The sequence below is a fragment of the Patella vulgata genome, chromosome 4, assembly GCF_932274485.2.
Source record: "Patella vulgata chromosome 4, xgPatVulg1.2, whole genome shotgun sequence".
Classification (NCBI taxonomy): Eukaryota; Metazoa; Mollusca; class Gastropoda; family Patellidae; genus Patella; species Patella vulgata.
This window is the reverse complement of record NC_065882.2, coordinates 3,722,989-3,867,167: the sequence shown is the minus strand read 5'-3', so window position 1 is coordinate 3,867,167 and position 144,179 is coordinate 3,722,989. Positions and strand designations below refer to the sequence as shown.

The window sequence follows — 144,179 nt, the reverse complement described above, 5'->3', positions numbered from 1 at the left end:
AGAGAGACAGAGACAGAGAGGCGGGGGGGGGGGTGTCTTCGTGTCCTCCGGTTTCCTCCCACTGCTAAAGACACCTACGCGCAAGCGAATTATTGGAATAAAATTAAACCATATGTTAGTCCCGAAATGACCTAGTTGTGTCGAGTGGACGTTAAACCCTCTCTCTCTCTCTCTCTCTCTCTCTCTGTATGTGATTGACTATATTGTGTTGAAATGATTTATAGTCTTAGTGTGATAATAAAATGCACTGATTTTTTTGGTTATGTTTATAATATATTTTATTACATAATTTCTGTATTCAGTTTATGTATAATATAATGTATGTCGAGAAAAACATCTCAAGAGTTATAGGTTTTTTGTGGTAAACAAGAGAATACAATTACAGAATATTGCTAGCCACTTGAACCCAGATCAGCTGTACTGAATCAGACACGCTACCTGTGGTTAGACCTAAATATTAAGGCCACCAGCAGATTTCCTCAAGGTCACCAGATGTAAACAGGGCTAGCGCTAACCCTAACCCTACACCTAGCTTTAAGCCTTACCTTAATCCACGATCCTCGGCAACAATCACGTGCCCTAACCCTGTTTACATCTTGTGACCTTGGGGAAATCTGCAGATGGTCTTAATATTTATACCTGAGCCGCTAAACGTGGGTCGAACCCGGGATCTCACTAAGGAAAGATTACAATGGAAATGCCCGATAAACATTCATTAGCACAATTGGGGTGGGGTGGGGGTGGATGGCGGAATGGTTAGCACGTGCACGCTGCATCATAAAGTCTGTCATTGAGTCAGCTGGCGTGGTTTCGATTCCCCGGTTGGACGTTGTACGTGACAAGGAGTAGGGTTGCCTGTTCAACCTCATGGTTTTTTTTCCCGGGTCCTTCGGTTTCCTCCCACTGCTAAAGATCACTCTACGAGAAGGGGTATCGGGTATTCTTATAGTATAAGTATATTAATATCTTTTTAATCTGATCTATCTAGAATGAATAGCCATTGTAATGTATTATCAGCTGAAGAGATTTATTTAAAAGTTGCAAGAAAGAGTTGGACACAATTGTTTAAATTTACACTGGTTTGAAGTGTTTTAAGTTATAACAGCTGGTCTAATTGTCGTGTGATTATATATACATCTTGTCGTGTTTGGTTATACAGTGTGATGACCTTCCATCTCGAGAATGTGTGATGGTGTAGGAATTAATTACTTGTTTATCCTCTACTAATTTCCACGAGCCTAAAATCATTTATTACACACGAGATTAGTATTTGGTAACGGTACACAGCCATGATACGATTGGTGAAATGTATTCATGACATACCACCGTAGCAGATAAACGGCATACTTGGAAGGAAATATTTTAAGTACGATGATAATGAGATATAAATTTATATAAAAGGTCTAGAGTGGGTAATTGTCTTGTCGTTGGCGGATCACGTACATGTAAATATGTCTGGTGGTTGCTGAAGAGGGTGGGGGTGGATAGTCGAATTGTCTAATGGTCTAATCTGTTCGGTTTAGATCATAAGGTCTCGCATTGAGTTAAGTGAAGCGGTTCTTGTACATGAAAACGAGTAGCTTCGCCTGTCTAACCTCGTGGGTTTTCTCCGTGTCCGTGATTGTTATATATAAGGAGAGTGGGTGGACGAATGGTCTAACGCGCCATTGAGTCAAGTCTCGATCCCACATTTTTACGTGACAAGGATTAGGGTCGCCTGTCTAACCTCGTGGGTTTTCTACGGGTCCTCCGGTTTCCTCCTACCTTTGAAGACCCCCAACGCACCAACGAATTATTGAACCATATGTTAGTCCTGAAATGACCTAGTTTGTGTCGAGTGTCCGTTAAAGACAACTCTCTGACCTTGAATGTTTAGGATACTGCCGGTTTCTGTGATTTGACTTGACTCGCAAACTCTCTCTCTCTCTCGATGACCTTGACTGTTTAGGATACTGCCGGGTTATGTGATTTGACTTGACTGGCAAACACCCACGCCGCCGTCTTATGTAACCCATTAAAATGAATGAAATGGAAGAATAAACGGTAGAAAAATTTAAACGGGTGCGATTTGTGTCATTTCACACGCCTTTCAAAAAGACCGTTACTTTATCGGATTGCAACGCCTTGAAGAAATTAATAGAGTTTTAAAAAACGAGAACTCGGCGTGGGAAGCCCATCCTGCAAACCATACACCAAAGTGTACATTGTTTAAAAATATCTATTTAATCTGAAGGGAAAGGCAAACCACCGTTTCAGAAGCTCCTATGAACGATTCACAAGCCCAAAGATTTTGTAGATAGTTATAAGTTCGCCTTTTCTCTGAGAACATGTATAAAATTGAGATGTCTCTGGGGAAAGTGTTAGACGAGCGATCATCTAGACAGCCAGAGAGAGAGAGAGAGAGAGATGGGGTTTAACGACCACTCGACACAAACTAGGTCATTTCGGGAATAACATGGTTCAATTTTATTTTAATAATTCGCATGCGCGAAGGTGTCTTAGCAGTGGGAGGAAATCGAAGGATCCGGAGAAAACCCATGAGGTTGGACAGGCGACCCTACTCCTTGTCATGTACAACCGGGGAATTGAAACCACGCCAGTCGACTCAATGACAGACCTTATGATACAACGTGCATGCTTTAACCATTCGACCAACCAACCCCCAAGCGATCATGGGCCACGTGTCTCTGGACTCTGGACTCCCTTTTAGACTGTTACCTGCGTGGAGCGGGAAGAAACTTCGGAATTCTTGATTCTTGTCAGGGCCAGTGACGTGGGCCTATGTTTGGATGCAATCTGATTAAAATACAGATCCTATTTTGTTTCGTTTTTTATAGTTCAAAATTTCGTTTTACTTGTCTTTACTACACTAGGATCTGGAACAGTTGTTGTTGATGTGAGGTTTTAGTCAATGAAACGGTCTGTTGCGGCGAGTTTTTGGCGTGTGATGCATGGAACTATGGGTATCCTACTAGAAACGTCAACGCTGATTGGTTAATCAGCGCAAGCCATCGAAAGTAAAAAAAAAAAAAAGAAAAAACGAAACGAAATATAAATCTGTATTTTAATCGGATTGGTTCGGATCGGCAACAAAACCTTGCAATATCAAATGGGAACCGAGCTCGCCGGGTATTTTATGCAAACATAAAATCCAGACTAAACTACATCGATAAATTTGCAAAGGCGGTCACCATAAAAATGCACCAGTAACAAATGTGTTATTGTCACCGAATGCTTTCCACACCTCTTGAATACAATACAGGGTGTCTTTGTTATGAGTGAAAATATTTTAAACAATTACATTAACATATTTGGTTAGTATATACAGCACTCTGATTATAATACAGATCTATATTTCGTTTCGTTTTTTTTTTACTTTAGATGGTCTACATTACATGAAGATCTGACCGGTTGTAGTGAAAGGTCGCATCAGAGGTCATACAAACGGCTTTTGACCCTATGACATCCGACTTTTGATTAACCAATCAGCGTTGATGTTTCTAGTTCCTTGTATATCACGCCAAAAACTCGCTGTAAAAGACCGTTTCATTAGTTAATCTCTCACATGGGTTATATAACAATTCGTCCAGGTCCTAGTGCAGAAAAGACAAGTAAAACTATAAAAAACGAAACGAAATAGGATCTGTGTTTTAATCAGATTGGTAGTATATCGTACATTTGAGGTGGACAAGAGCACGCTTTACATTGGTAACATTCCGCCTTGCTAAAAACTATGACCATAGAACCAGTATATGGACTGGTGGTAACGCGTGTCGTGTACGACTCTGGGAACACTAAGTCTTTAGGCACCCGTCCGACCGGGGTGTCGTCCTTAGTGCGCTGCTGCGACCGTACGGCGACCAGAAAATGCATAAGGTCGCCGGTAAACTTAACGCAAGAAAATGTCCCAAAACCTTACAAACTTGAAAAAAGTCGCATTCTCACAGCTTTACAGGTTAGATGGCAGAACCTTGGCGTTTGTTTTGAAAATGCTCAAAACAAACGCCGTGACTCGGCGATCATTGGCGACCATGGAGACCACGGTACGATATGCGTTTCCACCACGCTTTTACCACGCTTATGACGATCTTGACCCGCTCTGAGACCATTTTCCGTCGCTGTAGCAGCGTAGGAAGGACGCCACCCCGGTCGGACGGGGGTATTACTAGGGAGCCCGATACCCGTCGCTTCTTTCGTAATTAAAGCGAATTAACAGAGTACATTTAATATCGTTTTATTTTTGTTTTTGGCTTCAACCATGAAACTGCAGAAACGTCTAAACAGTTTTATGACGCCATATATTTTCACGTCAGTGTAGCCAATGAAATCGACGCTTTGTTATCGATGTTATTGGTAGACCCGAGAAAATAACCCTTGTTTGTTGCTATGATTATCCAGTCCTCTTCCTCACCTAGCATTATGTACATAATCCAAGATGGACGGAGAAAACGGATGTTATGATAGGTCCTGTTGTATTGGTCTGTAGTCGTTCGGATGGGACGAAAATCCGAGGTTCCATATACACATCGGCGTGTACGTAAAAGGGCCATTGACAGTTGCAAAATGTCCCCCATAGCAACAATATATGGCGTATGCCAATCTTCATTAGACCAGTCGGTGCAGAAAAGTAGGACGTTAAACCCCAATTCATTTCATTTCATTTCGGGAGCCACGGTGGCTAAGTTGGTAAGACGCTAGCCCGCTAGTCTGGAGGTTGCGAGTTCGATCCTTGCATTGGCCGAGAAAGTTCATCGGGATTTTCCGACGTGGTTCTCCCTTGTCAGTGATGCAGGACGGAGGTCCTTGCAAGAACAACTGTCTAGTCATTCGGATGGGACGAAAAACCGAGGCCCCGTGTATACATTGGCTTGCACGTAAAAGATCCCTTGGCAGTTGGAATTCGATATGAGAGTAGGCCATAGTGTCGCTGCCCTGGCAAAATGTCCCTCATAGCACACTGTATGGCGTATGCCCGTTTTCATTAGCCCGGTCAGTGCAGAAAAGTAGGACGTTGCATTTAATAATCACCACCAGACATCGATGCTTATTATTTCATTTTAATAAGTTGACACTTCTACAAATATGGAATATAACAACTTCCCTTTCTCATTGACACAAGGGGCTAATCTTTTTATAAAGCCTAAATATGCTTCTATTCTGCTGATATGACAGACATCGTGTATATAAAACCGAGACTACAGGGTATTCTATTGTAAGTTGTAACCTATAATAAGAAAACGATTATAAACCCCCCTCCCTGTAACCCCATCTAACATTTCCTTGTATGTATCACGTGTTTTATTTAAACACGTCAAGTTTCAATATACACAAGCGTCACATCAAGAATGTTGATATCATCTCCCCAATGTCTGATATTCTTGTAAATATAGGGTTATTGTATAAGTTAATAACATATCAACGTATATTGATAGGGCACTTAAGAAACGTTACTCGGCAACTTAAACAGGGATATATTTCGTGTTTATTATACGATTTCGTGAACGGTAAAACAGCAACGCCTAAACTATCTACTCATTAGTGTTATAGAGCCCAAGGGAATACAACTGATGAAGTAGTCGTTAAAAATGGGTGGAATTTGAAAATTCTCAATGTTTTTGAAAGTGTTTTAGACACCGGCTCCGGTATTCGTACAAAGTTATATTTAAATCTCAAATGTCATCAAGCGTGACTGCAACAAACACGTGAAAAACACGTTAAATTTACTTGTCATCTGGTTTTGCGATCAGTCTTTTATAAAACCGTAAATAAAATTATGATGCTGGGGACCGTTAGGAATTCTAAACTATCTCAAACATTTGCTTAGAAATATGTATACGACTAATGTTTTTCTCCGTATAGCTTTTAAAAAAATCCAAGGACGGGATTGACTTCCGGTCTGTTAATGTTGAAAAAGGGGATTGACTTTTAAATGCACAAGCCAAATCGTTCAAAGAGAGAGAGAGAGAGAGAGAGAGAGAGAGAAATGGGTTTTAACGTCCACTCGACACTAACTAGGTCATTTCGGGACTAACACATGGTTCAATTTTATTTCTATAACTCGCTTGCGCGTAGGCATCTTTAGCAGTGGGGAGAAACGGGAGGACTCGCAGAAAACCCACGAGGTTGGACGGGCGACCCTATTCCTTGTCACGTACAACCTGGGAATCTCGTTGAATCCACGAATCGCGATTTACCTTCTCAGGATTCGCATATTGAATCGCGAGCCGCTGAATCCGTGTATCGCGATTCTTTTTTTTGTTGTTGTTGTCGCTTCGGTAATTAACCTGTCACTCTTAATTATCCACGTCCCATATTATCCATAGGTACACAAACACCCTTAAATTGTTTTGGTCCTTAATTTGATCCACATCAATATCTTGATATAAAACAGTTTATTTCATTGACAGCACTAAAAATATCAATTATTCATTTATTTTGATAAATGTTGACCTGGTTATGAATTGTATCATATCACTCGAATCGCAATATGTATTGTATCGTGACTGCAGTGGCAATACGAAGCACTAATTTCAATGCTTCAATAGGAATAATTTTCTCACAGTCTCAATGCTTCAATAAGGTTTATTTTCTCACAGTTTCAATGCTTCACACATCATTAGGATAAAACTATTCTGTTAAAATCTGTAGTCTTTTAACACGTCAAAAGGGTTTTCGGGAGGGAAGGGAGTGGGAAGGGGGTGGAGGCTGAATGGAAGTTCCCTGAATATCAATAAGAGTCATCCTTTAATGACCCCGGCGAGAGGAGGGGGGCTGAATGGAAGGTCGCTGAACACTGAATATCAATAGGGGTCATCACCTAATGACCCCGTGGAGGGAAGAGTGGGGGCTGAATGGTGGGTCACTGAATATCAATAGGGTTCATCCTTTAATGACCCCAACTCTTAAAATCAATTTAAACATACATTATGCAAGAGCTAAATCTGTCTATTGCAGGTCTTTCTTTAGGCCTGAAATGTTATCTAAATTATTAATTAGACATTAATTAACCTATCCAGACCATAATCAACTCTCGATGGCATCGCTAGGCTGCGATGTTTATTGGATTAGGTTCCGATTTGCTGTTCGACTTCCATTCATAATTCAATCATGAAATGGATAATCGAGACTATGTTTTTTATCCTACCGACTTTAATAGTGATGATCAAGGCTAGGCGGAAATTCAATCGCTAAAATCTCGGTTCATAGTGTATCAATTTGATTGAAATTTTCAGCTAAATTCCCTTTACTGTATCTATTTTTAACTATTATAGTGAGAACTGTCAGCTCTTTATCTAATCTCCTATAATGTATACTTAAAAAAATATCCTAGGAAGTAACCCAGGAACTGAAGGTTAGCCAACGGTGAATATCGAAAGGTCATCCTCTCATGACCTTAATGCCGTACACTGCTAAAGACCCCTAAAATAAAATAAAATGAAACCATATGTTAGTCCCACAATGACCTAGTTTGTGTCTGGTGGACTTTAAACACCCCATTTCTCTCTCTCTTTCTCTCTTGAAAGAAATCAGATAAAAACTGCAGCCTCTATCACGTTAACAAGGTTGCATAGTGATGGAAATCGTTCACAACATATTTGAAAATCCGTTAAAATATTTTGGTTCTATCCCGTTAACAAGGTTTTCGGTGTGTGCGTGTGTGTGCGTGTGATGGTGTGTGTGTGTGCGTGTGTGTGTCTGTGAGTGGGGGGGGGTAAAGATTTCTATCTCTCATGACCCCAATGATTTACACAATTTTTCAAAAAATAAATCCATTAAAAACTGTAACCTATCGTGTCAAATATTGAATGACGAACATGGGTTACGACATAATCCGCCCACTCTTAAATGTGGGCGTATAAAAAGTAATTTTAATTGTACATGATTTAAATCTCTGTATTCAACACTTATATTATCATGTTCAGGCTTTAATGTTTTATAAATCTAAAAGTCGCACTCCTTTGGTCTTTTTGTAACAGTGCGTAGGAGATGTTAAATTATCTAAAGGATTTGTTTAAGACATACTAAGTCCTAACAATAATATAGCTAATCCCAAACAAATCTTTTTATTATAGAAGAAGTTTTACTTTATGAGCGCATGTTGATATAATTGATAAAAAATACGAGTATGAGTTTTTTTTGTCTATTTCCCAATATCGTTATTAAAATGGCTTGACCAGTTTGATTTATTGTTAACAAAATCACCCAAAAACATCCTCGATCAATTTATCTTGAGACGTAGATGCCTAGATACGCAGTACATATAACTGATCTGCATGCAACAGAGGGGGTTGAGGTGGGTATGGGTAGCGCGTGCCCGTTGTGTCATATGGTCTGGCATGGAGTCAACTGGCGTGGTTTCGATTCCTCGGTTGTATGTGACAAGGATTAGGTTCGTCTGTCCATCCTCATGAGTTTTTTTCCGGGTCCTCCGGTTACCTCCCATTGCTAAAGACCCCTACGCGCAAGCGAATTATTGGAATAAATTGACCTATATGTTCATTGGCCAATCACGCTATTTTACCGAGATTTCGCCTAATAGTTTGGATGCAGCTATGGCGGGTGTGGCGCCAGGCAGGGTAAGCTTACTCTTCCGGACACCTGTTACCACTGTTTGTCGTGTATTTTGTACACGGTGAACAGTCCATATGCTGATTACACTATTTTGCCTTATTACACTATTTTGCCTATACCGTTTTTTTAGGACTTTGAACTTTGTCTAATGGTTTGGATTGTTCGTACTTGGTTTTATTTTATTTTATTAGTCCCGAAATGACATAGTTTGTGTCGAGTGGACGTTAAACTATTTCTCTCTCTGTGTCGAGTGGACGTTAAACCCCATCTCTCTCTCTCTCTCTCTCTCTCTCTCTCTCTCTCTCTCGCATTCAGTACAAAATTTAACTTAGCATTCATTATACGAGAGCTCAGCTTGCATATTGCCTGGCGTTTGTCTGGCTTCTAGATCATCGACTGGTTTAGATATTGAGTGAGATAATGTTTACCTTTATATTGAGTCGTTTGTCCATCATGCCTTCGTCTAACGTCGTGACTGCCGATAAAAGCACTGACAATCGCGACATCGTTTATTATCCTGACAATGGTACTTGACAATCGCGACATCGTTTATTAACCTGACAATGGTACTTGACAATCGAGACATCGTTCATTAACCTGACAATGGTACTTGACAATCGAGACATCGTTCATTAACCTGTCAGTGGTACTTGACAATCGAGACATCGTTCATTAACCTGACAGTCGTACTTGACAATCGAGACATCGTTTATTAACCTGACAATGGTACTTGACAATCGAGATATCGTTTATTAACCTGACAATGGTACTTGACAATCGAGATATCGTTTATTAACCTGACAATGGTACTTGACAATCGAGATATCGTTCATTAACCTGACAATGGTACTTGACAATCGATAATATGAACCGTCAGTCTGATTAAAACACAGATCCTATTTCGTTTCGTTTTTATAGTTCGAAATTTCGTTTTACTTGTCTTTACTGCACTAGGAACTGGAAGAGTTGTTATCATTGACGTGTTCTGAATGATGTGATCTATTAGTCAATGAAACGGTCTGTTACGGCGACCTTTATGCGTGTTTTGCACGGAACTGTGAGTAATCCACTAGTAACATCAATGCTGATTGATTAATCAAATATCTGACGTCATAGGGTCAAAAGCCGCTCGTATGACCTCTGACGCGACCTATCGCTGCAACCGGTCAGATCCTCGTGTAGTGTAGGCCATCGAAAGTATAAAAAAACGAAACGAAATATAGATCTGTATTTTAAACAGATTAATGAATCGTGGACGGAGTTGCCATCTAATAATGACTGCAATTTCCAATATATTCATTATATATGTTTGAAGTATTATAGCAAGAACTTGAAACTTCCTTCTCGCTTCCAGTCCCGTGTGTTTTCTCCGGGTCCTCCAGTTTCCTCCCACTGCTAAAAACCCTTACGCGGAAGCGAATTATTGAAATAAAATTGAACCATATGTTAGTCCCGAAATGACCTAGTTTGTGTCGAGCGGACGTTAAACCCCATTGTCCGCTCTCTGTCTCGCATAATTTATCTTTAAATAAAAATTAAAATCAGTAAACAAATTGAATCCCGCTTTGACTGTACAGAGCTTTCCAATGACCAATCTAAATGGCTAGATCTGAGAAAATGTAAAGACGGTTATAAGGCACGCGATTGTTGGCGAGAATGTAGGCTAGGGTTAGGGTAAGGTCCAGGCTTATTTCGCCGAGATGTAAATAATTTAGAGCACGTGATTGTTAACGAGAATGTAGGCTAGGGTTAGAGCTAGGTCCAGGGTTAGGGTTGGAATTAGCGCTAGCCCTGTTTACATCTCGTGCTCGTGCCCTTTCACCAAACTTGAAGTTGGCCTTATGAAAAAGATCTAACAAATCTAAATAACCCATTTTACATAAAGAAAAGAGATCTAGCACTTTAAATGAAATTTAAAAAAAAATGTAATTTGAGGCAATACCTGTTAGAAGATATTGCAGTAGATACAGGTAAATACCGAACAGGTGACAGCACCTGGATGATAAATAATTAAAGGGCAGAGAACTGACATCAACTTTTTTTCTAAAATACTTACTCTTTTTGGTTTTTCCATCTTTATAGAATAATTTGAGTTATTTTGTAACAATGGGAGTTGTTTAACTTCAAAGATACAAATTATATCTTATCACAGAAACAGCTTGATTTTAGATAAAATAACATGTTTGTGTAACAGGTAAAGTTTTTTTATGAAAGCGAAATTATGATGCACTTAAACGACTGGTGATACAATTGGATGATTGGACGCCATTTTGGACACCTTGAGTGTGTACCGTGTAACGATATCATCTTTGAATAATTTGTTCTAAGGACATGCAAGTTTTTTTTATTATTGTATCCGCACATAGCCGTGTTCTTATATTAAACATACATTATATAAGAGATAAATCTGCCTATTGCAGGTCTTTCTTTAGGCCTGAAATGTTATCTAAATTATTAATTAGACATTAATTAACTTATACATTATATAAGAGATAAATCTGCCTATTGCAGGTCTTTCTTTAGGCCTGAAATGTTATCTAAATTATTAATTAGACATTAATTAACTTATCCAGACCATAATCAACTCTCGATGTCATCGCTAGTCTGCGACATTTACTGGATTTGAATCGGATCTGCTGCTAAACGGTCATTGGTGATTAAACAAAAAAACTGGATAATCGAGACTATGTTTTGATCGTACCGACTTTAGTAATGATGATCGAGGCTAGGCCTAAAATTCAATCACTAAATTCTCTGTTCAGAGTGGATCAATTTGACTGAAATGTCCAGCATATCCCCTTTACATTATCTAGTTTTTACCTATTATAGTGAGAACTGCCAGCTCTTATCTAATCTCCCATAATTTATCTTTAAATGAGGTAAATCTGTGTTTTGCAGTGAAATTACAAACTGATCATTGGAGAGAGAGAGAGAGAGAGAGAGAGAGAGAGAGAGAGAGAGAGAGATAAATGCGGTTTAAACGTCCACGCGACACAAACTAGGTCATTTCGGGACTAACATATGGTTTAATTTTATTTCAATAATTCGCTTGCGCGTAGGGGTCTTTAGCAGTGGGAGGAAACCGGAGGACCCGGGGAAAACCCACGAAGTACTGATCATTGGATGATGGTTTGTTCGTTCCTAGATTTTTACGTCCACTTCCAACCCGACCTCCAGGCTAGCGAGCCAGCATCTTACCCACTTAGCCGCGTGATCCCCATACGGATGGCCAAATAGTTAGCGCACGCTGTACCATAAGGTCTGTCATTCAGTCAACTGGCATGGTTTCGAATCCCCGGTTGTATGTGACAAGGAGTAGCGTCGCATGTCCAACCTCGTGAGTTTTCCCCGGTTTTCTCCGACTGCTAAAGATCTCGACGCGCAAGCGAATTATTGAAATAAAATTGAACCATATTATGTTAGTCCAGAAATGACTTAGTTTGTGTCGAGTGAACGCTTAACCCCATTTCTCCCTCTTCTCTCTCTCCCTCTCTCTCTCTCTGAAGATGTTAATCCCGGCTTTAAGATTTGTTGTCTGTGACCCTTTCTTGGTAACCAAAACCTACGATTAATTTCAAGGATGTTCCACTCACCTGAAAACTTCTATTAAACTTTAATGTTACGAGGCTGGCCGTATTTCAGAAATAAATATTTTAATCAGAATCAGGAAAACCAAAGCTTAATAAACGACCTTTTTTTTTTTTAATGAAAGACCTCTCTCTCTCTCTCTCCCCACGGCTAACGAAGGCTATTTCAACATAAACAAAATGTATGCGGAATTCGTAATTGTTGGAAGAAGAGTATGTGGGAGTTTATTGGAATGCCACGGAGGATACACATACAAAAACACTCTCTTAAAATCAGTGACACAGATGGCCAAGTGATTATTATAACAGCCGGTCCTATCTTTTTAATGTTTAAAACCCGACTTATTTACAAAAGTAAAATACAGCAGTGAAAAACCAAACTGCAACCAGGAAAGTGATCATTTTTATATACAAAGCAGCCCACCCAACCATGCATTGGTTTGCTTTTGTTTTTTTTTTTAATTTATTTATTTTTTTGTAGAATTTTTATTAATGTAAGTGTAACATTGTGAAATACGATATTGCTTTCTTGTATATGTGTATTTCTTTTAGCATATACAGTCAATCACCTGTACTGACAGAAACATCAAAAATTTACCAGACAAATGTTCACCTTCGTTTGTTTCATGTTAGTTGCAGGTGTAAATCATTCGGCTTTTATACCGTCTTTAAACCACTGTGGTTTGTTTGCATCGCCCATTAGTAGTGTCCTGTTTGTAAATTTTAAAATCCAGTAACACTGCGGTTCACAGTTAGACTACATGCAAGGCAGTTGAAAGTATTTTAGCATGGTGGTGTTAAATACATAGTGTATCATCCAGCTTTAGTCGCGGAAATCTTAGAATAACTCCACCCCGTACTCTTAGCTAACAACCAAGGGATACGAGGTTGCACTGGTGTCAAAGTCTTTACTAACATTAAATTAAAAGGATTAATTGAAATGTTTGCAAGCTCACTTCAGTCATAGTCTGAGTTCGACGTGCAGAAGTTTAAAAGGGAATTACAAATAAACATTCGTCGTATTAGAAATGAAACTGTTGCACAATCACGAGATTAAATAAAAGCCCGTCGTACTTCCCTTAGGATTCAAAGGTGTAAGTTCGGTGCTATATAAGTACAATTACACGCACAGGTGTAAATAGTAAGGTGCTATTTGGTTTTAATTGATGTATATCTTTATTATAAATTATTACTGTTATAAAGGTGTAGCTAGCAAGGTAATATTAGGTATAATTTATGTATATCTTTATTATAAATTATATTGTTATAAAGGTGTAACTAGCAAGGTGATATTTTGGTTTAAATTTATGTATATTTTTATGATAAATTATAATAAATTGATGTATATTTATTATACATTATATTTTTATAAAGATGTACATAGCAAGGTGATATTTGGTTTGAATTGATGTATATCTTTATTATAACTTGAAACTCGAGATTTTGAATAGTTTACCTTCAGCAGGCTACTACAAATGTACAGGGTTTCGATTCCCCGGTTGTACGTGACAAGGAGTAGGGCCGCCAGTCCAATCTCGTGGGTTTTCTCCAGGTCCTCCGGTTTAACGTCCACTCGACACAAACTAGGTCATTTCGGGACTAACACATGGTTCATTTGTTTTTTATTTCAATAATTCGCTTGTGCGTAGGGGTCTTTAGCAGTGGGAGGAAACCGGAGGACCCGGAGAAAACCCACGTGGTTTGACAGGCGACCTTACTCCTTCTCACGTACAACCGGGGAATCGAAACCACGCCAGTTGACTCAATGACATACTAACCTAAACCTAAAATCTTGTCTAGATTAATAAAATGTCTGTAAATTAAAGATTGATTAAAGTTTATTATTATAAGAATTTATCATGGTAGCCATCTTTAATTTTAAAGGTCAACAGCTATGCCTAGTGGATTTCAAAATGACGAATTTAGGTTTCTTTTTCAAATAACGCGAGGGGTCTTCCTGTAACATTTATCGACACACATAGAATTACGTAGAAGCGGAAATTAAAAAGTAAGTTAATTTAAGAGTCGGCCATCGTATAACGAAATTAAATATCATATTTAGGTCTGATCACGAAAATGGGTATTTCATAGCAATTAGAAGCTGGAATTGGGACACCACGTCACAGAATAATAGCGGCCACAGTTCATTTCAAGATGGCGCCTTGTCTTGCTAATGCTAGGTTCGCACTGTCGTGCAATGTGTTACGATATAGGATTGTCCCGATTGAGTCCACGATCTGGTACGTGCAGATAAGTTCCGGTACGTTTCAATACGATCAACACGATGGCCATTGTAGCACCATAGGTCCTTTGTCTAACGTGGAGAGCGGATTAAGGGAACCGACCGCCACATCCTACGTACGACCCATGCATCTTTTCTTACTACATATTTCTGTAGCCTTGTGATCGTCTAGAATTTGTCTCTAGCTGTCTTTACTTCTGCTTCACGTTGTGTATTTACTTCTTACAGTTTCTTAAGACGTCTATCTTACCAGGAATAACAATGCGACAGTTTGCTTCTACATATTTTATATATATCTATAGCTGAATACAGGTATACAAGCATAATAGATAACAATACTAGCTAAAACCATTTCTCTACCCTAGCCAGCCTCGCGACTGTCTAGGAACTCAGATGTAAGCTCTCTGGAACCTAATAGAAGTCTGGCGAATTCTCACCAGTATCCTAATTTTGTATCTACTGGTTTTGGACATTCAATTATCCAATTGGTCAAATATGATGTAAATAATTATAGAGATTGGTTAATTGAGCCCAATGACGTCGACAACCCACCCTTATATGGTGGAATGGAATTTTACTGAAGAATATTCTCATGAGATATCTGTTAACATGTTGATGACATAGAACCAGTTACGTTATGGCTCTACAAGTGTTTTTTATCACAATATGTCATTCAAACCCTAAGTTGATTTAAGTATTTTAAGAACATATCACATATTATGCGAATATGTTATTTCTCGAGCAAAAATTCTACTAAAAGTATTACACCATTACTGACCTCAATATATGATAAGACCTGATAGGATCACCACGATTACTCCACCATTTCAATCGTGGTTTTAATCGTAGCGTGAATCGTGATAGTGGGAATCGAGCATTACGAATGTAGTGTATCATCCTAATGATTGGATTTGTGTACAATATACTTAATTGACTTCTTTTGTGCTAAAATTGGAGGCTGGTCATAGTTGGAAATATTGATATGTGCCATAAAATGTAATTGAAATGTAATTGACCATTTACATGATTGATAATTGGAATGTAATTAATTACATTTCCATTAGTCATTACTTTTGAAATATTTCATTATGTATTACATGACCATTACGTAAAAAATGTAATGGTTACATTACATTAGCATTACCCCAGCCCTGCTACGCGTGATACTATACCGTGTCAAATTGCATACTTCCTCCCAAACATCCTCTTTAAAGAGGAAGATAAGCGACGCAATCTAATTAAAAAAGAATACTTCCTTCCAAAATCTGCGCAATTATAGAAACCCAATAAGAAAGCTGCACCAATCAGTTGATTAGAAATTTAGGTTAGTAGTTTGATCAGGCCCCGAGTTTACAATAGTTTTATAAAGGGCTATATTTGAGTTAAAATAAGGTAAACAATTTTGAGTAAATTCTTAAGCATGAGAATTCTTTGTGAACCAAATACAGCCCTTCATAAAACTATTGTTGTTTTATTGTATCAAATACATCAACCATGTACAAAGTTTTATGTTTCTGGATCAAAGATATTTGTCATAAACAGTGATTGAAAGTTGAACAGGAACCTGGACATCATTAATCGCCTTATGAGAGAGAGGGAGAGAAAGAGGAGAGAGAGAGAGAGAGAGATGGGGTTTAACGTCCACTCGACACAAACTAGGTCATTTCGGGACTAACATATGGTTTGATTTTATTTCAATAATTCGCTTGCGCATAGGGGTCTTTATCAGTGTGAGGAAACCGGAGGACCCGGAGAAAACCCACGAGGTTGGACGGGCGACCCTACTCCTTGTCACGTACAACCGGGGATTCGAAACCACGCCAGTCGACTCAATGACAGACTTTATGATACAGCGCGCGCACGCTAACCATTCAGCCATCCAACCCCCCCCCCCCTATCGCCTTATGAAGAAATGGTTTTATAGAACGCTAGAACTGAGGATTAGGGTAAGAGCTAGGCTTTGTCCAGGATTAGGATTAGGCTTTGTCCAAGGTGTTAGAGCTAGCCCTGTTTGCATCTCGAATCTTTGACGAAATCTGTAGGTCCTAACCTTTACCCTAATCCACATATGACGTCAGATGTGCTAAAATGTGCAGGGCCGTCTCCGATCTAGCGTTCTTCGATAAAGTCGAGTAAACAACAGAAAAATAAAACGGAACGAAATATTGGTATAATTTTGAATTAGAACTGTGACAGATGCCGAGAAATGAAGCATAGATCATGAAAGACAGGTTGAACAATTCATTTCTTGAAACTCCAACCTGCACTACGTTCGATCCATGTGTAGTACTATCGGACTTCCTTGTTGTGTTTGTTTTCTTCGTGATCGTAATAAAACTACAGGTTAAATGGTTCTTACAACTTTATTGTTAAGCTGGAATGGCTTTGAAGGTTCCTCGTTCTCAATAATAATAGCTGCTTGGAATACCTGTGTGAGCTCTGCCCAGTCTCGCTCAACACCCTCTTTTATAACCCCCTAATTTCTGCCTGTCTTAGATTAGCCTTGACGTTAATTTTCATCCCAAATATGGAATAAAACCTCTGTATTTCACAAGACCAGAGGGGAAACATTACCTTATTTGGTCTACCAACCATAGGTCAATAAACAGATAGAATTTGATGAATATTTCGACAATGGTTATGATTTTACCAAAATATCACTGTTTTTATGTATAAATATATATTCACATTCATTAAAGGGACAATAACACTCTTGCTGGCTTGACAGCCCCAGAAAATAAAAAATAGCCTTAATCTAAGTACTAGATGTGTTAGTGTCCTACCTGTTGTGTAAATTATCCATTAAATCCTATTTTACTTGTCCAGAGGGTTCAAAAATATTTTTAAATCAAAGTTACATTTGAAAAGCTTTTACATCAGGCTTTTCAAATCATTTAGTTGAATTTTTCCAATTTTTTTAAATTAGGTGTGTTAAGATGAAATTTGTATCATCAATTAATTGGAATATTGTAAAATAGTACAATTTGTTGATCAGAATAAAGATTGGGACATATTATTCAGTTACAACAAGAGTGGTATTGGGCCTTTAAGTACGTGAAATTTGAGTGAAGCAACAATTTTTCATAGAACCAATATTGTCTTAAGGACCAAAGTGCCTCACATGTCACTTTTATGGTAATTACGAATCGTTGGTTAAAATTTAGCGCGTGAATCACGTCACGAGTTATATTATTTATGTGTGTTAACACTCGGGTTTCAAACAAAAAAAATATATATACTATCACTAAAGTGTCATTTCCAGGTCTCCAATTCCTCATCGTTATTACAACCTTCGAATGCAGCATAGGCATTCTTCTTCAGGAGAGAGAGAGAGTTTGGTTTAATGTCCTACTGTTCTGATCCTACTGGTCTAACGAAGACAATAGCGCTATGGTCTACCCTTATTTCGAATTCCAACTGTTAAGGTTTTTTGTTACGTGCAGACCAAGGTGTATACGGGACCTCGGTTTTCCGTCCTATCCGAACGACTATACATTATCCCTTGCCAGATCCTACACCACTGACAAACTAGGACATTTCGGGACTAACACACGGTTCAATTTTATTTCAATAATTCGCTAGCGTGTAGGTGTCATTGACAGTGGGAGGAAACCGGAAGACCCGGAGAAAACCCACGAGGTTGGACAGGCTACCCATGTCAATAACAACCGGGGAATCGAAACCACGCCATTTGACTCAATGGCAGACATGATTATACAACGCGCACGCATTAACCATGCGGCCACACAACCCCCTAAGTAGCTACAATGAAATGAACTGAGCTAATAAAAACGGACTAATGACACTTTTATTTAGGGTGTTATGATAAATCGGAGACTTTCCCTTTAATGTGCATCGTCCCAAGACAGTTAGAGCTATTTGATAAGGGCAACTTTAAGTTTGGTCAAAGGTCACGAGATGTAAACGGGGCTAGCGCTAATCCCAACCCTAACCCTAACCCTGGACCTAGCCCTAATGCTTACCCTAACACTTTCGCCCACAATCACGTGGCCTAACCTTATTTACATCCCCGCAAAGTTGACGAAAATTGAGCTGGTCTTAACAAATGGATTTAACTGTCCCACGCGTGCCGCCGAAGTGGGGATAATTTTGACTGGAGCGATCGAGACATGGACGATGACGAATACGACCGTGTTGATCTGGACAATAATAAGGTGGGCGATGTGCTAAACGAATAATCCATTAAAACACCTGTTACTTTAAATGCACTCATTCTGTAAACTAGAAACGCGATACAATCATTAATACTTAATACCAGACAAACACTATTGTGAAAGTTTCAAATATACCAAAGTGAAATGTACCCCTCCTTGCTTCAGTGCGTAGGTTCAGTTGGTTAATCCATGGGATTAAAGGAAGACTAGGAGATTTACATAAATCAGACGGGTAGACTAAACACCTGACATACAACACGAAATGAAATGAAATGGGGTTTAACACCCTACTTGTTACGACAGAATTCACAATATTTTTAATTTGTTTATCCAAGTCGGTATTTTATAATATTATGATCCTTGTCCTTTTTTTAGATTAATTTATTTACGGTCAAGGTCGTATAGTTAACGAAGTCGCCATTGCTTGTTGTTCTTGAAAATGTAAAACGTATTTTCTGTGTGCCCTGTAGTTCCCCCCAAGATGTTAGTAAGCTTATAATGATTATATTTTGGTACGTAGATGTTTTCTGGTCAAGATTTATGTATAGTTATTTAAAGTTACAATTTCATATTCTTAAGGCATTCCTTCTCTCAAGGGAGCCACGGTGGCTAGGTGGGTAAGGCGCTGGCTCGCTAGCCTGGAGGTCGGGTGTTCGATCCCTGCCATTGGCCGAGAAAGTTCATCCCGATTTTCCGACGTGGTTTCCCCTTGTCAGTGATGCAGGACGGAGGGCCTGACAAGGACAGCTGTCTAGTCCTTCGGATGAGACGAAAAACCGAGGTCCCGTGTAAACATTGGAATGCACGTAAAAGGTCCCTTGGCAGTTGGAATTCGATATAAGAGTAGGCGAAAGTGCCGCTGCCCGGGCAAAATTTCTCTCATAGCACACTGAATGGCGTATGCCCGTCTTCATTAGCCCAGTATAGGAGCAGAACAGTAGGACGTTAAACCCCATTTCATTTCATTTCATTTCCCTTCTCTCAAATGAAAACAAAATGACATGAAAAGAAAATCACATGGTTTTGGTAGCGCGGGGTGGCCGATTGATATCACGGGTACGTTCCCTTTGTTGCATGAGGAAGTTCCATGGGATTTCCCAAACCAATCGGATTAAAACACAGATCCTATTTCGTTTCGTTTTTATAGTTCAAAAGTTTGTTTTACTTATCTTTACTACACTAAGATCTGTAAGAGTTGTTATCATTGACGTGTTCTGAATGATGTGAGGGAATAGCTAATGAAACGGTCTGTTATGGTGAGCTTTAGGTGTGTTTTGCACGGAACTGTGGGTAATCCACTAGTAACATCAATGCTGATTGGTTAATCATATGTCTGACTTCATAGGGTCAAAAGCCGCTTGTATGACCTCTGACGCGACCTGTCACTCAGACTAGGTCATTTCGGGACTAACATATGGTTTAATTTTATTTCAATAACTCGCTTGAGCGAAGGGGTCTTTAGCATTTGTAGGAAACCGGAGGACCCGGAGAAAACCCACGAGGTTGGACAGGCGACCCTACTCCTTGTCACATACAGCCGGGGCTTCGAAATCATGCCAGTTGACTCAATGACAGGCCTCATGATACAGCACGCACGTGCTAACCATTCGGCCATCCAACCCCGCACAAGAAATCTGTGACGAGTAGACTGTATGTTCCCCAAAAACGCATACACGTCTAGTGCTGACGGGTAAAGCGTTATTTTATTTCACAATAAGTCAATCTGAATGACTAAGAGAGAGAGCGAAATGGGGTTCATTGTCCACTCGACACAAACTAGGTCATTTTGGGACTAACAAATGGTTTAATTTTATTTCAATAATTCGCTTGCGGGTACGGGTCTTTAGCAGTGGGAGGAAACCGGAGGACCCGGGGAAAACCCACGAGGTTGGACAGGCGACCCTACTCCTTGTCACGTACAACCCGGGATTCGAAACCACGCCAGTTGACTCAATGACAGGCCTCATGATACAGCACGCACGTGCTAACCATTCGGCCATCCAACCCCCCTGAATGATTAAAATACAGATCTATATTTCGTTTCGTTTTTATTGTACTTTCGATGGTCGCGACTACATGAAAAGCTGAGGTCGCGCCAGGGGTCATGCGAGCGACTTTTTACCCTTTGGCATCAGACATTTGATTAACAAATCTGCGTTGATGTTTCTGGTGGGATACCCACATTTCCGTGAACTGCTCGCCAAGAACTCGCCGTAACAGACCGTTTCATTGGCTAATCTCTCACATCAACCAAAACGCGGGTTACATAACAACTCTTCCGGATCTTAGTGTAGTGAGGCTTGGGATGGCCTAGTGGTCTAGAGTGTCACCCTCTGGCTTGCGGTTGTGGTTTCGATCCCTGGTGTGATCGTATGTGGCTTGGAGATAGGGGCGCCTTCTCAACATCGTGAGTTTACTCCGGGTACTCCGGTTTCCTCCCACAGGAAAGACCCCTGCGCATGCGCTAAGATAATAAAAATGAAAGTAAGACAACTTGTCTGCGATATCAACCTCGGTTGAAACGGACGTTAAACACCAAGAAAAACATCTTAGTGTAGAAAAGGCAAGTAAAAGGAAATTTAAAACTTTATAAAAATCTATGTTTTAATGAGATTGCAATAAGTCTACATGTTAATGATAATTAATGGAGTTCTATGACAATCTTTAGAGCAAATTTACATAATAGAGCTTTGTATCTTGTGGCAATGTCATTATTGTTAGGTCTTGTCATTCCTCCTAATCGTCCGGAAAATTACAAAAAGGGTAAAACACAATAGTTTAATGTCACAGTCATCCAGCAGTGCGGTCATTTAATGTGTGAGATATGTCTGTCCAAGGTCAGCGGTAAGTGTTCGGCTACCCATAAAAATTAATCGTAATAATGGTATTAAAGGAACTAAATCGCTAATATTCTGGACCTAGAAATTGACACAAATGGGTCGGAATGCAAATAATAATGTATTATGAATGAATATAAACTGATTTACATTCAATCGTTTCTGTTTTTACTCTAATTTCTAATCTGTTAAGTTCGGCGAAATACGCTAGAAGTCTCAATCGAATACCAATCTCTAGCGTCTGGTTATTCCTGTCTACACCGATAGTATTTATTGCGTATGCTCTCCAGATAAGAATATGCCGTCACCGTTTGACATGACTTGTGGAACATGTCTAGCCTTCTTTCTTCGAGTCCCTTGTTACAAATGGCGTCAAAACGCATTATGGTACAGGATTAGTGTACCAATGGTAAAATTTTTATTTTGTCTTAAATGTTGGATATCAGAAGCCCATTTTTTCCCGGTAAGATCACAAAATCAATGTTGATTTAAATTGACAAATATTTTGTGTTTTAATGTCGAAGATTTTGGATGATATTGAGTTAGAGACTTGGCTACTTTAAGTGTCACCTTGTTGTAGCCTGTCCAACCTCGTGGGTTTTCTCCGGGTCCACCGGTTTCCTCCCACTGCTAAAGACCCTACGCGCAAGCGAATTATTGAAATAAAATTAAACCATATGTTAGTCCCGAAATGACCTAGTTTGTGTCGAGAGGACTTAAACCCCATTTCTCTCTCTCTCTCTCTCTCTCTCTCTCTCTCTCTCACCTAGTTCTAGTGCAATCTGACATGTCCAAGTATGAATGTTCGGCTTCCCATTTCAACGCAATATAGTCAATCACATACAGAGAGAGACAGAGAGAGAGATAGAGGGTTTAACGTCCACTCGACACAAACTAGTTCATTTCGGAACTAACATATGATTCAATTTTATTTCAATAATTCGCTAGCACGTAGGGGTCTTTAGCAGTGGGAAGAAACCGGAGGAAACGCACGATGATGGACATGCGACCCTGCTCATTGTCATGTATGGACAATAACATAAGGTAAATATAAATAGCTACATGGCACAGTAATATATGTTGTAACCTCTGTCGGGCTATTCGTTATTCGGCTATCAATTAAAGATACATTATGGGAGATTAGATAATGAGTTGGCAGTTCTCACTATAATAGTTAAAAACTAGATAATGTAAAGGCAATTTCCTGAAAATTTCATTCAAATTGCTCCACTATGAACCGAGATTGAAATCATCATTACCAAAGTCAGTACGATAAACAGCATAGTCTCGATTATCCATTTAATCATTAAATCGGTAAGGAAAGTTATGCAGTAAATCGGCCCATAATTCACTAAAGATCGCAGGCTAGCGATGGCATCAAGAGTTGATTATAATCTTGTCAAGTTAATAAATGTCTAATTAATAGTTTATAACATTTCAGGCCTAAAGAAAGACCTTCAATAGACAGATTTAGCTCTTGGATAATGTATGTTTAAGAATAATCCTGTCAAAATTCAATCTCGTGCTACGAATAACACCGGAGTTGCGTCCTTAAATTATAAATTTATTTGTTTTGAATCTTGTTGGGAATGATGATCGTTCGGCAAACTATAAGCATATGGCGGAGTAAACGCTTTATTTAGACTAAAACTATCAACAGATTTCCGGAAACCTTTTGAATATAACAGAAGTGGTTATCGAAATTCAGGAACTTAACACTCAAAGATTTTAGTATATTTCCTAAAACGTTTTATTGCTCGGTAATCAAAGAAGTGATTGTTGCTAAAATTCAGGAACTTGACGATCAATGATTTCAATATATTTACAGAAACGTTTTATTGCTTGGTAATCAAAGAAGTGGTTGCTGTGGAAATTCAGGAACTTGGCGGTCAAAGTAAATTGCTTGGTAATCAAAGAAGTGGTTGCTGTGGAAATTCAGGAACTTGGCGGTCAAAGTAACCAACTTCTCAACAGTGTAACCTGGAAATAAAAGTGGGTGTCGAAATTCAGGAACTTAACGGTCAAAAATTTCCAGAAAGGTTTTATTGCTTGGTCATCAAAGAAGTGGTTGTTGTCGAAATTCAGCAATTTAACGGTCAAAGTAACCGAATTCCCAACAGCGTAACCTTGCCATGTACAAAAGTTCCACAGAAAGGTTGTTTATATTTTAATTGTAGTAATCGGCCAGGTTTTCATGCTGTGATTATATTGCATGGGCAGCATGATGTTTCTCTAGCCACGTCAAAACACACATCTTACAGAACCATGTGTAATATTATAGAACTCTAATCATTTCCCTCAAGAATCGATACCCAAGGTTTTTTGGGGAATCAAAATGAAAAGTTGCACGCACACGTTATTCTGTTATGTAAATGATAGTCTGTGTTTTGTGATGATGAATAACAGAGGTTATAGAAACTTGACGAGAATTTTATTTTTCAAATAAATAATCTTCACATACATATTAAAGTATCCATTATGGGGTATATCGAGTCACTTCGCTATCTGAAATTAGAAAATTGGTTCAGATTGGAAGCATTATTAGGTAAAAGTTACGAATACTATTATTAGTTGGGGATTAACGTACGCTTTCAGCGCGTGTGGTGTCGCAGACTATTGTTCCAAAGAAATTTGCCAAAAGAGGTCACTTGTATTAGTGTTTACAAAGAAACTTGTACTGTAACGTTGGTATCGTTGACTAAGCAAAAAATAAATGAATCTAAACGACACTAATAGATCAAAGTCATCTGGGCCGTTTCTCGAAATGTTAACTAAAGATATAATCCAAATTTTAGTAGATACTTCAAGTTTAATTGGCTAAGCACTAAAATCAATCTTATTTTATCCAATCAAATTACTAAAATTTGGATTTTATCTTAGTTAAAAATTCGTGAAACAGACCCCAGTTTATATACATAATGTGTATTAGTTAGTTAAAATTGTTAGTAATCAGGCAGTAGTCATTAAGTAGGTGTTATGTCACTAATGTGTTAAAAATACACTACTATTGTCCAGGTTTGTGTATTCAATAGTGATGGGTGTTATAAATAGTCACGCCTTTACACCAGTTCTGACATCTTTTACAGCTAGTTACACACCTGCTAATTAATGACTACTGTATAATTACACACTTGCTAATTAATGACAACTGTATAATTTCTAACCACTTTCTATACATACCAACCACCTACAAGATTTAATGACAAAAATTGTCAACGGTATCAGCTTATCAGTGTTGCCAAATGAGCACGAAAAAGGAATTCGTTCTCCAGATCGACTCGGGTCCGAGGTGACGAAGGTAGGTGCTGCCTGACCCACGTCAGGTATTGAGACCAGGAACTTCTTCATTCTTGCTAGCTGAACCACCGCAGCCTGTAGGGTGTCCATAAAACCCTTAGTAACTTTGAGATTAATCATCCTTGAATTTAGGAAGGCCACCACATAGTCTTGCTAATGCTAGGCTCCCACTGTCGTGCGATGTTTTACGACAAGATTGTCCCAATTGAGTTCATCCTGTAGGTGCAGATACGTTCAGATACGTGCAGATATGATCAACCCGGTTGCTACGAATGACTTCAATATATGATAAGACTTGATAGGATCACGACGATTACTCCACGATTAAAACCACGATTTCAATCGTAGCACGAATCGTGATAATGGGAAGCTAGCATAAGATGTTAACGGATTACAATTGCGTATTTGTTCTTTTCTTCTGACTTCTACATAAACAATGTAAGATTCCTTAGATTACAAGACTTATTACGTCATTTGTGCCAAAAGGGGGCCCGGAACGTTGCGACTGAATCTCGTGATGCGGACTTTAGCTCCGTAACTGTTCTCTTAGCCACAGTATAATGGAAAGGGTTTGCGTAGAATCATGGCGTAATGAAACAAATTACTTCGTCCGAAAAAAAGGGCAATTTGTTGTGATTATCCAGTGTCAAAGGTCCCGAAACGTTCCGAATGAACATAATTGCAATCTAGTGATGGGGAATTTAGCCCCGTGACTGCTCGCTCCACTATAACGGTAGGGGTGTGCGGGAAATCATGGCGGGGTGGTGGGATGGCCTAGTGGTCTAGAGTGTCGCGCTTCGACCTCTAGCTGGCCGGTCACCTCTGGCTTGCGGTTGTGGTTTCGATCCCTGGTGTGAGCGTAGGTGACTTGGAGATGGGGTCGCCTTCTCAACCTCGTGGGTTTACTCCGGGTACTCCGGTTTCCTCCCACAGGAAAGACCCCTGCGCGTGCGCTAAGATAATAATAAAAAAAATAAGACAACTTGTTTGTGATATCACCTTCACTAAGAACAACAACAACAACAACAACAGAATCATGGCGTAATGAAACAAAATTCAGCTGTAATGATTGGTTATAATATTTTGGCACATGCGCTGTGAACCGAAACCCCCATGTTTACCCGATTTTCACTAGTTCTGTGAGACACACAGAATAGGCTGGTATACATTTTGGCGTTTGATTTGTCGTCTGAATCCCGAGTGTAACCACAATTGTCAAACGGGGTCTGCTACTTAAAATCTTTTAATCACAGAATCTGATACGATAAATCAAACGTTGGTCTGGTTTTGATGATTTTTATAATCATAAGAATAAAGGACGCTTCAAATAAAATAATCGAGAACAATCGTTTTATGTAGCCAGATTTCCCAGAGAACATAACTTCTTTGACCTTTAGTTTTGTCGCCGTTTAAATGGTGTCCACCTCAGAATAGAGTCAAGCTGGTTATAATTATTTAGGACCGACCCCGTAAATACATTTCAGATAAAACTCGACAACATTTATTTTGTAATAATCTAGATGTGATAAAATTACAGAACGTACAAAGAGCTGTGGCGCCTTTAATGTAGTTAATGTGTGTATTAAATGTTTATTATAAAGTTTTCCATACGGCGATTAGTTTAGCCGCCTTAAAAAGGAGAGAGGGAGAGAGAGAGAGAGGGACGCCCACTGGACATAAAATAATTTTATTTCAATAATTCGCTTGCGCGCAGTGGGAGGAAACCGGCGGACCTGGAGAAAACCCACCATCCTATTCCTTGCCACGTACAACCGGGTAATCAAAACCACGCCAGCTGACTCGATGACAGACCTTATGATGCAACGCGCACGCGCTAACCCCCCCCCCCCCGACTTAAAGGAGCTGAGTCTGTGTTAAGAGGGAATCGTAATAGGAGTACAGCGCTGGCTCACTTAGTTCCGAGTTCCATCCCTATGGTGACCGAGCAAATAATCGCGATTTTCCAGTGTGGTGTACCCTTGTCAAGGAATGGTATCTAGTTGTTCGGATGAGACGAAACATCGAGGTTCCATGTGTGTGTGGGGGGATCACGGTGGCTAGGTGGGTAAGACGCTGGCTCGCTAGTCTGGAGGTCGGGTGTTCGACCCTGCATTGGCCGAGAAAGTTCATCCGGATTTTCCGGCGTGGTTTCCCTTGTCAGTGATGCAGGACGGAGGGCCTGACAAGGACAGCTGTCTAGTCGTTCGGATGGGACGAAAAACCGAGGTCCTGTGTACAGATTGGCGTGCACGTACAAGATCCCTTGGCAGTTGGAATTGGATATAAGAGTAGGCCGTAGCGCCGCTGCATGGGCAAAATTTCCCTCATAGCACACTGTATGGCGTATGCCCGTCTTCATTAGCCCAGTTTAGGAGCAGAACAGTAGGACGTTAAACCCCATTTCATTTCCATGTGTGTGCACGTAAAAGAATCCTTGCCAGTTGGAATTCGATGAAATGATATGTAGGTAGAAACGCCTCTTTCCAGGCAACCCCTTCCTATTACACACTATCTTCATTATCCAACCTAATACGGAATAGTAGGCCCTCTGTCCAGCATCACTGACATGGGGAAACCACGCCGGAAAATCCCGATGAACACCTTTAAGTTAAACGCTCTGACGGAAACATGAAAAACGAAAAGAAACTAAGGTGACAAGGTGAGTGAGAGAAGCGCGGGATTTAAAATCTTATTTTGTATATTAAACTGTCTAGTCGTTCGGATGGGACGAAACACCGATGCAGTGATCGAACACGCGACCTCCAGACTATTGGGGCATGGCATCAGGACGTTAAAGCCCGAAATGAAAGAGGTCGCGTCCTTTTAATAACGAACTATGTTAATACGAACAGAAGGACCAAACTAGTCACAGATTGCCTTCCATTGTAACCTTTAACCGGGCCATTTGTTCGCTTTACACTGGACATGGGTCACTCTTTAGTTTTCATATTTACCTAGAACCAGCTGCGAATCACATTAAGCTACAATGGCTGTATTGTTGTGTTTTAATGATCTTCAGGATATGAGTGGGCGTATTTAGATAGACGGGGATAAAATTGGTATCATTAGGACATCCATCAGATCCATGACAGTACCCTAGCTTTTAATTAATACAGAGAAAACCACTCTTTTGTATTTTTCAGTCAGTTTAATTTTTTTAATAAATAACAATCAAACATCATGTTGAGTGGATTTTTTTTCTTTTACGTACCATTGACGGATATATGCTTCCGCGTTGCCAGTGTTGATTATTTATGGCGGATTTATTTTGACATTTTTCAATACGTCATTCATATAACCGGTTTAAAGATAGGTTCCCAGAAAAGTATTTATCGGGTGGTTATTTCCAATAAAAGTATGGTCATTTTGGTATATATGGAAAGTAGAGATATCCAATCTTACTAGAAAAAGACTGGATTCCCTGAAAAACACTCATGGAGCTTATACAGGACAAAAATGTAAGGGTTCCCCTAATCGACAGCCCGATGCTTAGGAATATCTGCACGCGTGACGTCAAAGGTTGCACGCGGAGATTGAGCGCTTGAAGTACATGTTGATAAACTTTATGAAGAGTTAGACGTACAACACTTTCTGAGATAAAAATCACGGAAAAAGACGCGGGCAGTTGATAATCCGAGAATTTAATTAGGCTTCGATATTTGTAATAAATAGTCAGCGATTAAAGACAACATCGTCTTGTGTATGCAATGATTTCTCCTCCGACTTCGCACCCGTAAGTCACGTGACACAAACATGACCTCTTTTGATCGATTTTTTATAGCAAAAGTATTCCTTGACAATTACAATGTTTTGAGAAGGATTTGGAGCAAATTTATGATAAATTAATTACATGTAGTTTGAATATGTTTTTAGGCCAAATATATCATGAAATCACCCAGTTTGTACACGGGAATGTATCTTTAAATGGTGTTGATTTTGACCTTAAGAGGGATTACAATAAAGTCTTCAACGACCGACACTGATGGATAAAATCTGAACTAAATGTTAAGACCGTTTACGATTTAATCATATGTCTGTTTTAATTCAAATAAACAAATCTATGTTTGACATTTGCAAGCAGACACGGGGATAATCCGTCCAATAATTTAACATTTCTAGCTAATGTTTCTTATCATTAAGTTAATTATTGGGGCAGCCGGTGGATATATAAACCTTTGTTAGGATTATAGATGTTTAAATTGATCGATATCGGAAACGCCGTCGTGTTTTTTTTGTGAACTTTGTTATATGTTAAAGGGCCATGTTGCCAAAGTTAATACATTATGCAAGAGCTAAATCTGCCAATTGCACGTCTTTCTTTCGGCCTGAAAAGATTCTAATCCAGAAAATATCGCAGGCTAGCGATGCCATCGAGAGTTGATTATGGTCTGGATATGTGATTTGGCCCGTGAAAGTTCATCCAGATTTTCCGGCGTGATTTCCCCTTGTCAGGGATGCAGGACGGAGGGCCTGGACAAGGACAGCTGTCTAGTCGTTCGGATGGGGCAAAAAACCGAGGTCCCGTGTACATATTGGCGTGCACGTAAAAGATCCCTTGGCATTTGGAATTCGATATAAGTGTAGGCCGTAGCGCCGATGCCCGGGCAAAATTTCCCTCATAGCACACTGTATGGCGTATGCCCGTCTTCATTAGCCCAGGTTAGGAGCAGAACAGTAGGACGTTAAACTCCATTTCATTTCATTTCATTTTATTTGGTTTGATATGACCATAACTTTAACCTTTAAAATTCTCTATAAAATGAAAACGATATTAACAAAAGAATCAATAGCTGTTTACTGAATAGAACATCAATAGCTCTGAGTTTATTTTTGAACATTTTCGACAATTTTTCACCATGTCCATCGATATGAAGTGTTTGTGTTCGGTTCACGTTTATTTAACTCGTTTTGTATTACTTTTATATACTTACTCCACTTATCTCATAATACCCGCTTCTACGACCAGAAACGTCATACATTCCAAATCTAAACGATATGGGTTTATTTTTTTCTGCGGAACTTTTCTTTTCAAGTAAGTGCTGCTCAAGATGGTATAGGTGGCAATTTTATAACAGTTTCTTACTGGCGAGGACAAAAACAATCTATTTTTACGGCAAGAACTTTGTGTGGTTAAGAGGTCTATTGAAGTTAATTATAGTCGTTTAACGATGAGAGCATTTTAAAGGGATCATTAAACGTGGTTTTCTTGATCCGATCGACCACGTGAGATATAGAGGAGGCTTATGTTTTCTCGGTATAGATTTAAATATCGCTGTTGCTATTTAGTAACTTTAATTTGATTACCCATAGAAAAGCTACAAAGACTACAACTTGATAAGTTTAAAGAGGTGTTTCATTAAAAAAAGGTCGTTTATTAAGCTTTGGTTTCCCTGATTCTGATTAAAATATTTATTTCTGAAATACGGCCAGCCACGTAACATTAAAGTTTAATAGAAGTCGTTTTAAGGTGAGTTGAAGATCCTTGAAATTAATCGTAGGTTTTGGTTACCAGGAAAGGGTCACAGACAACAAATCTTAAAGCCCGGATTAACATCTTTAGAGAGAGAGAGAGAGAGAGGGGGGGGGAGGGGTGAGTTTAACGTCCACTTAACACAAACCAGGTCATTTCGCAATTTCAGTAATTCGCTTGTAGGGGTCTTTAGCAGTGGGAGGAAACCCGGAGGACCGGAGAAATTCCACGAGGTTGGACAGGTGACCCTATTCTTTGTCACGTATACCCGATAAGTCAGGAACGGAAGGTTTTTGTTTCTCCTCCCATTCTCTTTCACGTTCACAATGTTTTTCAGAAAAAGGGGCATAACTCTAGTACGCTGAATATCGATAGGATTCATCCTTTCTTGACTCAAATGCTTCATTCAATCCGTTAAACACTGTAGCCCTCGTGGCATTTATAATACTGTCGACACGGTCTTCTCGTGACACCAACGCTCCCTTCAAAAGATAAAACACCTAGTAACTAACATTGTTCTTATTTTGAGAAAACAAAGGAAAACGTAATGAATGAATATTAAACCCCAGCTTATGCATTGATTTGAGGTACTAGGTTTTTCTGTGGCATACTAGGCAAATGAAGGAAGTTGCTAGGTTGTGTCATGGGTGTAACTGCTTACAAAATCAAAAGATTGGAATATCTAGTGCAACAACAGGAAGCACATACCCTAGTAACTACAAATTTGGTCCTAACTTAATTTTGATAAAAAAAAAAGGTTTTGACTTTTGACGGGAGAACGTTTCACACCAAAACAAAATCTGTTAAAACGGTAGTCACTTTTGTGCTCACAAGTTTTTCAGGAAAGGGGACATAACTCTGATACGCTGCATATCAATAGGGTTTGTACAATGATACAATGATTCACACCAAATGTGAAAAGCATCCATTAAAACCTATCGCATTTACAATCCAATTGTTGACGGATCGACGGACAGGATGACGGCATAATACACCCATATCTGATATGTGGGACCATAAAAATGAGGTTTAACGACCTGAAAACAGAAAGAGAGGGAGAGAGCAACGTTATTTTAATCATTTCTTTGCGCTCAGGGCCATTGAGAGAGGGAGGGATATACTGGTTGGTGTGGTTTCAATTCCCCGGTTGTACGTGACAAGACGTAGGGTCGCCTGTCCAACCTCGTGGGGTTTCCCTTACTGCTAAAGGCCTCTACGTGGGTTTTCCCTTACTGCTAAAGCGAATTATTGAAATCAAATTAAACCTTTAATAATATAGTCCCGAAATGACATAGTCTTTGTCGAGTGGACGTTCCCCCCCCCCCTCTCTCTCTCCCTCTCTCTCTCTCTCTCTACTGCTAACTGCCAGATGATTTTTAACGTGATGCCGAGCCTAGGTTTCGTTCAATGCGCACGACTTATCGCTTGTCCTTGCCAAGTTCCCCTTCTTGTAGCTTTGACACGGGGAACTCGTGTTTGACAATCACGAGAAGCTTTCTCGTCTAACTGCCTCGTTAGTGAGTCGCCGCCATTATCGGCGAGCCACTGTGGCGAAATTCCCAACAGCTGTGCGATGGCCTTTGATGATCATAAGGAAATGTATCCAATGATCGACAGTAATTGGCGACACACTTATACTATTTGAGTGCCACTTAAAGTCATCTAGTCTGAGTATGTCTACTAGAAGTTATTCAATCCGCATGACATGTGAATTTTATCGGAGGCCACAATTACCGTAACAAGACGATCCACTATTGGGTATATTCATTCGCATCGTATTAAATTGAATCGTAATGGCTCACTTTGTGATTATCTCTAACCAGCTCGTTTAATGGCGACTACGTTCTTTTAAGACAAAGGTTAAAGTGGCAATATTGTGTATGGATTTACTACTTCTTGGTTTATTACATACAACGTTTCAATACTTTTACAGGTATCTTTAAACCCCCGTCCCAACGGGGTGGCGCCCTTACTGCGCTGCTACGGCGACGGAAAATGGTCGTCCAGATCGCCATAAGCGTAGTAAAAGCATAGTGAACACGCCAGAAATCGTGCTGTGGTCTCCATTGTCGCCAATGATCGCCGAGTGACGGCGCTTGTTTTGAGCATGGTAAAAACAAACGCCGCCAAGGTTCTGCCATCTGGCCTGGAAAGCTGTGAGAAAGCGACTTTTTTCAAGTTTGTAATTTTTAGGACATTTTCTCGCGTTATGTTCACGTTTGCCGGCGAACTTGTGCATTTTTTTGTCGCCGTATGGTCGCCACAGCGCATCATACGGCAATGAACGTATATAAACTGATTTACATTCAATCGTTTCTGTTTTTACTGTAATTTCTAATCGGTTATGTTAGACGAAATTGAATGGCATTCTTTGGCATCTAGTTATTCCAGTCTACAGCGGTAGTATTCTCCCGTGGGATATGTTTAGCGTCGTCCATCCAGTCGCTTTATTACAAATTGAATAAAGATAGGTTAACGTCAACTCGACACAAACTAGGGCATTTCAGGACTAACATATGGTTCAATTTTATTTCAATATTCGCTTGCGCGTAGTGGTCTTTAGCAGTGGGGAGGAAACCGGAGGACCCGGAGAAAACCAACGAGGTTAGACAAGCTATATGATTAAAGATTAATTAATGATTAAATCATTCCAACTCGTATAGAGACTCAATGTCGCTTTAACATCTGACAGAATGCCGTGCCAATAAACTTGACTCCGCTAAAGATATTCTATGTCACTAATAACGTTATTGGAGCTATTGACCTCTGGTTTCTGTACTGCCTCTTGTCATTAGGGCAACCTAGTGCAAAAACATAATACTTGAAACAATCGGATATTGCCAAGAAGTACGTGTTGAATAATATGATAATGAAACAAACAAAATAACATCTAAACGTCTTAAGTGAGTGTCGTTTCTGAGTACGCCCAATTCAATTATCTTTTGATTTAGAAAACAACAAAAACTAATTTAAAACACCTTATAAAAGCAGAAAAGGACGCAAAAGCTTTGATATTTTGTCTGGATTTGAAAATTTTTTGATGTGTTTCTTGTGGTGGAAAGGGGACTGGGGTGGATGGTCGAATGGTTAGCACGTGCACGCAGTATCATGAGGTATGTCATTGAGTCAACTGGCGTGGTTTCGATTCCCCGGTTGTACGTGACAAGGAGTAGGGTCGCCTGTCCAGCCTCAGGTTTCCTCAGACTGCTTACAGAAATGAAATGAAATGAAACGGGGTTTAACGTCCTACTGTTCTGCTCCTAACCTGGGCTAATGAAGACGGGCATACGCCATACAGTGTGCTATGAGGGAAATCTTGCCCGGACAGCGGCACTACGGCCTACTCTTATATCGAATTCCAACTGCCAAGGGAGACTGCTTACAGACCCCTACACGAAAGCGAATTATTGAAATAAAATTGAACCATATGTTGGTCTCTCTCTCCCTCTCCCTCTCTCTCTCTATCTCTCTCTGAATTTTGAGGTCATATAAAATATTGAAGTCGAACGATGCGCAATTGTCCAAACAAAATGTATGCGGATCCAAGAAGAGAATTAGATCGACAGCAAAATGAGTAGCTCGTAGGTCAGTGAATGAGGCGCCGACTCGCTGAAGTGGAGATTCCAATCTTAGTTTTGGCCCAATTTTATTAAAATACAGATCTATATTTCGTTTCGTTTTTTTGTTACTTTCGATGGCCTCTACTACCAGAAGATCTGACCAGATGTATTGAATGTAGTGCCCGGACAGCGGCACTATGGCCTACCTTTAAATCGAATTCCAATTGTCCAAGGATCTTTAACATACATACCGGTGTGTACACGGGACCTCGTTTTTTTCCATGCCATCCGATTGACTAGACAGCTGATCTTGTCAGACCCTCTGTAATGCACCACTGACAAGGTGAAACCACGTCGGAAAATCCAAATGAACTTTTTTGGCCAATGTAGAGATCGAACAATACAATACAATGCATTGCACAGTCTATTAGCCAGGGTGATGAAAAAACTTTAGGGCGTTAAAACTCATTTAATTTAATGTTGAATCAAATTTGACAATTATCATCATACCTTCAACATTCTTTGGCATTAAAATGTTTTAAATAATTGTTTGGACAAAAATAGATTCATTTAGAAGAATTCCATTAGTTTTGTTTTCTTGCCTTGACATGAAATGAAATGGGGTTTAACGTCCGATTTGTATGCACCACCAGAGATAATGAAGTCGTGTTTTTTTTTCTCTCCATGTATTAGGTATGGTTTTATTCTAAAAATCGAGTTTATCAACAACCTCCATCTTCCATTGTCATAGATCATCAGGTCTTTCAATGAGAGGGAGAGAGAGAGGGGGGGGGGGCGAGAGAGAGAGAGGGAGAGGGAGAGGGAGAGAGAGGGGGGCGAGGGAGAGAGAGAGAGGGGGAGGGGGATAGAACTGGGATTTCGCGTCCACTCGACACAAACTAGGTCATTTCGTGACTATCATATGGATCAATTTTATTTGAAGAACTCGCTTGTGCGTAAGGGTCTTTAGCAGTTGGAGGAAACCGGACGACCCGGGAAAAACCACGAGTAGAGTGCCTACTACATACCCTCCCCCCACCTCCACCCCCATACTGCTGTGCGTAAACGAATTTATGAAATAATTATTAATATATTAGACCCGAACGACAGAGTTCGTGTTGAGTTTTTCGCATAAAACAAATGAAGAGCCCATTGGAAGAACAATCTAAGTCACTTTTTCAACGTACCCAAGTTAATGGCGCCATTTGGTAGCAAATTGTATAAACTTTCTGTGGAACAATCAATTTCAGGTAAAAACGATCGGAGTCACATCGAACCAAGGCCCTTCTAATATGGCCTCCGGGACAATTACGTCCATCGTACCCTTTATTTGACCTTAATTTGGTTGAACAGTGGAAGTTAGTTCTTGTACTGGTAATTATGATTCGTATTAAACATCATTTTGAAGTTGTAATTAAACCCACTCGTTGTTCTGTTCGCGTTAAGCATTCTCGTCCAAAAGCCAGATTTGCCTTTTATGCGAAAAGACAAAAATGTGACTTAGATCGTTCTTCCCCTGGATTCTTCAAATAGGATCTGGATGAACATCATTACATTGTTTTTATACTTGATTATTCATGGTTCATTCTTAAAATTAAATTACGCAATCCATACACCTTTGTACTTTCCACATTTCTTCTTTCTTTGTGTGTGTAAAATACCGAAAATTGAACCCATTGAAAAGCACTACATGTTTAACATGCTCCATCGTTATTAAGAACCCAGTCTTACAAGCTGAAGTGTGTAAAACAAGTCTAATAAACCTGCATAGATACATTTGTGATACATTATACCGTCAATAAAAACGTGATTTGTACAAAACAAAAATTTTCGAAGGGTTTTATGATCTCCCTTTACCTGCCTCGATGTTTGTCCCGTTCTTTGGACCCCCCTAATTAGCATATCTATCAGTAGGTGCTAGACTGGGTGATATATTCTGTCAGTTAAAATGTACTCGCGCTAATATAGAGTGTTAGAAATCGTCCCATCACGAACGGCTTCCGCTTACCTCTAACTAGACATCGTGGCTCTTGCCTTTTGAAAAACGTCACAATTTTAGCACGTTCGACAAAAGTCGCACACAAGAGATGGGAGCCTACTGAAAATAGTCGAGTCGTGCTTGATTTGAATGTGGCGAAGGTGGTCGGTGCAACGAGGGTAAACCGATAGTGTAAATTATCCGGCGTTGGTTCACGTAAATTGTCTCATGTTTCCCTATGATACACAAAAGTTGACGACGTAATACTCAAGCTAAAGGGAGTCAAAGACATTTGATAGTAAGATATGGTATTTTAAGCTTGTGGGTATTGAATAAGACCGGTGCCTCCGCCTAATATTAACATAACTCTATGTAATAGGTAACCCTGGTCCCTATTGCACGGTTAATGAGCAACTTATTGCGCATACAAAACGCGTTATTATTTTAGAAACACTGACACTACTAAATTTAGCTGAGGATAAAAACACATACCAGTCTATCAAAAAGGGTAAATAAAATGAAATGAAATGTGATTTAACGTCCTACTGTTTTGCTCCAAACTGGGCTAATGAAGACGGGCATACACCATAGAGTATCTATATTTCGTTTCGTTTTTTATACTTCCGATACGTACACTACATGAAGATCTGATCAGTTGTAGTGGGAGGTCACGTCAGGGGTCATACGAGCGGCTTTTGACCTTATTATATCAGACATTTGATTAACCCATACGCGTTGAGGTTTACCGCCCTACTGTTATGCTCCGACTGAGAAAATGAAGACGGCCATGTGCCATGAGGGAAATTTTGCCCGGACGGCGGCACTATGGCCTACTCTTAGATCGAATTCCGACTTTCAAGGGATCTTTTACGTGCACGTCAATGTGTACACGGGACATTGCTTTTTGGTCTCATCCGAAAGACTAGACAGCTGTCCATATCAGGCCCTCCATCCTGCATCACTGACAAGGGGAACAATGCCGGAATATCTGGATGAACTTTCTCGGCCAATGCATGGATCGAACACCGGACCTCCAAGCTAGCGAGCCACCGTGACCCCCTCCCCCCCTCCCCACAAAAAAAGGGTAACATGCAAAGAAAGAAATGGATTGAATGACTCCACCGCACCGCTGTGTATACAGAATACCTTTAGTGGTAATTTGTATTTGTCAGAGAGAGAGAGAGATGGGGTTGACACTGACTAGGTCATTTCGGGACTAACATGTGTTTTAATTTTACTTCAATGCGAAGAGTTATTGTTATTCAATCAAATTGTAATTTAATCAAAGAAAGGGAATGTAATTTGATCATAAGAAAATAAATATATAATAAATTACATTTATGAAAAATAATAGATGCTTGTAATTTAATCAATCTTATTAAAACAGAGATCCTATTTCGTTCCGTTTTTTATAGTTCAAAATTTTGTTTTACTTGTCTTTACTACACTAGGATCTGGAAGAGTTGTTATATAATAGGCAATGAAACGGTCTGTTACGGCGACTTCTTGGCGTTCTCTGCGCGAAACTGTGGGTAAACCCCTAGAAACGTCAACGCTGATTGATTAATCAATATCTGACGTCATAGGTCAAAAGCCGCTTGTTTGACCCTTGACGCGACAGTCAGATCTTCATGTAGTGTAGGCCATCGAAATATAGATCTGTATTTTAATCAAATTGTAATTTAATCAATTACATTCATAAAAAAAGAGGTGAAAGTAACTTAATCACAGAAAGTAATCGTATTTGAATCAATTACATTTATAATTTTAAAAAACCCCAAGTAATTGTAATTGGATCAATTACATTTATAATTTAAAAAAAAACGAATGGTTAGAGTGTGTGTGTTGCATCATAAGGTCTGTCATTGAGTCAACTGGCATGGTTTCGATTCCCCAGTTGTACGTGACAATGAATAGGGTCGCCTGTCCAACCTTTCGGGTTTTCTCGGGTTCTCCAGTTTCCTCCCACTGCTAGAGACCCCCTAAGTGTAATAAAATTGAACTATATGTTAATCCCGAAATCACCTGGTGTGTGTCAAGAGGACGTTAAACCCCGTCTCTCTCTCTCTCTCTCTCTCTCTCTCTCTCTCACCGGATGCATCCAGGTCATCGGGTAATTTCGGCTGCAGTATGTTATTGTTCTTGACCGTCAGATGTTGACGATATACGTTTTTTCTTTAAATGTATATAAGTACGGTTAACTATTCATAACAAAACACAACACAAGGTATTTATGGATATAACTAATTCTCTATTATGCAATAACGACGTTTCATAAAACATACAGGTCACGTTTTCAAGTTGATGATAAATGTTTGTGTTTTGTTGTGGATAGACGTTGTTTTTATTCGGCATTTGTACCGTTGTGTCAAATCAGATGTTTACGCATGTTTACATCCGGGTGGTTCAACAGCATATTCAGCGCTTTTCTTTACCACATATCTCGAATACCTTTTTATTCTTCTCTGGCCCAAACATACTTACTAGACCTGAAAATACCCAGTTGTTCTTTTGTTACAGTGTTTAGAAAATATTTATCTAATAATGTTATAGGTTTTTATTGTGAAGCTTGGGCTCACGTTTCGTCGATGGTCTCTGGTTTCAAACTATGTCAGATGTAAATGGTTGAGTTATCAAACTTGACTGATCCAAGGTTTTTATTATCTGACATGCTATATATATAGAGAGAGAAATGGGGTTTAACGTCCACTCGACACAAACTAGGTCATTTCGGGACTAACATATGGTTTAATTTTATTTCAATAATTCGCTTTCGCGTAGGGATCTTTAGCAGTGGGAGGAAACCGGGGGACTCGGAGAAAACCCACGAGGTTGGACAGGCGACCCTACTCCTTGTCACGTACAACCGTGGATTCGAAACCACGCCAGTTGACTCAATGACAGGCCTTATGATACAGCACGCACGTGCTAACCATTCGGCCATCCAACCCCTCGACATGCTATATAACCGTCTGCCTGTAACCTGAGTAAACGGTGGCCGTGTGGTTAATGTACCGGATTTACAATAAGTTGGGGGTCACGGCGGCTAAGTGGGTAAGACGCTGGCTCGGGTGTTCCATCCCTGCATTGGTTGAGAAAGTTCATCCAGATTTTCCGACGTGATTCCCCCTTGTCAGTGATGCAGGGCGGAGGGCCTGACAAGGACATCTGTCTAGTTATTCGGATGAGACGAAAAACGGAGGTCCCGTGTACACATTGGCGTGCACGTAAAAGATCCCTTGGCAGTTGGAATTCGATATAAGAGTAGGCGATAGTGCCGCTGTCCGGGCAAAATTTCCCTCATAGCACACTGTATGGCGTATTCCCGTCTTCATTAGCCCAGTTCGGAGCAAACAGCGTACGCGCGCTGTATCATAAAGTCTGTCATTGAGTCAACTGGCGTGGTTTCGAATCCCTGGTTGTACGTGACAAGGAGTAGGGTCGCCTGTCCAACCTCGTGGGTTTTTCTCCAGGTCCTCCGGTTTCCTCTTACTGCTAAAGACCCGCACGTGCAAGCGACTTAGTGAAATAAAATTAAACCATACATGTATGTTGGTCCCGAAATGACCTAGTTGTGTCGAGTGGACGTGAAACCCCATTTCTCTCTCTCTCTCCACTTCATTACCCCAGTCAGTGCAGGAAGGTAGGACGGACGTTAAACCCCATTTCATTCATTCATTGAATGCTGTACCAACCCTGAACCTATGTCAATCTGATTAAAATACAGATCTATATTTCGTTTCGTTTTTTTTTACTTTCGATGGCCTACACTACAAGAAGATCTGACAAGTTATAGCGATAGGTCACGCCAGGGGTCAAAAGACCGACTTTTGACCCTATTACGTCAGACATTTGATTAGCCAATCAGCATTGATGTTACTAGTGGATTACCAACACTACTGTGCAAAACACGCCTAAAGCTCGCCGTAACAGACCGTTTCATTGGCTTATCCCTGACACCATTCAGAACACGAGTTTAATAACAACTTTTCCAGATCCTAGTGTAGTAAAGACAAGTAAAACGAAATTTTGAACTATAAAAACGAAACGAAATAGGATCTGTGTTTAAATCAGATTGAACTTATCCCCAATGCCTACCCTAAACTACAAACTCGCCAACAATCACATGCCCTAACCTTATTTACATCTCAACGACCTTGACAAAAATTGAGCTGGGCTTAAGAAATAGATTAGCCCAAACCTTATTTACATCGATAGCCTTAAGAAATAGATTTAGTCATGCTGCACCCTTTCACTCCAAACATTTGTTACATATTCGCCATTTTTGTCCTTAATGGTTGCTAGTTATTATCTGATAATCAACGTCATTTAATCCAATCTAACAGACCATTGAGAATTAACCGAAACGAATTGATTAATGTGCTATATCTAATCAATAAATAATACCGTTATAAAATTAGTTTAAACAGCGCAAATACCGTTACACATAATTAACCAGCTATGGTTGTGATAGATTTTTTAAAAAATGAAGCCAAATTGTTATCATTAAAGTAGCAGACAATCCATAAAATACCCTTTGAACTCGACAAACAAGATGGTTAATCGCAGAACATTTTACCAGAGTTAAAGAAATTCGATCCCCGTCGTCTTCGATTCATCAACGGTAATTGATCGAGCGATAAGACGACGTGTTTTCTTTCCGCTATTCGGGTAAGACGCCACCTGACTACGAATTAGGATGTGTAGTAATACTATTAGGTCTTCTGGGAGAAGAGCTGTATTCATCCGCCGGATTCGGTCTGGAGCGTTGGGTGATATATTAAGTTCCAAAAATAAACTGAAACCAACAAAACAACAGAAACACAGTTATTTTGTGGTACTTTGATTGTTTGTTTAAGATACTGGCTTGTAACCCTGCTGGGAGATTTACCTTCTAAGAAATAGTTCCTACTTCCGGTCGCGCCAATCCTTCTTTCTCCTTTTATAGCACCCGATACGACTTCTCATTTGACGATGGGGAGGTTGGATGGCCGAATGCTTAGCGCGTGCGCGTTATATCATAAGGTCTGTCATCGAGTCAACTGGCGTGGTTTCGATTCACCAGTTGTGCGTGACAAGGAGTAGGGTCGCCTGTCCAACCTCGTGGGTTTTCTCCAGGTCCTCCGGTTTTCTCCCACTGCTAAAGACCCCTACGCGCATACGAATTATTGAAATAAAATTAAACCGTATGTTAGTCACTCTCTCTCTCTCTCTCTCTCTCTCTCTCTGCCAACATTGTGGTCGAACCCGGTATCGCACACTAAGGCCCGATATACATTCATTAGCACAATTAAAACTGTGTTATTTTTTTTCCTTCTTTGTGAACTATTTCAGAAAAAGTAAGTAAATTGATAAGGAAGTACGGAGAACTAATTGGGATAGAATATGGATCTCACTGTTATAATGAGATAGTCATTTTTTCATTGTATTGACTAACTGAATTGAGGCCTAATTGATGCAGGATTCAAACAAACAAGTTTCTAAATCAAAGAATGTTTTACAAAATACCAGTCAACAGTGCGAACTGAACAATATGTTCAAGGGTGCAAAATAGGCCCCTCTCGTTCTGCTCGTCGTTAAGTGTATTCTTTTTGTATTGCCTCTCTCCCACCCTTTTCATTGAACTCTCTGTCAATGAGAGAGAGAGAGAGAGAGAGAGGGGGAGATGGGATCAACGTCGACTCGACACAAACCAGGACATTTCGGGACTATGATATGGATCAATTTTATTTGAAGAAGTCGCTTGTGCGTAGAGGTCTTTAGCAGTTGGAGGAAACCGGACCACCCGAAGAAAATTCACGAGGTTGGACAGGCGACCCTACTCCTTGTCACGCACAACTGGTGAATAAAAACCACGCCAGAGATGGGGTTTAACGTCCACTCGACACAAACCAGGTCATTTCGGGACTATAACGTAAGGTTCAACTTTATTTCAATAATTCGCTTGCGCGTAGTGGACTTTAGCAGTGGGAGGAAACCGGAGGACAAGGAGAAAACCCACGAGGTTGGTCAGGCGACCCTATTCCTTGTCACGTACAACCGTGAAATCGAAACCCCGCCTGTTGACTCAACGACAGATTTTATGATACAGAATGAATTCCAGAAGGCGATGGAAGACCAGTTATCAAGTTTCATGCTCTGACACGCTAATATATATTCTTAATAATACTTTAGATACATAACTTGTAAAAATATCGAATGAGAAATTGGAGGTTCGTGTTTATATATGTTTTCTTTCAGGTTCTTTGCTTCGAAAGGGTCGCCATTGAATCATCAGAGCTTGTCTGTCGTCCTGCCAAAGAAAACGTCCCCCAGTGAAGCAGACATGGTCAATAAAACCATCGATTTAAATGACAAGTAATAAAATGTCTGGCTAACTCCGAGACGCGGTGCTAACTAAATATTTGTAATAAGAAGCGACCTATGATTATCATCTAACTTATTTATTAGGCTAATATTTATATACGGGATTATCCAGTAGACACGCGTCTTGTCCCAATGTTTAGTCTGCGGAATTGTTATAAATTCGTCCGATCCCGGTGTTGGCCGAGAAAGTTCATCATCGGGTTTTTCCGGCGTGGTTTCCCCTTGTCAGTGGTGCAGGAAGGAGGGCCTTGCAAGGACAAAAAACCGAAGACACGTTTATACAGTGGCGTGCACGTAAAATATCCCTTGTGACAGTTGGAATTCGTTTTAAGAGTAGGCCATAGTGCCGCTGTCCGGGCAAAATTTCCTTCATAGGACATTGTATGACGTATGCCCGTCTTCATTAGCCCAGTAGGAGCAGAACAGTAGGACGTTGTTAAACCCCATTTCACAGCTTTTCATTTTCTTATAAATTCATATTACTCTAGTCTCACTTTACAGCCGCGACAAATTTTATTAGTCATATCTTGCCTTGGTCAGGCTTATTTTAGGACTTTGTTTGCGTCTATCGATGGCTTATCCCAAGATTGATATGGTGTTAATTATTAAATATACATAATGTTAGATTTAGATAAAGAGCTAGCCATTCTTGCTATAAAAGTTCGAAATAAATAATGTAAAATGAATAATTTGAAAATTTCATTCAAATTACTCTATTGCGAGCGAAGATATTAGCCTTTGAAGATTTGACAAGACGTGTGTAATAATTTCAACCACCGTAATGGTTGTTTGAAGCTAAGTCTCGCTCCTCCATTTTAGCTAAATCAAAATATGGCTGAACTGGTCTAATCTATTTAATATCGTATAAATCCGATGCCACCGAGAGTTGATTATGGCCTGGATAAGTTAATTAATGTCTCATTAATAATTTTGATAGCATTTCAGGCCTAAAGAAAGGCCTGCAATAGGCAGATTTAGTTCTTGCATTATGTATGTTTAATAATAATAGCGAGTTTGAAGAGTATAATCTATTATGAAACAGAGCGATGAAGTTAACATTAAGCTGATAAGGTTCGTACCGTAAAGAACGGGGGGGAGGGGGGTGGGAGAGAGAGAGAGAGAGACTAACACATGGTTCAATTTATTCAATAATTCGCTTAAGAAAACCTATGGGGTTGGACAGGCGACCCTACTCCTTGTCACGTACAACCGGGGAATTGAAACCACGCCAGTTGACTCAGTGATAGACCGTATGATACAGCGCGCACGTGCTAACCATTCGGCCATCCAAACCCCCACCCTGCCTCAGTGAGATCCCGCGTTCGACCCTGATGTGGGCCGAGAAGTTCCTCTGGTTGGGTCATCCTTGCCAGTGGCACAATGCGGTGGGTCCTAGCAAGGCAAAGTCTCTATTCCTTCGGATAGTATAGACAATCAAGGGCCAAGTGTAAACTCTTGAGCGTGCACGTAAATGAAAGCATGGCAGCTAGAAATCGGTGCCCCTATTCATTATTCTAATCCAAAGAGACATAACGACCCAACTCCCTGCATGCCAATGGTACTTTCTGACCAGGAGAGTAAGGCGGTTGCTCAATTAAACATTCCGGCGTGGTTCCCCCTTGTCAGTGATGCAGGACTGAGGGCCTGACAAGGACAGCTGTCTAGTCCTTCGGATGAGACGAAAAACCGAGGTCCCGTGTATACATTGGAATGCACGTAAAAGATCCCTTGGTAGTTGGAATTCGATATAAGAGTAGGCGATAGTACCGCTGCCCGGGCAAAATTTCCCTCATAGCACACTGTATGGCGTATGCCCGTCTTCGTTAGCCCAGCATAGGAGCAGAACAGTAGGACGTTAAACCCCATTTCATTTTATTCAATTAAACATACATTATGCAAGAGCTAAATCTGCCTATTGCAGGTCTTTGATTAGGCCTGAAATGTTATCTAAATTATTAATTAGACATTAATTAACTTATCCAGACCATAATCAACTCTCGATGGCATCGCTCGTCTGTGATGTTTATTGGATTACGTTCCGATTTGCTATTCGACTTCCATTTATAATTAAATCAAAAAATGGATAATTGAGACTATCCTACCGGCTTTAGTAATGATGATCGAGGCTAGCCCCAATATTCAATCGCTACAATCTCGGTTCATAGTGGATTAATTTGACTGAAATTTTCAGCAAATTGGCTTTTCATTATCTAGATTTTAACTATTATAGTGAGAATTACCAGCTCTTTAACTAATCTCCCATAATGTATCTTTAAGCTCTGAAACGTGAACATCTGATATCACGTCTCATCTGTATGAAGTCCCGGAATGACTTCTTCCTTTCGTTGTGGATTTATCGGTTGTACGTGACAAGGAGTAAGGTCGCCTGTCCATCCTCGTGGGTTTTCCCCGGGTCCTCCGGTTTCCACCCACTGCTAAAGAACCCTGCGCGCGCGCAAGCGAATTATTGAAATAAGATTTAACCATATGTTAGTCCCGAAATGACCTAGTTTATGCCGAGTGGACGTTGAACCCCATTTCACCCCCCCCCCCTCTCTCTCTCTAATCGACGAAATCGACACCACTGACAACGCATGCCCTGTTTCAAGCACTATCCCAATCTTCATTGAATCGAGTTACTGCAATACCAACGACGTTGACAATAACTGAGTGAAAAGTTAATCTCCAAATAGTCAAGAAGGTTATTTAAAGCTAAAGCTAACTTTTCAACTTCGTGAGTTTTCTCCGAGTAATCCGCCCCACCCCCTCGACCTCGTGAGTTCTCCGAGTAATCCGTCCCACCCTCTCAACCTCTTGAGTTTTCTATTAGTAATCAGCCCCACCCCATTAACCTCGTGAGTTTTCGCCGAGTAATCCGCCCCACAGCCTCAATCTCGTGAGTTTTCTCCGAGTAATCAGCCCCAGCCCCTAAACCTCGTGAGTTCTCCGAGTAATCCGCCTCACCCCCTCAACCTCGTGAGTTCTCCGAGTAATCCACACCACACTCTCAACCTCGTGAGTTTTCTCCGAGTAATCCGCACAACCACACCCAACCCCTCAACCTCGTGAGTTTTCCCCGAGTAATCGGCCCCACCCCCTCAACCTCGTGAGTTCTCCGAGTAATCCGCCCCACCCCCTCAACTTCGTGAGTTTTCTCCGAGTAATCCGCCCCATCCGCCCAACACACCCGCCCTAAAGACCCACTGAGCGCAAGAGAATCATTCAAAATAGAATTAAGCACACCCTACCCTCTAAGCACAAATTGTATCGTATTATGTTAGTTTTAAATGTTGGCCAACTCTTTCTCTCCCTCTCTCCCTCTCTCCCTCTCCCTCTCTCTCTCTCTCTCTTCATCGTGAATTTCCGACGTCTGCCTAGTCGATCGGATGTGACGAAAAACCGAGGTCCTGTGTTTACATTGGCGTGCACGTAAAAGATCCCTTGGCAGTTCGATATAAGAATGGACCATGGTGCAAATATTTCCTTCATAACACACTGTATGACGTATTCCCGTCTTCATAAGCCCAGTTGGAGAAGAACAGTAGGGCGTTTTACCCTATTTATTCCATCTTTCTCTCTCTCTCTCTTTCTCTCTCTTTCTCTCTGTACGGAACGTTAATTGTCATTAATTTAAACAAGCAGTTGGTCGAACGACCCTTCATGAATAAAACGACCTAGTTATTCAACTTATTTACGCTGTTTGTTTATTGAGTAAAATCAAAATTAGTGAGTAATTTGTTTTAAAAAATAGAAAAAAATAACAATCCACAAAGCCAGAACTTTCTTATCCTTTTTCTACTTTAATAATTTTCTTTACGTTTTTCTTGACTTTGTTTACAATTACCATAATATTCATTTTGCTTGAAAGAACACTGGAAAGTCATTGAACAAGATGAATTATTCATAACCAGGGAAAAGAGAAATATTGATTGTTTAAATTTATCAATATAAACAAACTAAATTTCAATACTTTATTTTAGCTAAGGGCAATTTTATTTACTTTCTTTAAACAGCAGCGTTTATAGTTAGTTAGAATATAGCCCTCTACTTGAGAGTCACCTCTTATTGTGAAGCTTTATCGGCTCATGGCCAGTTAGCGACACGTTCTATAGTAGAATGCACGAGACACAATTTAAGAAATTTTAACAGGGAGAGAGGGAGACATGCGGCTTTATAAACGTTCTTGTGTTATGATTAATTAACGTATTGACATTCAAGTTTAGCAACATTCTGTGCAATTTTTTGACTGGTTTAGAATTCTGAAAAGTGTTGGGTTTTTTTTTAAGTCCGATATTGTAATGGTTAAATTGACACAGGACGCGATTGCAGCTTTGCACTTTTAGCACCTAATACTTCTAGTGTTATTCTGCTGGAATCGTTTGTTCCAGGAACCAGCTTAAAACGGATACATATTCTCATAAAAGGTAAGGAGTATCTATAGTTGTTTAAATTATCCCCTACGTAATAGATTTATATTCATGATGTCTAAGGTTATAACACGAATATATGTTTGCTAATTTTTTAAATTATCTCTTACTATTTTTGGCGGACTAAAATGTCTTACAAATGAACTTCAGATGAAGAAATTTTAGATATTTTAATGACAGAGTTAAAAATACAGCAATTTTTAAATATTCTATTCTTTATCCGTATATTTCTAAAAGTATAATCATGTTTATTTGTTAATACTATTCAAGAGTGTTCTTAAGAATGTGAGAAAACGTTAATGAAGACAAACGATAATGTTCACATTTGAAAAAAAACCAAAACAACCTTTCTCTTTTAGTTCAATTATACTTTTTGAGTTTTAATTTATGTGGCACTGCCTACTTGAATTCCATACATTTCTGCTATAAAAACTAATAACGGGATCATATGCAATTCGTTAAGTCTATTTCAACACGTGTTATTGGTGTGGTATGGATATTTCACCGGACTTTCCATGGTCCCGAGTACACACTATTAGTAGCATTGTACAAGTTGAATAAATATATATTTAAAACCCATTGCTGGTATACAAACATTAGGAATATACGTTGAAGGGGCGACTCAAGTACATATGGTTATCGTAAGCATATAGCAATTTGTTGAACGTTAACATATGGCACGAAGGGTTCTCGCTATGTTATCTAGGGGGAGGCACCTTTAATACAAAATGGATGATATGCAATATCTTCTCGTCTCCATGTCCCATTTCGTTGATAATATCATTAGTACAATTAAAGAAATATCTCTACTTAAATGCATAGTAAACTTTATACAATTAGGATCATAGAAGGCTAATGTCTTGCAGGTTCGTTAGAAAAGGTTAAATTGTTATCTTGATGTTTGGGTATTTACCCCTGATGATAACAGTCTAGCGTATGTAGGTATATTATATATATACACACCGGTGAATAATATACCCTGACAAGGGAGTCGTATATTTAACAATTTATAATTTATAATACATGTATACTGATGGCATAGGTAATACTATATGAAATGAAATGGGGTTTAATGTCCTACTGTTCTACCCCTACTGGGTTAATTTCAAATATAGAAATACCAACACTACGAATACAGGTGAAGTGTTCTGTGGTAAATGAAATGAAATGAGGTTTAACGTCCTACTGTTCTGCTTCGACTGGGCTAATGAAGACGGGCATACGCCATACAGTGTGCTATGAGGGAAATTTTGCCTGGGTAGCGGCACTATGGCTTACTCTTATATCGAATTCCAACTGCCAAGGGATCTTTTACGTGCATGCCAATGTATACACGGGACCTCTTGGTTTCGTGCCAACCGAACGACTAGACAGCTTTCCTTGTCAGCCCCTCCGTCCTGCATCACTGACAAGGGAGAACCACGCCGGCAAATCCCGTTGGACTTTCTCGACCAATGCAGGGAACGAAGACCCGACCTCCAGGCTAGCAAGCCGGCGTCTTACTAACCTAGCCACCGTGGCTCCGGTATTACTATAAGTATATGCTATGTTTAACTGATATTTTTCAGTATGTATGAAATACTTTAGATAAAAAAACAATAACAAAAATGTAGTCGCTATGAGATACGGTATCCAGTCTCCCAAAAGAAGTAATCACACCCTTGCGAACGACACTGGAAGGTAAAGACAACGATGACGTTACTGATTAATGTTTTCAAATAAGCTAAAATTAAAAAAAATATTCGCCTAATAGCAAACTGAATGGCGTTTGCCTGACTTCATTATTGGAGTCGTAGAAGAACAAGAGGACCTTGAAACCTATCTGATTCCATTTCATTTCCGTGGTATTTGGAATTCGAAGAAGGATGAACGAAAACAACAATCTAGGGGACAAACTCTCCTCCTGAGTACCCACAACTATAGTATACTCTTCAAAAAAAATAGGGGATATTGAAATGCAAATACCTATGCAGGTTGTGATATGATAAATAGTTATGGACACTTGACATGCTTTGAGAGTATGTTCACAGATGAAGAACTTATCGAACCAACAGAACCACTGAGTTGCACATGCGACTCGCAATAGCGCCATACACGTAGGAGGGTTCATTGTCAAATTTGACACTTCAAGGAAGGGTTAATGAAAACTGCCGCGTGCTGATTTACCTATCCATGTTTGCTTTCCTATCGGTTCTTGCATAAGATTTACTGTTTAGCATATCTTTGCTTTAGTGTGTTACGTTTAATTTGATCATTGGTAGGCAATTGGCCTATTATTAATATACACTGGTTACCTCTAATAAAAACAGCAGTGCATTTCCGCAGTTTTGTATTGTTTCAGAATATCCCCTACATTTTTTGAAGAGTAAATATAAAATCATGACAGAATCATCGTGCCTTCAATATAATGTTGTCATACTTTGTTATCACGCAAATTCGCCATTTTGTTCTTTTTTTTTAATTTGAATTAAAGAAAAACTTTTATGATTTGATAAAACTTTGATAAAACTATCAACAAAAAGAACTATTTATAGGAGAGCTGTTGGTGGGGTTTACTTGGTAACAAATGTTGTTGAAATATTAAATAGGTAAATAATTTCCAATTGTTCCATTTCGTGATTCACATACTTTAATCGCTCATCGCGATTAACATCTTTCGGGTGATTGTGCTTATTGAAGGCGTGGATAATGTGCTTTTATTGAGATGACGTCAAACACTCCTTATTATAGAGAATTGTATAATATTGAGACAGCATACTTCAATGAATCAAGGTCTTAAAATAGCCCGTATATTACGAAGCCGCCCCTACTTCTGGAAACCCCTACATTTATCTCTCAATCTTTAATGAAATAGTCAATCCTTGGTGTTCTTTATGGGTTGTTTAATAAATATGCATATTCAAAAAAGCATTTTAAAATTTCTTAATAATTGTCATTTCTGTGGATTGGTATATTGGGAGACATTTTGGTATGACCATGGTCCGCAATATACTATTACTGTCCGGGTTGCCTGTCCAACCTCTTGGGTTTTCTGTGAATTGGCAGACATCTAGGTATAACCATGGTCCGCAATATACTATTACTCTATTACTGTATTACTGTCCGGGGGTTAAGTGGGTAAGACGCTGACTCGCTAGTCTGGAGGTCGGGTGTTCGATCCCTGCATTGGCCGAGAAAGTTCACCAAGATTTTCCGGCGTGATTCCCCCTTTGCAGTGATGCAGGACGGAGGGCCTTACAAGGACAGCTGTCTAGTCATTCGGATGATACGAAAAACCGAGGTCCCGTGTACACATTGGCGTGCACGTAAATGATCCCTTGACAATTGGAATTCGATATAAAAGTAGGCCGTAGTGCCGCTGTCCGGGCAAATTTTCCCTCATAGCACACTGTATGGCGTATGCCCGTCTTCATTAGCCCAGTTCGGAGCAAAACAGTAGGACGTTAAACCCCATTTCATTTCATTACTATTACTGTCCATGGTCCATTGAAATAGTGTCGGGTTCCTGGGTGATCGCTATGGCAATTGCAATGCTATTTGACGCCAAAGTTCTGACTTGTTGACCTGTGGGACCAATCAGACTTGCATCATGATCTCCCGACATTTTTTTTATAGTTGTTTTGGACCATTATGTTATCTCGCTAGCTTCTTCCGACTTTGTTTCTAGTAAAACAAACCACAAAAAACATTTTTAGCTTTGTGAAATTCTCAGATAACTAAGAAGTGATATGACCTGTTCTAGAAAATGTAAGCAGGCCTGAAATTTTATCTAAATTATTAATTAGACATTAATTAACCTATCCAGACCATAATCAACTCTAGATGGCATCTCTAGCCTGCGATCTTTAGTGGATTATGAGCATAACTTTCCTTCACGATTTAACGATTAAATGGATAATCGAGACTATGCTGTTTATCGTACTGACTTTAGTAATAATGATCGAGGCTAGGCGGAAATTTCAATTGCATAGTTCTCGGTTCATAGTGGATCAATTTGAATGAAATTTTCAGCAAATTGCCTTTACATTATCTAGTTTTTAACTATTATAGTGAGAACTGCCAACTCGTTATCGAATCTCCCAAAATGTATCTTTAGTTGTAACTAATTTGCACAAGAGAGAGAGAGAGAGAGAGAGAGAGAGAGAGAGAGGGAGATGGGGTTTAACGTGGACTCGACACAAACTAGGTCATTTCGGGACTAACATATGGTTTAATTTTATTTACATAATTCGCTTGCGCGTAGGGGTCTTTAGCAGTGGGAGGAAACCGGAGGACCCGGAGAAAACCCACGAGGTTGGACAGGCGACCCTACTCCTTGTCACGTACAACCGGGGATTCGAAACCACGCTAGTCGACTCAATGACAGACTTTCTGATACAGCGCGCGCACGCTAACCATTCAGCCATCCAACCCCCCCTAATTTGCACAAACCGGAGCTACTACTCTTATTGCGCAGTTGGTCACTGGCAGAGTTTCCAGAATTCTAAATAGCTCTAGCCCACAGTTTCCCCAGGACTATCTCACTAATCACTAAATACTATTTATCTTTAAGTGATGACGATTTCTTTAATGTCATGCGCACTCACTATATACACAAATCGTATAAATACACCCAATGTATGAATAAATATGCCCCGCACAAATTGCCCATTTTTCTTAGCAGTTTTTATGCGGATCTGATACTTCATATGGTTAATAGGAAACAGGTGATCTTTAATACATAGGGCAAGTAGCTTCATATTATTTCCAAATGGTGCACAGATTCGGTGTTACTGGATCTCATTATAACATCAATACGAAACTAAGAAGCCTTTTTTTATTTATTCTGTTTTCTGTAAGGGGATATACAGTTACATGTTTGGGTCAATCATCTAAACCAGTGCAGGGGTTCGAAGTTACTGGATCTTAATTTAAAAAAACATAGAATACATATTATATATATTCACTGGATCTTAATTTAAAAACATATAGACTACATATATATATATATATTCTTTATCTGTACAGTTTCCAATAAAATTATTTAATACAATTATAAGAAAAGGGAATGTTAGGATATTGCCAGCTGGGCTGGACGAGTTAACAGGTTAACTAGTTAACTTTTTTAAAACTAGTTAAATAAAATTTCAAGTTTTAACAAGGAAATCTAACTCTTTGTGTGTGTGTGTGGGTGTGGGTGTGGGGGGTGGATGGCCGAATGGTTAGCACGTGCGCGTTGTATCATAAGACCTGTCATTGAGTCTACTGGCGTGGTTTCGAATCCCCGGTTGTACGTGACAAGGGGTGGGGTCGTCTGTCCAACCTCGTGGGTTTTCTCCGGTTTCCTCCCACTACAAAAGACCCCTACGCGCAAGCGAATTATAGAAATTAAATTGAACCATGCGTTAGTCCCGAAATGAGTGGACGCTAAACCCCATCTCTCTCTCTCTCCTCTCTCTCTCTCTTTATGCAAAGAAACTGCATCTGCAATCGTTTTCTTGTATGAAAATAGTAAAGATGATGATAAATATTGGACAATTCTCATGTTGGATAAACATGAATATTTGTCATTACTTGTAAGCGTATTTCCTATGTGTTTCTGTTCTATTGTAATTTTGACTTTTTAACTGTTTTAACAGGTTAACTCGTTAATTATAACTAGTTAACTCGTTAATTGTAACTCGTTAATTGTAACTAGTTAACTCGTTAATTGTAACTAGTTAACTCGTTAAGTGTAACTAGTTCAAACTCGTTAATTGTTCAACTAGTTAACTCGTTAATTGTAACTAGTTAACTAGTTAATTGTAACTAGTTAACTCGTTAATTGTTTAACTAGTTAACTCGTTAATTTTAACTAGTTGACTCGGTAATTTTAACTAGTTAACTCGGTAATTGTTTAACTTGTTAGCTCAGTAATATTAACTAGTTAATTCATTAATTGTTAACTAGTTAACTCGTTCATTTTATTTTTTGAACAAGTTAACTCCTCCTATTGTATTTTTGACTTTTTAACTCGCTACTTCTTTACTAGTTAACTAGTTAATTCTTTAACTAGTTAAGCTAAAATTTTAACTCCGCCAAGCCCTGATTTCCAGATAAATAGCTATTCTCGTTTAAAGATACATTGGAAATTCTCACTATCATAGTTAAAAACTAGATAATGTAAACGTAATTTGCTAAAAATTTCATTCAAATTGATCCACTATGAACCGAGAACTAAGCAGTTGAAATTTCCGGCTAGCCTTGATCATCATTACTAAGGTCAGTAGATAAACAGCATAGTCTCGATTATCCATTTAATCGTTAAATCGTGAAGGAAAGTTATGCAGTAAATCGGCTCATAATCCACTAAAGATCACAGGCTAGCGATGCTATCTAGAGTTGATTATGGTCTTGATAGGTTAATTAATGTCTAATTAATAATTTAAGTAACATTTCAGGCCTAAAGAAAGACCTGCAATAGACATATTTAGCTCTTGCATAATGTATGTTTAAATTACAATGACATCATTATTAATGTGACGTCATAATGTATGTCTTGCATAATATATGTTTAAGGCTATACCAACTCGTTTTTTAGTTCTTGGAGTCTTGACAAATAAATAATCCATTCAATGCATGTGTGTGATGTTTTGTTACAATTTTAACAAGATTTGTTTAAAGGAATTAAAAGGGTTTGTTTCCAGGAATTAAAAGGGTTTGTTTCAAGGAACTAGAAAGATTTCTTTCAAGGAACTAATAGGATTTGTTTATAAAAACTAAAACAATTTGTTTTAAGGAACTAAAAAGATTTGTTTCAAGGAACTAAAAAGATTTGTTTCAAGGAACTGATAGGATTTGTTTATAGGAATTAAAGGAATTAAAATGATGTGTTTATAGGAATTAAAATGATTGGTTCCATTCGTCTTTGCCCTAGAAAAAAAGGCTTTTTCTGAAATAGTTCACAAAGAAGGAAAAAATAAATAACACAGTTTTAATTGTGCTAATAAATGTATATCGGGCCTCAGTGAGATACCGGGTTCGACCACAATGTTGGCCGAGAGAGTGAGAGAGAGAGAGAGAGAGACAGAGAGAGAGAGAGATAGAGAGAGAGAGAGATGGGGTTTAACGTCCACTCGACTCAAACTAGGTCATTTCTGGACTAACACATGGTTCAATTTTATTTCAATAATTCGCTTGCGCGTAGGGGTCTTTAGCAGTGGGAAGAAACCGGAGGACCCGGAGAAAACCCACGAGGTTGGACAGGGGGCCTACTCCTTGTCACGTACAACCAGGGATTCGAAACCACGCCAGTTGACTCAATGACAGGTCTAATGATACAGCGTGCACGTGCTAACTATTCGGCCATCCACCCCCCCTGATGTAGAGCTATTTTGAAATTAAATATTTATGAATCCAGTGCATTCCTCAATAATTTTGTTTTTTAAAAAAAAAGTTTACAAAATATGAAATTTAATCTTTTGTACGTCAGATTATCCTTAATTGCATCATATACTATTCAAAAAAAGTAGGGGATATTTGATTTTTAAGTGTTATTAAAGTCACCTAATGAAACTGACGAAGAAACAAATGACAAAATGAAATGAAGTTCACATTCATCGATTTATTCCAAATGATCGTTAGACTAAGTAAGGCACAGACTGACCATTATAAGGGTAAAATGATACCCGGGGTCAAACAGCAAAGTTACCACAGCATCACAACCAAGTCAGTAACGGGTAAATCCTCCTCTGTTTGCCAAACAAGCATTGATCCGACGTGGCATACTCCTAATGAGACGTCTACGGTCATTTTGGTCCAGATTGTCCCATTCCTGTTGCAACGCAGCAGCAAGTTCTTGGACATTGGCAAGACGTTGTTGACGTTGACGTAACCTCTGTCCAAGCATGTCCCAGACATGCTCGATGGGGGAGAGGTCGGGACTCAGTGCTTGCCAAGGTAATGTGGTGATGTTCTGTTGTTGGAGGTAACCTGTAACGATCCTGGCCCTGTGACAACTTGCGTTGTCATCCTGGAAGATGAAACGGCGGCCATGACGTCGTGCGAACGGCACAACATGGACTGCCAAGATGTTGTCCCGGTAGTACTGGCCTGTAACACGCCCTGCAACAACATGTAAAGCCGTTCTTCCAGCAACAGTGATGCCTCCCCACACCATAACAGAACCACCCCCAAATCGATCATGTCTGATGACGTTAACGTCTTGGAAGCGCTCGTTTCGACGACGCCACACCCTCCTACGTCTGTCCAAAAAATCAACAGTGAACCTTGACTCATCTGAAAACATCACATTGCTCCAGCGTCGATGATCCCAGTGTTGACGATCCCTACACCAACGACGTCTTGCCTGAATGTGATGATCTCTCAAACAAGGGATCACGCGAGGACGTCGGGCGCGAAGGTGACCCCTATGCAGTCGATTCCGAATCGTCTGGCCACTCACTCTCACACCAGTGTCTGTTTGAAGACGAGCGCTGATCTGATTTGCTGTGATGACACGATTTCTCAAGGCCAAGGTACGGATAAATCGATCCTGGGCTTGAGTTGTCGCCCTTGGTCGACCTGAGCGTGGTCTGTCCTGTACAGATTGTGTATCACGGTATCTGGACCATAGCCTGCTTATGACAGACTGAGAAACATTCATCGTCCGCGCCACAACCGCCTGTGTTGTGCCGATCTGTAGCATGCCAAGGGCACGTAACCTTTCATTTTGGGTAAGCCGACGCATATCAAAATTTGTTTTCTGGTCACGAAAACAATTAAACTGATGTTTCCACCCTGGAATTCAATGCCACAATGACTGTAACATTCAAAGTCAGAGTCGTGCAAATCTTGGGATGGACCCCCATGATGATCCCAAGCATCACCTGCATTCCATGCGGTAGCTATTGGTGCGTTTGGGCGTCACATGTAACTGGAAATGTTTCTTCTGTTAGGTTCTATAGTGACTTTTTTCGTAGTCATTTGCATATTTTAGTATTATGCCCCCAAAATCAAATATCCCCTACTTTTTTTGAATAGTATATAATATTTATAATTATAGACTCATACAGATCATTGTTGTCAAGAAGATATTTTAAAATTAATGTACTTTATGCTTTATTTAATAAATCATTTAAAAAAAGAATAACCAAGGTTAAAAAATATCCTTGCATATATAAACATAATAACTCATAAATTATGTGAAATACCTTTGGGAACGTATCTCTTTCATCATAGAGGTCGAATTTCACATCTTAATGCAATTTTCAACAAATAAATACCGGTAAAAAAATAAAGAAATTTAACTTCTGGTATGTAAGATAAGGTTAATATGGGAGTCTTTACACACATACCAAATAGAATTCATTTCACTAGTATTTAGAAATTGAACTTGAAATACACAGACCACGCTTCTGTGTTATACACAGGACACGCTTCTGTGGAGTACGATTACATTTTATTACTGAGCGACGTTTCGACTAGGTAAAGGCTTCTCTACAGAAGAGTAGTTGACACATCGCTCAGAAATACAATTATAGACTTGCATTTCATAGAATGGTCTACTATGTATAACATAGAATAGTGTCCTGTGTATAACATTGAATTGTGTCCTGTGTGTAACATAGACTTGTGTCCTGTGTATTACATAAATTGTGTTCTGTGTATAACATAGATTTGTGTCCTGTGTATAACATAGATTTGTGTCCTGTGTATAACATAGAATAGCGTCTGGTGTATAACATATAAGGGTGCCCTGTGTATAACATAGAATAGTGTCATGTGTGTGTGTGTGTGTGTGTGTGTATATGACATAGAATAGTGTCCTCTGCATAACATTGAATTCTGTCCTGTGTATAAGATAGAATTGTTCCTGTTTATGACATGGAATGGTGTCCTGTGTATAACATAGACTTGTGTCCTGTGTATAACATAGAATAGTTTCCTGTGTATAACATAAAATAGTGTCCTGTGTATAACATAAATTATGCCATGTGTAGAACATAGAATTGTGTCCCATGTATAACATATAACTAATATCTTCTATTTTATTCTAGTCGGCCCTTTGAAATGTTTGTCAAGAATAACAATTATGACTTTCCATTATGGGGATTTACTCATGTGACTAGTTAAGATTTTGCTCCACAATTTTGCTGACTTGGTGAACTAGACTTTGTAACTGTTAGGTGCCGATTACGATATATATTATATTTATCTATAAATTATTATCACGGTTACATTCATCATTACATATAAACATTGATAAGCGTAAAAAAATTTTATACGGTATAAATTAACACCTTACGTTCATCACATGACAACCACAAGTTGCTTACGTCATGTAAACAAGTTATAAGGGGGTTAGCCCACATGATTTAAATGAGTCAACTGGCGTGGTTTCAAATCACCAGTTGTATGTGACAAGGAGTAGGGTCGCCTGTCCAACCTCGTGGGTTTGCTACGGGTCCCCCGGTTTCCTTCCACTGCTAAAGACCCCTACGCGCAAGCGAATTATTGAAATAAAATTAAACCATATGTTAGTTCCGAATTGACCTAGTTTGTGTCGAGTGGACGTTAAACCCCACCTCTCTCTCTCTCTCTCTCTCTCTCTCTCTTCAAAATGTATGTTGTGATTTGCTATTTTATCTGCGGTTGGCTTGGTATGAACTTGAATATACACGCCTGTCATCTTTCGAGTCGAATGACCAAGTTGAGTCTGGGATAAATTTAGTGTTTATTTGTTAACCCACGTGCTAAACACTGAACCAGAGTGAAAGACCGCTCATAGAATAGTGTAGCTAAACAGGCAGACACTAAAATGAATTCTTACGGTTCATACCTGGATACGTTCTTTCAAAGGTAAATAAATACACAACGTCAGCTTACCCAAGTGAGACATGTACGTATTGTATTGACACTATCCACTATGGAAGACTAAAAAGCTCTGTATTCAATATTCTTAATTCCTATTTCTTAATTCATCCTCCTCAATTCTTATTTCTTCATTTTTTGTAGTATTTCGACATCTGTACACTAAAATTGACATTTGTATCTTAAAATCAATATTTGTTTTATAGATCAAATATTTGTCATATCATAAGAGAAATAAGAGAGAGAGAGAGAGAGAGAGAGAGAGAGAGAGAGAGAAATGGGGTTTAACGTCCACTCAACACAAACTAGGTCATTTCGGGACAAACATATGGTTTAATTTTATTTCAATAATTCGCTTGCGCTTAGGGGTCTTTAGCAGTGGTAGAAAACCGGAGGACCCGGAGAAAACCCACGAGGTTGGACAGTCGACCCTACTCCTTGTCACGTACAACCGGGGACTCGAAACTACGCCAGTCGACTCAATGACAGACTTTATGATACAGCGCGCGCACGCTAACCATTCAGCCATCCAACCCCCGTGCAGAAATAAGAACTAAGGACTATGAAGTAAGAACTAAGAACACTGAATAAAGAACTGTTTTGTCTTCCATAACCCGCTATTTGGTTCAAGATTCTAAATACTATATATATTTATATATTTATATATATATATAGTAACCACCGGTGTACTAAAGTGCGATTAATTGCATTCATTCCTTCTTCTATGTTTTACAAATCAGTGGAGCCACGGTGGCTCAGCGGGTAACTTGTAACCAAAACAAAATAGATATATTATTAATGCTATATCAACCGAAAAATATGCTTTTATTTAAATGAAGGTGTATGTATGGGTGGGTGTATGTATGTATGTATATAATTATATGTACAACTTTTAAACTGTAAATATCTTGTGAGATTATTCTAGTAGAATAAAAATAAATCATATATTATGTATATTTGGTGAATAAATATATCTAGAAGGGAAAAAAAGACGGCGGCTCGCTAACCTGGAGGTCCTATCTTCGATCCCTGCGTTGGCCGAGAAACTCCATCGAGATTGTCCGTAGTGGTGCAGGACTGAGGGCCTGACAAGGGTCAGTGTATAGTCGTTCGGATGGGACGAAAAACCGAGGTCCCGTGTACACATTGGAGTGCACTTAAAAGATCCCTTGGCAGTTGGAATTCGATATAACGTAGTAGGCCGTAATGCAGCTGTCCGGGCAAATTTTCCTCCACAGTGGGAGCAGAGCAGTAGGACGTTAATTGTAACTCGTTAATTGTAACTAGTTAACTCGTTAATTGTAACTAGTTAACTCGTTAAGTGTAACTAGTTCAAACTCGTTAATTGTTCAACTAGTTAACTCGTTAATTGTAACTAGTTAACTAGTTAATTGTAACTAGTTAACTCGTTAATTGTTTAACTAGTTAACTCGTTAATTTTAACTAGTTGACTCGGTAATTTTAACTAGTTAACTCGGTAATTGTTTAACTTGTTAGCTCAGTAATATTAACTAGTTAATTCATTAATTGTTAACTAGTTAACTCGTTCATTTTATTTTTTGAACAAGTTAACTCCTCCTATTGTATTTTTGACTTTTTAACTCGCTACTTCTTTACTAGTTAACTAGTTAATTCTTTAACTAGTTAAGCTAAAATTTTAACTCCGCCAAGCCCTGATTTCCAGATAAATAGCTATTCTCGTTTAAAGATACATTGGAAATTCTCACTATCATAGTTAAAAACTAGATAATGTAAACGTAATTTGCTAAAAATTTCATTCAAATTGATCCACTATGAACCGAGAACTAAGCAGTTGAAATTTCCGGCTAGCCTTGATCATCATTACTAAGGTCAGTAGATAAACAGCATAGTCTCGATTATCCATTTAATCGTTAAATCGTGAAGGAAAGTTATGCAGTAAATCGGCTCATAATCCACTAAAGATCACAGGCTAGCGATGCTATCTAGAGTTGATTATGGTCTTGATAGGTTAATTAATGTCTAATTAATAATTTAAGTAACATTTCAGGCCTAAAGAAAGACCTGCAATAGACATATTTAGCTCTTGCATAATGTATGTTTAAATTACAATGACATCATTATTAATGTGACGTCATAATGTATGTCTTGCATAATATATGTTTAAGGCTATACCAACTCGTTTTTTAGTTCTTGGAGTCTTGACAAATAAATAATCCATTCAATGCATGTGTGTGATGTTTTGTTACAATTTTAACAAGATTTGTTTAAAGGAATTAAAAGGGTTTGTTTCCAGGAATTAAAAGGGTTTGTTTCAAGGAACTAGAAAGATTTCTTTCAAGGAACTAATAGGATTTGTTTATAAAAACTAAAACAATTTGTTTTAAGGAACTAAAAAGATTTGTTTCAAGGAACTAAAAAGATTTGTTTCAAGGAACTGATAGGATTTGTTTATAGGAATTAAAGGAATTAAAATGATGTGTTTATAGGAATTAAAATGATTGGTTCCATTCGTCTTTGCCCTAGAAAAAAAGGCTTTTTCTGAAATAGTTCACAAAGAAGGAAAAAATAAATAACACAGTTTTAATTGTGCTAATAAATGTATATCGGGCCTCAGTGAGATACCGGGTTCGACCACAATGTTGGCCGAGAGAGTGAGAGAGAGAGAGAGAGAGACAGAGAGAGAGAGAGATAGAGAGAGAGAGAGATGGGGTTTAACGTCCACTCGACTCAAACTAGGTCATTTCTGGACTAACACATGGTTCAATTTTATTTCAATAATTCGCTTGCGCGTAGGGGTCTTTAGCAGTGGGAAGAAACCGGAGGACCCGGAGAAAACCCACGAGGTTGGACAGGGGGCCTACTCCTTGTCACGTACAACCAGGGATTCGAAACCACGCCAGTTGACTCAATGACAGGTCTAATGATACAGCGTGCACGTGCTAACTATTCGGCCATCCACCCCCCCTGATGTAGAGCTATTTTGAAATTAAATATTTATGAATCCAGTGCATTCCTCAATAATTTTGTTTTTTAAAAAAAAAGTTTACAAAATATGAAATTTAATCTTTTGTACGTCAGATTATCCTTAATTGCATCATATACTATTCAAAAAAAGTAGGGGATATTTGATTTTTAAGTGTTATTAAAGTCACCTAATGAAACTGACGAAGAAACAAATGACAAAATGAAATGAAGTTCACATTCATCGATTTATTCCAAATGATCGTTAGACTAAGTAAGGCACAGACTGACCATTATAAGGGTAAAATGATACCCGGGGTCAAACAGCAAAGTTACCACAGCATCACAACCAAGTCAGTAACGGGTAAATCCTCCTCTGTTTGCCAAACAAGCATTGATCCGACGTGGCATACTCCTAATGAGACGTCTACGGTCATTTTGGTCCAGATTGTCCCATTCCTGTTGCAACGCAGCAGCAAGTTCTTGGACATTGGCAAGACGTTGTTGACGTTGACGTAACCTCTGTCCAAGCATGTCCCAGACATGCTCGATGGGGGAGAGGTCGGGACTCAGTGCTTGCCAAGGTAATGTGGTGATGTTCTGTTGTTGGAGGTAACCTGTAACGATCCTGGCCCTGTGACAACTTGCGTTGTCATCCTGGAAGATGAAACGGCGGCCATGACGTCGTGCGAACGGCACAACATGGACTGCCAAGATGTTGTCCCGGTAGTACTGGCCTGTAACACGCCCTGCAACAACATGTAAAGCCGTTCTTCCAGCAACAGTGATGCCTCCCCACACCATAACAGAACCACCCCCAAATCGATCATGTCTGATGACGTTAACGTCTTGGAAGCGCTCGTTTCGACGACGCCACACCCTCCTACGTCTGTCCAAAAAATCAACAGTGAACCTTGACTCATCTGAAAACATCACATTGCTCCAGCGTCGATGATCCCAGTGTTGACGATCCCTACACCAACGACGTCTTGCCTGAATGTGATGATCTCTCAAACAAGGGATCACGCGAGGACGTCGGGCGCGAAGGTGACCCCTATGCAGTCGATTCCGAATCGTCTGGCCACTCACTCTCACACCAGTGTCTGTTTGAAGACGAGCGCTGATCTGATTTGCTGTGATGACACGATTTCTCAAGGCCAAGGTACGGATAAATCGATCCTGGGCTTGAGTTGTCGCCCTTGGTCGACCTGAGCGTGGTCTGTCCTGTACAGATTGTGTATCACGGTATCTGGACCATAGCCTGCTTATGACAGACTGAGAAACATTCATCGTCCGCGCCACAACCGCCTGTGTTGTGCCGATCTGTAGCATGCCAAGGGCACGTAACCTTTCATTTTGGGTAAGCCGACGCATATCAAAATTTGTTTTCTGGTCACGAAAACAATTAAACTGATGTTTCCACCCTGGAATTCAATGCCACAATGACTGTAACATTCAAAGTCAGAGTCGTGCAAATCTTGGGATGGACCCCCATGATGATCCCAAGCATCACCTGCATTCCATGCGGTAGCTATTGGTGCGTTTGGGCGTCACATGTAACTGGAAATGTTTCTTCTGTTAGGTTCTATAGTGACTTTTTTCGTAGTCATTTGCATATTTTAGTATTATGCCCCCAAAATCAAATATCCCCTACTTTTTTTGAATAGTATATAATATTTATAATTATAGACTCATACAGATCATTGTTGTCAAGAAGATATTTTAAAATTAATGTACTTTATGCTTTATTTAATAAATCATTTAAAAAAAGAATAACCAAGGTTAAAAAATATCCTTGCATATATAAACATAATAACTCATAAATTATGTGAAATACCTTTGGGAACGTATCTCTTTCATCATAGAGGTCGAATTTCACATCTTAATGCAATTTTCAACAAATAAATACCGGTAAAAAAATAAAGAAATTTAACTTCTGGTATGTAAGATAAGGTTAATATGGGAGTCTTTACACACATACCAAATAGAATTCATTTCACTAGTATTTAGAAATTGAACTTGAAATACACAGACCACGCTTCTGTGTTATACACAGGACACGCTTCTGTGGAGTACGATTACATTTTATTACTGAGCGACGTTTCGACTAGGTAAAGGCTTCTCTACAGAAGAGTAGTTGACACATCGCTCAGAAATACAATTATAGACTTGCATTTCATAGAATGGTCTACTATGTATAACATAGAATAGTGTCCTGTGTATAACATTGAATTGTGTCCTGTGTGTAACATAGACTTGTGTCCTGTGTATTACATAAATTGTGTTCTGTGTATAACATAGATTTGTGTCCTGTGTATAACATAGATTTGTGTCCTGTGTATAACATAGAATAGCGTCTGGTGTATAACATATAAGGGTGCCCTGTGTATAACATAGAATAGTGTCATGTGTGTGTGTGTGTGTGTGTGTGTATATGACATAGAATAGTGTCCTCTGCATAACATTGAATTCTGTCCTGTGTATAAGATAGAATTGTTCCTGTTTATGACATGGAATGGTGTCCTGTGTATAACATAGACTTGTGTCCTGTGTATAACATAGAATAGTTTCCTGTGTATAACATAAAATAGTGTCCTGTGTATAACATAAATTATGCCATGTGTAGAACATAGAATTGTGTCCCATGTATAACATATAACTAATATCTTCTATTTTATTCTAGTCGGCCCTTTGAAATGTTTGTCAAGAATAACAATTATGACTTTCCATTATGGGGATTTACTCATGTGACTAGTTAAGATTTTGCTCCACAATTTTGCTGACTTGGTGAACTAGACTTTGTAACTGTTAGGTGCCGATTACGATATATATTATATTTATCTATAAATTATTATCACGGTTACATTCATCATTACATATAAACATTGATAAGCGTAAAAAATTTTTATACGGTATAAATTAACACCTTACGTTCATCACATGACAACCACAAGTTGCTTACGTCATGTAAACAAGTTATAAGGGGGTTAGCCCACATGATTTAAATGAGTCAACTGGCGTGGTTTCAAATCACCAGTTGTATGTGACAAGGAGTAGGGTCGCCTGTCCAACCTCGTGGGTTTGCTACGGGTCCCCCGGTTTCCTTCCACTGCTAAAGACCCCTACGCGCAAGCGAATTATTGAAATAAAATTAAACCATATGTTAGTTCCGAATTGACCTAGTTTGTGTCGAGTGGACGTTAAACCCCACCTCTCTCTCTCTCTCTCTCTCTCTCTCTCTCTTCAAAATGTATGTTGTGATTTGCTATTTTATCTGCGGTTGGCTTGGTATGAACTTGAATATACACGCCTGTCATCTTTCGAGTCGAATGACCAAGTTGAGTCTGGGATAAATTTAGTGTTTATTTGTTAACCCACGTGCTAAACACTGAACCAGAGTGAAAGACCGCTCATAGAATAGTGTAGCTAAACAGGCAGACACTAAAATGAATTCTTACGGTTCATACCTGGATACGTTCTTTCAAAGGTAAATAAATACACAACGTCAGCTTACCCAAGTGAGACATGTACGTATTGTATTGACACTATCCACTATGGAAGACTAAAAAGCTCTGTATTCAATATTCTTAATTCCTATTTCTTAATTCATCCTCCTCAATTCTTATTTCTTCATTTTTTGTAGTATTTCGACATCTGTACACTAAAATTGACATTTGTATCTTAAAATCAATATTTGTTTTATAGATCAAATATTTGTCATATCATAAGAGAAATAAGAGAGAGAGAGAGAGAGAGAGAGAGAGAGAGAGAGAAATGGGGTTTAACGTCCACTCAACACAAACTAGGTCATTTCGGGACAAACATATGGTTTAATTTTATTTCAATAATTCGCTTGCGCTTAGGGGTCTTTAGCAGTGGTAGAAAACCGGAGGACCCGGAGAAAACCCACGAGGTTGGACAGTCGACCCTACTCCTTGTCACGTACAACCGGGGACTCGAAACTACGCCAGTCGACTCAATGACAGACTTTATGATACAGCGCGCGCACGCTAACCATTCAGCCATCCAACCCCCGTGCAGAAATAAGAACTAAGGACTATGAAGTAAGAACTAAGAACACTGAATAAAGAACTGTTTTGTCTTCCATAACCCGCTATTTGGTTCAAGATTCTAAATACTATATATATTTATATATTTATATATATATATAGTAACCACCGGTGTACTAAAGTGCGATTAATTGCATTCATTCCTTCTTCTATGTTTTACAAATCAGTGGAGCCACGGTGGCTCAGCGGGTAACTTGTAACCAAAACAAAATAGATATATTATTAATGCTATATCAACCGAAAAATATGCTTTTATTTAAATGAAGGTGTATGTATGGGTGGGTGTATGTATGTATGTATATAATTATATGTACAACTTTTAAACTGTAAATATCTTGTGAGATTATTCTAGTAGAATAAAAATAAATCATATATTATGTATATTTGGTGAATAAATATATCTAGAAGGGAAAAAAAGACGGCGGCTCGCTAACCTGGAGGTCCTATCTTCGATCCCTGCGTTGGCCGAGAAACTCCATCGAGATTGTCCGTAGTGGTGCAGGACTGAGGGCCTGACAAGGGTCAGTGTATAGTCGTTCGGATGGGACGAAAAACCGAGGTCCCGTGTACACATTGGAGTGCACTTAAAAGATCCCTTGGCAGTTGGAATTCGATATAACGTAGTAGGCCGTAATGCAGCTGTCCGGGCAAATTTTCCTCCACAGTGGGAGCAGAGCAGTAGGACGTTAAACCCCATTTCATTTCACAAATTAAGTTCAAGGGCTTTACAAAACGATAAGTTGCTGAACCTTAAAAAAATCTTAATTACACGTAAAAAAAACCCCCAAAAATACACAAATAACATTTATTGTCGAAAATAACGACTCATATTTTGAGAAAAAATTTTAATAATTTAATATTATACTTGTACTAGTTTTATGATAGACTGATATTTGCTATGTCACTGGTGTTAATTTTTTCTTTTCTTAAAACCATGAAGCATGGGGAATAAATAATACAATGCATTATACTAAAATATGTCACAGTTGAACAGAGAAAAGAAAAACATGACACTGGATATAAATAATATCATAGAACAATGCAAAAAATTCCTGCCATTTTTTTTTTTTGAGTTCAAGATGCAATTACTTTACTGCTTCTTTGTTCTCGACAACAACGGACTCGCTCTGCTCTAGCTGCGCATGTTCAAAATACGAACGTATACAGACGGGTTAGTGCTAAATGATAAGGCCAGCTCAATTTACGAGATGTAAAATGAAATGAAATGGGGTTTAACGTCCTACTGTTCTGCTCCAAACTGGGCTAATGAAGACGGGCGTACGCCATACAGTGTGCTATGAGGGAAATTTTGCCCGGGCAGCGGCACTATCGCCTACTCTTATATCGAATTCCGACTGCCAAGGGATCTTTTACGTGCATTCCAATGTATACACGGGACCTCGGTTTTTCGGATCATCCGAAGGACTAGACAGCTGTCCTTGTCAGACCCTCCGTCCTGCATCCCTGACAAGGGGGAACCACGCCGGAAAGTTACGAGATGTAAACAGGGCTAGCGCTAATACCAACCCTAACCCTAACCCTAGCACTTACCCTAACCTTAACCTACACTCTCGCCAGCAATCACGTGTCCTATCCTTATTTACATCTCAGCGACCTTGAAAAAAATTGAGCTGGCCTTAACAAATAGATTTAGCCTATACAGACGTCAAGCCACGGAATTTAATGAAAAACATTTTATATTTCGTGTATATGTTTCTATTGTAACCATCTTTGTCCTTCCCCGTGAAGATTAGCCATAAAATATCCATGTTGCCCTACACGCGTAATAGAGCTGTTCACGGAAACTCGATATACAAGAAATAAAACTGACAAAATAGTATTGAAAATGGGGTCCTTTCTTTCCAGCGTTCTTCTATCTCCAGATAATATAACCTCGTATCACGAGAGGTTACGAATGAGTCTTCGCAGACATAAACAAGGCGCAATTAGAAACCAAAAGAGTCTATGTACGTTTCACTGATATACCCCCGCTCACACAATGATCTATGCATAATTAAAATTTCCCAGAGATTCCACTAGTTATCTACAAATGGAATAATATGATGATAGAAGCTACTTGGTTAAAGCCCCTTTCATCAAGGCATAATGAGGTATGGAAATAAGAGTTTATTATCATTTTTTCTTTCTTGGTGATAACATTGATATCTGTCAGTTTTAAAATTAGAACAAATAATCTATTATTCCGAATTACATGAGGCGGTTATGTTCCACACTGAATGTAAGCTTGCTTGAGAGAAGAATTTCAAGTATTTAGAAGGTGTCCTGTCATGCAAATCCACATACACGACTTTATGGGTCGTATTCCCCGCTCTATCTTCAGCTAAAATTATATACTTTAAAGTCCATGTAACAGTATGGTTTATTAAACGTACATTATACAAGAGCTAAATCTGCCTATTGCAGCAGGTCTTTCTTTAGGCCTGAAATGTTATCTAAATTATTAATAAGACATTTATTAACTTATCCAGACCATAATCAACTCTCGATGTCATCGCTAGCCTGTGTTGTTTATTGAATTAGGTTCCGATTTGCTGTTCATAAGGTCTGTCATTGAGTCAACTGCTGGGGTTTCAATTCCCCGGTTGTACGTGAAAAGGAGTAGGTTCGCCTGTCCAACCTCGTGGGTTTTCTCCGGGACATCCGGTTTCCCCCCATTGCTAAAGACCCCTACGCGCAAGCGAATTATTGAAATAAAATTGAACCTTGTGTTAGTCCCGAAATGACCTAGTTTGTGTCGAGTGGACGTTAAACCGCATTTCTCTCTCTCTGTTTACGAATAATTAGAAGAAGTTTCACTGGCAGCATTGATATTTGTTCCCAATTTGGTTGCACTGAAATTTTACCGGAGCATCCGAATCAGAACCCATTTATGTTCCAGAACATTACTATGAGTACCGGTATATATTTTTGATTTTACTTCACTGACAAAATGAACCAAATAAGCATTTTTCAGTCATGTCACATTGAACTGGACCTTGTCAGTGAAGCGAATCGTCTATGAATAGATGATTGATATCTTTAGTCGCTGTAGATGAATATAGATCTGTATTTCGTTTCATTTTTTAAGAGTTCTGATTTCTACACAAGATTAGAGTCAAACGGCCCACGGTGATACGTCTGGATCTATTTGTTAAGGCCAACTCAATTTTCGTCAAGTTCGCTGAGATGTAAATAAGGTTAGGGCACGTGATTGTTGGCGAGAATGTAGGTTGGGGCTAGGGTAAGTGTTATGGCTAGGTCCAGGGTTAGGGTTGGGATTAGCGCTAGCTCTGTTTACATCTCGTGACCTTTGACCAAATTTGAAGTTGGCCTTATCAAATAAGTCTAACCCAATGACACCGGTTGCAACACGACGACAGGTAACAGAGATCACAAAAAATTCCGACGAATCCCGAATGGCTTTGAGTCCATTCAAAATATCAAATATGGAATGTAAAATGAAACACAAACGATTTTTAATTAGGTTTTTTTATCCTGTGATAAATTCGTAAAATAATCCAAGATGCAGTAAACGCAAGTTGTTCTTTAGTGTTTGGAATCATTTAAACACAATCCACGCTATTCTAAAGACCTATAGTGGAATTTGTAACATGGACGGGAAATCTTCCTTTCTTCTTTTTGTTGAATAAACAGATTGTTTTCCCTCTAGTAGATTGGGTGGAGCTTAACCGTGCAATAACTAGACATGTTAGTTTTCGGAACCATTTAAACACAATCGACGCTTTTCTCAAGATCTTTATTGGAATTAATTTGAGATTATATTTTCATAAAATACGATTTAGGCTAAAGCAAGGTTTCAAATAATTAAACCAATGATCTCTTAAGTTTTAAATATTTTTAAGGTTGAATTCAAGGTTAATTTTAAATATTTTCAAAATTCGGCAAGGTTTAAATGAACAGAAGAACGCAGAACGCTGATTATCGATATATTATGATTCGTCCTCTCAGGATCACTATACTTCAAACCAAACCTGAAATAAAAAAGTTTAAATCTTTTATGCTAGGTTCGTGAGATGCGTTTCGATAGGATTGTTCCTATTGAATCCACGATCTAGTACGTGCAGATACGTTTCGATACGATCAATACGATTGCTACGACTGACCTCAATATATGATAAGACCTGATAGGATCACCACGATTACTCCACGATTAAAACCACGATTTCAATCGTAGCACAAATCGTGATAGTGGGAACCTAGCATTAATGATTCTGTCATAAGTTTTATTAAAAGTATTTGAACGATCCGTTCATAAGTTTAATGAAAAGTATTTGAACCATTCGCTCTTTAATTTTATGAAAAGTATTTGAACCATTCGCCTTTTATGAAAAGTATTTGAACCATTCGCTCATAAGTTTTATGAAAAGTATTCGCTCATAAGTTTTATGAAAAGTATTTGAACTATTCGCTCATATGTTTTATGAAAAGTATTTTAACGATTCGCGTTTTATGAAAAGTATTTGAACGATTCGCTACGAAGCTTTATGAAAAGTATTTGAACGATTCGCTCATAAGTTTAATGAAAAGTATTTAAACGAGTCGGTCTGTTTTAATAATTCAGCTTTAAGTTTTAAATATTTATAACTATATTTCACGAGTCGGCATGCGGTCCCGTCATCTAACACGACGGAATCATACAAAGAAGCGTACTAATACTAAAATATGAAAAAAATAACGCGCCTCAGCGATTTCAGTGTATTTTCGGGGTCATTTTCTTCTAAGAGTTTAAAATATAAAACTCTTCACATACTTGAGTGCTTATCTTTTATTCTATTATGTGATTATTGTTCGCCCAATTCAAAACTTGACGTCTGACAATTATCCGAACTCTAGCATAAATAATATTATTAATATGGACTGAAGTGGTGTCATAATTTCCCTAGGAGTCCCCAAGACGTAATTCTGATATACGTTAGGGATATGAGACCCGCCATGGCTATAGATCGAGACACAAAGCAATAGGCGTGTCCCATTCTCAAACCATGATAAAGATCTCGGTTATTAAAATTCCGTGTTTGCATGCTCCAGATGTATTCGAAGATAACAATGTATAATAAATATGAATAATTTTCAAAAGCATTATGAAGCGTTCGTGTGTATAGCTTGATTGTAACTCAAAATAAATACTATAGTACAGAATATCTACAGAAATGAAATGAATTGAAATGGGGGTTTAACGTCCTACTGTTTTGCTCCGAACTGGGCTAATGAAGACGGGCATACGCCATACAGTGTGCTATGGGGGACATTTTGCTCTGACAGCGACACTACGGCCTACTCTTATATCGAATTCCAACTGTCAAGGGTCGTCTATCCAACCTTCGTGGGTTTTCTCCGGGTCCTCCGGTTTTCTCCCACTGCTGAAGACCGCTACGCGCAAGTGAATTATTGAAATAAAATTGGACCATATGTTAGTCCAGAAATGAAGTAGTGGACGTTAAACTCTCTCTCTCTCTCTCTCTCTCTCTCTCTCTCTCGCTCTCTAAAACCACACATGTGCATATGTGAGTAGATTTAGGGCAAGATTAAGCATGTATTATATGTTTATAGTATGATAATGTTATTTGAAAGGCGAATTAGATCTTCTTACGGGTATACATTACAAGGAACAATCACCTCCAGTGATTTATGGGATTTGAGATGACGTAAATTACAATTACCACACGTCTTCTGTAGTGTCTTCTTCTAATTTTTCAATCAAAACTCAAACAAACCAGATTAAAAGTACCAAAATTTGAATACCACTTCTAGAAAACTTGACGGCAACAAAAAGCGAGGGTCAAATATTTTAAATTTTTTAGGGTACTTAAGATGCTTTATCTTTTTGAGGGTTTCATGTAATTGAAATCTGGATAGATAGACTGGAGTTATTTAAGTACACTTGTTCGTAAATCTTTTTTTATTCGCTTAACTGTTTTCGCTCGGTTAAGCGCTTGCGTTCAACCAAGATGACTGAAGAGGTTTTGGGTTTTTTTTTACGGTGAGAGCGTCATAAAGGGTTTCTTACGGCAAAATGGATCGAAAGGATTGAACAGGGGTTTTTATACGCCCACAAGGAAATGTGGACGTTATTGCCGTCGCCTCCGTCCGCCCGTCGTCGTTAATTTCTTATGAAATCTCTACAGACTACATTTATCATCTGATTGTTTTAAAATTAATCTATATTGTTTACAGTAGTGAGATGAAGAAGCCTGTTTAATTTCAACAATTTCCGTTAATTTCTTCTGGAGTTATAGCTCCTGTTTCACTTTGTTGCACCCCGTGAACTCTCTAACATCAAAAGTTATATTCCAATCTGTATGACATTTATATGCGTCATTTAAATTAGTGAAAAGAAGAATCCTATTAAATTTCCGTTAACAACGTCTAGACTTATAGCCCTTGTTTTACTTTGTTGAACCTTGTGAATGCTCGAATGACGGAAGTGATAATCCGATATATATGGAATTTATATGCATTATTTCAATTTAAGCAACGAAGCTGTCTATTGAATTTCAGCAATTTCCGTCAATTACTCCTAGAGTTATGGCTCTTGTTTTACTTTTTTGAACCTTGTGAACGTTCGAATGACAAAAGTTATCATCAGATCTGTATGAAATTTAAATGCTTTATTTATATTAATAAAACGAAAACGCGTGTCGAGTTTCAACAATGTTTGTAAATTACTTTTAGGGATAAGGCCCTTGTTTCAATTTGTAGAACCTTGTAAACCCTCAAACGACGAAAATAATAATCTGGCCTGTATGAAATTGTCTTGTAAATGCCCCCAATGACCTACAAAAGAATAAATATGCTACAACCCTTGTGCGCCTGGCAACCCTATCTTTTTGTTTTTGCGGTGAGAGCGTCTTTAAGTGTTTTTTACGGCAGAATAAACCGACAGAATTTATTGACATGTAAGTTTACAGCCTCCGCTTTAAAGTAACATTTAGGGTAATTCGTAAGTGTTTAAGTATAGAATATGACCATATAGCAATCCCTTCACCTTGCCACCTCTTTCATCTATAAAATGTTCGTGATTTTGAAAAAGATATGATTGTTTAAAAATATATTATTAATCTATATTCTCCTCCCTAATTCTTTAGATTTAACTACTTAAGTAGCTAATAATAGATTTATATAAATATTAATTATGGTTTGACACGGTCGCTATAATTTTTGCTCTCAAGAATAACATTTGATGCATTTATAGATAAGATAGGGTTTTGAGTTTAAAAAATAAATAAAAAAAAATAATGCATAGCTGAGCATAAAAGCATTCTTGTTATTCAAAAGCAATTGAACACCTGCGCCAAGGATCGTTTCTGAGACGTTACCTATTCATAGTAATTAGTAACGTTATGGTCTACATAGACAATTTTGATTAATCTTTAACAACGTTTACTCCCCGTAAAGAGAATTATTTAGGCCTAATATTGTGTGTGGAATATGTAGTGTTATAAATATAAACACCGTGTGAAGGAATGCGTAAATAAATGAAATTATTTGTGTCAATAGACACGCGAATTGTGTGTGCGTTTATACATGTTTATTGAAGAAATTTTTCAGCCTTCGGCAAAGAAACAGAAGTTAATGGTTTTTCAATTTACAATAGCTAAACGAAAGGCGGCGACATTGACTATATATATGTATAGGCAAATAGTGAGTGGACTTTAATTTTACACGAAAAAAATATTTATTTAATTCATTTTCGCGTTACAGTTTGGTACATGTGTGCAAAGTGAAAGGTAAATAGTATATATATATATAGGAAAAGCTTCACAGGTGTCAAAATGGCGAGCGTAGGTTTTAAGTAGGATTATGGTTTTGTATTTTTAACAGTCCATCCCTTTTACAATCGTGTTACACAAGGGGATTATAAATTAAAAACAATTAAACTTAATCATTTACAAGGTAGGACGGAATTTCTTTTATTTTTTTATTGGGGTATGGCGGGCGGGGGGGGGGGGTCTATCGAACTTGAACTTGTCGAAAACTGTTAGTTATTGGAACATATTATATAATAAGAGATGGTATCAAGTGTTCCGGGAAAGGTGATTCACGTGTCTTTTGAAGCTTTGATGTAATAGATGTTATATATGTTATATATGTGTTATATATGGAAATTGTTAGCCACTTGAAAAACTAAGAAGGGGTTTCAGATATTTTAAATAGTAACATTTCAAATAATTGAGTGTGTCATGTGTTCAGGGAGAGAGAGAGAGGGGGGGGGGAGATGGGGTTTTACGTCCACTCGACACAAACTAGGTCATTTCGGAACTAACATAACGTACAACCGGGGAATCGAAAACTCTTCAGTTGACTCAATGACAGACCTTATGATGCAACACGCACATGCTAACCATTCGCCCCCCTCTCATCGTTCCCAAATAATTAAGAGGTGGTATTAGAATGTTCTAAAGCATAGCGATATCCATCCTTATTTGTTTCTAACTGGAGCGATAGTTTAGGCTCTTGGAGGAAGCAGTCATAAACCAACAAGGAAGTGAAAGTCTGGACTAGGATTTCAGACGCCTACGACACTTTATAGCAATTAACTTCGGGGAATTTTTTGTTGATTTTATTTTTTATATATTATTGGTGTTGATTGTAAAATGTCAATAAAATTGCACATCTTCAGGGTAAATAATCAATGAAAATAAAAAACACCCAGCCCACTCCTGTTCCGTTTCGTAACTATATACACCAAGTTGATAAGCACCCCGAGTATTTAGATTGCGATATCATTATTACAATTCGACGGTTAACATTGCACTTAAGTTATACTAGTGTCTACTTATTAATATATAACACTGATATAGTTATCACAAATTTTATTGTCAAATTTGTGCATCATGTGTTATCTACATCGTGTAGTGTTAGACTGCCCTCGGGTTATCAATCTAATGCATGTTGTTTTCGCTTATACGGTCTTTCAGAACTTCAAAGAGAGCAGGCCACATTCTTAATACATGTAACATATTTTTAATAACAGCACGGCTTTTAAAAATGTCTGATATGGAGACATATTGAGGACAATAACTGAAGTGAATAGTTTGTAATTTTCTAATTGAAACTTGTAGTAAATCTTATCGCCCTAGTAAACTTTAATATATTCTACATTACCTACACCTATTCGTATGTCAATCAAATAATCATTGTATCTCAGTTATAGCTCACTGGTAAACAAACCCGCATATGGGTAGGCTTTATTGTATGTATAATCTGTTATACCATGCAGACGTACTTCTAGTTTTCTTCTGTAAGGCTATACCTATATATAATATGTACGGTAAGTTCAACATATTAGTCCGTACACCTGTCGACACAGTAGAACATACCTTGAGTCAATATTGACCGATGTGTATAAAATGTGGATAAAAATGTACATATATATATATTTATATACTGACGTAGTCATTTTGATGGTATGTATATCTTCGTTTAGATTATTCAACTATGGATCCGTATTCCGAGATCTCGGAACCCGGAACCGGAAACGCCAAGCATCGGATGTTTATTTGGCACATTCCATGTAGTAATTTGCCGTCTTCTTTTGTACATCCGGACATTAAGTGCACTTCCGGATAAGTATTTTGCTACTTATATTATTAGCCATTCATTTATGGAACTGTGATTCAAATCAACCGAATAGGCTCCGAATGCCTCATAGATCAGCTGATACCGCTTATCCCTTTGTTGACCAATACACGTATAGGTGACTAAAAGTAGTCAATTTGGTGAAGAGGGGTTGGAAGGCCGAATGGTTAGCCTGTGCGCGTTGTATCATAACTTCTGTCATTGAGTCTATTGGTGTGTTTTCGATTCAAGGAGTAGAGTCGTCTGTCCGGTTTCCTCCCACTGCTAAAGACTCCTACGCGCAAACGAATTATTGAAATAGAGTTGAACCATGTGTTAGTCCCGAAATTACCTAGTTTGTGTCGATTGGACGTTAAACCCTATCTCTCCTCCCTCTCTCTCTCTCTCTCTCTCTCAATTTGGTGTAATGGTATATAACCTGTTCTAATTAATTCCTAAGCAGAACAGTAGGACGTTAAAACCCATTTCATTTCATTCGTTTAATTACTAAGTTTAGTTTCATGTTTTAGATGTATCTAATGCCAGCCAGCCACTGTCGTACGATGCGTTGCGATAGGAATGTCCGTATTAAGTCCACGATCTGCTACGTGCTGATACGTTTCGATACGATCAACACGATTGCTACGACTGACCTTAATATATGATAAGACCTGATAGGATCGCCACGATTACTCCACGATTAAAACCACGATTACACTCGTAATAGTGAGAACCGAGCATTACAATTGACTATATCTTTGGATCTCACTTGATGCCACTGTAATAGCCAGGAAGACTGCATATTTTGACGTCCTAATAGGAAATATACCAGGAAAACCCATTTTAGAACGTTTATCTGAATAATATACTCGATCATGCAACAATCAAGGGGAGGGGAGGGGGTACCATCATCATTTTTTAAGTCGATTTTACGTTGACATACGAGGCATCAAAATGCCACACGTGTTTTGGGGGGAAAAAACGGTTTTAATTTATCATTTAAAAGATCAAAGCGGAATGTCATGCCATCGAAACCCGCAATTTCACTGTTTTTACTAACTCGTTTTAATTTGAAATTCCAAGAATAGATATGAATAGGTAGTTGGACTTGTTATTACAATAATTCATAACACCTGTTAGAAATTATATTAATAATGCTAATATGTTATAACTAATGTGACTCGACAGACACGTGTTTCAAGTGAGAGTATTGCCTCAAATGTAATTTAAAAAAAAGGGAATATAATTTATAATTTATATTTTAATTTCCGATCCCCATCGCCCCCCCGTCAGTTTTTTTTTCTTGCTCCATTTCGTTTCATATTCTGTATTTTCGGGTGGAGTCAACTTTTACCTAATAACTGACAGATCCTGTCATTGTCCGCCCGGCAATCTAATTAAAATTATTTGGGTTTTTTTTTTCAATTCGAATTTCGTTTTATTTAGTTCCATATTCCGTATTTTTACTTTACCGGATTCAGTTTTACGGCTAAATCTATTTGTTAAGGCCAGCTCAATTTTTGTCAAGGTCGTTCAGATGTAAATAAGCTAAGAACACGTGATTGTTGGCGAGATTGTAGGTTAGGTTTATGGTAAGCAATGGGGCTAGGTCCAGGGTTAGGGTTGGGATTAGGGCTAGCCCGGTTTACATATCGTGATCTATGACTAAAAATTGAGCTGGCCTTATCATTTAGCCCTAACCCAGTTTTACTTAACATCTGACAAGTTATATCATTGTGCCCTGTTCTTGGTTAGGCTGTATACTGTAAACAGCCAATGAAAACGCTGCTGTTCCAACAAATTGTCCACTCATCTATTTATAAACTCAACAACGTCTCGTGCACAACACAGTCGATCGAACAGCAGCCGTTCTGGATGTATATTAGAACTTATGATGACGAATCAAAACAAAGATACATTGGTCAAATGAGTGATTATACCAATACAATAGGAAGTTTCATCAAATTTACTAGTATGATCTGTTCCTTTACGTACAATGATTATTCTTATGATCTGCAGCGGGCGTCTACCATTTAGTGTAAGCCGTGTGGGTTTTTCCCGGGACCTCCGGGTCCCCTCCCACAGCTTCAGGACCATAATGGATGTTAGACGAAATGACTGACCTAATTTGAGCCAAGTGTACATTAGACCCATCGCTTTCTATGTATAGTAGGTACAGAAAGACAGCAATGCACGCAAACAAAACCATATTTTTCTATTGTAAGTAAATGACAATAAAATTGAACGATATGTTAGTCGAAATGACCTAATTTGAGCCGAGTGAATGTAAGACCCATCTTACTCTATGTATAGTAAGCGCAGAAAGGCCGCAATGCACGGAAACAAAACATATTGTGCTATTGTAAGCAAATGACAATAAATCAACAAAGACACAAATGTAAACACAACATGGAGAGACCTCCACTTTAACCGCGATACACAATTCGCCTAGGTCGGTCGGTATGTTTACATGTTTTTATTGAACGCGATCTGTGTTAAAGAGATCAATATATTCTTGTGGTATATACTTTTATGTAACGATTGATCTATTAACAATAGCAGGAAAACAAACCCATATCTTACACACTGTAATATATACATGATACCTTTAGACTAAGTCGTGGTATATACACTTTATCGACTGGATAGAGAGAGAGAGAAATGGGGTTTATCGTCCACTCGACACAAACTGGGTCATTTCGGGACTAACACATGGCTTGCGTGTAGGGGGTCTTTAGCAGACGGAGGACCCAGAGAAAACCCACGAGGCTGGACAGGCGACCCTACTCCTTGTCACGTACAATCAGGGAATCATCGATTGGGCAACACACAGAGTAAACAGAACATGAAAACAGTACGATGACAATAACAGTTTTCGATAAAAGGCATAAAGTACCAATACTAAATTTTTCGTATGAAATACCTTACGGAAGTCAGATCAGAAGCACGTGGTAGAACAAGAAATAACGCGACCTCGTGCACGATAACATAAAACACACAGAAAACAATACACAAGAGAGAGAGAGAGAGAGGGGGGGGAGGGTAACGTAAACTCGACACAAACTATGTCATTTCGGGACTGAAATATGGTTCAATTTTATTTCAATTCAATAATCCGCTTGCGCGTAGGTGTCTTTAGCAGTGGGAGGAAATTGGAGGGCCCGGGGAAAACCTACGAGGCTGGACAGGCGACCCTACTCCTTGTCACGTACAACCGAGGAATCGAAACCACGCCAGTTGACACAATGACAGACCTTATGATACAACACGCACGCGCTATTAGTTTTGTGCCGAGTGGACGTTACCCCCCCCCCTCTCTCTCTACCCCAATCAAGACGCCTGTATGCGCCTGGTTGTTCGGGTGGAAGACGAAAGATATGCGCACACATTAACCAGTGCACACAAAAATTTCATTTGACAGTTTCAATTTTGAAAATTCTTCACAAAAAATAAAATTCCTTATAAAACTAAAGATATGCGTACACATTAACCAGTGCACGTAAAAACGGCATCTGACAGTTTGAATTTTGGAAATATTTTTTTTTATGACAGAAATTCTTGTCAAAAATAAAATTCCTTATAAAACTAAATCTCAAAATGATTATACTTCTATAAGATTTATAGCCTTACGATGGTTCACCCCAAGGGCGTGTCCTATCGGCATGCCTTTTCTATTTAATTATAAAAGAATTCTTGAATATGATTTGTGCTTGAAACAAAACAGGAAAACACATTAATCTTTTATGTTAAAGAACTTTGGTTTAGGTTGAAACAATTTAAAATAATTCTAGAAGTGTTATTATTTAACAAGAAGAGCGAGAACTCAGCGTGAGCACGACTGGTAAATTTTAAACGCATGTCAGAATTTATTTGATCGTTAGTTTTCTTTGCCCTGCCCTTTTTTATTTTTTAATATTGTAATATTTTTTTAAGGGCATAAAGGAATTTTAATAGAAAATTTCTCAGTAATTGTTTTCCCCTTCACTTTATCGGTTGACAGTATTGTATTATTTTTTAAGGGCATAAAGGAATTTTAATAGAAATGTTTTCAGTAATATTATTTCCCCTTCACTTTCTGGGTTGACAATATTGTAATATTTTTTTTAAGGGCATAAAGGAATTTTAATATAAATTTTCTCAGTAATATTTTTTTCCCCTTCACTTTCTGGGTTGACAATATTGTAATATTTTTTAAGAGCATAAAGGAATTTTAATAGAAATTTTCTCAGTAATTTTTTTCCCTTTCACTTTCTGGGTTGACAATATTGTAATATTTTTTTTAAGGGCATAAAGGAATTTTAATAGAAATGTTCTCAGTAATATTCTTTTCCCCTTCACTTTCTGGGTTGACAATATTGTAATATTTTTTTAAGGGCATAAAGGAATTTTAATAGAAATTTTCTCGGTAATATATTTTTCCCATTCTCTTTCTGGGTTGACATTGGATACTCTGTCATCCTTTCATTAAGATTATTGGGGTTTGATAAGGTTTGAAAAGACCGTACGAATGAGAATCTAAACCGAATCATCAATAAAAGACATTGTTGCAGTAAAGCTGGTCCTTTTCAGATAGAGTGTTCCTTTCGTGGTATGTATGTTCCTCTTAAGCCTTAATCAAACTATTCTATAACCTAGAGTTCTTCCTTGTCTCATGTTCGCTGTTTGAACAGGGATTGTAATTCGCCCGATCCACACTTTCACCTGTGTGTCGGAATGTGTCGAGATTCAATACGTGATATGTGATTCTAGTTTTTATTCTATTGCAGGTTATCAGGTGTATTCAGGTAAATCAGAAACACAAACAAAGGTGGTTGTATACATCTGTCACCAGTAGCAAACCCACCAGAAACGAATGAACTATCACCAACCTCCGCCAACCATCAGTTAAAAAAAGGAGAAAAATGCTGGCGATAGATACGAGCACGAGCTATAACTACTCGTATTAAATTCAACAAGAAAAAAAGGGACCAACATATGTTCGTATTGTACATTAAGTTTCCGTCGACGGAAAGTTAAAGTAGGGAAAAAATCTGCCAATTGTCACAATCCCGAGAAACTAATGTTCATATCAACATTCAATAAAAGCGAATTATCCACGAATGTTGCCATTGTCGTTACAATAACGATATCTAAAACACGATTGTCACCTACTTGTTTACACACATTTCAAGATGAAAGCATTACAATCGCCCCTACTACAATCAGTTTACGTCAAAGTTTAGGTCTTACTTTCATACGGATCTTACTGATTTCATAGTTCTCGGTTTAATGTGTCGTGTGGATGTTTACACAAGGCACTTGAAGTCTGAAAGCAATCATAAACTCATAATAATCATATACAACGTCTTTGTTCTCCGCGGATGTACTCAATACTTATATACCCACATCACAGGGTACAAATGTTTATACTCGCAAAGTTAGAGAAGGATTGGGTGTCCAAGTCGTTTTTGATAAACAAATGAGCCAAGGAAAATCGGCGACTTGTTACTTAGGGTCTCGTGTGTCGCTCGATCGTACTCTATAGTAAAGCATGTAACGCTGAAATCAGCTGGCTTTGACTTCCCGCTTGAGTATACACGAAACTGAAAGACGTGAATAATGTGCTATATTATATGAAAATCTTAGTGTGATGATGACCACAACTTGTAACTGTTGCAAGTGTCGTGTGGTAATGTCTAACGTCTATTAGAAAACCAGGGTTAACATCCGATCACTAATATTACAGAATACGAATTCAACGCTGGATTATAATCAATAGGAGTATAGTGTTGTAAAGACTTGAAGAGTATATCGCTTGCTCCCGAATAAACAAAACAAAGCCAAAAAAACTTTTAGTGTAACCATATACGGACGGATTAAAACCTATATGATACTATCAGCAAATAACGGTGAGTGATTTTATCTAATACATATGTAAAATGATTAAGCAAATAATGTATAAACTTGAATCAAATGGATGACGGCTGTTATCTTTGGGGTTTTAGTATAACACTTGAAAGGTGTGATCTATGGCTAGAATTTGGACTAAATTATCTTACAGTCTTTTTATATATAAACATTATTTTAATTCGGGATGTCTGAATGGGATTGGGGAAAAGGCTTAGCCTATATAAAACCCCTCTACCTGTTACAGTCCACAATGTTTTTTGTTTTTTTTATAAGCCCTTAAATTTTTTTTATTAAACATCAGGGATGAATTTATTTGACTAAACAATAGACGAAAAAAAGGATTTGAATTAGATTGTAGTTTTTTTTATATACAAGCCCTTTTAAGAATTTTTATTAAGCATCGGGGATAAATATATTTGAAGAACGTGAATTAGATTATCTTATAGATTTCACCGTTGGACTTGGTGACAACAAGGACATACGCTAACTGTAGTTTTATTTGAATGTTAAGTGTCAGTGCTTATTGTATATGATTTTGCCTTATGTGGTGTTGTTTTTAATGTGTTTGATTTTGGAATACCAGAATAGTTAGTGTTCCATTCCAGTTCTTAGGCATGTCTGGTCATTGTTTGTTTGTTTTCGGGAATCACCGTCGGCGGCTTCGGGTTCGACCCCCGTGTTGGCTAAGAAAATTCAGCGGTATTTTCTAGACTGGTAAGGTACAGTGTCTAGTCGTTCGGATGGGTCGTAAAACTGAGGACCAGTGTATACGTTTGTGTGCACGTAAAAGAACCTTTTACAGTTGGAATTCTATAAAGAATGGGCAGAAACGCTGCTGCCCGGGCAAGATCCCCCCTGGGCAAATTGTCCTCAATACCCCGTCCTCACGTGCAGAAACACAAGACGTTAAACTACATTTTTTTCATTCATTCATTCATTCATTGTTGGTTGTACGTGACAAGGAGTAGGGTCGCCTGTCCAACCTCGTGGGTTTTCTCCGAGTCCTCCGGTTTCCTCCCACTGCTTAAGACGCCTACGCGCAAGCGAATTATAGAAATAAAATTGCACCATGTGTTGGTCCCGAAATGACCTAGTTTGTTTTTGATACGTGCAAGCGAATTATTGAAATAAAATTGAAACATATGTTAGTCCCGAAATGACCTAGTTTGTGTCGTGTGGACGTTAAACCCCATCTCTCTCTCTCTCTCCCTCCCTCTCTCTCTCAATAATATTGAACCATGTGTTAGTCCCGAAATGACCTAGTTTGTGTCGTGTGGACGTTAAACTCTCCCTCACTCTCTCTCTCTCTCTCTCATTGTTAGTTTATTTGAATATTCCATACTCTATATTTATGTAATATCGTTTATCAGTATGAATGCTGGCGGTCGTTTGTGCCGTAAGATTAAACGAATATAGCTTAGTTTACACGTATATAAAGAAAACTAAAAAAAGCTAAACGCCACAGTTGTCGATAAACAAAATGGAACGAAATCGAAGATTTTACAACTTAAGAAGGTCACATCAAAAGAAATCCTTCTCAGAAATATGTCAATAATTGTAAGTTACTGATAAAGTAAATATTGAATGTTCATTGGTTAAGAAAAGTAATTCTGCGGCATGTTTAGATTGGTTATACTTAGACGTTATTATCGCACACCCCTCGTAGCACGTGCTGAATTTCCGTACCTGTTTATATATTCAATTAAGATTTTGGGGATAAACACTTAAAAAGTTCATATTTAGGTATCCTTTATTCTATATTTATTTTTTCAACATTCTGGGGAATGTAATGTAAATAACATCTTAAACGAGGCCTAAAAAGAAGCGTTTAATGGGTTTTGTTAAGTAGAAGGGAGGGTTATGCCTATATGATTGGTAATATGGCTTTAGGTATTTTTAGCTATTGCTATTCTTGTGACACCATTAAGGGTAATTTTCAGTAAAAGCCACAGTATGTATATATTATGTCAATAAACAAGATGAGTTCTTTGATCGTTCTCAATAACCCTGTCTAGGTATTAATATATATATATATATACATATCAGCAGGTAATATTTAAAGAGAGAGAGAGAGAGAGAGAGAGAGGGGGGGTTAACGTCCACTCGACACAAACTAGGTTATTTCAGGACAAACTTATGGTTCAATTTTATTTCAATAATTCGCTTGCGCGTCGGGTGTCTTTAACAGTGGGCGGAAACCGGAGGGTCCAGAGAAAACCCAACAGGTTGGACAGGCGACCCTACTCCTTGTCACGTACAACCGGGGAATCGAAACCACACCAGTTAACTCAATGGCAGCAGGCCTTATGATACAACGCGTACGCGCCAATCACTCGGCCATCCCATTGCAGGTCTTTCATTAGGCCTGAAATGTTATATAAATTATTAATTAGACATTAATTAACTTATCCAGACCATAATCAACTCTGGACGTCATCTCTAGCCTGCGATATTTACTGAATTTGAATACATTTTGTGATGGATGATTTAACGTCAAAATGGATAATCGAGTGTTTTTTTGGTTTTTTTTTTTATCGTACCGACTTTAGTAACGATGACCGAGACTAAGCCTAAAATTCAATCGCTGATATCTCGGTTGAGAGTTATGCAATTTGACAGAAATTTTCAGCAGATTCTCTTTCCGTTATCTATTTTTGAACTATTATAGCAAGAACTGCCAGCTGTTATCTAATGCCGCTTTAATGAACTGGGATTTTTAAAGACATTGTAATTAGGCTATTTCGTTTAATTCATAGATATCAACAGAAACCGCGTAAAAAAAAAAACAGGGACTGCGCCTTTAACTAATCACGTATTATATATCCACGCTGTCCCCAGACGCCATTGCTAAGAACCCTCTAAACAAATGGTTTAACTAAAGGAATGGTTGACGTCGAGTTTATGTTATAAATTTATAAACAATCAACGGCCTATTAGCGTTTTCTTTGCTTGTGTTTGTAGTTCACTATGACTACATATTCAAATGGATTTATTGTTTATGTATACTAATACACATAACAATTACGGCCTTTAGATCATGTAACTTAATATGAAACTAAGGCTCTTTTATGACATTATAGCTTTATCATATTTGAAGTATGGAATGTTTAATGATTTTAATCATCGTTTATGCAAACGTAGCCAATAATTAACACATAACTGTGTGCTGGGATTTGTATTCGACATTATATTTTAAAGTAGCTAAGTCTCTAACTCGGTATCATCCAAAATCTTTCAACGTTAAAGTAGCTAAGTCTCTAACTCAGTAGCATCCATTCCGGCGTTGTTCTCCCTTGTCAGTGATGCAGGACGGAGGGGCTGACAAGGAAAGCTGTCTAGTCGTTCGGATGGGACGAAAAACCGAGGTCCTGTGTACACATTGGCGTGCACGTAAAAGATCCCTTGGCAGTTGGAATTCGATATAAGAGTGGGCAAAATTTCCCTCATAGCACACTGTATGGCGTATGCCCGTCTCCATTAGCCCAGGTTAGGAGCAGAACAGTAGGACGTTAAACTCCATTTCATTTCATTTCATTTCAGTAGCATCCAAAGTCTCACACATTGAAAACGCGAAATATTTGTCAATTTAAATCAACAATATGATCTTACCGGGAAAAGATGGGCTTCTGATATCCAATATTTAAGACAAAATAAATATTTTACCAATGGTACACGAATCGTGTATCATAATGCGTTTCGGCGCCATTTGTAACAAGGGACTCGAAGAACGAGGCTAGACATATTCCACGAGTCGTGTCACACGGTGACGTCATATTCTTATCTGGAGAGCATGCGCAATAAATACTCTCTATGTAGACAGGAATAACCAGACGCTAGCGATTGTCATTCGGTTGAGACTTCTGGCGTATTTCGCCAAACATAACTGATTAGAAATTGAAGCAAAAACAGAAGCGATTAAATGTAAATCAGTTTATATACATTCATATTACATTATTATATACGTCGCGTCCCATTTGTGTCATCCCCGGTTTTACGTGACAAGGAATAGGGTCGCCTGTCCAACCTCGTTGGTGTTCTCCGGGTCCTCCGGTTTCCTCCCACTACTAAAGACCCCTACGCGCAAGCGAAGTATTGAAATAAAATTAAACCATATGTTAGTCCCGAAATGACCTAGTTTGTGTCGAGTGGACGTTAAACCCCCTCTTTCTCTCTCTCTCTCTCTCTCTCTCTCTCTCTCGCGTAAAATACGAGGTTCACAAACCAACTTGGATTTCAGCGATTATAACCTTTAAAAAAAAACACACTGCGTACTTTATTGTTCTCTGGTGTGCTGATGACAATCTGGTCAAAATATCTTATTGATCATAATCAAAACCTTGAAACGACATTGGTCGATTGACTTGACCGTCGGTTATCAAGTCTCTTTCATCCATAGCCCTGCCGTTCCGTTATCAAGTCTCTTGACAATCCGTTATCAAGTTGGTACCCCAAAAATTCCTAAACGTTGCTCACTGCCTGCTGATCACAGTGTGCTATGATGGAACTTTTGACAAGGCAGCGACGATTCCGCCTACCCATTATCGAATTCCATCTGCTATGGGTTCTTTTACGTGCACGCCAACTTGTACACTGTCAGGTCCTCCATCCTACACCACTGAAAAAGGGGGAAACTCCATTGGAAACTTTTCCGGCCAACACCAGGATCGAACCTTAGACCTCCTGGTTAGTCCCGAGCCAGTGCCACAAATTCGGGAAGTGTCCATGCTGCATGAGAACATTGCCGTGGCGGTTGTCGGGCTATGGGGGTTGAAGCCATGGGGACAAACAACGTGACTTATTTGCTGTCATGTGTGGGTGGGTGGGTGGGTTTATGGGGGGCGGGATTAACCTACCAAGAGACGTTGATGTTAAAAACAACGGAAGCTTTATATATACTGGACTGTAAATGTAATAGAAACATTAATGTCGTGTAATCTCCGGGATAGACTACGTAAGCTTTTAATACAACAACTCAAATGTATTTCGTACAAATCAGCTGGAGAGATAAAAGATACGCCATTTTGCTACTAAGTGACTCGTTTTCATTATCCCGGTTGATGCAAGAAAATAGTAAAATAGTAAGTTAAACCCCATTTCATTCATTCATTCATTCATTTATTCATTCTTTCTTCTATGTGACTCGTTTTCATTAGCCCAGTCACTCATTCTTTCTTCTGTGTGTCTCTGATTTTAAATTTCGAATTTCTGAATCAAAAGTCGGGTACATCAGTGTTGTTTGTGATGGGCCACATTTCTAAAGTCGAGAGAGAGAGAGAGAGAGAGAGAGAGAGAAAGAGAGAGAGAGAGTCATTTCGGGACTAACACATGGTTCATTTTTTTATTTCTAGAATTCGCTTTCGCTTTAGGAGTGGGAGCAAACCGGAGGACCTGGAGAAAACCCACGAGGTTGGACAGGCGACCCTACTCCTTGTCACGTACAACCGGGGATTCGAAACCACACCAGTTGACTCAATGACAGGCCTTATGATACAGCGCGCACGTGCTAACCATTCGGCCTAAAGTCGAAAGCGATGAACGAGTTGCTTGCAGACGCGTATAATAACAACAAAGCGGATTTTCAGGAAATCATTGACCATTCTTGTGAAGGTTGCAGGCTGGTACCAGACAACTCATTTAGAGACACAATGCTAAGCCAGATCCTACTTTCGATTATTATGTTAACGTCGATCTGTTGTGTAACTAAAACCCTTAACTATACAATCAGTGATCGGTCTCAATCCTTTTCCTTCATCCATGAAATGAAAGTAGACTGATTACGTTAGCTCGGCAAAGCTGACACTAACTGCACCGTTTCCGTGATTTGTGGTTCTGTTGTAAAGTGTATCGATCAGATAGAATCTTGTCTCTAATCTTATCAAGGCGTGTGTTTCATCTCGGTTTACATAATATTGTATTAATATCGCACGCTTCTCTTATATAATCTAGCCTTTAATGAGCGACTGGTGTTCAAGATTTAGTCAAATTTCCCCCGAGGAAATGCAAGTCTAGTCAATCGAATTAAAACCAGGAAAGCAGAGATAAATATGACATCCACTTATATGCTAGTCAAGATATAATTTAAATTAATGAAGAGATCGCGGTGGCTAAGTGGGTAAGACGCTGGCTCGCTAGACTGGAGGTCGGGTGTTCGATCCCTGCATGGGCCGAGAAAATTCATCCAGATTTTCCGGCGTGGTTCCCCCCTTGTCAGTTATGAGACAAAAAAACCGAGGTCCCGTGTACACATTGGAGTGCACGTAAAAGATCCCTTGACAGTTGGAATTCGATATAAGAGTAGGCCGTAGTGCCGCTGTTCGGGCAAAATTTCCCTCATAGCACACTGTATGGCGTATGCCCGTCTCTTCATTAGCCTAGTTCGGAGCAGAACAGTAGGACGTTAAACCCCATTTCATTTCATTTCATTTAAATTAATGAACTTTTATAACACAGGCGATAGCGTTTAGGTTACGTGGCGTCATTAAATTAATCTTTTATCAAAGCTCATAAGACCTGTCATTGAGTCAACTGACGTGGTTTCGAATCCCCGGTTGTACGTGGCAAGGAATAGGGGCACCTGTCCAACCTCGTGGGTTTTCTCCGGGTTCTCCGGTTTCCTCCCACTGCTAAAGACCCCTACGCGCAAGCGAATTATTGAAACCAAACTGAACCATATGTTAGTCCCGAAATGACCTAATTAGTGTCGAATAGACGTTAAACTCACTCTCTGTCTCTCTCTCTCTCTCTCTCTCTCTCTCTCCCTCTCAAGTACACGCGTAGGACATCACGCGCTAACCCCATATAACCCCATATTAAACGTCACGCGAGTCTGTTGTCTTTCCAACCACCACATTTCTTCGTGTAAGTGTAATCTGTTAACGTCCACGTCCACCCTGGTGATATCGCAGACATTTTTTTTTATAAATGTATAAATGTCAATGACCCTAGTCTAACCCCCTGATTATTAATTGTAGCCCAGGTAAAAATATCACAATTGACGTATGTCGCCATGTACTTTTAATCTTAAAATGACCAGGTAGCGGTATTTTTATATTTACAGGTAGATTACACGTAGATTACAGGTAATCTATCCACAAGATTTTTGTCACAGTTATTCAAGTCAAAACATAAAAATATTCTAGCAACTATAAGTTACTTAAAGTAGCTAAGTCTCTAACTCAAAATCATCCAAAGTCATACACGTTGAAAATACGAATTATTTGTCAATTCAAATCAACATTGACGTTGTGATCTTACCAGGAAAAGACAGGCTTCTGATATCCAATATTTAAGACAAAATAAACATTTTACCATTGGTACACGAATCGTGTACCATAGTGCGTTTTAGCGTCATTTGCAACAAGTGACCAGAAAGAACGAGGCTAAGACATATTCAACTGGAGAGCCTGCTCAATAGACTGGAATAACCAGACGCTAGAAATTGCTATAGTGTTGAGACACAGGCCGTATTTCGCTGGACATAACTGATTTGAAATTAGAATCAAAACGGAAACAATTGAATGTAAATCAGTTTATATACAATCAGATTACATTATTATATGCGTTGCGCCCCATTTGAGTCAATTTCTAGGTCTTAAATATTAGGGATTTACCTCCTTTAAAGTAACCGTGGATGATTTGCATATTCAAAGAATTTAATTTCTAAAGATTTAAAGATGCAGTATGTAAGAGCTAAATCTGTAGGTCATTTTTCTAGTTCTAGTTTCAAATCGTATATAAATTATACCATTATTTAGACATTTATTCACATGACAAGCCTAAAATCAACTCTCTAGATTATCGGATGGCCGAGATTTAAATGGATTTGAACACACACGAGATTTCAAAATTAAACTTTAAAAAAGGATTATCGAGGCTAAGTCTCGGTTGTCAGGCACCGTTGCTACGATAATAAACGATCTACGCTACTTTTTTTTTAATAAATCATAACTTTGCCCAGAATAAAGTAATTTGAATGCAAGAACGACCAGCTCTAAATCTTACATTCTGCATCCTTAACCTAATTATACGGACCCGGAGAAAAACCCACGAGGTTGGACAGGCGACCCTACTCCTTGTCACGTACAACCGGGGATTCGAAACCACGCCAGTTGATTCAATGACAGGCCTTATGATACGGCGCGCACGTGCTAACCATTCGGCAATCCAACCTCCAATATTGAACATAATTTAACCATTTATGAAATGAAATGGGGTTTAACGTCCTACTGTTCTGCTCCGAACTGGGCCCCATTTCTCTCTCCCTCTCTTTTCATCCCACTGAATAACTAAATCACTTTCTTTGTCAGCCTCACAGGTCATTACCCTGAGCAGGTGAAAACCGGGACATTCTAGGCGTAAAACCAGCCTTTATGTGTGTGTGTGTGTGTGTGTGTGAAATAGCTTATTTAACGTCCGCTTCCACCGAAATGATATCGCAGAAAAAAACAGCCCTTACTAGACGGAAACCTTATATAGTAAGGAAATTAGGGATCGGCATATATGACAGATGAACTTAGCATCTCTCTAGTTAAAATAAAAATCACAATATTTCATAAAATTGCCTCTTCACACCTGCCTTGTCGCATTCATTTCATTTATGCAGTAGTGGTTTTGAAACTTATCTACGCCATCAATTTTTGATTTTATTTGTTGAGATAACATCTACAACAAAATTACTGAGGATACAAAGGTGTCACAGTTTAACTTGGGTGATCTGGAGCGTCGGTTGAGCTCAGCGTTAAGACATTTTTTTTCTCGAACATATTTCGGTATTTGTTGGTTATTTAGAGCTTGTGCGGGGGTGTTGGATGGAAGGGAAAAACATCAGTTGTTAGTGGTGAAAGGTATGACATCTGTGGACTGCTCGGTGTCTCCGGGTCGTCCAATTTCCTACCAGCTTTAAGAACCCTGCTATGCAAAAAAATGTATTAAAGATACATTATGGGAGATTAGATAAAGAGCTGGCAGATCTCACTATAATAGTTAAAAACTAGATAATGTAAGGGCAATTTGCTGAAAATTTCAGTCAAATTGATCCACTATAAACCAAGAATTAAGCGATTGAAATTTCGGCCCAGCCTCGATCATCATTACTAAAGTCTATACGATAAAAAAAATATAGTCTCGATCATCCATTTAATGATTAAATTATGAATGGAAGTCGAGCAGCAAATGGGATCATAATCCAGTAAATATCGCAGGCTAGCGATGCCATCTAGAGTTGATTATGGTCTGGATAAGTTAATTAATGTCTAATTAATAATTTAGATAATCAAGAAAGACCTGCAATTGGCAGATTTACCTCTTGCATAATGTATGTTTAACGCTTTTTCATTCCGATCCCTTGGTTTCCTCTTGTTAGATGTCCCGGACGGAATGGTTGGCATAGAAAGGATGTACGAAACCCAAAGGTCCCGAGTATAGCACAAAGAGCACGTTAAAGATCCCTTGATAGTAGGAAATTGACATTCACCGCTGCACGAACACCTCACTTTACGGATCAAGATCGTCTTCATCTCCCTGTTGGTACAGCAAAGCAATTCATTAAATACCAACCCTCCTCTCTCTCTCTCTCTCTCTCTCTCTCTCTATCTCTCTCTCAACACTGTGGGTTTTCTCTAGGTCCTGTGGTTTATTCCTCCACTGCTAAAGACCCCTACGCGAGCGAATTTTTGAAATAAAATTCTACCATATGATTGTCCCAATTACCTAGTTTGTGTTGGAATTCGACAAAAAAAAACGAGGTCCCGTGTACATATTGGCGTGCACGTAGGAGATCCCTTGACAGTTGGAATTCGATATAAGACTAGAGAAGGCCATAGTGCTGCTGCGCCGGGCAAAATTTCCCTCATAACACACTGTATGGCGTATGCCCGGCTTCATTAGCCCAGTCAGATCAGTAGGACGTTATACCCTCCCTCTCTCTCTCTCTCTCTCTCTCTTCTCGTTACTATGCCAGTATATTTAATGATCGAGTAATATCGTATAGAAAGTCTGGATATCTGCTATGATGAATAATCATTGTAAATCAACAGAGTGTGTAGTTCGGCCTATATTCAAGTCATTTAAAAACAGTGTATATATAATTTGTAAGAAAGCCTAGAGGGAAAACAGCTGTAACTGTTGATTGCCTATCGATACAAGTCATGGCCACGCTTGTTGAAAAACAAAGTAAACGGTAGACAACGAAGACGTAAGATTATTACAACCAAACAAGACAGGTTTTGTGATAAATCTCTCGGGGTTTTTTCTACAACAACGGTTTTCGAGTTTGTTAGGCAAACTGATTTCCGGAACGGTTACGTCTAATCGGTCACTATTACGAAATAGGGTCAGGAAGTTCCGGCTGTTGGCACACAGGGAGGGATAAGGTCATGTACTTCTGACTCGTTGGCACTTAGGAGGGACCGGTAGTAGTTAGACCAGACAAACAACGGAACCTTGTGTATCCCGCTCTTCATGAAGATCTTAAACAGTATAATAGTAGCCATCTATCACATGAGGACAATAATAGTATCATACTTGGGAACCTGTTTCCCCCGTACTACAATAGCTGGATTTTCTGTTTTACTCTTTACTTCAGTAGATGAGTTTTCTGTTTTACCCTGTACTTTAGTTGCTGAGGTGACGTGTTTTGCCTTGTACTTTAGTTGTTATGTTTTCAATTTTACTTTGTACTTTAGTAGCTGAGTTTTCTGTTTTACTCTGTACTTTACCCTGTACTTTAGTACCTGAGGTCACGTGTTTTTCCCTGTACTTTAGTAGCTGAGTTTTCTATGGTTCCTGGTGGTCCTATAAAATTAACAGATCAATCTAATCAAGTCTTTACACAGTTAAGCTCGCCCCAGACCGGCTAACATTGGTTGACCGAACAGTGTTTTCCGACAAAAATTAGCCGGTGTGCGTTGAATTTCTACACGAACAATTGTTGGTCGAACAATAAACACGAGATCAAACTTGTTAGGTTCAAGAATATTGTTCGGTCAACAAATGTTCGTGTAGGCTTCGTTTGCGTTGAATTTCAACAAATAGCGAAAGATTTTATACGAACATCTAATCAGTATTTCGCTAACGATCACGTGATACTGAAATCACTGATGCCGCCATTTTGTGACCACGTGATGTTTGGGTCAATCACGTGGCATCAACGTCGTTCTCTTTTGAACAAATTTTGGTCTGTTGCGTTGAACATTCTGTTAGAAAACATTTGGGCTTTAGATATGAATATCAAATATCTAATTGTATATATTAATTTCGCTAAATCAATTATTAATTTTGCCTACGAATCGGCGGCGATCGGTAACGTAAGTTAGTCTTTTTAAAATAGGAATACCAGTAATGAACACACTTTTTATTTTTTGTATTATCACCAGAAAATAAGGTTTCACCAAATGTTATTCAGAAATCATGATAAATATTTTTTTTGTTCAATATTTGAATTTGATATATTTATTTTTATAATGACTATGCAATTTTATCAAATTAAAATATCATAAATAAGCTAACTGCTATGATAAATTTTGTATTTTATCATAAATAAATAATGGATACGGCCCTAATATTTAAATAACAAAGTGTCGATTTTTTCTTACCCACTTAGTCACCGTGATCCCCTTATCATAAATAATGGATACGATCCTATAGTTAAAAAACAAAGTGTCGATTTTTTCCCCCCGAAATGGGTACATGTCTATCAAACTGTTACTTCAAAGGACGGAGCTTATCTTAAGTTTAACTGATTTTGTGCACAACAGTTGCTATAAGCCAAAAACTAAACTGAAACTGGTAAACAAATCGACTTCCGCTAAAATCTTTTGAATGGAAATTTGAATAATATAGTTGAGTCGTATAATTCAAATCTATTTCAATAATTCGCTTGCGCGTAAGGTTCTTTAGCAGTGGAAGGAAACCGAAGGGCCCCGGAGGAAAAACCCACGAGGTTGAACAGACGACCTTACTCCTTGTAACGTACACCCGAGTAATCGAAACCATGCCAATTGACTCAATGACAGATACAACGCGCACGCGTTAACCATTCGGCTATCCAGCCCGGCTAGTTATAATAAGGTGTGTCACGTACAGTTTGTACAAACTCTTAAAACGTCTGTATCTCGGCAATGGATTGACGGATCTCTGTCAAATTTAGCAACAGTTAATACCTCTTTAACTTCTCGAAGGGCCTGACAAGGACAGCTGTCTAGTCGTTCGGATGGGACGAAAAACCGAGGTCCCGTGTACATATTGGCGTGCACGTAAAAGATTCCTTGGCAGTTGAAATTCGATATAAGAGTAGGCCGTAGCGCCGCTGCCCGGGCAAAATTTCCCTCATAGCACACTGTATGGCGTATGCCCGTCTTCATTAGCCTTGTATAGGAGTAGAACAGTAGGACGTTAAACCCCATTTCATTTCATTTCTTTAACTTCTGTAACTTGCACAATCATGCAAAATGCAAAAACTACGATGTACGTCACATGATAAGATAAGAATGGATTTTTCTACGATTTTAAACATTGTAAATACCAACATAGGATGTTATTCAGCTAATCTCATATAAGACAAAAGTAAACACAAGTTGACATTAAAACTACATTGTTTTCACTTTTTTTAAAAAGTGTAATGAATTTATAATGTCAAAGATAGGTTGCCAGATAATGAAACACACGCCTACGGCAGATAAATCGTTCGTGTTGATACATTTCTATTGTCTTGTAGGTAATGGATGGGTGGGGCAATTTACAAGATAGGGTGCTAGTTCTTTCCATTACGGGGGTTGGATGGCCGAACCATATGTTAGTCCCGAAATGACCTAGTTTGTGTCTAGTGGGCGTTAAACACCATTTCGCTCTCTCAGTGATTGGTAATAATCATTTCATATCTTATCTGATTCTTATACCTGAGAGAGGGAGAGAGAGAGAGAGAGAAGAGAGACAGAGAGAGAGAGAGAGAGGGGGGGGGGGGGTAATCTCCTCATCATCTGGTAACGTGTTTCTCCTTTTACTTGGCATGACTCTAGGTTGCTATCTATTATAACATTTGTTTGAGATCTAGATCCAGATGATAATATACCCGACATTTGTTTGATATTATATAAAGTTATGAACTTTAATGACCAGACCAGAAACATGTTTATAGTAAAATAATGTGTAGTCTACTTGTATTGGGATTACTACAAAGAGAGCATGGCAATTCCACTTGGCTCGTACAATTCTGAATTGAACCCACGATTGCGATGGGAAAAGGTCGCCAATCAGCTGTTCCACATGTACCTAATTACCCTCAATGGGCCAATGGTTACGGTAATTTATGGGGTACGTATACCTCTACTTGTTAGACCATTGATATAGCCCCACACCCGCCCCTTGCTATTATCGTGAATTCGGATAGCAGTTATACAGCCCTCTCAGTTAGAGAGGGACCTCATAAGCCTAGATGAGCTACCGTAGTACAGCTCTCTCAATTAGAGAGGTACCATGAGCCTAAATCAGCTACCGTAGTACAGCCATCTCAACCTTAAAGGGTGCCTATATACATACATGTACACGTGACTACATGGTGACAGTACATCCCTCTCAATTTTCTGCATTGCAAGTTTTTATAAAAGATTCAGTCAGGACTCAAACTTAGTAACCAAAGGGATTTAATTTTTAAAGGTGCTGCTAGACCAATTAAGGGCCTGAATGTGATGCGTGGTATAGAAAAGCACATAATTTTGGTTCAAATTGCATCATTAAGGGTTTGTCAAGACGTGAACATGGTTTACAATATTCAGTCATTGCTCCAATCCAGTTCCCTGTTTCTCGAAATTTTAACTAAAGATAAAATCCAATTTTAGTAAATACTTCAATTTTAATTGTCTAAGCACTAAAATCTGTCTAATATTATCCAATCTAATTACTAAAATTTGTATTTTATCTTAGATAACATTTCGTGAAACAGGACCAAGGGCTTTTAATTAAAATTCTTAGGGCTGCTTCTAGACAATGGGGGGGGGGGGGTGGATGGCCGAATGGTTAGCACGTGCGCGTTGTATCATCAGGTCTGTCATTGAGTCAACTGGCGTGGTTTCGATTCCTCGGCTGTACGTGACAATGAGTATTGTCGCCTGTCCAACCTCATGGGTTTTCTCCGGGTCCTCCGGTTTTCTCCTACTGCTAAAGACCCCTACGCACAAGCGAATCATTGAAATAAAATTGAACCATATGTTAGTCCCGAAATGACCTAGTTTGTGTCAAGTGGACGTTAAACTCTCTCTCTCTCTCTCTCTCTCTCTCTCTCTCTTCTAGACAAACTAGGGCAAGAAAAGCACATTGTTTTGATCAAACTGCATCATTGACGAGTTGTTAAGAAGGGTGACATGAAATATAGATTAATAACACGCCTATATAAATTCCACCATCGTATTATGACATGAAGTACTGAATATTATAATATATTGAATTATATTGTTATATATTGTAGATAAGGAGGCTAAGATTAATTTAAACTGCTTGACCCGTTTCAGAAATTAAATATTACCGTCTCCCTGCTTTCATCTACCTCTTAATCTTTATATTCATTCGTAATCCAACAATTGTTTTATGGCCAGGTCGGGTGTTCGTTCCCAGCATTGGTTGAGAAAGTTCGTCGAGATTTTCCGGCGTGGTTTCACCTTGTCAGTGATGCAGGATGGAGGGCCTGACAAGGACATCTGTCTAGTCGTTCGGATTGGATGAAAAACCGAGGTTCCGTGTATACTTTGGCGTGCACGTAAAAGATTCATTGGCAGTTGGAATTCGATATAAGAGTAGGTCATAGTGCTGCTGCCCGGGCAAAATTTTCTTCATAGCACACTGTATGGCGTATGCCCGCCTTCATTAGCCCAGTTTAGGAGCAGAACAATAGGACGTTAAACCCCATTTCATTTCAACTGGCGTGGTTTCGATTGCCCGGCTGTACGTGACAAGGAGTATTGTCGCCTGTCAAACCTCGTGGGTTTTCTCTGGGTCCTCCGGTTTTCTCCTACTGCTAAAGACCCATACGCGCAAGCGAATTATTGAAATAAAATTAAACCATGTGTTGGTCCCGAAATGACCTACTTAACCTTGATACTGGACAGATATTTAAAGTTTTCAAATAAATCCATTTTAAGATTGTTGTCAAATCGTAATGCTTCTCCTGACAGATTCGCCCACACACTTTATCCCTTGACATCAATATACGGTAAGTATAAAGCAAAAAAAAAAAAAAATTCAGTAAAATGACATTCGATTTTTAAGAGAAGATTAAATCGTTCTGTTATTGCCCGTAGCCTGCAACAAGATCGACGTTTATATCTGTTGAATGATAAACCGAGAGCATCTACCCCCGATAGACTACCCTAGCGTAGGAAAAAAAACTCTTTCTTATACACAGTTGACTGGAGACGTATCGAAGCGTGTAATCTACACGATTGATATAGAATATCTCCTACTGACAGAGATTAATCAACGTCTAAGAAGAATATTGATTTCCTTTTTTTATTTTTAAATCTCCTGAAAAGAGACAAGATTGTGTGATGTTTTTTTTTATTTCTAATTTTAAAATGTCGCTTATTTTAGCACACAAAAACAAAATAGGGTTTAGCGCTCTTTTTGTCTGCAGCAATTGGGCTAATGAAGACTGACATGTTGTGGGCGGTCAGCGGCGTTTCCGCTTACCCTTTGTTTAAATTCCGATTGCTAAGGTTTGTCGAATGGCTTAACGTATGTGCGTTGGATCAGGTCTGCCATTGAGTCAAGTAGCGTGGTTTTGTTTCCCCGTTTCTACGTGACAAGGAATAGGGTCGCATGTAAACCTTCGTGGGTTTTCTCCGGTTCCTCCGGTTTCCTGCCACTGTTACAGATCCCTACGCGCAAGCGAATTATTGAAATAAAATTGAACCATGTGTTAGTCCCTGAATGACCTAGTTTGCGTCGAGTGGACGTTAAACCCCATTTCCCTCTCTCCACCTGCTCCCAATCTCTCTATCTCTCTCTCCCAACTGCTAAGGGTTATATCAGAACGTGTGCGCCAACTTGTACGTGAGAATAAGGTCGTGCTAGTATAGTCGGGTTGGTGCTAGTAAAAACACATTTATACTTCCAGACGATAATATTTAAATTTAATGCAAATAACCCTCCCGTTTAAATATTAGAATCATAAGCAAAAATGAAAAAAAAGAAGATTTTTGATTGTTTCATTTTCATATTTAAATCAAAAGTTTATCTAATGCAAATAACCATCCCTTTAAAATATTAGAATCATAAGCAAAAATGAAAAAAAAAAATTTTTTGATTGTTTCATTTTCATATTTAAATCAAAAGTTTATCTAATGCAAATAACCATCCCTTTAAAATATTAGAATCATAAGCAAAAATGAAAAAAAAAAGATTTTTGATTGTTTCATTTTCATATTTAAATCAAAAGTTTATCTAATGCAAATAACCATCCCTTTAAAATATTGGCATGATAAAAAAAATGGAAAAAAATTGATTTTCGATTGTTTCATGTTCTTATAGATGTGGTCTATATTTCTTTATCGAGCTAAATCGTACCAATACAAAATAATTACCAGAAGCGGTCGTTAAATAAAATTGTGCCTGTTAAGTTTGAACTTTTAACACCCGGAGAAAATAATAATGTTTTTAAATTTCCGAAGCCGGTTTGGATTAAAGATATACATTATGGGAGATTAGATAAAGAGCTGGTAGTCCTCACTATGATAGTTTAAAACTAGATAATGTAAAGGGAATTTGCTGACAATTTCAGTCAAATTGATCCACTCTGAACCGAGAATTTAGGGATTGAATTTTGTGTCTAGCCTCGATGATCATTACTAAAGTCCTTACGATAAAAAACATAGTCTTGATCATCCATTTCATGATTAAATTATGAATGGAAGTCGTGAGTTTTCTCCGGGTTCCCTGGTTTCCTACCACTACTAAAGACCCCGACACGCAAGCGAATTATTGAAATAAATTTGAACCATATGTTAGTCTCGAAATGACCTAGTTTGTGTCGAGTGGACGATCAACCTAATTTCTCTCCCTCTCTTTATAATCTACAAATATTATTGATTTTAAAGAAACATTTAGTATAAATAGAATCGTGTTAAAATAATTCTCCATAAGTTGCGATTTGCAGCGATGTGTGTAAGCCTACGTTCTTGGCAAATCCTGGGTCGATGTTAAGAAATTATCGATAATTGACAATCATAAAGCTACATGCAACACGTACGCTGTAGGTAGAACATGTATAGTAGTGAGGGGTCAGAATCGCGGTCGTGTGTTCCGAATGCCACTGACTAATAGATGCTCCGGAGGTAGTACATGTATAGTAGTGAGGGGATCAGAACCGCGGTCGTGTGTTCCGAATGCCACTGACGAACAGATGCTCCGGATGTGTAAATTTTTATTAACAGGTGCAGTGCTTTGTGGATCTTCAAAGGAAGTGTTCGTCCGGTTCAATTAATCATTATGCATATTTAGAGAAAGTTTGTTTGCTCATTGTTAATTTATTGGGGTATGTATTATATATAGTATATCATATCGTAACGGTGTGTCAAGAACGAACAGCGCGGTTTATTAGTGTTTAACAGATTTAAGCAATTAATCATCAAAGTTTACCGAAAGTGTGCCCATTGTTCACTTATCGTATGCTACATTATAAGAATAAGGTATTTCGTGTAGGTATTTACCTTTAATTAGTGTTTGAAGAATTGAAATCATCCATCATGTATATATACAGAAAGCGTGTACATTGTTCTTCAAATTGAAGAATGTAATCAGAAGCTGATGTGATCGTTTGTCTTTTCGCGATCACAATGACTAGTGTGTGAGTTAGTTGTATTTAACGTCCGCTTCCACCGAGGTGATATCGCAGACAACAATGACTAGTAATTGTTGAACTCCTTAATATGTTCTTGCATACGTCCACCTGTGACGTCGAACAGGCGACAAGAGGTTGACAGTTGTCAAAGTCAATGGTGTAACTAACTAATATAGATTGCTACCAATATATAAAGGCGTGGGTGTTGAAGGATGAACGGGTTATGGGTGTATATATATATATATATATATATATAAAAATAAATTCACAATCATATGGATTATGACACCAAGAGACGATAAACCACCCTCTCTTCTCACAACAGCGATTTTATAAGTGTCTTTTAAGGTGACTTTGATTTACAAGGACTTTTATATTTTTTGTGTTTTTACCAATTTTCAATTCTTTAAGTGTAAATAACTTAATTAAATCAACCTGTCCATAATATCATATTTATTGTATTGGACGTTAAATCTGTAATAAACAACAACAACAACAATGAAATCATACGGAAGCTTTCATAAATATTGTTTAGCATCATACGAACATTAAAATACATTGTGCAAATAATTCGCCTCATTGTTCGTTTGCGAAAATCGTGCTCATGTCAGTATTAAAAATGCGTGTAAATTTAATTGGCAATATAATTTCTAAATATGGACTTTTTGTGAAGAGGATGAAATAGGATGTAAAATTGATTGTTCGAAAAAAAAAATCGTGATCATAATAATATTGCAATCATTGCATAATTCTTTGTATACATCGATTTGAACTTCAAATGCCGGCGTTAAATAGACCTAAACCTGTAACAATTTTTCCTTGAAAGTCGACAATAATCTGTACCGTGTTTGTGGGATTTAACAGTAATCGTAATGATTAAGGAAATTATAATTCTAGTAAAGACTTCCTTGAAGAGTTATGTGCTACATATATTGAGTGTACAAGCGTTGGTGTGTTTAATTTTCTTATTTAAGTGTTAAGACTATTATCCACAATGACATCGACTTATAGCCGTATGATGACTGGAAGATAATGTCCACCCCGTCACCTACCGTGGTTGTGTGTTTGTGGCCAGGGCGAGTAAACATGCATTGCATATCAGTCCCATTGTAAACACTATTTATAGGCTACTTCTGACATTTTTTGCCCAATTTGGATATGTGACACTTATTGTAGGAGCCCAATTTAGATCTGAAACAGAATCCGCCTTCAGTTGTAAATGAATGAACATTTTAACAGTGGTCTTGACTTTAAAACTTACCATTTCATCAGATAATAGGACGTAATACAATGCTACGACTTGACAACGGTGATAAGAAGATATCCGATGTAAAACTGTTGTATTTTTTTTATAAATGCCAGGCCATGAAGGTAATTATTTTTTTTATTTAGAACTCAACCCATAACGAGACTTTAGATTAACAACGGGGGAGTTTTTACTACGAATTCTTTGTAGAATTACAATGATCACGTGACCATTATTACCTGTCGAATTTAATCATGCTTATCAGTTAATTAGCAACCGATCAATGTGTTTCAGAGCTGATATAATTTTTTTTTTTTTTTTAAAAAACAATCTATGTTGCGCAACGAACTTAAAGATGCAGTACCACGAGGAAAATGTAAATAATATTTTTTTTTAAATATAATATTGTAAATAATCGTATATTCTTTTAAACATACATTATGCAAGAGCTAAATCTGCCCATTGTAGGTCTTTCTTTAGGCCTGAAATGTTATATAAACTATTAACTAGATATTCAAAAGAATAACTTATCCAAATCATAACCAACTATCGATGTCATCTTATGTGTCGGATTTTCACTGGATTGGAAACCGATCTGCTGTTCAACGCTCATTGATGATTAAATCCAAAAATGGATAATCGAGACTATGTTTTATATCGTACCGACTTTAGTAATGATGATTACTATCAAGGCTAGCCTAAAATTCAAAAGCCAATATCGTGATTCAGAGTGGAGCAATTTGACTGAAATTTTGAACATCTATTTACGTTATCTATTTTTTAACTTTTATAGTGAGAACAGTCAACCCTTTATCTAATCTCCCATAATGTATCTTTAACTATTGTAAGGTTAAGCGTTGGGCTACTTGAGGCGACGACGTAGATGATATTTTTATGTAAAAAGAATAATCTTATACTCTTCGAATTATTGGAAGTTCAAGTACCATATATTGATTACAAATGTTCACTAAACCCTTTTGTACGTGACTCAATGATAGACCTTATGGAACAGCGCACACACGCTAACCATTCGGTCACCCCCCCCCCCCCTTTAAATATTGGATGCGAGCATTAATAAATGCAATAATCTAGCCTTTAAATTTACGATATCTGTTGTGAAAATCCAGGATTAAATGTATTGAACCCAAGTCGACAATCATAATCTTAAAGGGACAATAACACTCTTGCTGGCTTGGCAGCTCCAGAAAATAAATAATATCTCTATCTAAGTACTAGATGTGTTAGTGTCCTACCTGTTGTGTAAATTATCCATTACATCCTATTTTACTTGTCCAGAGGGTTCGAAAATATTTTTAAATCGAAGTTTCATTTGAAAAGGTTTACGTTAGCCGTTTCAAACCATTATGTTGAATTTTTCAATTTTTTTAAATAAGGTGTGTTAAGATGAAATTTGTATCATTAATTAATTGAAATATTCTAAAATAGTACAATTTGTTGACCAGAATAAAGATTGGGACATATTATTCAGTTACAACAAGAGTGGTATTGAGCCTTTAACGAAACAGAAAACTCCCACGAAATCCAATTGCTTCATAGAGACAGATATAGAAATTTGTCACACGTTATTTTTAGGGGTCATTGATAGGACCTCCTGGGTGTCAGACACCGCAGGTTGATTTTATGGATTAGTTATAATACGATGTAGTCGTGATTATGATATTTATCTGTTATTGAATCATGTCTACCCGACCCTCCTGTATTGTGTAGTTCTAATAACTAAGGTGGAGTTACTTGTATATCAAAAATAAGTGGAAAGAGCGAAGGTAGACCGAATATGTCAAGTAGTACACCATGTTACCTAGTGTTACTATAATAGATATGTATTTAAGTACCATTAGAACCGGGGTGTATCAATGTTATATTACGTATGGTAAGGACTTGGGTAATTTAGGGCTATGCTACCAATGGTTAGAGATAGAGGGGGGGGGGGTAGAACTGGGATTTCACGTCCACAAACTAGGTCGAGAGAGACACAGAGAAAGAGAGAGAGGGAGAGAGAGAGAGAGAGAGAGATGAGGTTAAACGTCCAATCGACACAAACTAGGTCATTTCGGGACTAACATATGGTTCAATTCTATTTCAATAATTCGCTTGCACGTAGGGGTCTTTAGCAATGGGAGGACCGCAGAGAAAACCCACGAGGTTGGACAGGCGCCCCTACTCCTTGTCACTTAAACCGGAGAATCGAAACCACGCCAGTTGATTCAATGACAGACCTTCGGATCCAACGCGCACGCGCTAACCATTGTGCCACCGAATCCCCTTCATGTCTTTTATTAGCGATTTAAAAAAACAACAAAAGCTCATAAAATAACAAATGAGTACGGAAGTTTTGCTATTGTATCCACTATTCATTGGTGCACTTAAAGATATGTGGTTACCGGTGGCTGGTTATTTCTCTTCGTGTTCGCCATTGATGCAATTTCGCTTCTTGAAAACAAAAAAATCCGACATTGTAAATACTTAGTGACCTTTAGTCCTAGATGAACACCGTTTAAGAAATAGAGTTTAAATGTCGCAAAGTGTACGCCCGTCCTTACGCGGGGGAAACAATTTTCGGGGTCTCCGAACTCATAGTGCGGCAATTATTTTTAGCACCTTCGACATTTTCTAACACTTATTAAGTCTCGGGAATGTTGGTGTCAGAAAAGTTGTGAAAAGGTCTGGTATATACATAGTTCAAGCATACTAAACTCAGACTGTCTGTCTATAAATAGCTCTGTTTGAGAACAGACACTAAAGTAGTTGACCGACATTTTAAGTTTTTAATCGACAATTTTAGTCAAAAACACTAAGTTTAGTTTGAGAATTTTGAGACGTATATTTTCTGCTTTCGTTTAATAAAACTGAAAAGGTTTAATTAATCTTTTTTGTGTATCGGAGTAGGATCGCATTACAAAACAGTATAATTGTTGTTGGATATGGCTGTCATTTAAAGGTTCAATACCACTCTTGTTGTAACTGAATAATATGTCCCAATCTTTATTCTGGTCAACAAATTGTACTATTTTACAGTATTCCAATTAATTGATGATACAAATTTAAAAAATTGGAAAAATTCAACTAAATGATTTGAAAAGCCTAACGTAAACCTTTTCAAATGAAACTTCGATTTAAAAATATTTTCGAACCCTCTGGACAAGTAAAAAAGGATGTAATGGATACTTTACACAACAGGTAGGACACTTAAACATCTAATACTTAGAATAAGGCTATTATTTATTTTGTCAAGCCAGCAAGAGTGTTATTGTCCCTTTAAGGCAGAGATCTTTTCTTGAAGTAGAGTAGGCAGTACTCTGTGTGCTGAATGAAGTTCAAGGTTATAATTTAGACCATTAGATGCAAAGTCTTATAGTTAAAACGTACTGCTGGGTGTGGTGCATGCGACGGGGTATGCGTGCAATTTATAGAATACTCGGTACCAAATCTCGTCTTGATTTTTTATAAACCATGGTTTACTTTTGAATATTGCTACTAGATGTTGCGCGGTCGAAAACTCGCACTGTAAATAACCGGGAGAGAGAGAGAGAGGGAGAGAGAGAGATGGGGTTTAACGTCCACTCGACACAAACTAGGTCATTTCGGAACTAACACATGGTTTAATTTTATTTCAATAATTCGCTTGCGCCTAGGGGTCTTTAGCAGTGGTAGGAGCCGGAGAAAACCCACGAGGTTGGTTGCGCGGTCGAGCAGTCGAAAACGCACACTGTAGATGATCGAATCTATCATGATTATATATGAACAATCATTTTTCTCAACAATCAACTGGTGTTCCCTGAGAATATTAAACATGTGAATTAAGCTGTAGAATCGGTTATTGTGTTACAGCCGATTCATCAGAAAATTTTAAGTCATAAATAAGACGCCCATTGACTAATTTTTTTCTAAATCATCCTGCTTTGTGAAAGAATGTATATACTTAACTATATTTGGATCATCAGCTAAAACAAGGTATCAGTTTTCACAGCAATATGTTTCGTCTTGTTGTAGTGTGTAGTTTTCTAAAGGCTTATTACATGGACACGATAACACGTCAAATTGCATACCAGTCTATTAATGGTTTAGAACAGAAGCATTATGTATAAACAACATATTATGATGTAAACCATGTACATGTATAGTCATAGTGAAGAAAGGCAGACCCAATATATACCCCTGTCTAACCCCATGTTGTACGTCTTCATTAGCCCAGGTTAGGAGCAAAACAGTAGGACTTTAAACCCCATTTCATTTCATTTCTTTACAGTGAAGAAAGGCAGGCCCAATATATACCCCTGCCTAACCCCATGTTGTACGTTATGCCATGAAATGGGGTTTAACGTCCTATTGTTCTGCTCCGAACTGGGCTAATGAAGACGGGCATACGCCATACAGTGTGCTGTGAGGGAAATTTTGCCCACACAGCGGCACAGCGGCACTACTCTTATATCGAATTCCAACTGTCAAGGGATCTTTTACGTACACGCCAATGTGTACACATGACCTCGGTTTTTCGTCCCATCCAGCGTGGTTCCCTCTTTGTCAGTGAAGCAGGACAGAGGGTCTGGCAAGTGACAACGTATAGCCGTTCGGATGGGATGAAAAACCGATGTCCCGTGTATGCATTGGCATCCATGTAAAAGATCCCCTGGCAGTTGGAATTCGATATAAGTGGACCTTAGGGTGTCTGTCCGGGCAAAATTTCCCTCATAGCCCACTGTATGGCGTATGCTCGTCTTCATTATCCCAGTCGGAGCAGAACAGTAGGACGTTAAACCCCATTTCATTTCTGTCTAGTTATTAAATGCCTGTAAATGTAGTTAATGGGATGTTTTGTAGCAGTTATCAAAGTAGGTTATTCTCTTGAGGGTCCACAACACTCGATTATGACACATTGAACAACCCTATTTGAATTATTTCAAGAGTCTTAAAATGTGTATGACGATAGTCTTTTACGTTTATTTATTAAAAAAAAATTACATTCAAAACATGTGCTAGTAAATATGAACAGACCTAATATGACGTCATATCTGATAATTTTTCGATTTGTCGCCGTGAAGAGCCCATAAAAACTAAAACGATCGTTATGTTTTTATAATGATAGCGGACCAAGACAAATAAATGAAGATCACACATTGATGTGTGTGGTATAACAAAATGTAATAATTGATCAAGACCTTTGATGGTTATACGCGGTAATCAATTATATATGATGATTTTTCAAAATCCCAGATTATGTTTTATATTTATAGCCTTGTTTAAACTATTTATACCACGATCAGATGTTCAATATTAGCATAGATTTCCCTAGTGTTGATGACTTTATAGGTTCTTTTGCTATAAAAAAGCTGGTCGGTTATATCTAGGTCAGTTGTGATGAAAGGGTGATGTAATTAAATCAGGAATATATTAAACTTGTTAACACATTCACCGCATGTTGGAAATTGTTTAAAAGATGAAACAGACATTTTGGTTTGTTATAAAACGTATAGGATATTGACATGTATTGCATTAGAGAGCGAAAGAGAGAAATGGGTTTTAACGTCCACTCGACACAAACGAGGTCATTTCGGGACTAACACATGGTTCAATGTTATTTCAATAATTCGCTTGCGCGTAGGGGTCTTTAGCAGTGGGGGGAAACTGGAGGACCCGGAGAAAACCATGAGGTTTATCGGAATAGATATTGAACTTATATCTGTTATAATACAAGCATATATCTACTGGAATAAAGATATATCTGCTGCAATACTAAGCCTATTACTGCTACTGTATTGTCTCTCTCTCTCTCCCCCTCTCTCTCTCCCTCTCTCTCTCTCCCTCTCTCCAGCCACATATACACTAAACAATCATGCGAAGAACATTTCTGTATCACGTCCAAAACAAACTAAAGAATGTTATGTCAACCCAGCATAATATGTGTCCATTATAAATCGAACATGTATCTTCTGAAGAGTGTTTTTTGCACTATTGTTTATCCGGGTTTTGATTTATTGCTCTGTTGAGCTGCGTAAGAGATCTGAAAATTTATTTGTTGACGCATCGGAAATCAAAGTTTGTGATAAGTGTATTAGCCTACTGCAGTGTTAACGGAAACACTTAACTTCAGACAGATTTATTAACAATTCATGTCCATTCAGGTCCATTAAGAACTACTAAAACGTAATGCTCTTAAAATGTTGTGTTGCTACTATATAACTCTGCTACGTCAATGTTTGGGCAGGGGGGTTGGATGGCTGAATGGTTAGCGTGCGCGCGCTGTATCATAAAGTCTGTCATTGAGTCGACTGGCGTGGTTTCCAATCCCCGGTTGTACGTGTCCAACCTCGTGGGTTTTCTCCGGGTCCCCCGGTTTCCTCCCACTGTTAAAGACCCTACGCGCAAGCGAATTATAGAATTAAAATTAAATCATATGTTAGTCCTGAAATGACCTAGTTTGTGTCGAGTGGACGTTAAACCCCATTTCTCTCTCTCTCTCTCTCTCTCTCTCTCCCTCTCACTCAATGTTTGGGCGATGTATGGTTAATAATCAGTCTGATAAAATACACATCTATAGTTCGTTTCGTTTTTTTACTTTCGATGACCTACACTATATGCAGATCCGGCCCTTTGACGTCAGACATTTGATTAACCAATCAGCATTGATGTTTCCAGTGGATTACCCACAGTTCCGTGCAACACATGCAAAAAGCTCACCGTAACAGACCGTTTCATTGGCTAATCCCTCACATCATCCAGAACAAGTCAATGATAACAACTCTTCCAGATCGTAGTGTAGTAAAGACAAGTAAAACAAAATTGTGAACTATAAAAAACGAAACGAAATAGGATCTGTGTTTTAATCAGATTGGGTTAATGTCTCATGGCAGATACAAAATTGAATACCGAAGTACAACAAAGTTAGTTATGTATTCAGATTGCCCAAAGATTACGACGAAGAGTAAGCCTACCTTATCGCGTGTACGACACCCGTCAATACTTCTAGCTACTTGGATCAATAAGTAATATTTTAATATGCCACCACAACCAAAATAAAAAACCAATGTGAACTTTAAATATCTTTGATGTGTCACCAGATGTTCTAATATTAAGATTGAGCATTTTATTTGTATGGCCTTTATAACATGTGGGTTTCTTTACAATTTGTCACTGTCCATTATTATCCATGAACAGAGAGAGAGAGGGGGAGAGAGAGAGAGAGAGGGAGAGAGAGAGAGAGAGAGAGAGAGAGAGATGGTGTTTAACGTCCACTCGACACAAACTAGGTGATTTCGGGACTAACATATGGTTCAATTTTATTTTCATAATTCGCTTGCGCGCGTAGGGGTCTTTAGCAGTGGGAGGAAACCGGAGGACTCGGAGAAAACCCACGAGGTTGGACAGACGACCCTATTCCTTGTCACGTACAACCGGAGTATCCATTAACACCTTTTAGTTAAACGCTTTAATGAAAATATAAAAAAAACGGAAAAAACTAAGGCGATAAGGTGGGTGAGAAAAGCGCGAGTTTTACAATCTTATTTTGTATATTAAACTGTCCTTCTCTGCTTAGTCGTTTGGATGGGATGAACCACCGAGGTCCCGTATACACATTGGCCTGCACGTAAAAGATCCCTTGACAATTGGAATTCGATATACGCCGCTGTCCGGCCAAAAATTCCCTCATAGCACACTGTATGCCCGTCTTCATTAGCCCAGCCGGAGCAGAACAGTAGGACGTTAAACCCCATTTCATTTCATTTTCTTTTCAACATGTACTGACTGACTTGGTTGATACAAATAATAAAACTTCTACGATGGTTGAACGTTTTTCTTAATACTCATGTTTTCTATGTAGTTGGTATTCACCGTTTTTTAAATCCTTTGTAACCAAGTCATATGTTTTCCTGAATTAACATGCTCGTCATTGAATAGCATCTACATTCCCTCTTCAGATGTTTTATTCACTCTCCATTTAAATATCTCGAATGTGTAACTTGCCATAACACAGGAATGTCAAAGAGATATTATCACTTTCGTCAAAATAAAAAAGAAAGGTAAATTTATAAGTTCGGTAAAAATAGGAAATGCCCTTTAATTATGTTTAGGTGAATAGGGTTCCTGATTTCTCAGAAGCCAGAAAAGCATTAAATCGCATCTTTCTGTATTTTAAAACAATAATAATACTAATATTATCACTTTCGGAAGAATTTTTAAGAATGTTCAATTTATAATAAATCGTTAACTTGATTACTAAACAGGAATGGTCTTTAGCTTTTTTTAAACTGGGTGTGGAGGGGGGGGGCGAAAAGTTAGCGCGTGTGCGTTGTGTCATAGGGTCTGTCATTGAGAGTCAACTCACGTGGTTTGATTTCCCGGTTGTACGTGACAAGGAGTATGGTCGCCTGTCCAAGCTCGTGGGTTTTCACCGAGTCCTCCGCTTTCTTCTCACTGCTAAAGACCCCTACGCGCAAGCGAATTATTGAAATAAATTTGAACCATATGTTAGTCCCGGAATGACCTAGTTTGTGTCGAGTGGACGTTAAACCCCATTTCTCTCTCTCTCTCTCTCCCTATTTTTAAAAGTTAGTTACGATGATTTCGCAAAAACCAGATAAGCATTAAGTGTTATTGCAAGTTATTATATTTTTTTTAAAAAAAGAAAGAGACCAATAAATAGATCAGCTATAAATTATAAGCCATGCTAGTAAACACGATAAATCAGACGTCTTATCGGCTGTTTCCACTTTATAAAACTGAAAAGGAAAGTGTTGGAACGAGGCAGAGAGTTACTGTACACATTGTCGTGCGTGTACAATTACTTTTGGTAAATGCATATTCCTGAAGCAATGGCTCGAGAAATCCCTCTCTGGTCATTGCTGGATTGGCTTCTGATACTTGAGCTTTTGAGAGAGTTTGTCTATTCTTCCCATTCAATCAAATCTATCCCAAGTACAGCAACATGACAGCCCTTCGTTTAATCGGGGGTCTTCCCGGGTCTTCCCTAAAACTTTGGACAGTGATTTAAGGTATTAAAAACGGTGAAAGTATTGTTCGTCTCCAAGCAGTATTTCTTTACATTGTATTTGTGTTGATAGCCTCAATTGTCTTGACGTAACGTTATGTAAACATATTTGGTCCAATTTGGAGCTCTGTTTTAAGCGTAATGCTTTTGTAACGCAGTTAGCTATTGGTTGTTAATCAGACCATTGACCAGTCATAATTTGGAACAGAAATTTGCTTCCTTTACAGCAGTGTTAAGTGGGATTAGGTATAATCAAACGAATCACTGCGAGGAGTATGGGTAAACTGAGTCGTCGCAGTTCTGGCAATATTGTTCCCCCATTGAATATATAACGGTATGTTAGTGGTGCTGTTAGTTTGTCATCTTACCTGCGTACTGAACCTAATAGCGAAACGTAGCCACGAGGGGCCAGATAAGAACCATTTGTCGCACTTAGTTAATGCGAAGGCAATAAGGACCGAAATCATACTTCCGGGCTGTCATAGTTAACGCTATGGAGAGGGGAGGGGAGGGGTGGTCTAGAGTGCCGCGCTTCAACCTCTAGCTGGCTGGTCACCTCTGGCTTGGAGATAGGAGCACATTCTCAACCTCATGGGTTTACTCCGGGTACTCCGGTTTCCTTCCACAGGAAATACCCCTACGCATGCGCTAAGATAATAAAAATGAATATAAGACAATTTGTCTGCGATATCACCTTCGGTGGAAGCGGACGTTAAACACTAAGAACAACAACATAGCGCTATAATGAACTTCCTGCATTGCCTTCCTCAAGGACGAAAAACCGAGCATGTAAACGATCCCTTGGCAGTTGGAATTAGATATTAGAGTAGGCCGTAGTGCCGCTGTCCGGGCAAACCTTCCGTCCCTCATAGTACACTCTATGGCGTATGCCCGTCTTCTGTAGCCCGTTCAGGAGCAGAACAGTAGGACGTTAAATCCCATTTCATTACTTCCTCAATCGACGACAAGAAAGTGAGAACTGCCCTTTATATACGATTAAAATTTAAGACGGGGAGCTACTAACCAGAAATATGTAGTGGGTATTAATACGGTATTATAGACATACAATAGAAACCACATAGATGCTACTTCACTTTGAGAAAGGTATGACATATATTATAATAGACTATTGAAACGGATTTGTATAATATGGTTGGTTGTATGGGGTTATCGCCATGTTGTTGTGATAAGCGGATTGTTTATAAGAACATGTATGTACCGCAGGTGGGAACAATACAAAAACGCCTAGCATAATATTTTCATAATGTAAGATTTCAATGGAAATCTCAACGTTAAAGATTTCTCGTCGGCTTATCTCACAGAGATCATTGGGTTCTTCTGCTCCGGCTTTACATTCCTGTGTGAACAAGTAGTGGATTATCTAATAATACCTGGCGTAATTTTTTTCATAATTTAAATTCGTCTAAGCCTTTAAGTTCGCAGATGTCGAGCTCATGTCAGGGCTAACCTGCGTGTGAAGGCTTTTTCGTGTTGCGAAAGAAACGAGGTCATTTGTCTTCAGTCCAAAGTGAAATCTCCGCTACCTGGTCCAGAATCTGGACACATCTTCGCTCGTACGTGTGTGCATTCTTGGACCAGGAACTACCCAACCTGCTGTTGTTCTTCTTGTTCTTGGGGGCGACGTTCTTGGGAAAAGGCCTAATGCCTTTTTTATGTAAGCGTCGTTTCTGCGCGATAAAGTCGGTCTAATACAAATGTAATGGATCAATTCATGTAGGCTACGATCGACATGTTTTAAGTCTTGGAAAATTGCGCATCGATTGGCGCATTTCGCTTTTCTTATATCGTCATAATTCCAAGATGGTTACGACAACCTCATAGCCATTTCCTGGTCCATAAGTACGGTGGTACATATTTTCTTACCAAATGTTCCTTAAAACACATGAATGGCTAATAAACTACATGTAAACCAAATACTTGCAATCGCTCGGACAAATGTAATACAAACACACGGACACATGTAAGACAAACAGACGGCCATATATATACGACAAACACACGGACACGTGTAAGACAAGCACGCGGAAACGTGTAAGACAAACACACGGACACATGTAAGACAAACACATAGACACATATAAGACAAGCACATGGATACATATAAGATAAACACGTGGATACATATAACACAAACACATAGACACATATAAGACAAACAAACGGGCACATGTAAGACAAACACACGGACAAATGTAAGAAACACATGGACACATATAAGACAAACACACGGACACATGTAAGACAAGCACACAGACAAATGTAAGACAAACACATGGACACATATAGGACAAACACACAGATACATGTAAGATAAACACACGGACAAATGTAAGAAACACATGGAAACATATAGGACAAACACACGGATACATGTAAGACAAACACACGGACACATGCGTGACCTCTCGTAACGCGGCGTTGCTACCTACTCATCTACGAATTCCAACTGTCAATATTATAAATACAGTACACTGTATAACCGTGCTGAAACATTTATCAGATACATACTGATATACTTTGTTTAAGGTGGGGCTGTCACAGTAGATAAAATAATTCAAATTAAGTATGTATTTTAAACCTCTGTCCTACTGACTTACATCTGCGTCATGTACAGCTGTTAAAAAAATGCGGGACAATCTTGCGGCTTAACTAGAATGTGCCGAAGTGGGCCAAAAAGAACTTTTGAGAGATACCCCAATTCAAGAATATTTTTCAGCCTGATTACCCCATACCCCAATTTAGTGGTTCAGGAGTCCGGGTCTGGCCAAGAAGAGTGTGCACGCCAATGTATACACAGGACCTCGGTTTTTCGTCTTATCCGAACGACTAGACAGCTGTCCTTGTCAGGCCTGACAAGGGGAAACCACGCCGGAAAATCTCGATGAACTTTCTCGGCCAACCAAAGAAAGTAGAACAAATCCACGATACCAGTCTCAAAATGATGGAGGTTATATGATGGTTCAAAACTGAACAGGGATCACGGTTGCTAAGTGGGTAAGACGCTGGCTCGCTAGCCTGTAGGTTGGGTGTTCGATCCCTGCATTGGCCGAGAAAGTTCATCCAGATTTTCCGGTCTTTCGGATGGGACGAAAAACCGAGGTCCTGTGCACACATTGGCGTGCACGTGAAAGATCCCTTGACAGTTGAAATTCGATATAAGAGTAGGCCGTAGTACCGCTGTCCGGGCAAAATTTCCCTCATAGCACACTGTATGGCGTATGCCCGTCTTCATTAGCCCAGTATAGGAGCAGAACGGTAGGACGTTAAACCCCATTTCATTTCGAAACTGAAGCCCCGGTTACAATTGAAAAGACTCGACAGTTATGTAATACATAAGACCTTATTTAATTCACACTTAAACCATGAGAATATAAAAAAACATATTGGTCGCTTTACAATCGTTGACTGTGAAAAGCCTGTCATTTGTTTAATGTATTTACTTATTTGGGTTGTGTGCGGATGACTTGGACAACATTATTATCCCTTCAATATTAACATTTCAATAGAATTCACACTTGATTTTACCTGAAGAATGTGCATAATTGCGTGAAATGCTTTCACGGGATAGAATACGTTATCTTATGAATCGGTGTTACGTGGAATTTGTCACAGCCACATTACGAAATAACATTACGACACAGGCGAGAGCCCTTTTTATTTATACAAGTATAAATCTCTTGAAAGATACATAGCCAGGGAATAGAAACTTCAAAGATGTCAATTGAAAATGAAGTGGTTCCTAAAATTTGCGATTGCCTTTTGTGTATACGAGAAAGAGTTTTATCTTTTGTTGCGAGTTGCCGATAAGAATTGCGCTATAAAAGTATTCGCCCATATAAATAAAATATTTTAAAATGTATAATAAGGCAATGTAGACTGGGCCAACATACATGGGGCTTTTCGGTGAAAATAACAATAGTGGTGAGTGCTGTTTACAAGGCAGGGTATGCCTAATCTTTCGTGAACGGGGGTTGGATGATCAAATGGTTAGCGCGTGCTCGTTGTATCATAAGGTATATATTATTGAGTCAACTGGCGTGGTTTGGATTTCCCGCTAGTACGCGACAAGGAGTAGGGTTGCTTGTCCAACTTCGTGGGTTTTCTCCGGGTCCTCTGGTTTCTTCCCATTGCTAAAGACACCTACGCGCAAGCGAATTATTGAAAGAAAATTGAACCATATGTTAGTCCCGAAATGACCTAGTTTGTGTTGATTGGACGTTAAACCTCTCTCTCTCTCTCTCTCTCTCTCTCGCTCTCCCTCTATGGAACGACTACTTTCAGCGATATATGTTGATTGTTACAGTGTTCTGTGGTTAAAGTTTACCATGGTATACAAATGAGCATATTACCACATACAAGAACCTACTTTATTACATTTTTAAAGTCCAATTCGTCACTTCCTACGTACAACGCCCAACCGCAGGAATTCCAACAACATTGTGGTGTACCATATAACACGAACCTATAGTTTATTACATTTTGAATGTGTACTGCGTAAATTCCTACGTCCAACCGCAGAAATTCCGCCAACCTGGAGGTCTACCACATAAATAAAGGAAATGATATGGGGTTTAACGTCCTTTTTGACTATTTTACCACATTACAAGGTCGCAATCCTCTTTATTACATTTTAAACGTGTTCTGCGTCAATTCCTACTTACAACGCCCAACCGCTGGAATTCCAACAACATTATAGTTCAGCACTAAAGCTTTTTTAACCGGTATATTGAATTGTGTAATGGTGTTTTAATCAAATACCCAAACAATGACATACGTTGGAAATTGAGCCAAGTTCGGTGGAAGGTCGACGACATACCAGTCACGCGGCTGAACTTGCTTTCTATTCGACAATAGCAAAACACCTGGGCCCTTACCTGGCAAAGGACCTTAATCCTTAATACGACATTGACGACCGAAATATAAACAATTTTAATATCAAGAAAAAAACGTGTCAATTTCTTTAATACATATTATACATACACACATAAACACGGCCATACATTCGATTGCTAGGCAGTGTTTAAAATAGCCAACAACACGAGAAGCTCGAGAGGTTTTCGGGTCGACAGGTTTGAATTGTGAGCAGACAAAAGTCCACAATCTTTGGCATGAGACCTATGTTTAACGTGACCTAAACGAACAAATCTCATCCACAATAAACGGTGGTTAATGATTTCTAGTATGGTTTATTGTTATGCAAATTACCGGTAATTTATTTGACAGGCCTATGATAGGTTTTAGAAGTATATTGTTCCCCGAGATCAAAAAGACTAGCTATATGATTTATATGTATAATGATTTATCTGTTCAAGAGGGTAGTGATCTGTGCTCGAATATTGATAAGGTAAATAATCCGAAGTTCTCTTACAGCCAATATTATAATCATACTATAATCATCTGTACTAAAATATCTCGAACAAACTTTTAAGAACTTGTTATTCCCGAGATGACCTGTATCATACCGTCTGTCATTGAGTCAACTGGCGTGGTTTCGATTCCCCGGTTGTACGTGACAAGGAATATGGTCGCCTGTCCAACGTCGTGGGTTTTCTCCGGGTCCTCCAGTTTCCTCCCACTGCTAAAGACACCTACGTGCAAGCGAATTATAGAAATAAAATAGAACCGCATGTTAGTCCCAAAATGACCTAGTTTGTGCCGAGTGGGCGTTAAACCTCTCCCTCTCTCTCTCTCTCTCTCTCTCTCTCTCTCTCTCTCTCTCCTTTATATCTCTCTATATGCTAACCACAGTAAACAAAGCCACTGTGACAATTCTTCGACCATTTGTTGTAAAATATTTTGATCGAGGAGATTTTCAAGACATTTATTCGATATTTTTTGTTTTGTTTTATCTGAAAGTAACTATTAAACTATGAAAGGCTTTCATTATAGGTTAAAATCGATTTAACGGTTCATTTAACGTTTTATGTGCAAGTGCTGCTGTAATGATGGGGATTGGAATCACGTGGAATGAGGTGTAACGTCTCTTCAACACAGTCAATTTTCATTTTTATGGTTACGAGGGAGGTGGGAGGGGGGCAATCCTGCCAGGACCTCGGCGTTTGCTTATATTCTTCGTAGAAGGTTATTTATCAATTGTGGTGGGGGGGGGGGGGGTTGGATGGCTGAATGGTTAGCGTGCGCGCGCTGTATCATACAGTCTGTCATTGAGTCGACTGGCGTGGTTTCGAATCCACTGATATACGTGGCAAGGAGTAGGGGCGCCTGTCCATCCTCGTGGGTTTTCTCCGGGTCCTCCGGTTTCCTCCCACTGCTAAAGTCCCCTACGCGCAAGCGAATTATGTAAATAAAATTAAACCATATGTTAGTCCCGAAATGACCTAGTTTGTGTCGAGTGGACGTTAAACCCCATTTCTCTCTCTCTCTATTTATCAATGAGTTTGGCCTGCATGGTACACGAAAGGATTCGGTTTTTCGTACCATCCAAACTACTAGGCACTGACAAATGAGAATCGGGCTTTACAAACCCCGATGGTAGTGTATGCTGGAATTTTGAAGAAATGAAATGAAATGGAGTTTAACGTCCTACTCTTCTGCTCCGAACTGGGCTGGGGGGGGGGATAGCTGAATGGTTAGCACGTGCGCGCTGTATCATAACGCCTGTCATTGAGTCAACTGGCGTGGTTTCGAATCCCCGGTTGTACGTGGCAAGGAGTGGGGGCGCCTGTCCAACCTCGTGGGTTTTCTCCGGGTCCTCCGGTTTCCTCTCACTGCTAAAGACCCCTACGCGCAAGCGAATTATGGAAATAAAATTAAACCATATGTTAGTCCCGAAATGACCTAGTTTGTGTCGAGTGGACGTTAAACCCCATTTCTCTCTCTCTCTCTCTCCGAACTGGGCTAATGAAGACGGAAGACGTTTGAAGAAAACATGATCACTGTTAGTCGACAAATTTTATTGTATTATCTTATACCAGATCTTTAATTTCATTTTACATTTGAGAAGAAGAGACGACTGTCGTGCTCGGGGCAGTGTAATGTTGAACGTTTCCAGAATATCGGATACCACTCTTATGCGAGATTGCCACTGTCGTGCGATGTGTGGGATCACGGTGGATAAGTGGGTAAGATGCTGGCTAGCTAGCTTGGAGGTCGGGCGTTCGATCCTTGCATTGGCCGAGAAAGTTCATCCAGATTTTCCGGCGCTGTTCCCCCTTGTCAGTGATGCAGGACGGAGGGCCTGACAAGGACAGCTGTCTATAGTCGTTCGGATGGGACAAAAAACCGAGGTCCCGTCCCGTGTACACATTGCCGTGCACGTAAAAGATCCCTTGACAGTTGGAATTCGATATAAGAGTGGGCCGTAGTGCCGCTGTCCGGGCAAAATTTCCCTCATAGCACACTGTATGGTGTATGCCCGTCTTCATTAGCCTAGTTCGTCGTGTGTTACTATAAGATTGCCCCTATTGAGTCCACGATCTGGTGCTTGCAGATACGTTTGGAAACGTTTCGATACGATCAACACGATTGCTACGGCTGGCCTCAATGATAAGACCTGATAGGATCTCCACGATTAAAACCACGATTTCAATCGCATCGTGATCGTGATAGTGGGAACCTAGCATTAGTTAAAGTAGCTAAGTCTCTAACCAAATATCATCAAAATTCGTCGACATTGAAAACACGAATTATTTGTCAATTCAAATCAATATTGGTCTTGTGATATTACATGGAAAAGATGGGCTTCTGATATCCAATATTCAAGACAAAATAAACATTTTACCATTGGTACACGAATCATGTACCATAATGCGTTTCAGCGCCATTTATAACAAGTGACTCGAAAAAACAGGCTAGACATATTCGACAAGTCATGTCAAATGGTGACCCTATATTCTTATCTGAAGAGCATGCGCAATAAATACCATCGGTGTAGACTGGAATAACCAGACGCTAAAGATTGTCATTTAATTGAGACTTTGGCACATTTCGCTAAACATAACTGATTAGAAATTACAGTAAAAACAGAAACGATTGAATGTAAATCAGTTTATATAGTTCATATTACATTATTATATGTGTTGCGACCCATTTGTGTCAATTTCTAGGTCCCAAATATTAGCGATTTAGCTCCTTTAACAATTTCTTTTTATTGTACTATGTTGTAGTAAATCTTCAAATTAATAACTGATTAACTGATAATATTAACGTGAGCCATCTTACTATTTATTCAAAACTACATTCAAAGCCTGAATCCTTAAAATCGATATTTAAACATACATTAATAATGATGTCATTGTAATTTAAACATACATTATTCAAGAGCTAAATCTGTCTATTGCAGGTCTTTCTTTACGCCTTAAATGTTATCTATACCATTACTTAGACATTAATGAACTTATCCAGACCATAATCAACTCTCGATGTCATCGGATTTCTCCGATATTATTAAATAGGGTACAACAGTTCAGCCATATTTTAATTTAAGCTAAAAATGGAGGAGCGAGACTTGGTTGAAATTATTGCACACGTCTTGTCAAACATTCAAAGGCTAATATCTTAGCTCGCAATATAGTAATTTGAATGACATTTTCAAATTATTCATTTTACGTTATCTAATTTTGAACTAGCAAGAATGGCTAGCTCTTTATCTAAATCTTACATAATGTATCTTTAAAGAGTGTAAGCCACTAACCCCCGGACCTTCTAATAAATAGAGGGGTGTTGGATGGTCGAATGGTTAGCACGCGTGCTGTATCATAAGGCCTGTCATTGAGTCAACTGGTGTCCTTCCTTTCTGAAATGAAATTAAACCATATGTTAGTCCCAAAATGACCTAGTTTGTGTCGAGTGGACGTTAAACCCATCTCTCTCTCTCTCGCTCTCTCTCTATTAAATAGCAATTGACTGAAACCGTAATACAGTTATCGACTCTTTCACAAAGTAATTTTAATAACTTTTAGATCGTGATTATGTATTTTTTGTGAGTGCTTTAAAAATAGAGCTGTGTGGAGAGCTAAACATAGATGGCCTGGTTCAAAAAGCTTTTAAACATGGCGTTTATTTATACTCCATTATATTGATGTATGAAAAATGAAATGAAATGGGGTTTAACGTCCTACTGTTCTGCTCCTATACTGGGCTAATGAAGACGGGCATACGCCATACAGTGTGCTATGAGGGAAATTTTGCCTGGGCAACGGCACTATGGCCTTCTCTTATATCGAATTCCAACTGTCAAGGAATCTTTTACGTGCACGCCAATGTGTACACGGGGTTTTTCGTCCCATCCGAACGACTAGACAGCTGTCCTTATGAGACCCTCCGCCCTGCATCACTGACAAGGGGAAACCACGCCGGAAAATTCCGATGAACTTTCTCGGCCAATGCAGTGATCGAATTATATTTAAGTATCGGAGGTCGGTATCCGATTTGATGTTTGATTTCGATTTCTGTTTTTAATGTTAAATAATCAATTTTAGCGTGGATTAAGCTACGGAAATTTTTAAAAAATGCACTCGATGTTCAGCAACTTAAATGGTAAAATAGTCAAATTTTGGTCCTAAATCGTCATGTGGCGACTTCTGATACCTTTGACTTAAAGACCGGGGGGTTGGGATGGCCGAATGGTTAGCGTTTGTTCGTTGTATCATTAGGTCCGTCATTGAGTCAAATAATGTGGTTTCGATTCCCCGGTTGTACGTGACAAGGATTAGGGTCAGCTGTCCAACCTCGTGGGTTTTATCCGGTTCTCCAGGTTTCCTCTCACTGCAAGCGAATTATTGAAATAAAATTGAACCGTATGTTTGTCCTGAAATAACCTACGTTGTGTCGAGTGGGCGTTAATCTCTCTCTCCCTCTCTCTCTCTCTCTCTCTCTCTCTCGCTGGCGGGTGCGCGCTTAAGGACCTCGTTGTCCTTTAAAGGAGGACAAATACGACTTGAAACCTTGCGGATCGTAGCAAAAAATAATTTTCAACCAGTATTCGTGACAGGAAGTAATAAATTCAGGAAGTAATCATAACAGCCACATCCTTGACCTTTGACCTAGTCTGGTTTTCAATTGTATCAAAGTCATAGTCAACCAATTGAGGTCATAGTTTTTATAAAATAAAACATAGTTAATTTTACTCTTTGATCTTACGACACTGTTTACATATCGATTAAATTTACTCTCGTTAATTGCCCCGTTAACACTTCTTATTCAATTCTTTTATTTTAGCTATTTAAAGGAGACGGTCAATTGTATATGGATTTTCTGTTGCATTTAGAATCAGGGCCCTTATTCACGAAAACTTAAACTAAGTTACAACCAAAATTTTAAGAAATACTGCAACTTCATTGGATATATGCAAATTGATTTTACTGGTCAGCCAATCGAATTGCAGTATTTCTTAAAATTTCGTGAATAAGGGCCCAGAACTTTAACTTTTCTGTAATTTTATAAATGAAATGAAATGGGTTCTAACGTCCTACTGTTCTGCTCCGACTGGGCTAATGAAGACGGGCTGTAATTTTATAAGTAATGGCGTTCTTAACCCTAATGTGCCTTTAACCCTAATATGAAAATGAAATGAAATGGGGTTTAACGTCCTACTGTTCTGCTCCTAACCTGGCCTAATGAAGACTGGCATACGCCATACAGTGTGCTATGAGGGAAATTTTGCCCGGGCAGCGGCGCTACGATCGTAATATACTATAAGGATGTAAGTGTCTGTATTCCCCCTTTATCTTTTAGGGATGCAGTCCAATTCCTTCACCCCAATGGGCGTCCTTACTAATGATAAAGGGGCATAATTTATAGGTGAGGCAGTCCCACGTGACCTCATTGTTTACCTTATAGCACTGTTTTCCTGTACATTCATTACAAACTGGTGTATTGACAAACGTTAGTTTTTGTCGTTAATATGGAATTTAATCCCGATACGGGTCTCTTACCATCGATAAGGTCACGTGGAACCGAGTTTGTACTAGCGACGCCTGGTGGGAATTCCTTCAGCTAAAACGTCCATTGTTTGTTCCCTTTAAATTAAATATCAGGGGGAATCAGACCGAACGCCATTGATTTGTTACAGAGAGATAAAACACTAAATTCCTCAGAAAAAAGAGATGAGAAATTTTAATTGACTATAAATAACATTAACGCAATTGTTGAGAAGCCTTTCATGCAAAGCTATCTGTTGTAAAAATCTTGAAAGGAATTTAAACAGCAACACTATAACATTTTTCACTCTACTTAAAGAAGTATTATGTAAGATTTAGATAAAGAGCTGGTCGTTCTTGCTATAGTGAGTGTGAGAGAGAAATGGAGTTTAACGTCCACACGACACAAACTAGGTCATTTCGGGACTAACATATGGTTCAATTTTTGTCATTAATTCGCCTGAGCGTAGGACTTTTTAGCAATGGGAGGAAACCGGATGACCTGGATAAAACCCACGAGGTTGGACAGGCGACCCTACTCCTTGTCACGTACAATCGGGGAATCGAAACCACACCAGTTGACTCAATGACTGACCCAATGATACAACGCGCAGGCGCTAACCACTCGCTCATCCCAACTCCCAGGTCTATAAGCCAAAGGTATTAGAAGGCGCTACAGCCGCTACTTGACGATTGAGGATCAAAATTTGACTATTTTACCATTTAAGCCGCTGAACATCAGAGAGTTAGAAACAGCGACACGAGTATAAGGTCGTAACGCACTACATGGCGTTTATCTATACCCGTCTTCAGTATTCCCGCCTGTCCAACCTCGTGGGTTTTCTCCGGTTTCCTCCCACTGCTAAAGACCCCTATGCGCAAGCGAATTATTGAAATAAAATTGAACCATATGTTAGTCCCGAAATGACCTAGTTTGTGTCGAGTGGACGTTAAACCCCATCTCTCTCTCTCTCTCTCTCTCTCTCTCTTCAGTATTCCCGTCGAAATAATAAGATATTTAATCACAATTGATTCCAAAACATGCATAAATACTTCTTTATCAGGTGCATAACATAAATCATTATGTTATTTTGAATCTAGATATAGCTAGCCGATATAGTTTTTATACTATACTTTGTAAAGGACTTTAGAATCATATAACTATTAATAAGTTTTGTTCAAACAACGGATTATGTCAAAGATTAAATTAGAACTGCATAATCGTTACAAATACAAAGGTGACAAACCCATCGCCACATTTCTCTAACTCATAGTAACAGAGTTACCTAATCTTGCCGTATGATCTTCATTTCCGTTCCTCGTGGCTGGATTAAAGAGAGGCTGACTGGGCTCAACTAGAGGTCCTCGAATTAGTTTTAAATTATTTTACCAAAAATAAATAGAGAGAGGGAAAGAGAGAGATCGTTCACTCGACACAAACTAGGTCATTTTGGGACTAACATGGTTAAATTATTTTTCAATTTTTCGCTTGTGTGTAGAGGTCTTCTAGCAGCGGTAGGAAACCGGAGGACCCGGAGAAAACCCACGAGGTTGGCCTGGCGACCCTACTCCTTGTCACGCACAACCGAGGAATTGAAACCACGCCAGTTGACTCAATGATATACCTTATGATACAGCGCGCACGTGCTAACCATTTGGCCACCCAACCCCCAGAATCCACTAGAGACCCTCAAATTAGTTCTAAAGTACTTTACCAAAATTAAATATGTCATTTATTATGTTGCATTATGTTTGTGACAAATAAATCTATCTGACATGCTAACATACAAGATGTATTTGTGTGAGTGTGGCGGGGACAATGATCAGCATATGCTTCCTTTTTCACTGTTGGTGCAACGGCCACAGTAGCACTTTCAGCCAGCAGCTCCATACACGCTTAATTCAACCCTGAAACATCGCCCTCGTTAAAGGACAGTGAGCTTATCGATCGATCCAGAGGTAGAGAGAGAGAGAGAGAGAGAGGTGTTGTTAGGAAATATTTCTAATTGAAACATTGAATGTCTTTTTATTTTTATTTAAACGGTGTATTTTTCCTCCCCCAAACATGCTCATTTTCAAATGTAAGCACAATTAATAAAGTGAAACAAGAGGGGTTGAATGGCCGAATGGTTAGCGCGTGTGCGCTTTATCACAAGGTCTGTCATTGACTCAACTGGGGTGGTTTCAAATCCCCGGTTATACGTGGAAAGGAGTAGGGTCGCCTGTTCAGCCTCGTGGGTTTTCTCCGAGTCTTCAAGTTTCCACCCACTGCTAAATATACCTGCGCGCAAGCGAATCATATGTTGGTCCCGAAATGACCCAGTTTGTGTCGAGTGGACGTTAAACCCATCTCTCTCTCTCTCTCTCTCTCACACTCTCTCTTTAAGATAACCGGCCGTAGATTTCAGTCGTCGCTTATATCTTCACATTTCATAAACCCACATTAAGTAGGAGATTGGGGAATGTTATATATGTATCGCCGTAGATTAATGTTTGAAATACGTAACCCTGTCATTATTCATCCTATTGGTATATATTAACTGAGAAAAAAACTCTTTGTAAATAATATGTTTTGAGTTTGAAGGTGACATAGAGGTTTTTTTTAAAATGATATGTGTACTGCAAAACATTACACAATATTGATAAGAGATTTATCATGGGTGTGCATTTCCTATATAACTAAGACGTGGTATGAGGTGTTCTAGAGGGCATGGGGGTTGGATGGTTGAATGGTTAGCACGTGCGCGTTTGATTATAAGGTCTGTCATTGAGTCAAGTGGAGTGGTTTCGATTCCCCGGGTGTACGTGACAAGGAGTAGGGTCGCCTGTCCAACCTCGTGGGTTTTCTCCGGGTCCTCCGGTTTCCTCCCACTGTCAAAGACCCCTACGATTCAAAATGTATTAAAACATTATCAATAAAGTTAATGGTTGTTTTAAATTATATATTAGTTGTTATGACCCTAAATTTATTGAAGCGAAAACAACCATTGTTATAAACATTATTTGTGTGCGCAATAACTAAATATAGTCTAATAAGGTTGTTTTTTTTATAGTTGTACGCGCAATAACTAAATATAGTCTATTAGAGTATTTTTATATTTTTTAAGAACAAATACAGACAGATTCATCAATTCCGTGTTTTTATATGTGCAACTTAATTAGAAATTGCAAGGAACTACGTCTAGTCGTTAGGATGGGACGAAAAACCGAGGTCCCGTGTGCACCTTCGTGTGCACGAAAACACAACCCCTGACAAATTGTATTAAATTATTGTCCGGGCAATATTTCGCTTATACCACACTTCAAGGTTTGGACAATAACACTCTTGCTGGCTTGAAAGCTCCAGAAAATAAATAATATCTCTATCTAAGTACTAGATGTTTAAGTGTCCTACCTGTTGTGTAAATTATCCATTACATCCTATTTTACTTGTCCAGAGGGTTCGAAAATATTTTTAAATCGAAGTTTCATTGAAAAGGTTTACGTTAGACGTTTCAAACCATTATGTTGAATTTTTCAAAATTTTTAAATAAGGTGTGTTAAGATGAAATTTTTATCACCAATTGATTGGAATATTCTAAAATAGTACAATTTGTTGACCAGAATAAAGATTGGGATATATTATTCAGTTACAACAAGAGTGGTATTGAGCTTTTAAACTCAACCCATTCATTCATTAATTACAATTTTTTAATTGCTCATTTTCAAAAAAAAATTCAAACAAAACAAATAAGACACCCTTTTGATTTGGATTGACACCACAAACTGTGAACTAGTTTAGCTTCATTACACGAGGATAAAGACTCGTCTTTGTACGGCTTAATATGTTTATTTATATATAATTTGATCGTTTGTCCAAAATTGCTTCTTTTCTATTGAATGGGCATTTTAATACCAAATACCCGCAAATTATGATAATTTGATTTGAATATTGAAATAAATTTGTCAACGCCTCAATCGTCCGTCCTGGGGCGATCCGTCCGTTTATTTTCGTTCACCTCCTCTTGGTTGAAATGTAACTTCATCCCTCTACAGCTCTGACCAGTGGTTAAAGGGTTGCCTCAGGGGTCTTTACTTTGTCCTATCTTAATGTCCCTTATTATAGAAAAGATCGGGGTCATTGTCTGATTGAAAACATACATTACAAGATATGAATAAAATTCACAATTTTCCGTCAAGAGTAGGGTAGTTGTATACCAGTTGTCGTCACAACAATGCGATCATATTTTACACAATGTAGGAAAAAAAATTGCTAGGAATGTCATTGTAGTGACTGAATATCGAAAGGCTTTTTATTGGTCGTTGATAATTTGCGAATCTATGAAAAAAAATAATAACATAGAAGTTCTTTTGTTGATAGGCTGGGAATATTGCCATCATTTAGTAGTCACGTTATAGTAAAATTTATGAAAGTGTGTAGAGCTAGGAAAGTTGGCTTTTATACTAGGATTATCTCCTGGTCTTGTTCTGGATTATCTACAACACGGTTCCAATTGTAAGTTGCGTGTCTTTTATATTATCATATTACATTTGATGAATAATTAATGGACTAGTTTTTAAAGTGTCTATTCTTTGCGATTACGTGGATACTTGATCCTGAACAGGGAAGAAATGAAATGGGGTTTAACGTTCGACTGTTCTGCACTGAGTGAGCTAATGAAGACGGGGGCAGACAAGAGTCAGAAACGCCTTTTGTTGTTATTTTTATAAACGTATAAATTGTTTCAGTAACTATTTAGAAATAAAAACAGAACTTGGAGCCACGGTGGCTCAATAAGTAAAAACATTTGCTCGCTAACATGTAGGTCCCTTGTTCGATCCTGATGGTTCCCCCTTGTCAGTGGTGTAGGACAGGGAGCCTTGCAAGGAAGTTATAGACCTTCGGATGGATACGAAAAACCAAGATTCCGTACACACATTGGCGTGCACGTAAAAGAACCCTGACAGTTAGAATTCGAGGTCGTTGCACCGCTATCCGGGTTAGATTTCCCTCATATTACACTGTATGACGTCTGCCCGTCTTCATTAGCCCTTGGTAATGATGATGTAAGTTCCATCAAAATATCTCTCACCTTTAGGTGATATATATCAAAATATTTAACATACATTAACACGTATTTAAAAATTGAGGTTTGGACCAAACTGGGAAGTTACCAAATCTGGTATCCAAGAATTATAAAATCGCAATTTCTTTCTCAAGAACTTCAGATATTTAATATTAGGCTACAGACAGATCTGGCTTTAATGACATCTAATCAATTTAGGGACACCAGTCTCTTAATTATGCTAAGATTCTAACTGATCTAGCGTTTATTTTTCGATACGTGATGGTTCCAGCCCAACACGATTAAATTTTTGTGTCGAAAGATTAAAGGAAGTCAGCACACAAAATCATTCCTGTCCCATCCATGAATCTATCTTGAGGTGTAAAAGTATCATCTGAGACAAACTGTCATCTTACAAACAAACCCACCACCAGTGAAATCGACAAGTTTAGTTTTGCCCCCCTTATCAAAGAGCCTTTTAATGTAAGTGATCGCAAGTGATCATGTTTGGTTGCAGTTTGGTCTCCGTGTACGTAGTTGTATTATTATGGTGAAAGGGTTTGTAACAGTTTTATCCCCTTTAAGAAGTCGTGTAAGTGATCGCAAGGGACCATGTTTGGTTACAGTTTGGTCACCGTGTACGTGGTTGTATTATTATGGTGAACGGGTTTGTAATAGTTTTATCCCCTTTAAGAAGTCACGTAAGGGATCGCAAGTGACCATGTTTGGTTACAGTTTGGTCACCGTGTACGTGGTTGTATTATTTGTGACAGTTTTATCCCCCTTTAAGAAGTTATTAAGGTGAAACATTTGAAATTGTATTAAGACCCATATATTGAGATTCCATGTCATTAGGTCAGACATTGTTCAAAGGTAAAGTCAATCGATTTCATTGTAAATTGATCACCCTAAAGAGAATAGATTTGATCGAACTATTCAGATTGATTAAAAATCGATCTATTCAAACGTCATGTCATTAGACTAGGCATTGTTGAATGTGATTCTGATTGGTGGGCCATATAATCAAGATCGATCAAGCCAAGTTATATGTCATTGTCTAAAATGATTCTGATCAATGGGCCATCTATGTCATTAGAGTAGGTATTGTTCAATTATGTGATCATTGGACCATCTATTCAAAGTTATATGTCATTAGGATAGCTATTGTTTAATTATGTGATCATTGGACCATCTATTCAAAGTTCTATGTCATTACGAAAGCTATTGTTTAATTATGTGATCATTGGACTATCTATTCAAAGTTATATGTCATTACGAAAGCTATTGTTTAATTATGTGATCATTGGACTATCTATTCAAAGTTATATGTCATTACGATAGCTATTGTTGACTATGTGATCCCAATGTCTTTCATTGTGATTTGATCACTCTGCTAAGAAGTCGTTAAGATGTAACATTTGAATTTTAATTAAGATCGGTCTATTCAAAACTAGACTGAAGAATTAAATCATCTAATCATTGACTGGAAGGGTTCGTTTCAGTTTGATCACCCTAATGAGAATTCATTAAAATTCTATACTTGAAATTTAATTAGGGAATCGATCGGTTCATATTCAGATAGGGTCGATTGATTCCAATTAAATGGTTTACTTGTTGTACGAGCTCATTAAGGGTTACTTTCGATTTAATTGACCTAGAATAAAAGTTGATATAAACTACTAATACTTATAGTCTGATTTTGATGCTGTGTTATTTCAATGAAATATTTATTATAATTAACTGACGTAATACCGTTGAGGCAAATCAGTTTTCTTCTACGTCAATGTATCGACCATTTAAATTTCATTTAATAAATCGAATTGAGGTGGTTGATCTAAGGATTTTTTTTTTTAGAATTTTAGTGAGAGAGAAATAAGGTTTAACGTCCACTCGACACAAACTAGGTCATTTCGGGACTAATATATGGTTCAATTTTTTATTTCAATAATTCGCTGGCGCGTAGGGGTCTTTAGCAGTGGGAGGAAACCGGAGGACCGGGAGAAAACACACGAAATTGGACAGGGGACCCGACTCCTTGGCATGTACAACCGTGGAATCGAAACCACGCCAGTTGACTTTATGACAGGCCTCATGATACAACGCACACGCGCTAACCATTCGGCCATCTACCCCACCCCCTTGAATTTCTGTATAAACAGATATGCCTTTTTTAATCCGAGTTGTTCGACATTTATATTCCTTTTAATCGTTGATATATTTATGTTGAATTTAATAATGCCGGACAGAGGGCCTGATAAAGACAGCTGTCTAGTCGTTCGGATGAGACGAAAAACCGAGATCCCGTGTACACATTGGCGTGAACGTAAAAGATCCCTTGACAGTTGGAATTCGGTATAAGAGCAGGCCGCACAATTCCCCTCATAGCACACTGTATGGCGTATACCTGTCTTCATTATCAAGTTCGGAGCAGAACAGTAAGACATTAAACCCCATTTCTTTTCATTTCATTTTGAAATTAATATGTTTTAAATTTAAAAATAAATGGATTATTTTTTTTTTAAGAAAGATATTTTATATAATATAGATAAACTCTGTTTTAAAAAGCTAACCCTCTAACACAATATTTTCCATAAAATTCGAAATTAAAACACGAATTAAATAATGTATGACCATTTCTGTGCAGTAATATTTGCTGATTTTCTGAACCCAACAGTGGGTTTAAACATATTAAGATATCCTCGCTTTCTCATTTATGACTCAAAGAGAAATATTTCGTTTAATAGCACAACCGCCACGTGAAACCCGAAAGAGGTTTGTCTTCTATTCGGGTTTCATGACATTAAATGATGGATGATGTTATTATAGAGGGCGGTACTATGGCGGTATTTGGTGACAAAAGATAAGAATTTAAAGCAGATTTTGTATGTGTGTGGGTGCTTCGACGGATTCAGTAAAGGCCAGTTAAAATGTTTTAATACATTGTACTCTGTATTTGGGTCGTGTGCTAAGGCTCAATATTTCATACAAAAGGCAAATATAGGGGTTTTTTTCTCCCAGAAAATATAGCAGAATACATTTGATCTAGATTTAGATAAAGAGAGAGAGAGAAATGGGGTTTAACGTCCACTCGACACAAACTAGGTCATTTCGGGACTAACACATGGTTCAATTTTATTTCAATATTTCGCTTGCGCGTAGTGGTCTTTAGCAGTGGGAGGAAACCGGAGGACCCAGAGAAAACCCACGAGGTTGGACAGGCGACCCCATTTTATTTCATTTTGTTCTCATTTATAATGCTGACAGTAGGTTGACACTTCAGCCGAAACAGCCAAAGCTGTATAAACTTGTATGCTAAATGCATCTATCCACCCAGAAATATCCCGATCTAATGAAAAAATTTAACTATTTCTCATTAATGGTTCACAATTATGTTTATTATGCTTTTTTTTATTGTATACTCCACTCTATGTTATGTTTATTTTGTATATTCTGTATACTGCATGTTGTAAAGAAGTTTCAAGGCATTTTTGGCCCGTTTTGACATGCCTCACATCAACATTTGTTACGCAAGAGCTAAATCTGCCTATTGCGGGTCTTTCTTTGGACCTTAAATGTTATCTAAATTATTAATTAGAACTTATCCAGACCATAATCAACTCTCGATGCCATCGTTAGCCTTCGATATTTAGTGGATTTGAATTGACAATAGAAATCAGATAGATGACCATAGAAACTAGAGGGTGACAATAAGGTGGCAATAGATATTAAACAGACCACAATAGAAACCAGAGAGAAAGAGAGAGAGAGAGAGAGAGAGAGATGGGTGACAATAGAAATCAGACAGATGTCCATAGAAAATAGAGAGGTGACAATAGAAATCGGACAGATGACAATAGAAATCAGACGGACGACCATAGAAACTAGAGGGTGACAATAGAAATCGGACAGATGACCATAGAAACTATAGGGTGACAATAGAAATCGGACAGATGACCATAGACATCTTGAAGTATCCGTAGAAATCAGAGATATGCCAATAGAAATCAGAGGCATGCCAATAGAAATCAGAGACATGTCAATAACAATCAACAGAAATCAGAGACATGTCAGTAGAAACCAGAGACATGTCAAGTTTTGTTAATAGAAACCAAAGATATGACAATGGAAATCGTGGGGTATCAGTAGAAATCAGAGGGATGTCAATACCAAAGCAGGTGTCAGTAGAAATCAAAGGGGTATCAAGACCTTTGAGAAGCACCAGTTGAAATTAGTGGGTATCATAGAACTGATTGGGGTGTCATAGAAATCAAGGAGACATGAATAGAAATCAGAGAGACGTTTAACTATAGAATGTTACTTATACCGATAAATTATAGAATTGGTTGATTTGAATAATATTAGAATGAACGGGTATTAAGTAAGAGTATATCGAGTTAATTGTGGTTGTGCATATCTATAACATATACTTCCTTATCGGTCACTTTTTACTATTGACCAAACACCACTCTAGTCGGTCCTTGTCGGTAATTAGAAGGACTCGACTAATTATGGCCCTGACTAATTATGGCCCTGTTAGTCCCGAAATGACCTAGTTTGTGTCGAGTGGACGTTAAATCACATCTCTCTCTCTCTCTCTCTCTCTCTCTCTCTCTCCCAGTTTTTTAGTAATCATAGTAATGCGTCATTATATGCATCGTATGCATATTTTTTTAAATGTTCGCCATTTGCATACCGTTGACATTTAAATTAAATGACAATAAGATGTCATTACAAGATGTTTGTTTTGTTTTTAATCGGAAATCGGAAAGTTTGATCCATGACTTCCCTCTTACATTTTTTTTAAAAAATCCCTTTACTTTGTAAAATTGGCTTATATTTCTTTAGCGGTAAAATTGTTATAAATAGTGGCGCGAATCAATGATATAGTTGAGATTTCCTTGAGGATCTCCATGGTAGGACCGTGTCTCTTTAATGGAGGAATGTCGTGAAGGTAAGATACATACATGAATTAAATATATCAGTATTCATTTTTAAGCTTATTTAGCGGATGCTAAAAACCTTACAAGAATTGCGTGATTTGGTAGACGGTTGTCCGTCCAAACTCTAGCGGGGTTTCTTCAACGTCCTTCCAAAGTGAAATTGGACATATTGACAAATTTATTCTAACAAATATTAAAGGAATATTATGGGAGGTCAGATAAAAAGTTGACTGTTTTCACTATAGTAGTTTAAAAATAGATAACGCAAATAGAATATGCCGAAATTTTCAGTCAAATTGCTTTACTTTGCACCGAGATATTAGCTTTTGAATTTTAGGCTAGCCTCGATAAAAAAACAAAATCTTCGTTATACATTTATCGATTTAATTATTTTTCAAAAGATTTATTCCAATCCAGCAAATATCGCAGGCTAGCGATGCCATCGAGAGTTGAATATGGTGTGGATAAGTTAATTAATGTCTTTTTAATAATTTAAGGCCTAAAGAAAGACCTGCAATAGGCAGATTTAGCTCTTGCATAATGTATGTTTAAGTTAACAGATATAGCTAAATAGCTGTAGATCGACGATCCATTTCCATTCAACGCTAATTAGATGAACTGCTTTTCAAATAACCGATTCAAAGATGCTCAATTCTATAACCTAATTAGCCGTTGTTTAATTAATGTCGAGGTATTTAACCTCTGTAATTAGGAAGAATTTAGCGTGATCTTAAATAGCATCGCATAGATGACAAATTAAACGAATTAAACAAACTGTTAAAAACTATCAGGTTAAAAACATTTTGAGCTGGGACTTTCTCAATTCCAAGAGATGCCAGATCAGTAATTAAAAAGGATTCTGCGTCATCTTAAACAGCATCGCATATATGAAAAAATAACATCAATTGTCCACGAATTAAACAAACTGTTTAAAACTATCAGGTTGAAAACTTTTTGAGCTAGGATTAACTTAATTCGAGTAGATTAGGGTGTTATTAAGCTATACGATATTATATCTACCTTGTAGATAATCCGGATGGCCTGACAAGGACAGCTGTCTAGTCGTTCGGATGGGACGAAAAACCGTGGTCCCGTGTACATATTGGCGTGCACGTAAAAGATCCCTTGGCAGTTGGAATTCGATATAAGAATAGGCCGTAGCGCCGCTGCCCGGGCAAAATTTCCCTCATAGCACACTGTATGGCGTATGCCCGTCTTCATTAGCCCAGTTTAGGAGCAGAACAGTAGGACGTTAAACCCCATTTCATTTCATTTTTGTAAATGATCCATTGCTGATTTCTGATCTTCAATAATTAAAAACAATATGACTAGATTGGTAGCTGTAACATGGGAGGGGGAATAACTCTGTTCGTTTTATGTCTATTTTATCGTTTTGATAAGAATTCAGAGAGAAAGAACGATTGGAGGGTTTAATATCCACTGGACACAAACTAGGTAATTTCGGGACTAACATATGGTTCAATTTTATTTCAATAATTCGCTAGCTCATAGGTCTCTTTAGTAGTGGGAGAAAACCGGAGGTCCCGGAGAAAACCCACGAAGTTGGACAGGCGACTCTATTCCTTGTCAAGTACAAACGAGGAATCGAAACCACGCCACTTGACTTAGTGACAGACCTTATGATCAAATGCGCACGCGTTAACCATTCGCCCCCCCCCCGAAGAAATAATATTTATTAAAGTTCTAAAACGGTGAATATTGTTCCTGAAAGCTGCTCGGTGGCGCTGGTTTTATTTTTTAAAAAAGTAGAACAACTAAAGAACAAAGAAAAAATTGTCTAAGTTTAATTTGAGGAAGTTAAGACTGCCATTCGATATTGACAATCTACACGAAGGATATTAGTTTCTAATATTAACAGACCCAAATCATGTGGGATGTGAAGAAAGGGTTTTAAAGCTATGTTTAGGTCATTTGAAAAGTTGTCTGCGATATCTCTTCGGTGGAAGCGGACGTTAAATAAAGCTATTTCACACACACACACTTGAAAAGCTCTCACGACAGCGATTTTAAAACTGTGTTTTAAAGTGACTTTTTGATATACAAGCATACGCTCTCTTTATTGTCGATATATTGTATAAAAATAAAAAGTGACGAATTGAGTCGAAAATCTGAGACGCGCATTGGGATAACGTTTTACACTTTCTGGCGATATAATACGGTATATTAATGAAATTTAGACGCTAAGCCTTATAGTCTCCGTCGACTGATAAAATTAATTATCCGTAAAAGTACTGAATTATGGACAATTATGGTATATAGTCATGCATGACATGTTCAGATATTCAATGGCGTAAGGACAGGGAAAAGTAGGGTCTTTTGGGGTATATTCGACTTAATCGGTGTCTGATGATATTTGGGCAAAAATAGAGAAAATCGGCCCCCCTGTGCCCCCCCCCCCACCAAGAAATCAAAAAGGTCCGCACGCCTATACAGATACTGTTAATAGTACAGAAGAATGGGTGTGACTTGAACATCATAAAGAATAAAATATACTAATGTCCAAAAGAAAGTATACACTGTGCATTTTATCCTGCTTCAAACAAAGTCGTTTTTCCATTGTATGCGGTATTTGGGTACAATGTCCATTTGTTTTGCCTTTTATTTGCTTAGAAATATTGAGTTTGGACGCACGAGAGATGTTCAGTGTAGTTTTATCACATTTTTTTGATTTAAACAAAACTTAGTCATATTTTTAGTGTGTATACTTTCTTTTGGACATTTGTATAAATCTAACCGTACCAAAGTTTTTCCAGGACCTGTCAAGGAATTGGTGTCCGTGGGGATACTCGATTGAACGTTCCGGGATTAAATTCTCTCAATTCTACTCACACCACCTCAGCTGTAGGGACTGGCAGAACTGTCATACAGCTGAATTCCATATCACTTGATTGCAGTTCTGTCAATTCGGAACGTTCCGAACTGACAATCGAGCATCCCCGATGTGTTTTAGAGAGTCGGTGCCACTCGGTTGCGTCGACCAACCGGCACGCCGAGTTGATCTAATCGTCGTATGAACACAGTTCAACCTCGGCTATGAAGGGAGATATTATGATATGCAGTAATTATTAATCCAGTGTAATTGTCAACATTGATATTATATGACCCGATCTATATATAGACTGATAAATTTGGTTAATGTATGTACGAGTTTGAATAGCTTTATCGTTATTACGACTATGTAAGGATTTCTAAAACCTACTGTTATTCGGGGGTGGGGGTGGGGGGTGGCCGAATGGTTAGCACGTGCGCGCTGTATCATAAGGCCTGTCATTGAATCAACTGGCGTGGTTTCGAATCCCCGGTTGTACGTGACAAGGAGTAGGGTTGCCTGTCCAACCCCGTGGGTTTCCTCCCACTGCTAAAGACCCCTACGCGCAAGCGAATTATTGAAATAAAATTAAACCATTTGTTAGTCCCGAAATGACCTAGTCTGTGTCGAGTGGACGTTAAACCCCATTTCTCTCCCTCTCTCTCTCTCTCTCTACGGTTATGCAGTGACATACGGCTACGAACCATTAGTCCGACCCTGCTATTATGGCTCCATAAAATCCAGGTCTAGGTCGACGGGTGGAAGGGGGCAAAGCATCAGTTGATTTTCTGTCCTTACATCCAGCCCCTAATACCCTAAGTGAACCCGATGTACATTATACAATTCAAACTAGTGTTCTTTGATTTCCTTCTGGTAATGTATTTCATTCATGGTAGAAAATCCATAGTTCAAGGAAAAGGAGAATTTGACAAGATTTTCCAGCCTGATTTCCCGTTGTTCCTGTCAGTGGTGCAGGCCCTGGCAAGGAACTGCGCTGGGGTTCCGTTCACCGTTGTCATTCTGTGAAGAGTACATTACACGGAAATTCCACTTCCCGGAACGAAACTACTCATAGTACCTGCCTAGTGTGTGTCCGTGTTCATTATTACAAATGGAACAGAACAGTAGGACGTTAAACGTCATTTCATTTTGTTAACAAACACAAGAATCGATTTATAAACTATAACACATACTTATGGAAGAAGAATTACTGATTTATTTAGGCGACGTTTCGAAGTACGCGACGTTTCCTGAATAAATCAGTACTGTACTTGCTTGATAACGTTGAGAGAATACTCTAAGAAACGTCTCCTAAATAAATCAGTAATTGTTTTTTCCATGTTATAGTTATAGTTTATTGCTCTATCCAGTTACTAAATACCTCTTAAAAAAATAGCCTTATTCTAAGTACTAGATGTGTTAGTGTCCTACCTGTTGTGTAAATTATCCATTAAATCCTATTTTACTTGTCCGTAGGGTTCAAAAATATTTTTAAATGCAAGTCACATTTGAAAAGCTTTACGTCAGGCTTTTCAAATCATTTAGTTGAATTTTTCCAATTTTTTAAATTACGTGTGTTAAGATGAAATTTGTATCATCAATTAATTGGAACACTGTAAAATAGTACAATTTGTTGACCAGAATAAAGATTAGGACATATTATTCAGTTACAACAAGAGTGGTATTGAGCCTATAAAGATCAAGGATCGATTTGGAAATTTAACAAGAGAACAAATATAAAAGAGATTATTGTTTGATCTAGTTTTTGATACGTTATTTTTAAACTAGTAGAAGTGTATCACGGTTTGCGCCAACATGCATAAAAACAAACAATAATAAAAAAAAAACAATTATTTGATTTAAAAAAAAACACACACACAAAAATTCGGAAATATCGACTTGTTTAAAAATTTTAAATTGATTCTAGCTGTTTTAAAACAACACCTAGTTAATTAATTAGCGATTAATTAAGCCAACAATTAAATCTCTTAATTAGTTGAAGCATCGGTCGGACCAGTGATTGGCACCTGTCGAACGTGACATCCAAGCTTAAAAATGACGTATAGTGTAGGTTGTGCTTTATTGGCTAAGGATCATTGTGAAATCTATATATCGAACCGAACGCATCAACTTAAGCTTGTAGAAGCGGACGTTATACCCAACAAACGAATCGTCTTAAACATTGTTGGATTATCAGCTAAGACATAGTATTGACAATATTTAGCTAACAGTGATTGTGAATCGGTGTTTTTTTAAGGTAAATATACGCCAATATATAATATTTTATACCTGTGCTTTATGAAAAATGTATTATTACAGGTATATAACACCTTGCAGGTATTACAACTGGCAGGTATATCACACCGCGCAGGTATATCACAGTTCGCAGGTATCGGGTACATTTGTTGTTACCCGACACTACTCTTATATCGAATTCCAACTGCCAAGGGATCTTTTACGTACATTCCAATGTTTACACGGGATCTCGGTTCTTCGTCTCATCCGAAGGACTAGACAGCTGTCCTTGTCGGGCCCTCCGTCCTGCATCACTGACAAGGGGAAACCACGTCGGAAAATCGGGATGAACTTTCTCGGCCGACACTTTGCGAATTGGTACTTTCAACATTTTTTCTTTAAATATTAAACGTGTGAGACATTTAATATGAATAACTCTACAACTATTGGGCGTTTTTCGTATCATACCCCAAGATACTGTCATGCACACATATGATATTTTCTCAGAATTTTATACTTTTTGTTACTTACGGTTTTATTTCTGGAAGACTTGTATAATATAACCATTTAAATTTGTATGAAGTTTTTAGTTCAAATTTCCACGATTGCCATTTTGATAGTATATCGGCATAATAGCATAGAATAATTGATATTTTTTCGCGACTGTCTTGCACATTTTGCAAGGCGGAATGTCTGACCATGACAGCTGTCTAGTCGTTCGGATGGGACGAAAAACCGAGGTCCCATATACACATTAGTGTGTGCGTAAAAGATCCCTTGACAGTTCGCATTCGATATAAGAGTAGGCCATAGTGCCGCTGCCCGGGCAAAATTTCCCTCATAGCACACTGTATGGCGTATGCCCGTCTTAATTAGCCTACTAGGACGTTAAACCCCATTTCATTTTCATTTTCTTACACATTTTTCTTCAATTTTCGAATGCCATGACAGACTTGAATAATCGTCGCATGTTAAAGTCAAGCTAGCGATGTGATAACTAATAGCTTACCATCACTGGCCATAATTCAATTTTTATCACTCGTGATTTTAAGGTAAATGAAATTATTTTAGTGTTAGAGTCTTGGTTTAAAACTGAAGATACTATGTGCGCTATGTAAGCTGTATTGTGTAGTCGAGTTTAGACAGGGACTGGGGTCGTCTGATCATATAGACGTCGATCAATGATACATATAAAAGCTGTACATATATAATATAGGTTGATAGAGTTGGGTACTAACACGACTTAATAGAATAGCCATATATGCACGAATAACTTATATATAGAGAGTGAGAGAGGGGGTGGGGTTGGATGGCCAAATGGTAAGCGCGTATGCGTTGTATTATAAGGTCTGTCATCGAGTCAACAGGCGTGGTTTCGATTCCCCGGTTGTACGTCACAAGGAGTAGGGCGGCTGTCCAACATTGTGAGTTTTCTCCGGATCCTCCGGTTTCCTCCCACAGCTAAAGACCCCTACGGACAAGCGAATTATTAAAATAAAATTAAACCATATGTTAGTCTCGAAATGACCTAGTGAGAAAGATAAATGGTTTATCGTACAACCCTACAAACTATGTCATTCTGGGACTAACATTTTAGTTCAACTGGTCTTTAGCAAATGGGTGGAGGGGGACCCGGGGAAAACCCACGAGGTTAGACATACAACTCTACTAATTGCTAGTACAAGATAAGGTTCGAATACCACACCACTTGACTAAATGATAGACCTTATGTCCTAAAGCGCGCGCGACGAATAGCTTATATATCGCTGCAGCTTCAGTCAGTCATTCATTTGTAATCAATAGAATCAATGATAAATGCTGGGAAGTAAATGGTACAGTTTGGATCAGTGTTTGTTAGAATCACCGTGAACAGGAATCATACAGAGGGTGTAGTCAGACTTAGTGCATAAAACATTTAAATGGCGGTTAGTCAATATTCGTGAAAGCGTTATATCTGGCAATATCAAAATTATATTTAAGGGCTATAATGTTTTAACGTATTGTATTATGTGTGTTTAATTGCAAAAATACAGCCCTTAAATATAATTTCTCCCTAATAGCTCACATTGAAGGTGTCATACACGAGGCAGATATGCTTTCTATCTCTAGAACGCCAGAGACAACGTTTCGTTCTTTGGTTTTGCTCGTTTTGTTTCCTTTTCTTCATTTTTTTTTTTGGACAATTAGTGTAAAACGTAGTTTGTTTGTGTGTAATGACGCTACGTTATCAGTCATCTCAGGAATTAATCATTTAATATGATTCGAAGACAAACTATTTTTAGGACCACTAAAGTCGATATTAATCTTACATTATTTATATACTAAGCAGCAAAAGAAACGACAGGTTGGTATGTTGCTCTGAATAGACGCATTGCATAAAACTTGCAAACATGCCACATTTCGCACGTTATCGAAACAACGTTTTCCAGCATGATAACGCCCGTGCCAACACCGCCAGAGTTACTAGGGATTTGCTACAGTAGAACGGTGTCAACGTTATGCACTGGCCAACCCTTAGTCCGAACTTAAACCCGATTGAACATCTTTGGGAGGAAATTCAGAGGAGACTTAATAACGTCGTACCGAGACCAAACACAGCCGATGGATTGCGCCAGGCATTTCTAAGAGTGTGCTAAGGTGCCAATGGCGTTCACCAATCGTCTGGTCCACTCCATGTACAGACGCTGCGCTGCTGTTATTGACACTCGCGGTGGACACACCAGATACTGATGTATAGACTGTGTACACACTCTAAACCTTCTCGTAATGTCTTGGAATTGTGATAAATTAATCACTAATGTGTCAACATACTGTTCACAAAAAAATTGCTTTGATCCATTTAGTAATTCGTTTTCTAGAATGATTTGATTAAAGTGCCTCTCTGATTTTGAAATCGTACTGACGTTTGTTTTGCTGTTTAGTAATAGTAGTAAATCCGTATGATAAACCATACAGAACTCAATCAGAATAGCGATCGTCTATTAGGCGAGTCGTATTATGGAATGCTTCAAGTGTTGGATGCGTGGATAAAATATCATGTGGGCCTGTTATACGTAGGGGTGCAGGGAAAGTCAGGTTTCGATTCCTAGGGTTATAAAGACAAAAACTTGAAAGTTTGAACACTTGACACACAGCTTGTCCGATTCGTTGGTAATCTTCGATTTTTAGTTATCGTGTACACGTTATTTGTGTCGTTTCTGTGATTTTAAGATAATAGAATGGCTTTGATTATTTGGTGAAAGGATATAGAGCCGATGTTAGATATTTTTTTCTTCCAGCGGCAGGGCAGTAATACATATACAGTGGGCGATATTTGAATCTATAACATATTGGAAATTACTTAGAGACAATTTTAGCAGTTGTATTCCATTCATAGCACTTATCGCATTTGGTGCCTATTGGGATTATTGCGTAGAAGTTAGCATATACGAATATGGGCTAATAATTTAATTAGTACTTTGTTAATTAATTTATGTGAATGAAGAATGTATATGGTATTTGAATGGGCTTGTGGGATTTAGCTCTCCCACCCACACTATCACCTTATCTAATAGTTTGCCGTTTTTCTTTCAGATCAAGTCATCTTCTTCAGACCGTCAGCACCGGTTGTCAAGACTGTTTTAATTTAGAAGAATAATTTAACTGGAATAAGAGAGGAAAAAAAGAAAACTTTGTTTTAGTGTCGAGTACAATCCAAAGAACGATTTTATTCCCTGTTGTTTTGAATTTTACATCAGTGAGTTTCAATGATGAATTCCTTAATCGTCTACAATTTGTAATGGATATTTCTCCAGTACCTTTCCAGGCAGTTCACAGCACTTTCTTCTCATGGGAGAACTGTGTACTGTCATGACACCGTCCTCTGGATTGGCGTGTTTTGGTGCACTGTCTCGCTCCTTCCTCCTAGGGCCTTATGTGGGACGACATAAAACGTCTACTGTTCAGGTTAGTAACTTTATTTTTTTTTTTTTTTTTTTTTTCAAACAGAATTTATTTTTAAAATTATAAAGTTTGACTTTTTAAAGTGGCATTTTGTTTTGTTTTGTTTTTTTTCCAAAAAAAAATTATTTTTAATATTATAAAGTTTGACTTTTTTAAGTGGCATTTTAGTAACTGGTTGGTCATAACACACAATACATATATTGATAACAATTATTGTTTCTAACTGAGCGACGTTTCGATGATGGTTGTCTCGTATTTATCAATTAGGGATCTTTCGTATTTATGACGCAAGGGTTGTCCTGTCTTTATCAAGGGTTCTATCGTCTTTATCAACCAAGGGATCTCTCGTTTTTATCAACCAAGGGTTGTCTCGTCATTATCAACCAAGGGTTGTCCCGTCTGTATTAAAACATCGGTGGTATAATAAACCAGTACTTGTTATCCATATAAGTGTGTTGTGTTATGGTGTATGTCATTTGAAATGAATAAAGCACTTTATAAGTACTTCATCAAAGTATGTAATACGTGTAGTGGAATATATCTGAAAATGTTACACATCTTAATCCACCTATAAAGTGTTTATTTCTATGTCATTTGTCAAATATTTCTCTGCCAAATCAGATCGAATCCAAAGTCACATGGGTTATGTTTCTTAAGTAAATGAGGTTTTAACGTTAAGGTATATCTTTTGAGAAATTGAATTTGGACACTAAAATGACGCGTTCTCTTTTGGTTTGGAATTTTGATAAGAACACCTTCCCGCTGCAGCTGTTGTTGACATTATGACACGGGCTTGATGGGCTTCAGTCCAGAGGTCTCCACCACAAGGGGAACTGTAAAGTTATAATATCAATTGTGAATACGGAATCGAAGTCCTCTAAATTATATGTTTAAAAAGGGGGCAACAACATTTTAATATGACCTTTGCATATTAACCAAAGAAAAACGCCAAAACTTTATTCTTGTATGCATATATTCAATTTCAATATATCGATAATTCTAATTTGATTATTTGAAGACAACCACAAAAAAAACCCGGTTATCGAATTTCTTATTACATGTATATATAAAATTTAAATAGGATTACTATATAATTTATTTTATATCGGATCTAAAGGACATTCTCATCAAACTGTATATATGTATATATATGTATCTATATATGTATCTATATAGACCCGGCTTAATGATAGTAGTAATAATTTATGCCGTTTACTGAATCTCTTGATAAGCAACTCGCTGTTTGGTCGCGAGACGCTCATGCATAATTGGACCTAATTAACATTCCTTTCTATATTGGGCACGGGTTAATGGAGTTATCTCATTATGACGCATTGTTCTACTATTTCCGTTACATAAAACTAGCGTGGATATCTCCAATAGATTAGAATGGCTCAATGAAACTGTCATCTTGCATTCTCTGCGGAGATATTTCTAAGACAAGAGACTATTTCCGCTAAGGAAGCTAACTCTTGACAGACTTTTATTCAGGTGCCCGATCCACTGTTTAACCTACACACATACATACACACCCTGTAAAAGGCTCGAATACCATACCACGCATCTCAACACAAACGTTATAGTATCGGCTCGGGTGAATTTTGTTTTGATTTTTTTGGGTTGTTTTTTTTTGTTTTTGACCTGTACCCTTTTGGTTTTTTTAATTGTTTTGTTTTGTTTTTGCCTGTAGCCTTTTTTTTTGTTTTGCTTATGAGTTTTATTTTTATTTTTCAGGTGAATAATATTACAAGGATAACCTATATCGTAATTCTCCTCATAATGTTGGCAGGTTCATGTATTGCCTCGCCAAGGATAGAACCGACAGAAGAAGGGTCAGCTGTGTATTTTAAAAGTAGATTCTGTCAGCCCCTCTCCGAAAGCGAGCTAAAACGTAGAATGGGTGCGTCGTTTGACCGAAGTCGAATGTCGCCGAATGAGGACGCTAATAATAAGCGCAGTGCGAGTGATAGTGACACTGATGGGTTTGGGGATGAGGGCGAGGAGGATGGGGAAGTGAGTGAATATTTTGATACGGAGGACCAAGAAGTGGGTGATGGTGATATTATAGACTATTCAGAAGGAGCAACGGACAATAGAGACGAACATCCGCATCCAGCGGATCCTACGACGACACACACGCCTATTTATAATTTTATGCGGAAAAAACGGGAAATAACAGACGACGATAATACTCTACAATTACTACTTAACAAAGACAAAAAGGCGGACGATGAAGTTGACCTTCACCTCCAGCTCTTACTCAGTGGCAAAAACAAAAAAACTAGAAGACAATTGAAAAAGAAACTAAGAGCGAAAGCCCGAAAAAATAATTTGTTTAAGAAACCGCCCCCGTGGGAGTGTAAAATGGATTCAAAGTGGCAAAGAATGAAGGTTGGGTTTTTTCCCACGTACGTTCAGACAGGACGTTGTCTTACAAATAAGTGTTTTTATCGGTTATATGACTGTATTCCAAAGAAATACGCTATTAAACTGTTAAAACGAGACCCAGATCAGTGTAACCCTCTTCCCACTATAGGACTAAATGCCACGTATGAAGAACGGTGGTTTTTCGTCAGACATTACGTGACAGTGGGTTGTGATTGCTCTAAGAAACAGAGGAGAAGAAAGGGAAGGTTCTAAATGACCCATGTGCTATAGCGGACGGACTCCCAGTGTTTTTAAAACTTACTTTTTATTACCCCTAATCAGATGGTGCAATCATAACGAATGGGCATACCGCACACAAGTGGTGTGCTAACAACATACGAACAGGACGTTATTTAACTTTACAATATGGGTATTTCGTGATTTCGTTGTTTTTTTTCAATAACGTCGCCGCCATTCTTGTGTTCACCCCCAGGCGACACAGCGACCAGTTCTCTCTGTGCCGTGTATCTCTAGCCTTTTATAGCGCGCTGTATTCTGTGACCGTAGCTTCTGAGGTTCGGTAAAGAGATATACGGTTTTAAATCGGAGTCGTAAGCGAGCTGTCGTATACGTCTACTTATACTGACTATCCTCAGTATTTAGTAACTAATCGACTATACAGGGAAGAGGTGCAGATTTGTTGAAAATTAAGAACATAGCATTTTGACACTATTGTTGACCTTTTATGTGTACGTTATGCTTTCTATGTTATAGTGTACGTGTACGTGACGCGCGGACGCTCTTCTTCGTACGATAACTTGTACGAAAAAAGGCCATTCATTATTTATGATACCATATTTAAAGCTATTAATTTTAACATCGTTACAAAATATAAATCTAAAAAAGCTGAATTATGTCTTGTTGTGGTTTTGTTCGCCATGTTGGGAGATTTTCCTCCAGTTCGTGACGGGTATACTAAACAAATACCGTCATTGAGAATGGATTACTGAGATGAGAGAGAGAGAGAGAGAGAGAGGGGGGGCTTTAACGTCCACTCGACACAAACTAGGTCATTTCGGGACTAACATATGGGTTTAATTTTAATTCAATTATTTGCTTGCGCGTAGGGGTCTTTAGCAGTGGGAGGAAATCGGAGGACCCGGAGAAAAACCCATGAGGCTGGACAGGCGATCTTACTCCTTGTCACGTACAACGTGGGGATTCGAAAACAGTTGACTCAATGACAGACCTTATGATACAGCACGCCCCCCCCCCCCAAGGCCCATTGAGAATGAAATACCAAGATGAGAGAATATATAAATATATATGTATTATATACCCCCTGTACAGATTATTAGTATTCAAGATATTAAAGATACATTATGTAAGATTTAGATAAAGAGCTAGCCATTCTTGCTATAATAGTTCGAAAATAGATAATATAAAATGAATAATTTGAAAATTTCATTCAAATTACTCTATTGGGAGCGAAGATATTAGCCTTTGTCTTTGAATGTTTGACAAGACGTGTGTAATAATTTCAACCACCGTGCTGGTGTTCGAAGCTAAGTCTCGCTCCTCCATTTTTAGATTAAATCAAAATATGGCTGAACCGTTCTAATCTATTTAATATCGGAGAAATCCGATGCCATCGAGAGTTGATTATGGCCTGAATATGTTTATTAATGTATAATTAATAATTTAGATAACATTTCAGGCCTAAAGAAAGACCTGCAGGAGGCAGATTTAGCTCTTGCATAATGTATGTTTAAGTTGTATTAGACATCATTATTAATGTGACGTCATAATGTATGTTATAAGTTGTATTAGACATCCAATCCTACCAGCTATTTTAAAATCAAGTCAGCTTTAAGCGGCTAATAAAGTGTGTCAGCGTCACGATTCTCGGAGTCACGGTTGCTAAGGGAGTAAGACGTTGGCTCGCTAGCCTGGAGGTCGCGGGTTCGCTGGCGGTGATGGTCGAAAAAGTTCATCGGCATTTTCTGGCGTGGTTTCCCCTTCTTGTCAGTGGTGCAGGGTGGAGGGCCTGACCAGGACAACTGTCTAGTCATTCGGATGGTACGGAAAACCGAGGTCCCGTGTACACATTGCGTGGACGTAAAAGATCCCTTGGCAGTTGGAATTCTATATAAGAGTAGGCCATAGTGCCTCTGTCAGTGAACAAGTTCCCTCTTAGCACACCGTATAGTGTATGCCCGTCTTCTTTACTAATTTAGCCCAATGGGAGCAGAACACACCAGGTGGCAGGAGGTTCTGGAAGTCAGATCTAAATATTAAGGCCACCTGCAGATTTCGTCAAGGTCACGAGATGTAAACAGGGTTACGGCATGTGCTTGTAGCCGAGGATTGTGGGTTAGGGTTAGCTCTAGCCCTGAGCTTGACGGAATCTGCAGGCGGCCTTAATATTTAGGTCTAACCCGGTCCCGAGTTCGGCGGGATAATCCAGTCAGACAGACTGAATGGAACACTACGCTGCTAATAAAGTGAAGAGTTCAGTGGAAGACACGATCTAAGTCATATTTTTGTCTTTTCGCATAAAAGGCAAAACAGGGTCCCGAAATTTTAACTAAAGATAAAATCCAAATTTTAGTAGATACTTCAATTTTGATTGGCTAGGCACTACAATCAGTCTAATATTATCCAATCAAATTACTAAAATTTGGATTTTATCTTAGTTAAAATTTCGTGAAACGGGTCCCAGACTTTTAGACGAGAATATTTGACGCGAACAGAACAACGAGTGGGTTTAATTACAACTTCAAAATGATGTTTAATACGAATCATAATTACCAGTACAACAACTGACTTCCACTTTTCAGCCAAATTAAGGTTAAATAAAGGGTACGATGGACTTGTATTTGTCCGGGAGGCCATTTCAGGGGGGGGGGGCTTGGTTTGATGTGACTCTCATCGTTTTTACCTGAAATTGATTGTTCCACAGAAAGCTTATACAGTTTGCTACCAGATGGCGCCATTAACTGGGGTACGTTGAAAAAGTGATTTAGATCGTTCTTCCCCGGGGCTCTTCATGTGTAGCAATTTTAATTGATAATTGAACAATTTGATTAAAACATAGATCTAAATTTCGTTTCGTTTTTTTTTATACTTTCGATGGCCTCTACTACATGAAGATCTGACCGGTTGTAGTGGAACTTCGCGTCAGGAGTCATGCGAAGGGCCTTGACCCTATGACGTCACACATTTGACTAACTAATCAGCATTGATGTTTCTAGTGGGTTACCCACAGTTCCGAGCAATTCACACCAACAACTTGCCGTAACAGACCGTGTCATTGGCTAGTCCTTCATACCACCCAGAACCCGAGTTATATATATATATAACACTTCCAGATCCTACTGTAGTAAAGACAAGTAAAACGAAAATTTGAACTATAAAAAAAACGAAACGAAATAGGATCTGTATTTTAATCTTATGGGAAATCGAGGGGGATCACGGTGGCTAAGTGGGTAAGACGCTGGCTCGCTAGCCTGGAGGTCGGTGTTCGATCCCTGCATTGGCCAAGAAAGTTCATCCAGATTTCCGACGTGGTTCTCCCTTGTTAGTGATGCATGACGGAGAGCCTGACAAGGACAGCTGTCTAGTCGCTCGGGTGGGACGAAAAACTGAGGTCCCGTGTAGAGAGACAGAGAAATGGGGTTTAAAGTCCACTCAACACAAACTAGTCATTTCGGGACTAACATATGGTTCAATTTTATTTCAATAATTCGCTTGCGCGTAGTGGTCTTTAGCAGTGGAAGGAAACCGGAGGACCCGGAGAAAACCCACAAGGCTAGAGAGGCGACCCTACTCCTTGTCACGGACAAGCGGGAAATCGAAACTACGCCGCTTGATCCAATGTCAGACCTTATGATGCAACGTGCACGCGTTAACTATTAGGTCACTGGTGGACGTTAAACCTCCACGCTTTAATCCCCGCTAACATGAACGAAGTAAGATTTCCGGGGGTTGGATGGCCGAATGGTTAGCACGTGAGCGCTGTATC

The 144,179-nt window shown here is 38.5% G+C and overlaps 1 protein-coding gene and 1 long non-coding RNA gene across 7 annotated transcripts; both read left to right on the top strand.

Annotated features, from left to right (window-relative positions):
* The first annotated feature begins 18,984 nt into the window (after positions 1-18,984).
* On the top strand, positions 18,985-23,894 carry LOC126819746 (uncharacterized). Its single transcript, XR_007679743.2, has 2 exons — positions 18,985-19,087; positions 23,241-23,894. It is a non-coding gene; the product is annotated as an uncharacterized LOC126819746 (long non-coding RNA).
* A 22,333-nt stretch (positions 23,895-46,227) lies between these two features.
* On the top strand, positions 46,228-141,066 carry LOC126819722 (uncharacterized). Of its 6 annotated transcripts, none has more exons than XM_050547928.2 (4): positions 46,228-46,507; positions 78,699-79,820; positions 137,420-137,791; positions 139,523-141,066. In XM_050547928.2, exons 3-4 carry the CDS (start codon positions 137,675-137,677, stop codon positions 140,426-140,428), a joined length of 1,023 nt encoding a protein of 340 aa, XP_050403885.1. In that variant the 5' UTR covers positions 46,228-46,507; positions 78,699-79,820; positions 137,420-137,674; the 3' UTR covers positions 140,429-141,066. The 6 variants fall into 6 exon arrangements, with proteins under 6 accessions (XP_050403885.1, XP_055956573.1, XP_055956574.1 ...); XM_056100598.1 differs by lacking the exon at positions 46,228-46,507 and adding an exon at positions 73,583-73,645; XM_056100599.1 differs by lacking the exons at positions 46,228-46,507; positions 78,699-79,820 and adding an exon at positions 98,871-99,016.
* Positions 141,067-144,179: the final 3,113 nt, after the last annotated feature.

Coding starts and splice junctions, on each gene's coding strand:
- LOC126819722 (XM_050547928.2), top strand. CDS start 137,675: ATGGGAGAACTGTGTACTGTCATGACACCGTCCTCTGGATTGGCGTGT. Junction 137,792..139,522: donor ATAAAACGTCTACTGTTCAG/GTTAGTAACTTT, acceptor TTTATTTTTCAG/GTGAATAATATTACAAGGAT.